Source organism: Manis javanica, chromosome X, assembly GCF_040802235.1.
Source record: "Manis javanica isolate MJ-LG chromosome X, MJ_LKY, whole genome shotgun sequence".
Classification (NCBI taxonomy): Eukaryota; Metazoa; Chordata; class Mammalia; order Pholidota; family Manidae; genus Manis; species Manis javanica.
In genome coordinates this window covers 41,152,462-41,296,640 of record NC_133174.1, presented here as the reverse complement: position 1 = coordinate 41,296,640, position 144,179 = coordinate 41,152,462, and the positions used below count along the sequence as shown (strand labels likewise).

At 40.5% G+C, this 144,179-nt stretch overlaps 2 protein-coding genes, 1 long non-coding RNA gene and 1 pseudogene across 5 annotated transcripts; 1 reads left to right on the top strand and 3 right to left on the bottom strand.

Moving 5' to 3' along the window:
- Nucleotides 1-31,998: 31,998 nt before the first annotated feature.
- Nucleotides 31,999-34,255, bottom strand: LOC108398720 (sperm acrosome-associated protein 5-like). The gene is made up of 4 exons (XM_017662900.3): nt 34,111-34,255; nt 33,520-33,678; nt 32,206-32,284; nt 31,999-32,098 (listed from the first exon to the last, which is right to left on the bottom strand). Exons 1-4 carry the CDS (start codon nt 34,253-34,255, stop codon nt 31,999-32,001), a joined length of 483 nt encoding a protein of 160 aa, XP_017518389.1.
- Nucleotides 34,256-39,168: 4,913 nt separating this feature from the next.
- LOC108398721 (uncharacterized) lies at nt 39,169-72,966 on the top strand. Of its 2 annotated transcripts, none has more exons than XM_017662903.3 (5): nt 39,169-39,532; nt 40,412-40,470; nt 58,735-58,861; nt 59,167-59,259; nt 69,996-72,966. In XM_017662903.3, exons 2-5 carry the CDS (start codon nt 40,456-40,458, stop codon nt 71,624-71,626), a joined length of 1,866 nt encoding a protein of 621 aa, XP_017518392.1. In that variant the 5' UTR covers nt 39,169-39,532; nt 40,412-40,455; the 3' UTR covers nt 71,627-72,966. The 2 variants fall into 2 exon arrangements, with proteins under 2 accessions (XP_017518392.1, XP_017518390.1); XM_017662901.3 differs by having other exon boundaries at nt 59,164-59,259; nt 69,993-72,775.
- On the bottom strand, nt 61,823-141,112 carry LOC108398722 (uncharacterized). Of its 2 annotated transcripts, XR_005055364.2 has the most exons (4): nt 140,641-141,112; nt 129,205-129,270; nt 67,508-67,638; nt 61,823-63,007 (listed from the first exon to the last, which is right to left on the bottom strand). It is a non-coding gene; the product is annotated as an uncharacterized lncRNA (long non-coding RNA). The 2 variants fall into 2 exon arrangements; XR_012127424.1 differs by lacking the exon at nt 129,205-129,270 and having other exon boundaries at nt 140,641-141,091.
- Nucleotides 141,113-141,422: 310 nt separating this feature from the next.
- On the bottom strand, nt 141,423-141,837 carry LOC108398717 (ubiquitin-like protein ATG12 pseudogene; annotated as a pseudogene).
- Between the last annotated feature and the right edge of the window lie 2,342 nt (nt 141,838-144,179).

The following is a 144,179-nucleotide window of genomic DNA, read 5'->3' as shown; positions in this document are numbered from 1 at the left end:
TCATTTAAATTTGAAGGAGGGATTAAACAATTTCCAGATAAGCAAAAGCTGAGAGAATTTACCTCCCACAAACCATCTCTACGGTCTATTTTTTATTTTTTATTTTTTATTATTTTTATTTTGGCATCATTGATCTACAATTACATGAAGAACATTATGTTTACTAGGCTCCCCCCTTCACCAAGTCCCCCTCCACATACCCCTTAACAGCCACTGTCCATCTGCATAGTAAGATGCTGTAAAATCACTACTTGTCTTCTCTGTGTTGCGCAGCCCTCCCCGTGCCCCCCACGCACTATACATGCTAATCATAATGCCTTCTTTCTTTTTCCCCGCCCTTATCCCTACATTCCCACCCATCCTTCCTAGTCCCTTTCCCTTTGTTAACTCTTAGTCCATTCTTGGGTTCTGTGATTCTGCTGCTGTTTTGTTCCTTCAGTTTTCCTTTGTTCTTATACACCACATATGAGTGAAATCATTTGGTACTTGTCTTTCTCCATCTGGCTTATTTCACTGAGCATAATACCCTCTAGCTCCATCCATGTTGCGAATGGTAGGATCTGTGTTTTTCTTACTGCTGAGTAATATAACATTGTGTATATGTACCACATCTTCTTTATCCATTCATCTACTGATGGACATTTAGGCTGCTTCCATATCTTGGCTACTGTAAATAGTACAGCAATAAACACAGGGGTGCATCTGTCTTTTTCAAACTGGAGTGCTGCATTCTTAGGGTAAATTCCTAGAAGTGGAATTCCTGGGTCAAATGATATTTCTATGTTGAGCATTCAAAGGAACCTCTGCACTGCTTTCCACAATGGTTGAACGAATTTACATTCCGACCAGCAGTGTAGGAGGGTTCCCCTTTCTCCACAACCTCCCCAACATTTGTTGTTGTTTGTCTTTTCGATGATGTTGATCCTTACTGGTGTGAGCTGATATGTCATTGTGGTTTTAATTTGTATTTCTCTGATGATTAGCAATATGGAGCATCTTTTCATGTGCCTGTTGGGTTGGCCATCTGGATTTCTTCTTTAGAGAACTGTTTATTCAGCTCGTCTGCCCATTTTTAATTGGATTACTTGTTTTTTGTTTGTTGAGGCTTGTGAGCTCTTTATATATTTTGGATGTTAATCCTTTGTCGGAGCTGTCATTTATGAATATGTTCTCCATATTCTAGGATACCTTTTTGTTCTATTGATGGTGTCCTTTGCTGTACAGTAGCTTTACAGCTTGATATAGTCCCACTTGTTCATTTTTGCCTTTGTTTCCCTTGCCTGGGAGATATGTTCATGAAGAAGTTACTCATGTTTATGTCCCTGAGATTTTTGCCTATGTTTTTCTGTAAGAGTTTTATGGTTTCATGACTTACATTCAGGTCTTTGATCCATTTGGAGTTTACTTTTGTGTATGGGGTTAGACAGTGATCCAGTTTCATTCTCTTACATGTAGCTGTCCAGTTTTCCCAGCACCATCTGTTGAAGAGACTGTCATTTCCCCATTGTATGTCCATGGCTCCTTTATTGAATATTAATTGGCCATATATGTTTGGTTTAATATCTGGAGTCTCCAATCTGTTCCACTGGTCTGCACTCTGTTCTTAGGCCAGTACCAAATTGTTTTGATTACTTTGGCTTTGCAGTAGAGCTTGAAGTTGGGGAGTGAGATCTCCCCCCACTTTTTTCTTCCTTCTCAGGATTGCTTTGGCTATTCGGGGTCTTTGGTGGTTCCGTATGAATTTTTGAACTATTTCTTCCAGTTCACTGAAGAATGCTTTTGGTAATTTGATAGGGATTGCATTGAATCTGTATATTGTTTTGGGCAGGATGGCCATTTTGACGATATTAATTCTTCCTAGACAGGAGCATGGGATGAGTTTCCATTTGTTAGTGTCCTCTTTAATTTCTCTTAAGAGTGTCTTATAGTTTTCAGGGTATAGGTCTTTCACTTCTTTGGTTAGGTCTATTCCTAGGTATTTTATTATTTTTGATGTAATTGTGAATGGAATTGTTTTCCTGATTTCTCTTTCTATTGGTTCATTGTTAGTGTATAGGAAAGCCACAGATTTGTGTGTGTTAATTTTGTATCCTGCAACTTTGCTGTACTGTGATATTAGTTCTAGAAGTTTTGGAGTGGAGTCTTTAGGTTTTTTACGTACAATATCATGTCATCCTCTGCAGTCTATTTTGGAGGGACTGCTATAAATGGAAGTGTTCCTAGGGTTGGATAGCAGTCACCAGAGGTAGTAAAACCACGATAAGGAGGGTGGGGCAGCTAATTGCAAGGAAAATGCAAAATTAAATTGACTATCCCCAAAGTCAATCAAGGGATGGACAAAGAGTAAAGAATTTGATACCTAATATATAAAGAATGAAGGAGAAAGAAAAAGGAGGAGAAATAGAAAAGAACCTTTGGATTGTGTTTGTAACAGCACACTAAGTGAGTTATGTTAGACAGTAAGATAGTAAGGAAAGTAACCTGGACCCTTTGGTAACCACTAATCTAAAGCCTGAAATTGCAATAAGTACATACCTATCGATAATCACCCTAAATGTAAATGGACTGAATGTACCAATCAAAAGACATAGAGTCACTGAATGGATAAACAAACAAGACCCATGTATATGGTGCTTACAAGAGACTCACCTCAAACCCAAAGACATGCACAGACTAAAAGACAAGGGATGGAAAAGATATTTCTTGCAAACAATAGGGAGAAAAAAGCAGGTGTTGCAGTACTAGTATCAGAAAAAATAGACTTCAAAACAAAGAAAGTAACAAGAGATAAAGAAGGACGTTACATAATGATAAAGGGCTCTGTCCAACAAGAGGATATAACCATTATAAACATATATGCACCCAATACAGGAGCACCAATATATGAAACAAATACTAACAGAATTAAAGGAGCACATAGAATGCAATGCATACGTTTTGGGAGACATTAACACACCGCTCACTCCAAAGGACAGATCCACCAGACAGAAAATATGTAAGGACACAGAGGCACTGAACAACACACTAGAACAGATGGACCGCATAGACATCTATAGAACTCTACACCCCAAAGGAACAGGATACACATTCTTCTCAAGTGCACATGGAACATTCTCCAGAATAGACCTCATACAAGACCACAAAAAGAGCCTCATTTAATTCAAATAGATTGAAATTCTACCAACCAACTTTTCAGACCACAAAGGTATAAAACTACAAATAAATTGTACAAAGAAAGCAAAAAGGCTCACAAACACATGGAGGCTTAACAACATCTCCTAAATAATCAATGGATCAATGACCAAATTAAAATGAAGATCCAGCAATATATGGAAACAAATGACAACAACACAAAGCCCCAACTTCTGTGGGATGCAGCAAAAGCAGTCTTAAGAGGAAAGTATATAGCAATCGAGGCACATATAAAGAAGGAAGAACAATCCCAAATCAATAGTCTAATGTCACAATTATCGAAATTGGAAAAAGAAGAACAAATGAGGCCTAAGGTCAGCAGACGGAGGGACATAATAAAGATCAGAGAGGAAATAAATAAAATTGAGAAGCATAAAATAATAGAAAAAATCAATGAAACCAAGAGCTGGTTCTTTGAGAAAATACACAAAATAGATAAGCCTCTAGCCAGACTTATTAAGAGAAAAAGGGAGTCAACACACATCAACAGAATCAGAAACGAGAAAGGAAAAATCACGACAGACCCCACAGAAATACAAAGAATTATTAGAGAATACTATGAAAACCTATATGCTAACAAGCTGGAAAACCTAGGAGAAATGGACAACTTCCTAGAAAAATACAACCTTCCAAGACTGACCAAGGAAGAAACAGAAAATCTAAACAAACCAATTACCAGCAAAGAAATTGAAGTGGTAATCAAAACACTACCCAAGAAAAATCCCCTGGGCCAGATGGATTTACCTTGGAACTTTATAAGACATGCAGAGCAGATATAATACTCATTCTCCTTAAAGTTTTCCAAAAAATAAAAGAGGAGGGAATACTCCCAAACTCATTTTATGAAGCTAACATCACTCTAATACCAAAACCAGGCAAAGACCCTACCAAAAAAGAAAACTACAGACCAATATCCCTGATGAACGTAGGTGCAAAAATACTCAACAAAATATTAGCAAACCCAAATTCAAAACTACATCAAGAGGATCATACACCATGACCAAGTGGGATTCATCCCAGGGATGCAAGGATGGTACAACATTCGAAAGTCCATCAACGTCATCCACCACATCAACAAAAAGAAGGACAAAACCACATGATCATCTTCATAGATGCTGAAAAAGCATTAAACAAAATTCCACATCCATTCATGATAAAAACTCTCAACAAAATGCGCATAGAGGGCAAGTGCCTCAACATAATAAAGGCCATATATGATAAACCCACAGCTAACATCATACTGAACTGCAAGAGGCTGAAAGCTTTTCCTCTGAGATCGGGAACAAGACAGGGTTGCCCACTCTCCCCACTGTTATTCAACGTAGTACTGGAGGTCCTAGCTACGGCAATCAGACAAAACAAAGAAATACAAGGAATCCAGATTGGTAAAGAAGAAGTCACTATTTGCAGGTGACATGACATTGTACATAAAAAACCCTGAAGACTCCACTGCAAAACTACTAGAACTGATATCGGAATACAGCAAATTTGCAGGATACAAAATTAACACACAGAAATCTGTAGCTTTCCTATACACTAACAATGAACCAATAGAAAGAGAAATCAGGAAAGCAACTCCATTCACAATTGCATGAAAAAAAATAAAATACCTAGGAATAGACCTAACCAAAGAAGTGAAAGACCTATATCCTGAAATCTATAAGACACTCTTAAGAGAAATTAAAGAGGAAACTAACAAATGGAAACTCATCCCATGCTCCTGTCTAGGAAGAATTAATATCGTCAAAATGGCCATCCTGCCCAAAGCAATGTACAGATTTGTTGCAATCCCTATCAAATTACCAACAACATTCTTCAACAAACTGGAACAAATAGTTCAAAAATTCATATGGAACCACCAAAGACCCCGAATAACCAAAGCAATCCTGAGAAGGAAGAATAAAGTGGGGGAGATCTCACTCCTCAAATTCCAGCTCTACTAGACAATTTGGTACTGGCACAAGAACAGAGCCACAGACTAGTGGAACAGATTAGAGACTCCAGACATTAACCCAAACATATATGGTCAATTAATATTCGATAAAGGAGCCATGGACATTCAATGGGAAAATGACAGTCTCTTCAACAGATGGTGCTGGCAAAACTGGACAGCTACATGTAAGAGAATGAAACTGAATCACTGTCTAACCCCATACACAAAATTAAATTCAAAATGGATCAAAGACCTGAACGTATGTCATGAAACCATAAAACTCTTATAGAAAAACATAGGCAAAAATCGCTTGGACATAAACATTAGCAATGTCTTCATGAACATATCTCTGTGGGCAAGGAAAACAAAAGCAAAAATGAACAAGTGGGAGTATATCAAGCTGAAAATCTTCTGTACAGTAAAGGACACCATGAATAGAACAAAAAGGTACCCTACAGTATGGGAGAATATATTCTTAAATGACAGATCCAATAAAGGCTTGACATCCAAAGTATATAAAGCGCTCATGCACCTCAAGAAACAAAAGCAAATAATACAATTAAGAAATGGGCAGAGGAGCTGAACAGACAGTTCTCCAAAGAAGAAATTCAGATGGCCAACAGACACATGAAAAGATGCTCCACATTGGTAGTTATCAAAGAAATGCGAATTAAAACCACAATGGGATATCACCTCACACCAGTAAGCATGGCTGCCACCCAAAAGACAAACAACAACAAATGTTGGCGAGGTTGTGGAGAAAGGGGAACCCTCCTACACTGCTGGTGGGAATGTAAATTAGTTCAACCATTGTGGAAAGCAGTATGGAGTTTCCTCAAAATGCTCAAAATAGACTTACCATTTGACCCAGGAATTCCACTTCTAGGAATTTACCCTAAGAATGCAGCACTCCAGTTTGAAAAAGACAGATGCACCCCTATGTTTATCGTAGCACTCTTTACAATAGCCAAGAAATGGAAGCAACCTAAGTGTCCATCAGTAGATGAATGGATAAAGAAGATGTGGTACATATACACAATGGAATATTATTCATCCATAAGAAGAAAACAAATCCTACCATTTGCAACAACATGGATGGAGCTGGAGAGTATTATGCTCGGTGAAATAAGCCAAGTGGAGAAAGACAAATACCAAATGATTTCACTCTTCTGTGGAATATAAGAACAAAGGAAAATCTGAAGGAACAAAACAGGTGTAGGATCACAGAAGCCAAGAATGGACTAACAGTTACCAAAAGGAAAGAGACTGGGGAGAATGGGAGGGTAAGTAGGGATAAGGGTGGGTAAGAAGAAAGGGGGTATAATGTGGGGTGTGGGGGCATGGGGAGGGCTGTGCAACACAGAGAAGACAAGTAGTCATTCTACAGCATCTTGCTATGCTTTTGGACAGTGACTGTAATGGGGTTTGTGGGGGGGAGTTGGGGTAGGGGAGTGCCTAGTAAACATAATATTCTTCATGTAATTGTAGGTTAATGATAACAAAATAAAAAAAATAGAGGAATCTAGTGGGGCTCTCCTTTGGCCCCTATAATGCTAAATGTGAGCATACATTCATGAAGGGTTTTGAGCCAGTGCTTCATGCCTTTATCTCCTCCATTTTAGACAATTGCCTGTTCAAATTCTGTATCAAACCAGTACTCTGAATATGATATGTAACGTGATATATCCATTTGATGTGATAACTCTTTGCCCATTGGACATCATGAACTGTAAAGTTGTTCATAGGACACCACCCATTTGGCAATAGAATTTGGCAACTCCTCAGGTGATTCCAAAGTCAGCCCTCAGGGAAAGTCTCCACCTACTTGTGAATACAGTTTCTTGCATTCCTGTGTGTAACTCTGGGGAGAGGAAATCCTGGGGCAAAATACCTAGCTGAAACTTAAATTAGTCAAGGGGAGAAATAAAGTTTAAAACCTGTTTATTTCCTACAAAGTGCAGTCCAGGGGTGTGTCTCCTGCCATGGCAGAATCAAGCTAATCCCCCCCCCCCACAACCTCTCAGGTTCAGATAAGCCCTTGGTCACTCAGGTAATTACCCAGTGATATGGAGTTGAACTACTTCTCTCCACCCCTTAAGAATGCCTGTTCATATGGAGCCAGGTGAGAGATTCTGGAAATACTGTAATTTTACCCACAACCCACCCCTCCAGAAATCTTGCCTTACAATTTACTCATTCCCCCTCTTCTGCAATGATCACTGGGCAAGAAAATTAGAGCATTGTGACCAGACTAATGACATACAATAGCAACAGCAATAAAATCATGATAATCCTCAAGCCAGAGGATTCAGATAGGCACAAAAGTCCTGTGCAGATTAAGTCTGTAGCTCATCCATTTCATAGGCAGGTAGTAGCTGATGAGGTAGAGGGTTCAGAGCAATCATGACATGGAAGCTGCAGCCAGTGGGCACATCCAGGCCACAAGGACTGCAGAAGAAAATAACCTTAAGGGCGATAAGATACATGTTTTAGTGACACCAGCATAGGCAAATCTTGTCCATCAGGTAGGATACATGCAAGAGAGTGGTCCTGTGATACAACAGTGGCAGGAATGGGGTCTGGTCCTGGTCTAGTATATCAGACTTTCACCCCCTTCCCTGTGGTAGTTATAGATGGGTCAGTATACAGGGCTATGGGAGGTACATGCACTGGCCATAAAGATAAAACAAAACTTCCCCATAAGATGCTCTTATCTCCTGGACGTTTGGGGTACACTACTGTGATCTTTGAGGGTCACTCTGCTATTACTCCAGGAATACACACAAGCCCAACTTCCAGGCCTTTCCCCAAGGTGCCAGAAGGGCCAGCCACCACTGGTCCATGTGTCAAAATGTCCAGGACCACATCCATTCAACAGTGTCTCCAGGGTTTAATGCAGTTGGGGCTGGCAGCAGGATGTTGCTCTGCTGGCCATATCCTGGCTTCAATGACTCTTCTTTGGTTTGAACATATAGTTGTATAAGAGAGGCAGCAATGTGTGTTAGCATATCTACAGGGCTCAATTCTTCTTTTCAGGGCTTCTCATTCAAACACCATAACACTGTCCATAAGCGAACCGACCAGCCCCATAGACTATTGGTGTCCAGCATCAGGCCAGATTTCAACAAACCATTGTACCTCTCTATCATGCCTGCCCCTGTATGGTTATATGATACATGAAACTTCCACTTTATTCCTAATTGCTGCACCCATTCTTGTAATGCATGTCCAGTAAAGTGAGTGCCTTGATCACTCTTAAGCACCTGTGGCTGGCCATAGGCTGCAAAGAGATAATCTAGGCCCCTCTTGCTGGTTTGCCGTTCAGCACGATGTGCAGGAAAAGCAACGAACAGTCCAGTAGCTGTGTCCACACGAGTCATGGCATACCAATATTCTTCTGATATAGACAAAGACCCAATATAGTCTATCTGCCACCTGACAAGGGGTATTGGCCCCTTTACTATTGTCCTGTGTTGCTGTGGACGTGGTGTAAGTCCCTCTTAGAGCACGCAAGGCACTCCTTTTGGTCTCGGCTGACTTCTTCAAAGATCAATGGCAAGCCCCACTGATGGGCTACAGCCCAAATTGTCTTTTGCCCCACATGCAACAAATGCCGATGTATCCATTGGACCACATCAGAGGCAGGCTGTCCTTCTAGACAGTGCACCTGGGCCAGTGTGTCTGCTTCATCATTCCCTGGGGATGCCAAAGGCAAATGGCCAGTCACATGATATATGATAACAGTCTTAGTCTGACCAGAGGCCCATAGGTCTTGCCACAACTCTTGCCCCCAAAGGGGCTGGTGACCAAGCATCCAGTTGGCATGATACCATGTTGGTAGCCACAGGGTCAAGCCCCGATAGACAGCCCAGCTGTCAGTGCAACTATAGGGGAAGGCTCCTGGCTGATCACAAGCCACACAGCCCAAAATTCTGCCCATTGACTGCTCTTCCCCTCTCCATCCTCCATCCATATTGTCTCAGTCTTTGGATGGAAAGTCACAGCCCTCCACTTTGGGGGCTGCCCCCGACTGGAGCCATCTCTATACCAAGCGTCTTCAACTATAAGGGCTTTTCCTTCCTAATAAGGACTCTCAGCTACCAATGGCTCAAAAGCAAGTTCTTCCTGCTTTCCACTGGTATAGGTTACTGGCCGCAATAAGTGTTGGAGTTCTCCATTTAAGGGGCTAGGAGAGAGGGTGCTAGGCTGCTGTAAATATGTGCCCCATTTGCCCAGTGTAGGTGTCTGTGCCACGCCACTCCATAGCCTTTGGGTCCAGTCTTGAACCCACCCCACGATGGGATAGGTGGTTATTACCTTGGTCAGAGCTGTTCTGTCAATGAGCTCCATAGCAAGCAAGGCATTGTACACCACAGCCAGTTGCTTCTCTGTAGAGGTGTACTGGACCTCTGCTCCTTTCCATACTTGTGACCAGAATCCAATACGTTGGTGTGTCTTTTCAAGCCACTGCCAAAGACACCATCCATAACCATCTTCGGTTACATGAACATCTAGCTCACAGGGCCTTGATGAGTCCATTACACTCAAGGTCTGTACAGCCTTGACTGACTACTTAGCAGCAGTAAAAGCAGCTGCACATGTCTCATCCCAGTCCTACCTGATGCCCTTTTGTACCAACTGGTATAAGGGCTTCAGAATTTGTGCGAGGTGTGGGATGAACACTTTCCAGTAGCCCAAAAGACCCAAAAACTCTTGTAATACTGCCACAGTGGTAGGGGTAGGGGAAGTCTGGACCTTGTCTATGACTGCTTCAGGAATAACTTTAGTTTTACCTGACCAGACAACCCCCAAGTATTTTACAGACATACCAGGTCTCTGAACCTTGATGCTGTTCACAGCCCAAACTTTCTCCTATAGATGTTGCAACAGTCTAGGAACTGCCCCTTCTAAATCTGAAAGAGAATAAGACATGAGCATATTATCATCAATGAAGTGATACAACCTCACCGTTTGTGGTTTCTTCCATGTGGTCAAATCCTGGCCTACAAGTCCATACAGATGGTGGGACTGTGGAGGTATCCCTGTTGAAGGACAGTGGATGTCCACTGCCAGCCTTCCCATGTGAAGGCAAACTGTTCCTGACTTTCCTGTGCTATGTCAATAGAGAAGAAAGCATTAGCAAGGTCTGCTGCATAATGATATGTGACTGAGGGTGTCCATAAGGACTGCAGTAGAGAGGATGGTAGTATGCAGATGGGGTATGACTTTATTCTACTCTCTGTAGTCCACAGTCATATGCCAGGAGCCATCTGGCTTTTTCACTGGCCACACTGGGGAAATAAAAGGACTGTGCATGGGCTTTGTAATATTCACCTTCTGTTCCTGGAGGGTTTCTCCAATTTCTTTCTGCCCTTTAGGCAATTTGTATTGCTTAGTATTAGTCACCCACCGAGGTACAGGCAGAGCTACAGATGGGTGCTTAGCATGTCCCCTCAGAACTGCCTTTTCCACACATATCCTCAGTCTGAACTCACCTGTAGTGGTCTGTAACCACAGCCCCTGAAGGATATAGATCCCCAAAGTGTATTCAATGATGGGAGAGATATACACAGTATACTCCTTTGTAGGTAGACACCCTATTCCCAGTGGGATTCCAGTTTGTTTCACTCTGATAGCCTTACCCCTGTATCCATCTATAACAGCAGGGGTCCCAGGAAACCACTCAGGGTTGTTGTAAATCAGTGAGCATTCAGCTTCTGTGTCCACCAGAGCCAGGGCACATTGAACATTCACTGGGGACCACCCGGTCTCCCTAGGTGGGTGCCTTGACCCTCCCCTCAGTCAAACCATATCACCCAATCATTCTTCCTGTGAGGGTCCAGGCAGGGTTGGCTCACTCTCCAGCAGAAAGTCCTGCAGACACACAGGCCAGACTTGTGGCTTTGTCTCTGGCTTCCATTTTTTGGTCCTTACTTTAGCCAACTACCAAAACTGCTGTGCAGGCTTCAGTTGTTACCACAGCTTGAGTAAGATTTTATTTAACTTTCCATCCAATTTCTCTCTGTCTGCTCCTGCCTTTATCAGATCAACCCACATTTGGGTCCTCATGACCTTCACAGGGCCCTTTAAACTCTTCCTCTGGGTAGCATACTGTACTCCCTTCCATGCTTGCATGGCTTCAGCTTCTCCCAAATCTTCCACTGTATGGGTAAATTCATTTATGAGCTGCCCTATATGAGGGGCAGGAATGGCCACTAGGGGGTCCAAAACAGGATAGGGGAGCCATCTGAAGCACATATTCCTCATCTCACTGGTAATCATCTCCTCATCTGGATTATAATTCACTGGGTTATAAATGACACTTTTCATGCCTAAATCCTGTGACACTTGTTGGAACTTGGCATTCATTTGCCATCTAGAGGGGGGGATGGTAACGATTGGTATTAGTCACCCTGATTAGGCCACACAGTGTGAAGGGTGGCCATCAGCCATTTGAGAAGGGAATGGGTGTGGGGGGTCTGGTATGCATTTTGCAGTCCCTGATGCAAGGCAGGATGAGCTGTCAGGGAAGCCAGCTTTCCCATCTCTGATCCAGACAGAATGATCCCATCCACTCCTACATCCCACAGGTGCAGGAGCCAGGCTGATATGGACTCTGAGTGCTTTTGCCAGAACTTGGAGCCCAAATCCACCAGCTCAGTCTGTGTATAGGGGTGAAGCATGGAGTGCTCCACACCCTGGGGAGGGGCTGCACCTTTATTTTCTTGACTACGACCAGGTGGGCTTTCGGTAGAGGAGGGGTTGGTGCCTCTGGCACAACCTCACTGCCTCGTCCTTCTCGGATTTATCCTTTACTGCTTCTGGGACTGACAGAAACTTCCTTGATGCCTCCCTGAATGCCTTCTCTGCTACATCCTTTACCTTCTGTACAGTGCCTCTCAGCAACACTATCTCAGGGTAATTTTGTCAACGTTTCTCTTACCATCTCCTCAATGCCTCGCAGCTGGCATTCTCATGCTGCCTCTTGTCATGCTTCTCACAGGAGCATGTCCTCCTCCTTCATGGCCTTTACCTTTTCTGCTGTGCTTTGCTGCAATGCTTTCTCGTTCTCCAACAAATCTTTTTCCTCCTCCACACACCTTGCAGCTTGCATTCTTGTGTTGCCTGTTCTTGTGCTTCTCAGAGGATTTTGTCCTTCTCCTCCATGGCCTTTTTTAATACTGTGAGGACTAGCCAACCCATGGTTCCCACCACCTCATGGGCACTCTCTTTCTCTAAGGATCTCTTAAACTTGTGGAGGGACTCTATCACTGCCTTAGGCATCACTTCCACCTCCTCCTAGTGCCAGGGAGGGGCCCAGTCCTCTAGGAAGCAAGCCATCTCAGTTCACATGCCCATTGGGGGACACCTAAATTCCTCCTCTTCCATAAAGGATTCCTTCAGTATTTCCCTAGCCATAAGGGCAGCCCTCTGAAGCACCCCTCCCATGGGGGAAACTTATTCCTTTTTTTTTTCTTTTTTGGTCTGCAGTGAATCCTGCCAACTGCACCAAATGTCTTGCCTGAGGGTTTCAACCCCAGGCAAATTCACTCTGGATTTTGTAAGACTGAATAACAACAGAACGTTTGGGGTAAAAAGTCTTACACCAAGGTTTCATTCTCATGATGGCAGGTTGAGCGCTAGAATCATGTCTGTCTCAGAGGAAGTCTGCATGCAGCGAGTCCATCTCTTCCTCCAGGCCTCTCCTCTGCCTCATAGCCCTAGAGCACTGGGTGGAGCTATTTTATTTTATTTTATTTATTTATTTTTTGATAGAAGTTAAGATTTTTATTAGATATTTGGTGGTCATTTATGTAGAAAATCCAATGAAATATACAAAAGAAGACTATTAGAACTAAAAAATGAGTTTTGCAAGATTTTCAGATACAAGATTCATATACAAACTCATGTATTTCTATACACAGTTTCTAGTAACAGTCAGAAATTGATGTTAAAAATGCCATTTAAAATAGCTTTAAAAATGTTAGAGATAAATCTGATACAAGATGTGAAAGACCTATACAATGAAAACTATAATACATAACTAAGAGAAATTAAAGATGTAAATAAATGTAAAGATAGAACTTGTACATGGGTTGGAAAACTCAGTATTTTTAATGTACAATTATTTCCAAAATGATCTATGAATTCAATACAATCCCACTCAATCTCCCAGGAAGCTTTATTGGTAGAAATTGGCAAGATTTAAAGTTCATATAGAAATTCACAGAACTTAGGCTAGACAAAACAAAGTTGGGCGAGTAACACTACCTGATTTTAAGACTTAAAAAGCTACAATAATCAAACCAATGTGGACTTGGCATTAAGTTAAACAAAACAATGGAACAAAAGATATTCCAGAATTAGGCCTATACATTTGGAAGACTGATTTTCAACAAAGGCACAAAAGCAATTCAGTGGTGAAAGGTAAGATTTTTTTTACATACATGGTGCTGGAATAATTGGGTACTCATAGCCAAGAAATTGAACATCAATATTTCTACACCTCATGAAGTTCACAAAAGTTAGCTCAAAATGTGTCATGGTCCTAGAAATGAAGCCTAAAACTATAAAATATATAAAAGAAAACATACAGTAAATTCCATGTAACTCTGGCTTATGCAAAGATTTCTTTTTTTTTTTTGAGAGGGCATCTCTCATATTTATTGATCAAATGGTTGTTAACAACTATAAAATTATGTATAGGGGACTCAATGCACAATCATTAATCAACCCCAAGCCTAATTCTCAACAGTCTCCAATCTTCTGAAGCATAATGAACAAGTTCTTACAGGGTGAACAAGTTCTTACATAGTGAATAAGTTCTTACATGGTGAACAGTGCAAGGGCAGTCATATCACAGAAGCTTTCGGTTTTGATCACGCATCATGAACTATAAACAATCAAGTCAGATATGATTATTCATTTGATTTTTATACTTGACTTATATGTGAATCCCACATTTCTCCCTTATTATTATTATTATTATTTTAAATAAAATGCTGAAGTGGTAGGTAGATGCAAGATAAAGGTATAAAACATAATTTAGTGCTGTAAGAGGGCAAATGTAGATGATCAGGTGTGTGCCTATAGATTAAGTATTAATCTAAGCTAGACAAGGGCAACAAAACATCCACGGATGCAGAAGATTTCTCTCAAAACAGGGCGGGGCAGTGAGGTTCTAAGCCTCACCTCTGTTGATCCCCAATTTCTCACCTGATGGCCCCCCTGTGACTGTGCCTGTCTTAGTTTGTTCCTCCCTTGAGGAATCTTACCCATCTCTGGCTAACCAATCATCTTCCGGGGCCATACAGGGAAATGTAAAGTTGGTAAGTGAGAGAGAAGCAATATTGTTTGAAAAGGTTAGCTTTTTACTTCTTTGCAGATTTATGCCCTGTGGCTTCTATGCCCAGCATTTGTCTTGAGGTATCTTTACCACTTGGAAGAATTATGATACTTGGTAATTTTCTATATGAGGCATGAATTCTACTAAAGGGTTGTAATTAGGAAGGAAGAAGAAAAGCTATAGAAGTAGCAAATGGAAGAAAACATGGGAAGATTGATTATTTCTTTGACATATCTTCTTGTAGAGTAACATAAGCATGTATAGGTTTTAACAAACTACTAATTAAATTGCGTACACACATTAACAGAATAGGAATACAGCTACATAACAAAAGCAGACCTACAATTACCAGCCATATCCAGTGAAACCAAGAAAACCAGTTAGGTACCCTAGGCATTTGTGAAAACTTATCAATGATATGATGGATATTGTCTAACTGAATTTGAATAGTTTGAGAAAAATCAGACAAATTAAAACAACACATTCCTGGGAACTGTTCACATCCCATATATTCTTTTAACAGTAGATAGTCTATAGTTGCACGATTTTGGAGCACTGCAACTTGCACTTCTCCTAATTCTTGGTTGAGTTCCAACAGTATAGATCCAGTCAAATTTGTTGTTTTACTGTATTCACAGGCCAGTTTAGATATCTCCTTCTTAATTCCAATGGCAAGTCCAGGAACCGGCGGGATGAATGCAGCTACAACTGCAACAGCGCCAGGATCTTTGTTGAAGTTTTCTGATGATCATCTTCTGGAATGACTCTTCCAGAGGATGTTGATGTTGGAAGTTCTTCTTCATATCGTATCTTAATTCATTTTCTGTGTAGCCAAATTAGGCTTTGATCCTCTGTATAAACACAAACAAACCCTTTGCCTACACTTTGATATGACCTTTATACCATTGTGAGGAACCTATTGGAGATCACCACACAGGAACTGCTCTTTTTTTTTTTAAGAGAAAGAAATATTACCAGAAAAATGTACTTCCATAGCTGATCATCTGACACCCCCCTTCGCGAGGCGCTGGGTTCTCGCAGGTGTGGATGTAGTCTGGTTGTTGTCCTGTGTCTTCTGGTCTCTTTTAGGAAGAGTTGTCTTTGTTGTATTTTCAAAAATATATGTGGTTTTGGGAGGAGATTTCCGCTGCTCTACTCACGCTGCCATCTTGGCTCCAGAAAAGGGGTGGAGCTATTTTAAAAGCTCATTTCCAACACGTGTATGATCATGCACCTGCAAGCATTGCACATGTGCAGTGGGCAAGCAGACTAGAGTCAGGCGATTATCCTGGGCATGGAACTTCTATTTTCCCTATAGGTCTTTGTGGTGAATTTGTTCTATATGTCCAAGAACAAGATCCAGATCAGAGGAATATTGATGGTAGAAGAATTAATGAAGTCACAGATTCAATTTAAGAGCCACAGGCCATTAATGGTGGAAAAATTAACAAAGGCCTGTATCAGAAGGTCAGTGATGTGGTATTGTTAACAGTTGTGGCAGATTGTTATATTAATGTATTTCAATGAGTCATGCTTTCCAATCAATAACTCCTTCTGGTATCCTTGTGTAGTTCCCTGCAGAGGCCCAGCACTGAGACTGGAACATAGCAGAAGAAATGGTGGAAAAGTTAACAAATATCCAAGTTTGCAGTATGCTTGTGGGGCATTAATGTTGGAACCATTAACAAGTGCCTGAATTCACAATAAAAGCAGACAGACATTGATGGTGGAAGAGATCTTAGGGGCCCAGGCTTTGAGATTTAGACCAAAGAGCCATTGATAGTGGAAGGGTTAAGAGAAGCCTAAATTTATAATCAGAGAAAAGGGGCACAATGGAAGAAGTATTAACAAAGTCCTAGAATTTTAAATCCTTGATATTTTATATTAAATTAGAGAATCATTGCTGATAGAACTGTTAGCAGAAGGGTTCAAAATGTAGACTAGAGGGCGTGGATATCAAAACAGTTCATAAAGAGTAGGACAAGAAGTCAGAGCAGAGGGATAATGGTGGTGGAAGAGTAATAATAGACCCAAATTCAAGTTAACAACAGAAGGTGACTGGTGGAGGAAAAGTTAACAGAGACAAGTGTCTGAGTTCAGAAAAGAAAATTGTTGATGGAATGAATAACAAAGGCCTGGGTCAGAGCAGCAGTAATGATGGAATGATTGAAGAAGCCTGGGATTGAGGTCAGACCAGATGGACATTGACAGTGCAAGAGTTAACAGAGGCCCAGGTTGAGGATATAACAGAGGACTAGTAATGATGGAATACTTAACATGCGTTTTAGGTCAAGCTCGGGGAGGTATTAATGATTGAATGTTAACAGGGGTCCAGGTTCCAAATCATAACAAAGGGGCTATATTAGCCTGAGTACTCCAGAGAAACAGAACCAACTTTTTCTCTCCCTCTCTCTGTATATATAAATAAATTTATTATAAAGTAATTTCTCACAGGGTTTTGGAGATTGATAAAGTCCCACAACCTGAAGTCAGCAAGGTAGAGACCCAAGAGGGCCAGTGGTGTAAGTTCCAATCTTGGTGCAGAAAACTGATGTCCCAACTCAAAGACAGTCAGACTGAGAGAAAATTCTCTCTTATTTTATTCTATTCAAGCCTTCAGTGGATTGGATGGGGCCTACCCACATTAGGGAGGGCAATCTGCTTTACTCTGTTTACAATTCAAATGTTAATCTTATCCAGTAATACCCTTACAGAAACACCCAGAATTTTTAACAAAGTGTGTGGATGTCTCATGGCTCAGTCAAGTTGATACATAAAATTAACCATTACAGGGGCTTTGATAGAGAAAGAATGAACAGGGGCCCAAGTTTAAGGACAGACCAGAGGCTGTTGGTTTGATGCTGGCATAGTTAACAGAGACATAGGTTCTAGTTCAGAATCAAGAGGCACTGACTGTATAAGAGTGAATGGAGGTACAGGATCAAGGTCTAGAACAGAGGGTCACTGATGGTCAATAATAATTTTTTTATTGATATACAATTTTATATTGGTTTCAGATGTACAATATAGTAATTTGACAATTATATACATTACTAAATGCTCACCATGATAACGGTAGTTAACATCTGTCATCCTGTAAAGATATTACAATACCATCTTCCTTATGCTGTACTTTTATCCCCAATTAACTGATTTTATAACTAGAGTGTACTTCTTTCTCCCTTTCACCTGTTCCCTACCCCGTACCTCTCCCCTATGGCAATCATCAATCCTTTTTCTGTGTTTATGGGTCTATTTCTGTTTTGTTCCTTTTTTTTTACATTCCACATATAAGAGAGAGCATATGGTATTTGTTTTTCTCTGCCAGGCTTGTTTTACTTAGCATAATATCCTCTAGGTCCATCCATGTTGTGACAGATGGAAATATTTCATTCTTTTTTATGGCTGAGTAACATTCCATTGTGTATATATGTACCACAACTCCTTTATCCATTCATCTATTGATGGACACTTAGTTTTCTTCCATTATCTTGGCTATTGTAAATAGTGCTACAATAAACATTAGGAGTACATATATCTTTTTGTATGGGTGATTTTGTTTTCTTCAGGTAAATTTCCAGAAGTGAAATTACTGGTTTGTACAGTATTTCTATTTTTAGTTTTTTGAGAAACAGCCATTCCTGGAAATTCCTGCCTTTCCCCTGAATGCTGATGCTCCTGTCCTCCTAGGCCCTTAAAAGTCTCTCCCTCACTCCCTTTGAGGAGAAGGTGCCTTGAGAGCATGATCTCTCACCAATCTGTTCCTTGATCAAAGAGTAAAGCTTGTGTTCTGCTGAACTGAAGTTGTTTTCATTCTATTGGCATGAGTGAAACTGGGCAAGAGGATCCTTGTTGGCATCCTGATGCCTCAAAGAAAGTCGATAACATTGTCACTGCCCAGGCTTCCTATTCATTCCTCAAATGGGTACATTTTGCCCCAGACTGTTACTTATAGTACCCAGTGTTAATAGCCTCCCATAGGCTCTCCTGAGTTCTGCCAAGGCCAGTGTTTGTCACTTTGCCTGTAACATTTCCTGCCTCATATAATCCAAAAGTCTCTGATAATAGAAGCCAGAACAGATTCAAGATTCAGATTTGAGAATATATTTGATCAATATTGATGATGGAAAAGTGCATTCATAATTTGAGACCCATACTCTACCAAAGAATGAACAAAATCTTAGTTTTGTGATCTAAAGCAGAGAGTCATTGTACTCAAAGTTCTAACCAGAAAAATTTTCAGTCAAGAAAAATAAAATGCACCCCAATTGGAATGGACATAAGACTATTTCTATTCCAAGATATAATTATATATATATAAAATCCTAAATAATCCACACAAAATAATTTAGAGCTCATAACTGAATTTAGCAAAGTTGCAGAATACAAGATTAACACACAAGAATCACTTATATTTCTATACACTGGCAATGAACAACCTATAAATGAAATTCAGAAAATAATTTCATTTATAATAGGATAAAAAAGAATAAAATAGGACTAAATTTAATTAAGGTATGAGACTTGAATACTGAAAATTATAAAACACACTGAAAGAAATGAAAGAAGACTGAAATAATGGAAGACTTAGTATTATTAAGATGGCAATACTCCCCAAAGCAATCTACAGATTCAATTAATCCCTATCAAAATTACAATGTCCCTTTTTACAGAAATGGGAAAGCGGATTCTAAAATTTATGTGGAATTGCAAGAGGCCCTGAATAGGCAAAACAATCTTGAAAAAGAATAACAAATTTGGAGAACTCTCACTTCCTGATTTCAGATCTTACCACAAAGCTACACTAATCAAAACAGTATGGTACAGGCACAGGGATAGACATACAGATCAATAGAATAAAATTAAAAGTCCAGAAATAAACCCATACATCTATGGTCAGCTGATTTCTACAAAGTGCCAAGACAATTCAATGGTGGAAAGAACAGTCTCTTCAACAATATACTGGGACAACTGGATATCCACCTACAAGTGAAAGAATTGGATTCTATCATACTACATATAAATATTAACTCAGAATGTATCAAAGACCTAAATATAAGAACTAAAACTACAAAATTCTTAGGAGAAAATAGGGTTAAATCTTCAAGACCTTAGATTCTGAGATATGATATCAAAAGCATAAACAACAAAAGAAAAAATAGGTTGGACTTCATCAAAATTGAAAACTTTGTGCATGAAAGGACATTTTCAGGAATGTGAAAAGACAACCTAGAGAATGGGAGAAAGTATTTTCTAATCATATAACTGAGAAGGGTTTGATATCCACAATATATAAAGAACTCATACAACTTAACAACAAAAGACAAAAATCCATTTAAATTTGAATAAAGGATTTGAAAAGACATTTCTCCAGAAAAGATATACATGGCCACTAAGTACATGAAAATATTATCATCATTAGTCATCAGAAAAATGCAAATTAAAACCACAGTTAAATACCACTTCACACCTACTGGGATGGCTATAATAAAAATAGGAAAAGACAAGTGTTGGGGAGAATGTGGAGAAATTGGAGCCCTCCTACATCACTGGTGGGAAAATAAAATAGTGCAGCACAGTGGAAAACAGTTTGGTGGTTCCTCAAAAGTTAAACATAGAAATACCATATGATCCAGCAATTCCACTTCTATAGGTATATACTCATTAAAATTGAAAAAATGGTGTTCAAACAAAAATCTGTACACAAATGTTCACAGCAGCACTATTTACAATAGCTAAAAGGTGAAAATCCAAATGTCTACCAGCTGATGAATGGAAAAACCAAATGTGGCATATCCCTACAATAGAGTGTTATTTACCCATTAAAAAACATGAATACTGATACACAATACCACATGGATGAATCTTGAGGACATTATACTATGTGAAGGAAGCCACACACAAAAGGCCACACAGTGTATATTCTATTTACATGAAATATTCGGAATAGGCAAATCCATAGAGACAGAAAGCAAGTTATTGGTAACCAGAGGCGGAGGGCAGAGGGGAATAAGGAGTGACAGCTTAATGTGTATGGGGTTTCTTTTTGGGATGATGAAGATGGTCTTCAACTAGATAGTGGTAATGGTTGCACAGCATTATGAATGTACTAAATGACACTGGATTGTACACTTTAAAATGGTTAAAATAGTAAATTTCATATTATGTGTATTTTATCACAATAAAAAAGGTGCTAACTTTCTCTCCCTTTCTCTACTACTGAGGTATGTGTGATTGATTCTGTTCATCACAATGTTTTTTCATGAGACTTTCAGGATCAAGTGAATCCCTGCCAAGAAACAAAAGCAGAATCATCCCATTCCCCAATGTATTTGGATGAAAACTGGTAATATAATCAGGTACAACTCGAAGAGGAGATGAGGAGAAGAACCAGGATGGGTCTATAAGGAATCATACATGAAATGGCACATATATTTATGCTGTATCAGGGTCACTAGTATCTTATATTAAGCTGAATACATAACTACAATCTGGATGGCTGGACATGTTTTATTAGGAAAATGATTTTTACCTTGGTTTCCATGCTTCTGCACTAGTAGGGTGATTCAGGAATAAACATGAGACCTGTCATTCGAAAAAATGTGTTAATATGGGGTACAGTATGTGAGAATGGTTGTATAAAACAGAGTGAATGGAAATGAATAAACTGTGGTTGAATAAGGGAACTCTGGAGCACAGTAGAAAGGAACAGATTTGAATGATTGATACAGTATGAAGGAAAGGGAGTCATGAAGGGAAGAGTGAGCTGTAATGGAGTGACTGACAGTGTGGGGCTTTCTATATGAACAACTCCTGGACTTCTGGAAAGCGGTGATAGTGAAGAAATCCCTCCACCCTTTTGTGTTCCAGGAAAGGGTTAACTGCAAAGGTCCCTATATTAGTCAGTTTGGCTTGCCATAACAGAATGTCATAGACTTGGTTGATTAAACAACAGAAACTTATTTCTCACAGTTCTGGAGACTGGGCTGGGATGTCCAAGATCAAGGCACTTGATTATTTGTTAAAGGGGAGAGCTCTCTTTCTTGCTTGCAGAAAGCTACCTTTTTACTGTGTCTTTATAAGGACTATTCTTTGTGCCCAGAGGTATTGCTTCTTATAAGGGTGCTAATCCCATCTGACCTGGGCCCCACCATCATGACTTCTACAACCCTAATTACCTCCTGTTAACTTTAAAAGTAAAACTCATATCACTAGTAAAAAATGGGTTTATTCAGGAATAGCAGAGAATTGCAATCTGAGACAAGTAAGCTATGGCAAAACCATAGGCATGTCCAGAGAAAAAAGGAGAGGAGTGCTCTTTTATAGAAGAATGGGGGAAGTTGGGAGGACTGTTCTAAGCAATAAACCCATTGGAGGAAACTAGGAGTCCCACATGTCATGGCTTCTCATTGGTTGAGTTGTGACCAACTCTCACTGGCTGGACTGTTGCCAAGGGAGGCAGAAACTTCCCTCTTCCCACTGAGAGGTAAAGTAGTCAAAGCAGTATGAGTTGTAACGTGTCCGCTCTTCCTTCCAGGTGGGGCCTGAAATTGATGAGGAGAGGTGGGCCTTAGAGCTCCCCCTGTTGGCCTCCAAAGGCCTTGTCAGTGAGGTTTCCCTTTAATTTTCACACTCCTGTAAGTCTGGGGAGAGGAAATCCTGGGGAAAAATACCTATAAAAACCAAAATCAGTCAAAGGGAGAAATAAAGTTTAAAACTCATTTATTGCTTACAAACTGCAGTCCAGGGCCATCACTCTCCTCTGCTCCTGAAGAAGCAAGCAAGCAAGCAAGCAAGCCCCTCCCCTTAAACTCTCAGGTTCAGACATGCCCTCCATTGCCCAGCTAATCACCCATTGACATGGAGATGAACTTCTCTCCACCCCTGAGGATATGCAAATGGACTAAAGCCAGGCGAGATACTCTGGAAATATTACAATTTTACCCACATTCCCAAAGGCCCCATCTCCAAATAATATCATGTTGTGGGTTAGGGCTTCAACATAGGAATTTTGTGGGAAGAAAATTCAGTCCATAGCAGTCCTTAATGCTTTCCATATTCCAAGATAAGGCCTGTCTCCATCCTTCCTCATGACACAAGTCCTTATGACTCAAGAATAACTCTTATAGGGACCAAGAGCAGGCTGTCCCAGATTGCCATTGTGACATTCAGACTATTTCAGAGTTGAGAACAATCAAGGCCTAAAAGACTCAGAAAGAAACTTTGATTCTCCCCACCCCCATCTGCATAAAAAGAATGTAGATAGAGGAACTACTCCAGGATGAGAGCAAACACCATAGACAGCTATATTATAATGTAAACTAGGGGTGATAGGAAGGAAGGTGACAAAGTGTTAGTTTTTCTCTGCGTCCCATTGTTTCTGTATAGCTTCAGGAAGAAGGGTGTTCCTGGTCTGGGGTGAATCCCCCTATGAAACCCGTGAAACTGAAATAAGTCAAGGGAAAGGGTAAGTTGGAAGAAACCATTTTTATTGCTCACAGCTTGCTTGAATCTGCTAGCTAGGCCCGGCTCCATCCATCTCCTTCCACCACCACTCACACCCTGCCACTGTGGCATGCTTGCTACTTCCCACCCACCCCTTCCAGGAAAAACTCCATGGGTGGGTCCTTAGTGACTGGCAGATCACAGACCAATTATAAACCAGGAACACAGGGGAGGAGAGAATGGCTGTTCTCTCTCCACCCCTTACCCCAGAGACTGGTGAGGCAGTAGTGGTAAACATGTATTGATATGTAAATGAACTAAGGCTAGGTGGAAGATTCTGGAAATTCTGCAGTTTACCCCACACCCATCAAGTATTTTGTTTACCAAACATTTACTCTTTTCATATTCCTATGAATTACTTTCTTTTTCCTTTAATGTCTTAGGCCCCTACCCCCTTCTCCTTGGTTCAGTATGACATGTATACCTAATTCTCCCTGTTTTTGGAACCCATGACTTTGGCTTTCCCATATGTTCATAATTAAACTTTATTTTTTTCTCCTGCTAATCTGTCTCATTTCAATTTGATTCTTAGACCACCCAGAAGAACCTCGAGGGGTAGAGGAAATTTTTTCTTCCCTATCACTCTTTTTTTTACCTGTCTCTGTAGAACCTCAGGTCCTCTTTCTTGCCTTTGAGATGTTCTTCATTAACAAAAGTTTTCCTTATTGCAATAGCCTGAAAAATATCCTCTCCTTAATTGTCTCATGCATTTTGCCTTTCACATGACTAAGTGGGAGTGCAATTAGTGGGATAGAGGGTTTAAAGTCCAGAACCCAAGCACTGTTTGTTCCATTTTTTCCTCTAGGAGGCCCTCAGCCTCATCCCATAGGACTTGGACCCTGGCACCTTGGCCCTCCCACATCTTTCTGGGGCAGGTTCCCAGGAAGAAGATGGAATGTGAGCCTGATGGGTGACAGTTGGGTCTGGAATTTCACCTAGTCTCTGACTAGGACCCCATCTCACCCCAATCATCCCAGGCTTCTTTCTCTGAGGACAGAATTGTACCATCCTCAGACTTCCTACCAATCTGCACCAGTGGTTATCTTCCACAGAAGACTGTACTACCTTGGGCCTTCAGTGCGGCTAGCTCAAGTATATCTATCAAAAGCACTGTACTACCTCCAGCTTTCCCCCATTTACTCCATTTACTGAGTGTTATCTTTTTGAGCGAACTACCACCCCCACATTCCTACCATATTCAAGGACTTCCATGTAAATTCTGTCACAGCATGGCAGTAATCTTTCTTGTTATCTATCTTTTTATATTATGGTGAGCATTTCTAGAGTTTCTGGTTCAAAATGGCAAATTTTCAATTTTCATAGATATTGTCAAATTGTCTTTTGAGAAATTAGTGCAGGTTTACACTCCCACTAATAATGAATGAAAATACCCTTTCTGAGCCTTTGTCATGTTTTTAATCCTTGCCATTTGATAGTTGGAAATATCTAATTTATTTTTGTTTAATTATCAAGGAAGTTGAGTACCTTTTCACATTTTTTTCCTTGTTTCTGTTGTGATTATTTTTTTTTGCATTGCTCTTTTTACTGCTGGTTCTTAAATCTTTATCTTACTCTTTTGGAAACTTTCTATGGAAATACAACTTAGATAAAAACGTTCTGAGCGAGGAGGAGCCAAGATGGCGGTGTGACTAGGGCAGTGGAAATCTCCTCCAAAACCATATATATTTTTGAAAATACAACAAATATAACTATTCCTTAAAGAAAGACCAGAAGATACAGTACAACAGCAAGGCTACATCTACACCTGGGAGAAGGGGGTAAGATACAAGCTGTGGCCTGATGGGACTAGAGCATGTCCCCCACCTGAGCTCCCCGGCAAGAAGAGAGGAGTCGGAGTGGGGAGGGAGTGGGAGCCCAGGATGGCTAAATACCCAGCCCTAGTCATCTGCCCTGGGAGCGCAGACACACAGTGCAAGGTGTGCTGAGTACTGGGGAAACAGAACAGTAAAACCTGTGAGTGGGTTCCCACAGCCAGCACCCCTGGGACAAAAGAAAAGCGAGTGCTTTTTGAAACTCTTAGATGGACAGGAGTCACACAGCTGGACGGAAGTGTCCCGGTACACTCAGCCCAGCAGCTGGGAATCCTGGGGAACTCTGGGCACCCTAACTCCCTGGGCGGCAGTGCAGCACTGAAGCCCCTCACGGTGATAAACAGCATCCCACCCATTCCCCCTCCGGTGTGACCCGAGCAGCAGCCTGAGACTGGCCACACCTACAGAAGCCACGCAGAGCCTTCCCAGCCGCCCAGGCCAGACTCAGAGGCCCTGTCAGCAGGCAGCTTCCCAGCACAATCCACTAGGGGTCACTGTTCTCACAGGAGAGGAAGGCAACAAGCAAGTGGGAAGGGACTTTGTTCTCCCAGCTAACACACACACCAACTGCCCACAATGACCCCTATCACCATGAAAGGACAGAAGAATTTGATCCAGACCAGAATCACATGGACATCCCTGGAGAGGGAACCTGGGGAGATACATATAACCAATCTTCCTGAAAAAGAATTCAAAATGAAGGTCATAACCATGCTGATGGAGCTGCAGAGAAAAGCGCAAGACATAACGGATAAAGTTGGGAGTGAGAATACAGAAATAAAACAATCTCTGGAAGGACTTAAAAGCAGAATGGACGAGGTGCAAGAGGCCATTAATGGAATAGAAATCAGAGAACAGGAACAAAGAGAAGCTGAGGCAGAGAGAGATAAAAGGATTCCCAGGAATGAAACAATGTTAAGAGAACTGTGTGACCAATCCAAAAGGAACAATATCTGCATTATAGGGGTACCAGAAGAAGAAGAGAGAGAAAAAGGGACAGAAAGAGTATTTGAAGAAATAATTGGCGAGAACTTCCCCAAACTGGGGGAGGAAATAGTCGCTCAGACCACAGAAGCACACAGAACTCCCAACAGAAGGGACCGAAGGAGGACAACACCAAGACACATAATAAGGAAAATGGCAGAGATCAACGACAAGGACAGAGTTTTAAAGGCAGCCATGGAGAGAAAAAAGGTCACATACATAGGAAAACCCATCAGGCTATCATCAGACTTCTCACCAGAAACCTTACAGGCCAGAAGAGAAAGGCATGATATATTTAATGCAATGAAACAGAAGGGCCTTGAACCAAGGATACTGTATCCAGCACGATTATCATTTAAATATGAAGGAGGGATTAAACAATTCCCAGACAAGCAAAAGATGAGGGAATTTGCCTCCCACAAACCACCTCTACAGGGTAGCCTAGAGGGACTGCTGTAGATGGGAGCACTCCTAAGGCTAAATAGATGTCACCGGAGAAAATAAAATCACAGCAAAGAAAGAAGATCAACCAAATACTAACTAAAGGCAAAAAATAAAATCAACTACCCACAAAAGCAGTCAAAGGAAACACAAAAGAGCACAAAATAAAACACCTAACATATAAAGAATGGAGGAGGAGGAATAAGAAGGGAGAGAAATAAAGAATCATCAGACCATGTTTATAATAGCTCAATAAGTGAGTTAAGTTAGACAGTAAGATAGTAAAGAAGTTAACTTGGAACCTTTAGTAACCATGAATCTATAGCCTGCAATGGAAGTAAGTACATATCTTTCAATAATGACCCTAAATGTAAATAGACTGAATACACCAAACAAAAGACACAGAGTAATAGAATGGATAAAAAAGCAAGACCCATCCATATGCTGCTTACAAGAGACTCACCTCAAATCCAAAGACATGCACAGACTTAAAGTCAAGGGATGGAAAAAGATATTTCATGCAAAGAACAAGGAGAAAAAAGCAGGTGTTGCAGTACTAGTATCAGACAAAATAGACATCAAAACAAAAAAAGTAACAAGAGATAAAGAAGGACATTACAAAATGATAAAGGGGTCAGTAAAATAAGAGGATATAATCATTATAGATATATATGCACCCAATACAGGAGCACCAACATACATGAAACAAATACTAACAGAATTAAAGGAGCGAATAGAATGCACTGCATTCATTTTAGGAGACTTTAATACACCACTCACTCCAAAGGACAGATCCACCAGATGGAAAATAAGTAAGGACACACAGGCACTGAACAACACACTGGAACAGATGGACCTAATAGACATCTACAGAACTCTACACCCAATAGCAACAGGATACACATTCTTCTCAAGTGCACATGGAACATTCCCCAGAATAGACCACATACTAGGCCACAAAAAGAGCCTCAGTAAATTCAAAAAGATTGAAATTCTACCAACCAACTTCTCAGACCACAAAGGTATAAAACTAGAAATAAATCATACAAAAAAGGAAAAAGGCTCACAAACACATGGAGGCTTAACCACATTCTCCTAAATAATCAATGGATCAACGACCAAATTAAAATAGAGATGAAGAAATACATGGAAACAAATGACAACAACAACACAAAGCCCCAACTTCTGTGGGACACAGCAAAAGCAGTGTTAAGAGGAAAGTATATAGCATTCCAGGCATATTTGAAGAAGGAAGAACAATCCCAAATGAATAGTCTAAAGTCACAATTATCAAAATTGGAAAAAGAAGAACAAATGAGGCCTAAAGTCAGCAGAAGGAGGGACATAATAAAGATCAGAGAAGAAATAAATAAAATTGAGAAGAATAAAACAATAGAAAAAAATCAATGAAACCAAGAGCTGGTTCTTTGAGAAAATACACGAAATAGATAAGCCTCTAGCCAGACTTATTAAGAGAAAAAGGGAGTCAATACACATCAACAGAATCAGAGATGAGAAAGGAAAAATCACGATGGACCCCACAGAAATACAAAGAATTATTAGAGAATTCTATGAAAACCTATATCCTAACAAGCTGGAAAACCTAGGAGAAATGAACAACTTCCTAGAAAAATACAACCTTCCAAGACTGACCCAGAAAGAAACAGAAAATCTAAACAGACCGATTACCAGCAGTGAAATTGAATCGGTAATCAAAAAACTACCAAAGAACAAAACCCCCAGGCAAGATGGATTTACCTCGGAATTTTATCAGACATACAGAGAAGACATAACACCCATTCTCCTTAAAGTTTTCCAAAAAATAGAAGAGGAGGGAATACTCCCAAACTCATTCTATGAAGCCAACATCACTCTAATACCAAAACCAGTCAAAGACCCCACCAAAAAAGAAAACTACAGACCAATATCCCTGATGAACGTAGATGCAAAATACTCAACAAAATATTAGCAAACCGAATTCAAAACTACATCAAGAGGATCATACACCATGACCAAGTGGGATTCATCCCAGGGATGCAAGGATGGTACATCATTCAAAAATCCATCAACATCATCCACCACATCAACAAAAAGACAAAAACCACATGATCATCTCCATAGATGCTGAAAAAGCATTCGATAAAATTCAACATCCATTCATGATAAAAACTCAAAGCAAAATGGGTATAGAGGGCAAGTACCTCAACATAATAAAGGCCATATATGATAAACCCACAGCCAACATCATAATGAACAGCGAGAAGCTGAAAGCTTTTCCTCTGCGATCGGGAACAAGACAGGGATGCCCACTCTCCCCACTGTTATTCAACATAGTACTGGAGGTCCTAGCCACTGCAATCAGACAAAACAAAGAAATACAAGGAATCCAGATTGGTAAAGAAGAAGTTAAACTGTCACTATTTGCAGATGACATGATATTGTACATAAAAAACCCTAAAGACTCCACTTCGAAAATACTAGAGCTAATATCAGAATTCAGCAAAGTTGCAGGATACAAAATTAACACACAGAAATCTGTGGCTTTCCTATACACTAACAATAAGCTAATAGAAAGAGAAATCAAGAAGACAATTCCATTCACAATAGTATCAAAAAGAATAAAATACCTAGGAGTAAACCTACCCAAGGAAGTGAAAGACCTATACCCTGAAAACTATAAGACACTCTTAAGAGAAATTAAAGAGGTCCCTACCAAATGGAAACATCCCATGCTCCTGGCTAGGAAGAAGTAATATCGTCAAAATGGCCATCCTGCCCAAAGCAATATAGAGATTCAATGCATTCCCTGTCAAATTACCAACAGCATTCTTCAATGAACTGGAACAAATAGTTAAAAAATCCATAAGGAAACACCAAAGACCCCGAATAGCTAAAGCAATCCTGAGAAGGAAGAATAAAGTGGGGGGGGGGGGATCTCACTCTCCAACTTCAAGTGCTACTACAAAGCCACAGTAATCAAGACAATTTGGTACTTGCACAAGAACAGAGCCACAGACCAGTGGAACAGAATAGCGACTCCAAACATTAACCCAAACATATATGGTCAAGTAATATTCGATAAAGGGGCCATGGACATACAATGGGGAAATGACAGTCTCTTCAACAGATGGTGCTGGCAAAACTGGACAGCTACATGTAAGAGAATGAAACTGGATCACTGTCTAACCCCACACACAAAAGTAAATTCGAAATGGATCAAAGACTTGAATGTAAGTCATGAAACCATAAAACTCTTAGAAAAAAACATAGGCAAACATCTCTTAGACATAAACATGAATGACCTCTTCTTGAACATATCTTCCTGGGCAAGGGAAACAAAAGCAAAAATGAACAAATGGGACTATATCAAGCTGAAAAGCTTCTGTACAGCAAAGGGCACCATCAATAGAACAAAAAGGTATCCTACAGTATGGGAGAATATATTCGTAAATGACAGATCCGATAAAGGGTTGACATCCAAAATATATAAAGAGCTCACACACCTCAACAAACCAAAAGCAAATAATCCAATTAAAAAATGGGCAGAGGAGCTGAATAGACAGTTCTCTAAAGAAGAAATTCAGATGGCCAACAGTCACATGAAAAGATGCTCCACATCACTTGTCATCAGAGAAATGCAAATTAAAACCACAATGAGATATCATCTCACACCAGTAAGGATGGCTACCATCCAAAAGACAAGCAACAACAAATGTTGGCGAGGTTGTGGAGAAAGGGGAACCCTCCTACACTGCTGGTGGGAATGTAAATTAGTTCCACCATTGTGGAAAGCAGTATGGAGGTTCCTCAAAATGCTCAAAATAGAAATACCATTTGACCCAGGAATTCCACTTCTAGGAATTAACCCTAAGAATGCAGCACTCCAGTCTGAAAAGACAGATGCACCCCCCTATGTTTATCACAGCACTGTTTACAGTATCCAAGGAATGGAAGCAACCTAAATGTCCATCAGTAGATGAATGGATAAAGAAGATGTGGTACATATACACAATGGAATATTACTTAGCTATAAGAAAAAAACAGATCCTACTGTTTGCACCAACATGGATGGAGCTAGAGGGTATTATGCTCAGTGAAATAAGCCAGGCGGAGAAAGACAAGTACCAAATGATTTCACTCATATGTGGAGTATAAGAACAAGGAGAAAACCGAAGGAACAAAACAGCAGCAGAATCACAGAACCCAAGAAAGGACTAATAGTTACCAAAGGGAAATGGACTGGGGTGGATGGGTGGGAAGGGAGGGATAAGGGGGGGCAAAGTAAGGGGGCAGTAAGGGGGCATTATACACACATGTATAATGTGGGGGGAGGCACGGAGAGGGCTGTGCAACACAGAGAAGACAAGTAATGTTTCTACAGCATCTTACTACACTGATGGACAGTGAGTGTAATGCGGGTTGTGGGGGAAACTTGGTGAAGGGGGGAATGTAGTGAACATAATGTTCCACATGTAATTGTAGATGAATGATACCAAAAAATAAAAAAACGAACAAAGAAAAAACCTTCTGGGGTAGATCTTTTATTGAAGTATATTTTAGAGAGAAAAGTTATCAAGGTGTACAGTTTCTTGAATTTCTGCAAATTGGAAACACCTGTATAACTAGTATCTGAATTAGGATATACTAAATGGCAAGCCATCCAGAAGCCTGCTTTATGCCACTTCTGATAATTATCCCCTAACTCATGAGTAACCACTTTCTAATTTCTATCATCATAGATTATATTTGCCTGTTCTTGAATATCATATAAATGGAATCATACATTATTATTCTTTTAGGCCTGGCTTCTTTCACTCATGTTTTTGAGATTCATCATTGTTATTTGATGTATCAGTAGTTTGTTCTCTTTCCATTACTATGTACTACTCCACTGTACGTGTGTATGTATATATATATATATATATATCACAATTGTTTATCCATTCTACTGTTGATGGATATTTCCATTTGGGCTATTACAAATAACATTTCTATGAATGTTATTGCACATGTCTTGGTGAATATATGTGTGCATTTCCACTGGATATATACCTAGGAGTGGGGTTTCTGGGTCCTACGTTAGATTCAGCTAAAATGTTTTCCAAAGTGGCCATACCATTTTACTGTCACCAGCAATATATGAGAGTTCCAGTTACTCCACATCCTTGCTACCATTTGGATTTTGACCTTAATTTTAGCCATTCTGGTCCTTACATGAAGCTAAACTACTTGATGATGTAACTGGCCTACTGTTGGGTTACTGCTTCCATACCCATAGTCAATAAGCTATTATTGACTGAGTCACTATATAGAGAGCTCTGCCCAGTGCTCTTGGGGGAGGCAGAGACGAATAAGGATTACAGACCTGCAGACTGTTGGATACAGATGTAATTCTAGTGCTCAACTTAACCACTGTGAGAACAAAGCTGGGTAATAAACTCTTTTACCCCAAAAATATTCCATTGTCATTCCTCGGTTTCATTCAATCCATAGTGAACTTGCCTGGGGCTGTAACTCATTGGCAAGACAACCTAGGATAACTTATGCTCTTAGTCACTACACTATCCTCCACCCTCTCGACCCTAAGTGATCTGGTGTCCCTTGATTACAGCTTTGAATATATGAAGCAAATGAATGAATATGGTTATGTAAAGGCATTGGAAAAATACAGAGAGTCAGACTTCAGAGGTCTCTTGCATTGCTTATAGATACCATCCTTTATTAAAACCATGAAAGAAGGAAAAGAAAATCTCTGGGAATCTGAGTCATGAATTAATTTTCTTTGGGTTAGTTTTTGCATGCATATTACTTCCCTTGATCCATTCAGATAAATCATGGTCATAGCAGTGTCGGCTCCAAGAATTCCTGGGGAATGAAGGGAGGGAGGGAGAGAGGATGAAGTGGACAGGCTGATAGGATGGCAGTGCCACTATCCTGTCCACCCACGGTCCAAGCCATCCCCATGAACTTACCAGGCTTTCATACCATTCTGTGTGGATAGCACCTGCTTGGCACCCACGATGTAATCCAGAATATGGCCATTGAGCAGGTGTGGGGGAAAGAAAGGGACATGGTGATTTTGTGCATTAGGGACAGGGTGACAGTGTATGTTAGGCCCAGGGTTTCTGGGTTCCTTGGTGCCTGAGTAACCTTAACCACTACATTGGCTGATTCTAGATGACCTTGATTCATTTGTCAGCTGGTTATGAACTACCTCAACTGCCATGTTGGCTGGTTCTGTACAACCTTAACTCATGTTGACTAATCCTGGATGACCTTGCCTATCATGTTGGCTGGTAATGAATAACCTCAACCACCATATTCGCTGGTCTTAGACAACCTCAGAATCCATGTTGGCCAGGTCTGGATAACTTCAACTGCCGTTTTTGTGTGGTCATGAATGATCTCAACTGTAATGGCAGCTGGTCCAATGTCACCTCAACTACTATGTTGGCTGGTTGGGAAGCTACTCAACTGCAAGGTTGATTAATCCTGGTGACTTCAAACACTATGTTATCAGGTCCTGGATAACTTCAACTCCCATTTTGAGTGGTTACAAATGACCTCAGTGTCCATGTTGGCTAGTCTTCCATGTTAGCTTAACCTTAACCTTCATTTTAGCTAGCCTTGAAAAACTTGTATATTCATGTTACCTTGTCCCAGACATCAACCTTTATGGAGGCCAGTTGTGGACAACCTCAACCTTCAGACTGGCCAATCAGGGTGACCTCTTTTGTCATGGCAGGACTTGAACAACCTCAACCTCCATTTGGGCTGGCCCCAAATAACCTCAGTCTCCATTTTGGCCTGTCTTGGACAACCTCAAACACCATTTTGACCAACCCTGAACAACTTCTATTATTCAATTTCGTCCTCAACAAAACCATACTCTTGTTTGGAAAGTTCTCTCTTTTCTGCACGGAGGCACCGTGTCTCTGTTCCTACAGCCAGATATCTGCTTCTTTCAGGACCTGAACAACCTCAACCCCAAATCAGGAAAACCTTCCCCTCCATTTCATATGGGGCTAAGTTTCCTGAGTCCCAGAAAACTGTAGCCTCCATTCTGGGTAAGGTTTGGAGGCTCTGAGTCCTCCTGAAGTAGAGAGCATCTCAGTGCAGTCTAGGTAGGGTATAGGATGGTGTCTTTAACCACCCAGGCAACTCTGGTTTTGTTCCCTTATCATTTTTCTTCTTGTTACTAGAGATTATGGCTTAGACAACCTTGCCCTCTGTGTGCAGAGCAAGGGGCCAGGCAGGACTTCAGGGTGTCCCCAGTGCTGCCTTACCATGACAGTCAATGTGACAGAGGTTCTGGGTGGGTGTAACACCATTGTCACACCACCAGGCAGAGTTCAGCTGGAAAATGTCATATTCACTACTGCCATCAGGATTGTGGTCCACGAAGGAGGTGTCAAAGCCACTCTCATAGTGTGCTGTGCACAGCCCTGGGACAAAGAGGGAGCAGGTAGCAGTAAGCGTGTGTCCTGGGAATGGGGGGAGAGTAGGATGAAGGGGGTGGGGACAGGAATAGTTGTCGTCTCAGTTGTGGGGGTGATGATCTTAGTTTGGTGGTGGTATTGATGTTGGTGATTCTGGTGAGGTATCAGGGATAGCAGTGGTGATGGTATTCATGGATATAGTGGCAGTGATGACATTGGTAGTAGTGATGGTGTTGATGATAGAGATGAAGGTAATAGTTGTGAAGGAAATGATGGTGATGGCATTATAGTTAGTTAAATCACTTATCACAGTCTTAGGGGGTGACTTAGAGGATCATGCCCTGGCCTAGGGAGGTGATAAATGACAAGGGAGTCTTGGGCCTGAATATGTTGGGCAGCTTGGGGTGTGGGTGGGACTTGAGATAGCTAGGGTCTCACAGTCTCCAACGCCATAGCCCATGAAGCCATTGAGGCTCGCTTCCTCCATTTTCACTGCCAGTTCACAGCGTTCATAGAGCTTGGCATCCACCGTGGCAGCCATCAGCATGGTCAGAGTCACCAGTACAGCACTGAGGGTCTGCATTCTGACGTTCAAAAGCCCTCCTAGTTGACTCCTTGCTCCAGACTCACCCTGCAGTGTTCAGAACTAGGGGTATTATGGAACTCTGGCCTCTATGAGCAAATATCTAGGTAGTAGATTCTAGAATACAGAAACCAGAGGGTTGAGCACCTCACTATCTTCGCCCAGGTAAATTCTGTTAGAGACACACACACAAGAAAAAAGAAAGATACTAATGTATACATAGAGATGAAAGAATACAAAAACAAGGAGAGACCCAGTGGTGTCAGAAAGAAATTCAGGGAGAGAGGGGCTTGGGGACACACAAAGGATAAGTGGCACTCAGGTACTGGGCCTTACTCACCCTTGGCCTACATTCGCCCACAGTCCTTAACACTGTTCCACACTATTGTTGCTAATCATGTTCTACCACTTGGTACCACCATTTCCATTCACTCTGCCCCTCATTGCCTCCATTCCCCCAATCTGCTGAGCAGTCAGCTCTGTTCACTACACTGTGCCTACTACCACCTTGGATTTCTCATGCTCTGCAAAATATGACTACTGTGCCCTCACCCTCTGCCCCTAATTACTTCCATTTACTCATTCTTGACACCTCCTTCACTTCTCTTCACTTATTGTACCCTGTTCCACCCCAATTTATTGCAATCTGCCCCCATGTTACCCCCAACTTCACTCTGTCCCACATATGACACATGATGTATCACATATACACTCTTCTGCTGTTCCATCTACATTCTTGTCCTACCTTTTATTCCCCTGTTCACTTACAATGCCTCTCATCCACTTATATTGATTCACACTGGGCCTCATCTTACTGTGATTCCCTAACCCTCTTCTTATCATTACCCTAAGTCTCTCACACCATATTCCTACTTCACCTCTATTCACTGTCACCGAGACTCTCATTTCCTACTTTTGTCTCTATTTCTTGACACTGCAACAAATGACTCCATTTACTCTCATGTGGCCCATCCTTCAGCCTTGTTTATTGACTCTGGGCCTCATTTTGTTCCTCATTCACTCTCTTTCTGCCCCTTCTTTACCTATATTCTCTCAAATGCTGCCCCCTTATTACCTCCATTTCCTGAAGCTCTACCCCATATTACTCCCAAACCCTAGCTCAAGTTACCCACATATACACACTTGATGCTTGCTCACCTCATTCTTAATTTTATGTTCATTGCCTCCATAAACTCTTTCTCTACCTCTCATCTCATTCATTTAAATTCACTTCCAATAACCCCTATTCCCACTTATCACTTCTGTTCTGCTTCTGATTGATGTCTAGTTGCTCCTACTCTGCTCCATAGTACCCCCATTCAGTCACACCCTGACTTGAATTCATTAATTTTTGCTAACATTGGGACCCATTTCCCCCATTTTATTCACCCTCAGCCATGTGACCTTCATCCCCTTGCCCTCTGCCTCACAATACCCACTGTTATGCACCTTCTTCTGCTCTTTACTTTCATTCCTTCCCACTCTTCCCAGCATTACCTCCATTCATGCACACACATCAGCATTCACCTGGGCTGATTCACACTGGGATCCCTGTACATTCCTGGAACACTGCCCTGCATTACTCCTACCTAATCACAGTCTGCCCTCATTCACCTCTAGTCACTCTCCTTCTCCCTCATAGTATCCCCACTCAAACGAACTTAACCTGATTCATATATTCACATTCTACCATGTATGCATCTCCATCCCCTGTTATTCTGCCCTGTGTCCCCCCATTCTTCCCACTATGCCCCATATTACCTCCATTCACTCCAACTTTTCCCCTAAATTCACCTCTCTTTACTGATACTGTGGCCCATAAACCATCATTCTTTCACTAATCTTTCATTCATCTGATCCTTAGTATTCATATCAACTTGTACTCTAATGCTTTATCAGCTCCATTCACTGCCTTTCATTGCTGCATTCATTCAGTTTGTTCCCACTTTCACTTTTTTGTCACTTAGACTGTGCCTCATTTTCCCATCACTTGCTCAGTCTCATCCATAATCTCTAATTCAAAATCTAATGCATAGTCACTCTCTCACTCTGCCCCATACTACCCACATGCACTCTGCTCTGCTGCTCATTCTCCTCCCTCCCATCATCCTTTGTCTCTCTTTGTCCTAGTCACTCTCAATTTGTCCTTCATTCATCATTATTTACCTCCTGCCCAACAAGTCCCATATGTCTCCCATTTATTGACAGATTAGCTGGGACAGAAAAGTATGATGTATCATTCAGGATTTGGTTTGGAAACACCAACACCATGACAAACACTAGTGGCTTGAAGTGAATGGAAGGAAATTCCTGTCCTGGAGGCAGGTAGCATGGCAGCTCCAAGATCACCAGAGAACTGATTCTTTTGGTGCTGTTGCTCTGCAAACCTGCTATCTCATGGTCCAAAATGACTGCTCACAATTGGTAACACTTCCATGGTTTTAATAGAATGTATCTTACAAGCAACTGTAATTATTATTGTGACGGTGATTCACCAGCGAGGGGAGTGGCTTTAGGTGGTGTGTCACATCTGTGGACTCCATGGTGGGACCAGCTGCTTGTTAGCTTTCCATACCCCTTCCCCTAGCCACCTGTTGCTTAGCCCACTGTATGAGGAGGTTGCATCTATAGGTACTGACGGTAGAGAATGCCCAGGACAGATAATGGGGGTCCTAGCTCTACAGCAGAAAAGTGGGCCTCACGTAGCTTGTGGATGTGGACTGTGAACCATGGGACACTTTTGGAGAGGCTTTATCACTGGCCAGGAACATTTCTGGAGCTGGCAGTCATTGCATCCCAACACCTACCAACCCACACATAGGTGTGTGTGTGTGTGTATGTATATAAGTAGTGGGGTAATGATGTTTGTGGGATGGAACAGGCCAGACTGGGATGGGCCCTAAAGGTCCAGCCCTTCTATTTTCTACCTCCTAATGCATTCAGAGAGTGGACAAGTTTTGTATCCAGGAAGGTGCTGATCCTTCAGGGAGCAAGAGATCTGAACTACTCCCCTGCTTTCTCTCTTTGGTTTGTCTGCTATTTATATTTCTGGTAAAAACAGGCCTTGGCTAGTTTTAATGGTTCTGGAATGAGGACCCTCAGATACTTTCAAGAAGTTCTGTGTGATAACGAAAGAATTTAACTGGGTAGAAGTTAAGGATCTGACCTTGGGAATCTGACCTTGGTCAAGTTACTTAGTCTTCTGGGACTCAGTTCCCTCATCTGCTAAGTGGGGTCCATAGGCCTGTTCACATAGTGGGGACTATCTGAGGCAGGTGGTGTCATGTCCTTGGCACACAGGAGAAACTGAGCTAGGTCTGAACCCCCATTATCATTTGTTGGGCCTGTTGCCAGGAGCCTCATCACTGGTTTTCCTGTTTTAGTCCTTGCCCTCTGTAGTCTGTTCTCCAAAAGCAGCCTGCAGGTCTTCTTTTATTTTTCTTCTGAGTAAAAAAAGTCTTATATATATATATATGTCTAACTTCATTTAAATAATAACACTTACATAGCAGTTGCTATGTGCCAGACATTGTTCTAAACCCTTTACAATTATCAACTCATATGTCATCACAACCTTAATGGGGCAGGCACTGTTGTTATCTCTGTTTTATAGATGAGCAAACTTAGCACAGAGAATTTAAGAGTCCTGACTTAGGTTACACAACTGGTAGGTGGGGAGATTTGAAATGAGGCTGTCTTCATCACATTCATCTGTTTTCTTTGGTTCTGTTTTCTTCTCTGCTATATTCCCAATGTCTAGAACACTACCTGACATCCAGGAGGTGCTTAAGCAAATCCCTGTGGATCTCATGTTCTAGTGGTGCAAAACTCTCAATAAATAAGAGTCAAATATGTATATATTTTTAACGTTAAATAGAATGCCAGATTGCTTCAGACTGGTCTTTAAAAAATCTTAATCCTGTTATGGCTTCACATTGTGTCCAGAATGAAACATGAGCTCTGTGCCTGGCAGAGGAGGTCCTTCAGTATCTGGCCCCCACCCACCTTTCCCTCGCTCACATCTCTCACACTCCTAACAATCCAGATTAGGTCCTACATCAGGGCCTTTGCAACAGCCATGCGCTCCACCAGAAAGCTCTCTGCTTCAGATACTTGGGTGGCCTGCTTCTTTTGGTCAGCATAACTGTCACCTCTGATGAAAGGAGATCGTCCCGTCCATCCAGAGACGCAACCTGTCAACAGCTACTTAACACATTCCCTTCACACAAGGGTGTGTGTATCGTAAGTTATTGTTAACTTATTCTTCAGTTTTTGTTTTTTGTCTGCATACCGTCTTTCAGACGCTACACTGTGAACTCCCAGCCCAAGGCACTGGATGCAGCCAGTGACCTTTCCCTACCTCCCAGCCTTTGTGCACGCAGAGCAGTTCTGCCACGCACTCCGTCTTCCGGTTCAATTACACCTGCAAACCCGATGTTGCCTATGAAGACACTAAATCTGCGCCTGCTAGAATTTTCCTTAATTGGGCATTTCCCCTCCCCGTCATAAGGAATTGGTCTTTTAAGTCTTAAAAATGACGGTCTCCGCAGAACAAAATAAACACCTGTCAAATGGCCGCGCTCGGAAGAGACGCTGCAGGCGAAGCCATCTCTTCTGAGCTGGACGTCATCGGTGCGGCCACCTTCTCTCCGCGCCTGCGCCGTGGCCTCCTCGCCTTCGCGTCGGACCTGCTGGAGGGCCGCCCCTCCCCACAGGGGTTGACTATTGGCGGATGCGGACTCAATCCCCCCCCCACTGAGCATGCGCACATCTTGTCGCTGCAGCCCTGTATACTGCAGAGCCAGAGCTGCTCCCTAAGCGGAAGTGCTTCTCGGGGCTAGTTCTTGTAACGGTCCCCTCGGTAGCCTGCAGAAAATCTGTTGTCCAGAGAGCGGTTGAGGGGGCGAGTGCGAGGGGTGATGGGCGGAGTCATGGGGAGTTCTAGGGGTTGAATGAAGGGGGATTTGTGCGGGTCATTGATGTTGGACCAAGGAGTCAGTGAATGAGGGTCTGTAGGCTCGTTGGTGGATAAAGTTATGGGGGTAGTCAGGGTTGAATGGGGCTTATTAAACATTGACTTTTACACATTTTCCAGCACTGTGACCTGCAGTAAGGACTCATACGTACCCCTCAGGCCCTTCAGGTGCGCCCCGCCTCTTCTCTGCCCCTCTCCTTTTGCCCAAGCCCCAAGGTCGGGGCCTAGTGTGAATGCTCCAGCTGAAGTGAATCTGCACCCGAAGGCTTCCATCCGAATCCTAGGCACGACGCCCCAGTGAGGTGAGGCTAAGGAAGAACAGGTACCTGCGTGGACTCACCTGACTAGGGGCCTCATGCAGAGCTTGGGGCGTGGGAATGGTCGGGGGCATCTAGTGCTGCGGGGTCTGAGGGGAATTGGGTTTAAAACATCCTGGGAATAATAGTTTTAATAAGTTCGGGGTTTCTTGGCGTTTTAACAAGTAACATATTTGAATTATAGGTTAGTTAGCAAATAGAGGAAAAGAAAAGGAACTAATTTTACTCCCTCCACACATTTAAATGTCCATTCTTAGTGTGTACACCTTTTAGTGTGTATAAAGCGCATGCATTAAAAAATTTAACATACAGTTTTAAAATGGGTTCCTGTAGTTTTATAACTTTTTCATTTAGAAGTTTACCATGATTCAGCTTAAAATTTTGTTGTATAAAATTAAAAACTTGAAATTTAGATATATGTACAGAAAAGTACACAGAAAATAAGTTTACAGTTCCATTCAACATTCTTTTAAACACCTACATAGGATTTCATCCCTTGTATTGCCTTATTTATACCATATTAAGGGTCATATAGAATCGTTTAAGTTTGACATCATTGAAGTCAATGCTGAGGTGGAGTTCCTTATAGAGGACTCATGATATCTTATTTCATTAAGGAAAATACCTACAAGTACAATTTCTGGGTCAGTGCACAAGTATATATAGAAAAATCCCCTTGTATTGGACATTCACATGAGGAAAAGAGTCAAGAAAACACAGGTGGTTGTTAAAACCACATAATTGCCCAAACTTCTGCAAACAGCTTCATGCCCCGCTGCTGTGAGGGGATTTCTAGGCGGATAATTCTGGGTACTGCAAGCCTGGTGGGGTCTCTCATGTGCTGTACACATTTTACTCTTCCAGCTCAGTCCTCACACATCTCTGCCTTTTCCCAAGAAGAGCAGGAAATGGCCAAACCCCAGGTAGGTATGTTGTTGTCTGTTGCTTTCTTTGTTTATCATGGATGTGATAAGCTATGCAGGAATGTATAGGAAATTACTTGTATATGGGCATTAAGGTCAGGAAAAATGAGAGCAGCGAGGCCAGGTTAGAATGTAGACATGTGAAAGATTTATGGTGTAACAGATGATAATGTTAAGTTGCAGATTTCTCCTTTGAGCCTCTGGCAGCCAGAGGAAAATGTAGCCAGTAACCTGGCTCACCTTATGCATCAGAAGAGAGCAGACCAAGCCCTCAAAGAAGTAAAGGTTTCCAGCAATTGCATTTTAAGGCATTTCTTTGCTGAGTGCTCATGTAGATGGTGAAATTGTGTTCAGTCTCAGCCAGGTGAGAAATGCAGTCCCTGTTTTTCTGCAGGTAATTATTTTTATTTTTATTTATTTATTAAATTAACATATCATTGATATACAATCTTATGAAGGTTTTACATGAGCAACATTGTGGTTATAACATTCACCTATATTATTAAGTCCCCACCACACCCCATTGTAGTCACTGTCCATCAGTGTAGTAAGATGCTATAGAGTCACTAGTCTTCTCTGTACTGCTTTCCCTGTGCCCCCCCCCTACATTATGTGTGCTAATCATAATACCCCTTAAACTCCTTCTCCCTCCCTCCCCACCCCCTTTCCCTTTGGTAACCACTAGTCCCTTCTTGGAGTCTTGTGAGTCTGCTGCTGTTTTGTTCCTTCAGTTTTACTTCGTTGTTATACTCCACAAATGAGGGAAATAATTTGGTACTTGTCTTTCTCCACCTGGCTTATTTCACTGAGCATAATACCCTCCAGCTCCATCCATGTTGTTGAAAATGGTAGGATTTGTTTTCTTCTTATGGCTGAATAATACTCCATTTGTGTATATGTACCACATCTTCTTTATCCTGCAGGTATTTCTTACAGCATTCCTTAGTGAGCTGAAGACATAATGTCAAAATGTAATTTGGGAATGAAATATCTTAGGGAACTTGCTCGTCTTTCAAATGATTTTCCTGAACTAATTTTCTCAGTTGGATTTTTGATTCTCATTTGACCAAGAGACAAATTCCTGTGGACACCCACAGCCTACCATCTTTTTTCTCTGTCACTTAAAAAAATTTTGTTTTTAAAATTAATGTACAGTAAAATTGATTTTATTGTCTAGTTTGATAAATGTTGACACATGTATAGATTGCTGTAACTAATCTATGGGATAGAGAATAGTTTTCTCTAAAAACCTGCCTCATGCTACCCCTTTTGTAACCTGACCTGTAACCTTAGGCAACCACAGATCTGTTCTGTGTCACTATAGTTTTATCTTTTGAAGAATTTAATATACATGGAATCATATAGCATATAACCTTTTTAAAATAAAATATCTTGAGATAATATATTGACATGCAAATGTAAAAATACAGAGAGAACCTATGTATCCTTTACCCAATTTCCCCCATTGGTTACATTACATCTTGTAGAACTATAGTACCATGTCACAACCAGGATATTGACATTGATATGGTCAAGACAGTTCTGTCTCTGCAGGGATCCCTTATGTTGCCTTTCATAGCCACATCTATCCCTTTCCCCCTCTCATCACATTCCTAGACTCCTAATCTGTTCTCCACTTTTTAGAATTTTATCATTTCAAGAATGTGACATAAATTGAATCATATAGCATGTGACCTTTCGAGACTGGATTTTTTTTTCACTCAGTGTAATTCCTTGGAGATTCAGCCAAGTTATCCTGTGTGTCAGTAGTTCTTTCTTTTTTATTGCTGAGTAGTAGTTGATGGTATAGACATACTACAGCTTATTTACCCATTCTCCTGTTGAAAGTCATTTGAATTATTTCCAGTTTTTGGCAATTATGAGTAGAGCTACTTCAAACATTCACACACAGGTTTTTGTGTGAATGTGTGTTTTTGTTTCTCTAGAGTAAATACTGGATTGCTGGGTCATTTGGTAAGTGTATGTTTAACTTTTTAAGTGTCTGCCAAATTGTTTTCTGGAATGGTTAATCATTTTTTAATTTCTACCAGCAATGTCTAGGAATTCCGATTGCTTCAAAGTCTGTCAGCACTTGGTATTGTCAGTATTTTAAATTTTAGTCATTCTAGTAGCATAGTTATATCTCATCATGGCTTTGAGTTTCCTTAATAGTTAATTATGCTGAATCTCATTGTATGTTTATTATTGTATATACTCTTTGGTGAAGCAATTTTCAGTTATCTTTTGCCCATTTTAAAATTGCATTGTTTTCTCTATTGAATTTTGAGAGTTCTTTATATATTCTATAAACAAGTCTTTTGTAAGACAGGTGGTTTGTAAATATTTTCTATTAAGTGTGGTTTGTCTTTTCATTCTCTTAACAGTGTTCACAGAAAAAGAAATTTTAATTTTGAAAATATGCAATTTAGAAGTTATTTCCTTTATGGGATAATAATTATGTTATGTGTTTATAAATTACATATTTATAAATTATCATAAATAATTATTTTGTTGCCTTTACTTGTGCTTTTGGTGTCATGTCTAAGATCTATTTTCTGAATCGTAGGTCATGAAAATATTTTCTATTTCTTCTGTAAGTTTTGTAGTTTTAGGATTTACATTTAGACCTATGATCAATTTTTTTATTTTTAATTTTTTAATTAAGGTATCAATGATATACAATCTTATAAAGGCCTCCCATGAGCAACATGGTGGTTACTACATTCCCCCCATATCAAGTCCCCATCACATACCCTATTAGTCACTGTCCATCAGCATAGTAAGATGCTATAGAGTCACTACTTGTCTTCTCTGTGGTATACTGCCTTCCTTGTGCCCCCCCATATTATGTGTGCTAATTAAAATACCTCTTAACCCCTTCTCACCCAGCCTCCCCAGCCCCTTTCCCTTTGATATTCTTGGGTTTTGTGAGTCTGCTGCTGTTTTGTTCCTTCAGTTTTTGCTTTGTTATACTCCACAGATGAGTGAAATCATTCAGTACTTACCTTTCTCCACCTGACTTATTTCACTGAGCATAATACCGTCTAGCTCCATCCATGTTGTTGCACATGGTAGGATTTGTTTTCTTCTTATGGCTGAATAATATTCCATTATGTATATGTACCACATCTTCTTTATCCATTTGTCTACTAATGGACACTTAGGTTGCTTCCATATCTTGGCTATTGTAAATAGTGCTGTGATAAACATAGGGGTGCATATGTCTTTTTGAATCTGGGATCCTGTTTTCTTCAGGTAAATTCCTAGGAGTGGAATTCCTGGGTCAAATGGTATTTCTATTTTTAGTTTTTTGCGGAACCTCCATATTGCTTTCCACAATGGTTGAACTCATTTACTTTCTGACCAACAGTGTAGGAGGGTCCCCCTTTCTCCACATCCTTGCCAGTGTTTGTTGTTGTTTGTCTTTTGGATGTTGGCCATCCTAACTGGTGTGAAGTGATATCTCATTGTGGTTTTAATTTGAATTTCCCTGATAATTAGCGATGTGGAGCATCTTTTCACATGCCTATTGGCCATCTGAATTTCTTCTTTGGACAAGTGTCTGTTCAGATCCTCTGCCCATTTTTTAATTGGATTATTTGCTTTTTGGATGTTGAAGCATGTGAGCTTTTTATATATTTTGAATGTTAACCCCTTATCAGATATCATTTATGAATATATTTTCCCATACTGTAGGATGCCTTTTTGTTCAACTGATGGTGTCCTTTACTGTACAGAAGCATTTTAGTTTGATATAGTCCCATTTGTTCATTTTTTCTTTTATTTCCCTTGCCTGAGGAGATAAACTCATAAAAAATTTGATCTTGTTTATATTCAAGAGAGTTTTGTCTATATTTTCTTCTAGGAGTTTTATGGTTTCATGATTTACATTCAGGTCTTTGATCCATTTCGAGTTTACTTTTGTGTATGGAGTTGGACAGTAAACCAGTTTCATTCTCTTACATGTAGCTGTCCAGTTTTGCCAATGCCAGTTGTTGAAGAGACTGTCATTTCTCCATTATATACCCGTACCTCCTTTATCATATATTAATTGGCTGTATATGTGTGGCTTTATATCTGGAATCTCTATTCTATTCCATTTATTTATGGCTCTGTTCTTGTGCCAGTACCAAATTGTTTTGATTACCATGGCTTTGTAGTAGAGCTTGAAGTTGGGGAGCATAATCCCCCTGTGTTATTCTTCCTTCTAAGATTGCTTTGGCTATTCAGGGTCTTTTGTGGGTCCATATGAATTTTAGAACTATTTGTTCCAGTTCGTTGAAGAATGTTGTCAGTATTTTGATAGGGATTGCATTGAATCTGTAGATTGCTTTAGGCAGGATGGCCATTTTGACATTAATTCTTCCTGGCCAGGAGTGTTGGATGAATTTCCATTTATTAGTGTCCTCTTTAATTTCTCTCAAGAGTGTGTTGTAGTTTTCAGGGTATAGGTCTTTCACTTCCTTGGTTAGGTTTATTCCTAGGTATTTTATTCTTTTTGATGCACTTGTGAATGGAATTGTTTTCCTGATTTCTCTTTCTGCTAGTTCATCGTTAGTATATAAGAATGCAGCAGATTTCTGTGTGTTAATTTGTATCCTGCAACTTTGCTGAATTCCGATATTAGTCCTAGTAGTTTTGGAGTGGAGTCTTTAGGGTTTTTTATGTACAATATCATGTCATCTGCAAACAGTGACAGTTTAACTTGTTCCTTGCCAATCTGGATGCATTTTATTTCTTTGGGTTGTCTGATTGCCATGGCTAGGACCTACAGTACTATGTTGAATAAAAGTGGGGAGAGTGGACATCCTTGTCTTGTTCCCAATCTTAGAGGGAAAGCTTACAGCTTTTCATTGTTAAGTATGATGATGGCTGTGGGTTTGTCATATATGGCCTTTATCATGTTGTACTTGCCCTCTGTACCCATTTTGTTGAGAGTTTTTATTATGAATGGATGTTGCATTTTGTCAAATGCTTTTTCAGCATCTATGGAGATGATCATATAGGTTTTGTCCTTCTTTCTGTCGATGTTATGGATGATGTTGATGGATTTTTGAAGGTTGTACCATCCTTGCATCCCTGGAATAAATCCTACTTGACCATGATAGATGATCTTTTTGATGTATTTTTGAATTCGGTTTGCTAATATTTTGTTGAGTATTTTTTGCATCTATGTTCATCAGGGATATTGGTCTGTAATTTTTTCTTTGTCGTGTCTTTGCATGGTTTTGGTATTCGAGTGATGCTGGCTTCATAGAATGAGTTTGGAAGTATTCCTTCCTGTTCTACTTTTTGGAAAGCAGGTATTAGGTCTTCTCTAAATGTCTGATAAAATTCAGCAGTAAAGCCATCTGGTATGGGGGTTTTGTTCTTGGGTAGTTTTTAAATTACTGATTCAATTTCATTGCTGGTAGTTTGTTCAGATTTTCTGTTTCTTCCTGGGTCAGTCTTGGAAGGTTGTATTTTTCTAGAAAGTTGTCCATTTATTCATAAAATTTTTCATAGTATTCTCTAATAATTCTTTGTAGTTCAGTGGTGTCCATAGTGATTTTACTTTCTCATTTCTGATTCTGTTTATGTGTGTAGACTCTCTTTTGTTCTTCATAAGTCTGGCTAGGGGTTTATCTATTTTGTTTATTTTCTCAAAGAACCAGCTGTTAGTTTCATTAATTCTTTCTATTGTTTTATTCTTCTCAATTTTATTTATTTCTTCTCTGCTCTTTATTATGTCCCTCTTTCTACTAACTTTGGGCCTTATTTATTCTTTTTCTAGTTTCATTAATTGTGAATTTAGACTGTTCATGTGGGATTTTTCTTCCTTCTTTAGATAGGCCTGAGTTTCTGTATAGTTTTCTCTTAGAACTGCCTTAGCTGCGTCCCATGGAAGCTGGGGCATTGAGCTGCTGTTTTCATTTGTCTCCATATTATTCCTTGATCTCTGTTTTAATTTGGTCATTGGTCCTTTGATTTTTTAGGAGCATGCTATTAACCCTCCATGTGTTTGTGGGCCTTTTTGTTATCTTTGTATAGTTTATTTCTAGTTTCATACCTTTGTGATCTGAGAAGTTGGTTGGTACAATTTCAATCTTTTTGAATTTACTAGGGCTCTTCATGTGGCCTAGTATATGACCTATTCTTGAAAATGTTCCATGTGCACTTGAGAAGAATGTGTATCCTGCTGCTTTTGGGCGTAGAGTTCTGTAGATGTCTGTTAGGTCCATCTGTTCTAATGTGTTGTTCAATGTCTCTGTGTCCTTACTTATTTTCTGTCTGGTTGATCTGTCTTTTGGAGTGAGTGGTATGTTAAAGTATCTTAAAATGAATGCATTGCATTCTGTTTCCCCCTTTAATTCTGTTACTATTTGTTGTACATATTTGGGTACTTCTATGTTGGGTACATAGATGTTTATAATGGTTATATCCTCTTGTTGGACTGACCCCTTTATGTTTATATAATGTCCTTCTTTGTCTCTTGTTACTTTCTTTGCTTTGAAGTCTGTTTTGTCTGATAGAAGTACTGCAGCTCCTGCGTTTTTCTTCCTATTTGTTTCATGAAGTATCTTTTTCCATTCCTTCACTTTGTCTGTGTATGTATTTGGGTTTGAAGTGAGTCTCTTGTGGGCAGCATATAGATGGGTCTTCTTTCTTTATCCGTTCAGTGACTCTATGTCTTTTGATTGGCGCATTGAGACCATTAAAATTTTGGGTGATTATTGATAAGTTTGTACTTATTGCCATTGCAGGCTTTAGATTTGTGGTTACCAAAGGTTCAAGGGTATCTTCCTTACTATCACACACAGTCTAACTTAACTCAGTATGCTATTACAAACACAATCTAAAGGTTCTTTTTTTCCCCTCCTTTTTCTTGCTTCTCCTTTCTTCATACATTAGGTATCATATTCTGTACTCTTTGTGTTTCCCTTGACTGACTTTGGGAGTAGTTGATTTAATTTTGCATTTGCTTCATAATTAATTGGTCTACTTCCTTTACTGTGGTTTTACTTTCTCTGGTGACAGCTATTTAGTCTTAGGAACACTTCCATCTATGCCAGTCTGTCCAAAATACACTGTAGAGATGGTTTGTGGGAGGTAAATTCTCTCAATTTTTGCTTGTCTGGAAATTGTTTAATCTGTTCTTCAAATTTAAATGATAATCTTGCCGGGTAGAGTATTCTTAGTTCGAGGCCCTTCTGTTTCATTGCATTAAATATATCATACCACTCCCTTCTGGCCTATAAGGTTTCTGTTGAGAAGTCTGATGATAGCCTGATGGGTTTTCCTTTGTATGTGATCTTTTCTTTCTCTCTGGCTGCTTTCAATACACTTTCTTTATCCTTGATCTTTGCCATTTTAATTGTTGTATGTCTTGGTGTTGTCTTTCTTGGGTCCCTTGTGTTGGTAGATCTGTGCACCTCCATGGCCTGAGAGACTATCTCCTTCCCCAGATTGGGGAAGTTTTCAGCAATTACCTCCTCAAAGACACTTTCTATCCCTTTTTCTCTCTTCTGGTACCTCTATAATGCAAATATTGTTCTGTTTGGATTGGTCACACAGTTCTGTTAATGTTATTTCATTCCTAGAGATCTTTTTTTCTCTCTGTGCCTCGGCTTCTTTGTATTCCTATTGTCTATTTTCTATTTCATTTACCATCTCCTCTACTTCATCTAATCTGCTTTTAAATCCTTCCATTGTATATTTCATTTCAGACACTGTATTTTTCAAAGTTTTTATCTCAAATTACTCCCTGAGGTGTTGAATATTTTTCTGTAGCTCTGTGAGCATGTTTATGATTTTTATTTTGAAATCTCTTTCAGGAAGATTGGTGAGTTCAGTTTCACTTGGCCCTCTTTCTTTTTTCTGTGGGATTTTGGTTTGTACCAAGTTCTTTGGATGTTTCATATTTGAATAATAACTTGGTGTAGGGGGTGCCCTCTAGTGCCTTGAAGCTCTACTCTCTGGAGTTTCTAATCCCCTGGAATGATGGCAGGGGTCACAGGTGAGTGATGCTTGTGCCTTCCAGGGGGAAAGAGCTCTTTCCTGCTTCCTGGCTGCAGTGCCTGTCTCCATTGCCAGGGCCAGTGGGCTGCGAGCACAGGGAGGAGTGTGTATGTTATGCCCTTGTAGCTGCCATAGGTGGGTCCACCCTCTGGCTGGAGTGGTGCAATGGGGGGGTCAGCAGGTTTTCAAGCTGGTGCTGGCTGGGAGGAAGGAGTGGCAGGCTGTGTGTTGTGGCAGGGGGCCTCGGAGCTGCATTGCCAGCCAGGGGGATGGAGTGCCTGAAGCTCCTGAAAGTTTCCAACCTGCTGGGCTGAGTGCGATGTGTCAATTTTGTCCATCCGTCATTTCTCCTGAGCAGCAATCTCTGTGTAATCTTTTCCCCTTTAGCAGCCCTCCTGCTGTTCGGAAGTCTCTCAGAGTGCCTGCCTTTCTTTTGTCCTATAGTGGCCGGTTGTGAGTACCTGTTCTCCACAAGTGGCTGGAATCTCAGTCTCTCCAAGTATTCTGCCTGTTTTAACTTTCCAACCCCACTGATCTCCAGAGCACCATGTAGTGTAGGTTTGTGCTCCCAGAGCAGGTCTCCAGGGCTGAGTGTTCAGCAGTCCTAGGCCTCCACCCCCTCCCTGCTCCGTTTCTTTTCTTCCCTCCAGTGAGTAGGGGTGGGGAAAGTCTTTGGTCCTGGCGGATTATGGCTTTGGTACTTCATCCTTTTCCATGAGGTTGGCTATGTTCCACAGATGTAGATAGTCTGTCACAGCCTTCTTTCCTGTTGCTCTTACAGGATTAGTTACATGTGCTATGTTTTAATATTATATGTGGTTTTGGGAGGATGTTTTGGTGTCACCTCACGCCACCATCTTTAGGCCAGTCCCCTTTTTTCTAGCTTCTTTAATTGTGAGTTTAGACTACTTGGGATTGTTCTTGTTTGTTGAGGTATGCCTGTATTGCTGTGTACTCCCCTCTTATAACCACTTTTGTGCATCCTACAAATTTTGGACTGTTGTATTTTTGTTTTCATTTGTCTCCATGTATTGCTTGATTTGTTTTGATTTATTCATTGATCCATTGAGTGTTTAGAAGCATGATGTTTAGCCTTCATGTGTTTGTGGGCTTTTTGTTTTCTTTCTGTAATTTATTTGTAGTTTTTCACCATTGTGGTTTGAGAAGTTGCTTGATAACATTTCAATATTTTTTGTATGCTTGAGAAAAATGTGTATTCTGCTACTTTTGGGTGGAGTGTTCTGTAGCTATGAATTATGCCCGCCTGATCTAATATTCTTATTAACTCTGGTCCCTTATTTATTTTTTTGTCTGGTTATCTATTGATATGAGTGGTGTGTTAAAGTCTCCTAAAATGAATGAGTTGCACTCTATTTCCCCCTTTAATTCAGTTAGTATTTGTTTTACATATTTAGATGCTTCCATATTGGATGCACAGATATTTGTAACAGTCATATCCTCTTGTTGGACTGATTCCTTTGTCATTATGTAATGTTCTGTAATGTTCTTTGTCTCTTGCTAGTTTATTTGTTTTGTAGTCTGTTTCGTCTGATGTTAGTACTGCTACTCCTGCTTTTTTTCTACCTATTATTTCCATGAAATATCTTTTCCATCCTTTCACTTTAAGTCTATGTATGTATGTGGGTCTGAAATGAGTCTTGTAGGCAGCATATAGATGGGTCTTGTTTTTTAATCCATTCTGCCACTCTGTGTCTTTTGATTGGAGCATTCAGTTTTACATTTAAGGTAATCATTGAAAGGTATGTACTTTTTGCCATTTCATTAATTGTTCTCTGGTTGTTTTTGTGGCTTCTCTCTGTTCCTTTCTCTCTTATACTCTTGTTACGTGATGGTTTTCTTTAGTGTTGTTATTGGATTTCTCTTTTTAAGTTTTTTTGTGTATATATTATAGGCTTTAGGATTGTGGTTACCATAATGTTCATGGGTAGCTTCCTAACAAACAACAGTCTATATTAAGTTGATGATTGCTCTATTTCAAACACAATATAAAATTACTTTTTTCTCCTTCTTCCTCCACACTATGCATTAGATATCAATTTGCATCTTGTGTATCCCTTGACTGATTTTGTGTATGGTTGGTTTTACTACTTTTGTTTTAATTTTGTACTTGCTTTGTAAGTAATTGGTCTACTACCTTTACTATGGGCTTGTTTTCACTGATGAAAACTATTTAGGCTTAATAACATTTCCCTCTACAGAAGTCCCTTTAACATATCCTGTAATGCCAATTTTGTGGTTATAAATTCCTTCAGCCTTCATTTATGTGGGAAATGTTTAATCTCTCCTTCAAATTTGAATTATAGTCTTTCTGGATAGAGGATTCTTGGTTGAAGGTCCTTTTGTTTGAATATGTTAAATATTTCATGCCTATCCCTTCTGGCCAGTAAAGTTTCTGTTGGGAAGTCTGTTGATATCCTTAAAGGGGTTTCCCTTATAAGTAGTCTTTTTTCTCTCTCTGGCTGCTTTCAATGCCCTTATCCTTAATATTTGTCATTTTAATTATTATATATCATGGTGTTGTCTTCCTGGGGTTCCTTTTGTTAGGGTCTCTCTGTGGTTCCAGGATCTGCGTGTCTGTTTCCTTCCCGAGATTGGGGAGTTTTCAATAATTATTTCTCCAAGGAGATTTTTCTATCCCTTGTCTTTCTCTTCTGGTACCCTGTTATGTGAATATTGTTTCATTTGGAGTTGTCACACAGCTCTTCTAGTATGTGTGGGGTTTCTAGAGTTTCTTTTTTCTCTCTGTTCCTCAACTTTGTTGTTTTCCTAGAGTTTCTTTTTTCTCTCTGTTCCTCAACTTTGTTGTTTTCCTATTCTCTAATCTACATCTCATTGGATTTCTCCTCTACTTGCAGCACTCTATTATTCATTCCCTCCATTGTACATTTCATTTCAGTTATTGTATTTTTCAGCTCTGAGTGGCTTTTTTTCATCTCTTGTCTTTGTTGAAGTCCTCACTGGGATCTTCAGTGCTTTTCTGCAGATCGGTGAGCATATTTATTTTTCTATAGGGGTTGTACTGTTTTCCATTACCACCAAAAATGTATAATGATGCCTATTTCAGCATGGCTCCACCAACAGAGTGTGTTAGGCTTTAAATTTTTTTCCAATCTGCTAGGTAAGAAATGGTAATCTGTATAGCTTTAATTGGCATTTCTCTTAATATGAGTAGCATTGAATATAATTCCATATATATAAGAGCCTTTTTATATCTTTTATGTGAATTTTGCTTTTTGCCTAATTTTCTATTCGGTATTTGATCTTTTTTCCTTCTTGAGTTTGGAGTTCCTTATATATTAAGGATATTAATCTTTATCTGTGATGTATGTTGCCACAATTTTTTCCTTTATTCTGTCATTCGTCTTTAGACTTGCAAAAATGTTTTCATATTTTTGTGGTTGTATTTATCAATCTTTTATTACATCTGGATTTTATTCATAGTTAGAAAGTCTTTCCTTGCATTTATGTTATGTAGGCATTCACCCATGCTTTCTTCTAGTACTTTATGTGGTTTGTTTTTTGCATTTAGTTCCCTTATCCATTTGTGTTTATTCTTGTGTATGGTATGATGTATGGATTGAATTCATCCTTTTGCAAATGGCTCTCCAGTTGTCCCAGCACCATTTATTAAAAACTTGGTCTTTCACCCTCTGATTTCAGAGAATGCCTCTGTCAAAGTATGTTCTGTTACCCGGTAGGGCTACCTCCCCTACCAAGAATTTTTTTTTCCTATGTTTTCTAGCTATTTTTGTACATTAAAAAAATTATTATCTTTAGTATTACCTTGTTTGGTTCTGTTGGGCTCACCTTAAGTTTATAAATTCACTTAGGGATAACTACATCTTTGTGACTTTGTGTCATTCTATCTGTGAAGAGTTCAACAACTCTGAATTTAGAGGGAACAGTCCCCTTAAGACAATGCCCTCACTTCTGACACCAGTTACAAGTTCAGGGGTCCCAAGATCACCCTTAGGTTTTATAATTCACTGGAAGGACTCAACAGAACTCACTGAAAGCTGTTATACTCATGTTTATGGCTTGTTACAGGGATAGGACACAGATTGGATCCACCAAGGGAAGAAATGTATAGGGCAGGGTCCAAGAAGATACCAATCACAGAGCTTCCATTTTTCTTTCCTCATGAAGTAGGGGTGCATGAATTTTACAGCATTGATGTGTGATGGTATGCATGGAGTTCTATCAACCAGGGGAGTTCATGAGAGCCTTGGTGCTTAGAATTTTTATTAGGGCTTCATTTTATAAGCATGATTGTCCATGTGAACTGCTTTCTGTCTCCAGCTCTTCTGGGAGTGACCTAAAGCCACTCCCAGTGGGTTGGCTAAATTAGAAGATTGGTCTTTTTGGTGTAGCTATTCCCCACTCTATTACATTATTACACTATCCATGGTGATCCAAGACCCCTTCCTCCATACAAAACATCCTTCCATCCTTCTTGCCTTCTTTTCATTCCAGTCCTTTCTTCTCTCCTTCATTTCATTCCAGTCCAATCTTCCATCCTTCCTTTCATTAATTTCAATCCATCCTTTGTCATTCCTCTGATTCATTTCAGTCCATCTTGTCAGTCTTTCTTCCTTCCATTCCAAACCAACTGTCCATTCTTCCTTTTTTGAATTCTAGTCTGTAGTTCCATCATTCCTTCCTTCCATTCCACTCTGTCATTTTGCTGACATTGTGGGTGTATGTCCTTTCATCCTTCCATTCCAGTCTGTCCTTCTCTCCTTCTTTTCATTCTAATTCCTACTTCAATCCTTCCTTTTTTCCTTCCATTTCAGTCCATCCTTCTGTCCTTCCTTCAATTCCAGGCCATCCTTCCATCCTTCCTTTCGTTCTAATCCCTACTTCTGTCCTTCCATCCTTCCTTCTATTCATCCTTCCATCCCTCCTTAAGTTCAAGTTCTTCCTGCCTTGCATCCATTTCAGTATGTCCTTCCATTCCAGTCCATCCTTTCCCTCCTTCCTTCCATTCTCACCCATTCTTCCATCCATCTGTCCTTCCTTCCTTTTTACTCTTTCCATTCTAGTCTGTTTCCCATTCTTTCCTTCCTTCATTCCAGCCTTCCTCTGCCCTCCCCCACTTCCCTCCCTCTCTCTGACCCTCCTTCCCTCCCTTCCTTCCTTTCTAGCATATCCTTCCAATCTTTCCTTCCATTCCAGTCTGTCCTTCCTTCTTCTCCAGTCTGTCCTTCTATCCATCCTTCCAGTCTCCTTTCTGTCCTTCCATCTTGCCTTCTATTCGAATCCATCCTTCTATCCTTCCTTCCATTCCAGTCTGTCCTGTGCTTCTTTTCTTATATCAATTCTAGCCCATATTTCTGTCTTTCCTTCCATTCATTGCAGTCCTTCCTTCTTTACTCCTTCCCTGTCTTGTTTTCTTCCTTCTATTCCAGTCTATCTGTCCCTTCCTTCTTTCCTTTTCTGTCCATCCTTTGGTCCTCCCCCACTCCCTCCTCCATCCTTCCTTCTTTACCTATCTATCTTTGGATATCTTAAGGATATTACCATCAATTCCAATCTTTAGTTTTTTTTGGGGGGGGGTGGAGGACAGGATTGGGTATTAAATTCTCTTCATATCAGCATTTATTTTAATTATATAAGTTTTCTCCTTGGTTAGGCAAAACAAGCAAGTGCCTTGCATCAGTCCTTCTGGTATCCTCCAACAGGTTAGAATGGACAAACCCTAATTTGTGAATAGGGTCTACTCTGCTCCCTCCGGACCAAGAACCAGGGTCCCACACTGGGAATATGGGCTGCCAGTACTTGAAGACTGCTGCCACTTATGGAAGCAGTTGGGGCAAGCAAAAATGCCCTGAAGCTTTCCCACCATCTTTAGTTGCCATTTCTTATTTCTATGTTTGCTTGGTTGCTACAGACCTTTGAATGTTTTACAGAGTTCTAAGTTGGTTCTGAAAGTTACTGCTTTTTTTTTTTTGATGTTTCTGTGGGGAGATAAGAGCTCAGAGCTGCCTACTTTCTCATTTTACTGACATTGTGGGGTGAATGTCTTAGCACCTGAAATATTTTCTGGGTTTTAAAAATTATTCTTAAGCTTTGAATGGATGCAAACTGTTTTCATTTGTTTGTTTTGAGGACAGTTTTAGAGGTTGGGGTGGCTTACATGAGTTTTGGTTCAAGAGCACCCTCTTTTGTCATTGAGGCAAAGCACAGTTTCCTTAATGGATAACTTTCTTTGGCACTGTGGAGAGCTACTGTGTGTACTCTGACATGTTTTCATTTGTGTTGGTCATTCTGTTGTACATGAACCTAAATTTCTCTCGTTTTCCCCTTCACTACCCAATCTCCAAATTGTTCTTCTTTAATATGTTGGGCGAGTGTTGTATATTTTCCTTGGTCTTTGTCCCCGCCGCAACAAAGAATTGAAGAGCAGAGACACAGTAGTGAAGCAAAGTGAAAGTTTTATTTAAAGTTATTTAGAGAAAAAGTGCAGGCAACCTCAGCGAGGAGAGGTGCCCTGAAAGGTTGAAAAGAGAGAGTTTAAAGTTAAAAGGTTACATACTTAGAATGTGTGGGCAATCTCAGAGAGAGAGGAGTGCCCCAAAAGGTTGGGGGTTTCCCCTTTTAAGGATTTTTCAGGAATGTGACTAAGAGCTCAGGGTACAGACTTGTTAAGTAGTCTTTGAATACTTAGAATTAACTTAACACAAGGAACTTCCTGCTCTGATTTCTCCCTGGGATACCAGCATCTTGGTCTGGGAGCATATCAAACAAGACCACCTTCCCAGCCCCCAAAGTGGGCTGAGTTATTGTCTGTTTGCTAAAAAGTAAGTTACGAATCTTACTTCTTAACTTCCTGCCTTTTACTATGTTGCTTACGGCTGGGCCTACATGTTAAATTAGTTGCCTCAGTTGCAAACTACTTGATTAGGGCCAAAGGAGAAAAAAACAGCATATAGGTAAAGTTTAAAAATAAGCTGGGCCTGCATGATTAACACAATAAAGACATGGGTTATGCTGAGGTACCCTCATTTATCTGGGGAATATTCAAACATTCCAGGCCTTATTCTCTTTCCACCCACTCATATCTATTTTCCTGCCTAACAGTTCCATTTTACCTTCTGCTCCCTCAGAGGCAGTGCTTTTTTGTGACTGCCACCTTGGGTCCCACACACCTTTTCTATAGCTGGCACTTTGATATAGCCAGCTAGTTCAGTATTTTCATAATTATAGTAGATTTTTTCTTTCTAAGTATGATTTCAGTCACCTTAGGCTCTTTGCTCCCTTCTGGTCTCTTGACCGTTTTTTTTTTAGACTCTTCTCACACTCCCGGAAGATTTATGGCAGTAGTGTGAAAGCCACCTTGAGCTTGAATTTGGTATTTGTGTTTTAGTTATACATAGGTGATTATAAATTTGTAGTGCTTCCTATTTTCTGTTATAAGTTGTACTTGAATTTATAGACTGTGTGGTTTTATTTGTTCTTCATGTTGATCCGAATGGTTTTGGAGAATATGTGGAGAGATTTGGGTTTACACAGATGCAACTATTCTACATTACCTGGAAGCTCCTTAATTAAAAAAAAATTAAGGTACTATTTGTATACAGGAAAACAGACCCTTTTTAGTGTATAGTTCTACCAGTTTTGACAAACTCATACAGTATGAACCACCACCACAGTAAAGATACAGAACAGGTCTGTCACTTCCCAATACTTCCCCTTTGTAGTCAACCATTGCAACACCCTGGCCTCTGGTATCACTGATACATTTTAAGGTCTCTGTAGTTTTGCCTTTCCCATAATGTTATACAAATAGAATTCCCACATGGCATGGAGCTTTTTAAGTCTGACTTCTCTTACTTAGCATAATATATCTGAGGTTCATCCATGCTGTTGCATGTATTTTCAGTTCCTTCATTTTTATTGCTGAGTGTCAGTGTTACATTGAAAGAATTCGTTTGCTTATCTATTCAGTGGTTGAAAACATTTGGGTTATTGCTAGATTTTGATTACAGTTATACCTGTTGTATAAACATTCATGTTCAAGTTTTGGGGTTTACATAAGTTTTCATTCCAATTGTGTAAATATACCTGTGAGTAGGATTGCTGGGTCATATGGGTATATATGCTTAACTTCATAAGAAACTGGAAAACGGCCTTCCAAAGTGACTATGCCATTTTGCATTCCTATCTGTGATTTATGAGAGTTACAGTTGTTTCACATCCTCATCAGTACTTGACATTTTCAGGGTTTTTCCCCCCATTTTAATGGGTGTGTAGTGGTATCTCATTGCAGTTTTAATTTGCAGTGTCATGACTAATGTTAAGCATCTTTGTCCTTATTTCTCATTTGTATTTCTTCTTTGGTAAAGTATCTCTCTTTCGGTCTTTGATTTTTAAGTTTCTTGTATATTCTCAATACAACTTCTTTGCCAGATATGTGATTGCTAAATATTTTCTCCCATTCTGTGGCTTTTTACTCTCTTAACAGTATCATTTGAATTTTGGTGTCATGTCTAAGAAATATTTGGCTAACCTCAGATTAAAAAGATTTTTTCTAGAAATTGTGTAGGCTTAGATATTACATCTAAAATCAAAGTCTAGGTCTGTGGTACAGTTTAATTTTTATATATATTGGAGGTATGGATTGAAGCTCTTTTCTTTTTGTTGCATATGGACATCCAATCATTCCAACACCATTTGTTGAAATGGAAACTCCCATTATCTGTTGAATTGCCTTTGCACTTTTGTCAAAGATAATTTTTAAGTATAAAGATACAAAGTACATTTAATTATAATACACATGAAATGCAGCTTATAACTGTACAGCTTGATGAGTTATCACAAAATAAACACACTGGGTAGCTTCCTCCCCAGTCCAAGATTAGGACACATTCAGGACTTCTGAAACCCTACTTATGGCCTCTCCTAATCAGCACCACTCTCAAAGGTAATCGCTCTCCTAACTTCTGACATTATGCATAGGCCTTACTCTTCTCTTTCTCTCTCTCTCTATATATACATAGAATCATGCAGAATGTACTCTTTTATGTCTGGATTCTCTTGCTCATCAGTCCATCTGTGAGATTCTGTATTAGATTTGCAGTTGTGGTTGATCCATTTTCATTACCACACAGTATTCTCTTGAATGATTATGGCACAGTTTACCCATTGTGTTGCTGAGGGACAGTTTGGATTTTTTCCACAATCTAGTGTTAGAAATATTGCTGCTGTGATCAACCCTGTACTTGGTGTCTAGAGTTCATGACTTTCTCTAAGGTGTGTACCTAGGAGTAAAATTGCTAGGTCACAGTGTGTGCAAATCATTAACTTTAGTGAATAATGCCAAAGTGTTTCCCCAGAAAATCATATAACAGTTTACATTCCTACCAACAGTGTGTGTGAGTTCCAATTTCAACACAATCTTTTGATATTTTAGTCTGCTTAATCGTAACTTTTCTTGTGGGTACATAGTGGTATCTCAGTGTGACTTAAATCTTCATCTGTCTGAGTGCCACTGGGGTTGAGTACATTTTCTTATGCTCATAGGTCATTTTTGTGTGTGTGTGAAGTACCTATTCACATCTCAACTATTTTTCTGTGTTGTATGTTCTTTATTGATTTGTAGGGGTTATTTGATATATTTCAGATAAGATACCTTTATCACTTACATTTCAGAGAATCTCATCTATAGCTTGCCTTTTACTGTTACATTTATACTTTTCTAACATAAGTCTTTTCCATTATGAGTGCTTTTCACGTCTTTAGAATTCTTTCCTTACCCCAAGACTATGAAACTTTTTTGTATATTCTAGATGCTTTATTGTGTTAATTTTAATGTTAGATTTACAGTTTAACTACCTATAGCTGATTTTTGTGGATGGTGAGAGTTAGGGGTTAAATGTCATTTTTTCACCACATAGCCAGTAACCCATCCACATTTGAAAAGATTATTGTCTCTCCTCTGTTTTGCAGTGCCAACCTTTCCATAAGTCAGGTGTCCATGCATACATGGACTATTTTTAGTTGTACTGGACATTTGTTTCTCCTTGTGCTAATACCACATCATCTTACATATTGTTACTTAATGAAATAGATTTTCTGCTATGATTTGTGCTTTTCCTGTAGTGTAGGTCACTAACTTGATATAAGGTATGCATTCTGTACTAAGTGATCATTATGAACTGGAACCCCAATCAAAAGTTCCCCTTACATTCTATACTCATCACCCAGTAGTTGGCATTTTAAAATGAAAGGAACGTGCAATTGCAGGAACTTGTGACATTTGAGGATGTGGCTGTGGACTTCACCCAGGAGGAGTGGCAGTACCTGAACCCTCCACAGAGGACCCTGTACAGAGATGTGATGCTGGAGACATACAAGAACCTGGTCTCTGTGGGTAAGAATGGCTTCCTCAGGTAATTTTACTGATTATAATTATTGTATCTGATAGAGGGCCTTCCTTTCTCAATTTTGGAAACATGAAAGGTCTCTGAACTGTTTGATGAATTTAACATTGAATTGTAGAGATGAAAGTTCCTTTTCCCTCTTTGCTCTTCTGGACAGGTGTTTGTTAACTCAAAACCCAGGTAAAATGGTTTGACTTTACCACTGGGTCATTGATAGGTCCTTTGTGCTGCCCCAAACTCCACCTTCCTCTTTCTCAGAGGCTCTGAGAGGTATTGCTGTATTTCTCATTAGCAGGGCACCAGGTTACCAAACCAGACCTCATTCTCAAATTGGAGGTAGAAGAGCTGTGCCCAGCAGAAGTAAAAATTCCAATTTGGAACTTTCCAGGTAAGTGTTATTGATCCAGGCTATGGGGATATAAGGTCCCAGCTTATCATCAATGCTGATGGCCTCTGAAAGGGCTTTCAGGAATATCTTGGGAAAGGTTGTAGTCCTTTGATGTTAGATGACAGGGACGTGAACACCTCAGACATAAGGCTGACATTCCCTCCCCTGACCCATAACACCAGACGACTCTCCTTACATTGGTGCTCACCCACAAGTTTCTGCACAACTCCTAGTATATAACTGTCCTGTAAATGCCAACCCCTTACCCCCAAGCCCTGCCACTTCTACCATTCTCATTTCTTACTGCCTTATCTGAAGCCAGGTCCCCACATTAGTCACAGGCCTACAGGCTAATGCTGAAATTCCAGATTGGGTTACCTGATGCCACTCAGCTTTGATATTCCTATCAGATTCACTCCCCTAAAACATCTTTTTAAAGATAGCTTTATTGAGATACAAATCACATATCATAAAATTCATTCTTTCGAAGTATATAGATTCAGGGATTTTTAGTACATTCACAGTTGTGCAGCAGTCACCACTAATTCTAGAACATTATCACCCCTTAAAAAAAACTCTTTCCCTGTCAGTCACTCTCCACCCTTGGCAACCCCTAATTTACTGTTTCACAGTTTTGTCTGTTCTGGATATTTCATATAAATGGAACCATATAAAATGTGACCTCTTATGTCTGGTTTCTCTCATTTCAGATGTTTTTAAGGTTCATCTATATCGTAGCATATGTCAGTACCTTATTCCTTTCAATGGTGGTTATATTCTATTGCATTGACAAAAATCACATTTTGTTTATCCATTCATCTGTCAATGGACATTTAGATTGTTTCCACTTTTTGGCTGTTACAGATTAAGCTTCTATGAACATTCCTGTGGAAGTTTTTGTGATTTATGTTTCATTTCTTTTGAGTACATACATAGGAGTAGAATTGTTGGACCATGTAATAACTATGTTTAATATTTTGTAGAACTGCCAAACTGTGTGAACTTTGTTCCTCAAAAATTTTTACCTAGTGATTTTAATGTTCACTAATGATTCTTGCCTGAATAAGTTATTACTAAGATTGTTGAAAAAATTCACATCATTTTATGTATATTTTTAGGTTGGCACTCTTCCCTTACCTCATCTCAATTTTAGCATCAGTATGGACTCAGATTTTTATTTTTTAATGTGTTTCTAATCCATTACTGTCTGCTGTCATTATTCATTTTGATATTCAAGTTGTCCTCAATTTGTTTAGTAGGAGTCCTGTCAGGCTGGCTTCTCTATCTTTTGACATGTCTTCATCATTCTTTGAGCACTTTCTAGCACAAAAATGTTTCAGGTTCACATTGTATTTTCCCTGTTTCATACCTGGAATCAATAGCTTCTCCAAGATTCTATGATTCCTTTTAGTGGGGAATGGTATTCAGAACTCAGAATCTAGGTACTGATACGCTCCTAGATGCTTGGATTGTTTCTTCTATATAATCTACAGCTGACTCCCCTCCATCTATCTGTTTGTCCCCCCCCCCTTTTTTTTAAGTAACTGGGTCATTTGTCCTTTAGTTTCCCACATTCTGTATTTTGCTGTTAAGTGCTACTTGGTGGTATTTAACATACTCCTCTGTTCTGTTTTTCTTGTAAAGTGGTAAGTAGATCACGAAGCTTCATCAGACTCAGGGTTTTATTTTTTTATTTTAGCAAACAGAAAAAGCTGGTGTGACCTTACTTTCATCAGGAGGCATGTAATTCATGGTTGTCTTTTGTGGTTATGAATCACTTGGTGATTATCATTTAGATCTACTAATTCATTAATGGTTGTAAAATGTTGATATTCTACCATTCCTTCTTTGTTGATTAGATGTAGTACTTCTATAAAGAGGGATTGACCTTCATCTATTATTTGGTTATATATTAGTTCTATATTATACAGAATTAGGTACATAGTATACATGAGTTAAGTGTATTTTTCCACTTATTGACAAGCTTTCAAAATGAGTTCGTTTTATAGCATCAAAGGTGACCAGTATGCCTTTTTTGAGTATTGGACTTATGCATTTAAACTTTGTTTTAATGCATTGTCCTTACTATGAATCAAACTGTTCCACCTCTTGAAGTGGAAACCCCTTCAAGTTGGATCCTGAGTCTTTGGTAGCTTCCTTGCTTTCAGGTGTTACAAGATGTTCCAGGTGCATTTTATATATTTTCTGTCTCTAACCTAAAATCAGCCATTTCTCCAAGGACCTCTGGTTCTTTTTAGTGGTAATGTATGGAATTGTTTCTAGGCCTTTTCATTGACAAAGCTAGGAACTATGTAAAAAAAAAGCTTTAAGAGAAAACAATGTATTCAAACTGATACTCCCAAACCAAATTCTGGTCTTCTGGTTTTTAACTTATTAATCTTATATCTGATGGTCATATTGTCAATATTATTCTGAGACTGCTGATTATGTAGTGGGTTGAATCAGTTGAAGTAATCATCTTGGTGCCATTGTGCAGAGTCCAGCTCTGTGGAACCTGAGAGAAGTGGGTGGGAGATTGGAAGAAAAACACAGAGAGAAAAGATGGGAACAGGAGGTCCACTGACCACTGATGGTGGACCAGTGGCACAGTTTTAATTCTCTTCACAGCTTATATACACAGGCTTACTTCTGTGTGCTGCCCACAATGTTCTCACTTCCAGGCTGATCTTGGAAGCTCTTCTTGTTGCCTTCTAAGCTTAAATGCCTGCAGCTCTTTTTGTACCTCACCTTAACTGGGGCTGGTGCTGGCAGGTAGTTCCTTGAGCGGAACCTACAGGATGTGGTGGCCTTGTCTCTCTTACATCCAGCTCTCCACATCTCCTTTTTAGTGGAATAAGGAGGCAGCTGTTGCTGGCCAGGTCCCTGTCTGCTACCTCAGTCCTGATCTGAGCTGGGCATGGACAGCAAAGCAGCCATGGGAGCATAAGACCTCCCTCAGAAGTGGTGAGGGTTCAGGCCTTTGCAGGGTTGGGGGGGGTGAGGTTCTGTGCCCCACCTCTGTTGGCTCTCAAGTTCTCTCCTGATGGCCCCTCTGCAACTGTGCTTGTCATAGGTTGTTCCTTCCCTGAGAATCTTACCTGTCTCTGGCTAACTAGCCATCCTCTGGGGCCAAGAAGGGTGATGTGAGGCATGTTAAATGAGAGAGGAGCAGCATCCCCCAAGAGGGTCAGTTCTCTGTCTCCTTGATTGTCTATGGCCCCGTGGCTTCCACACCCAGCACCTGCCTTGAAGTTCCCTCACCAGCCGGTGGGGCCCTGGCTCTGGTCACATGTCTTAGGGAACCCAGGTTTCTACTACAGAGAGAGCCCAGCTTAAAGCACTGGACAAGAGACAGATGGCATGGCACCAGCCCCCAGGTGCCTTCAACCTCAACATGGGCTGGAAAGCCCAGCCATAGCCTTGGGCAAGTGGACTATGAGAAAAGAGTCTATCTTGGTAAAAGTACAAGAGGGACCATCACAGGACAAAAAAATGATAGGCGCCATCACAGGGAGGAATGGCTCTTGGCACAAGGCAAGTCCATATATGGGGCATATACAAGACATCCTCTGGTCACAGTAGACAATGGGAGATGCCCTTCCTGCAACAACAGGATAGGGAGATTCTAGAAAATGCTGTGTTCAGGAAGGAACGATAGCATCTCCCCCTTCTTTCTTTATTTGAAGCCGCAGATGGTGGATGGCTGCTCAGTTTGCATTGATTCTTCTTCAGAAGGTGCTCCAGGAGGCTGATACAATACAAAGCAGAAAGATTATAGCAAGCAACAGTATAAGTAAATACCAAAGGGCATGCTTGAGCATATTGAAAAGGATTAAACCCCTTAAGATGCTCAAGAACTTGTTTTTCCAGGTCTCAGGGGTCTATTATATCTAATCGGGCATTTTGGACATCTAGTCTTTCTTGATGCAAGTTATGTAGATTGAAGCTAAGGTTTGTATGTTGCCACGCTCCTAGGAGATGGCTGCAAATTTTGTTCGAATCCCACTGAGAACTGTTATAAGGTGCATTGGTAACACAGATGCTTTTAAATGCAGCGTGGCACCAGAGCCGGAGCTGCCACCAGAGGGTTTCCACCTCATCACCCATGGCTATCACTGTACTTTCCAGGGTGGCAAGTCAGCTTTCTATCTTTACATCAATGCTCTCCTGAGTTTTCAGAGTTTGAGAGGTGTTATAGGCCAATTGATTGACATATTGAGCAGTGTGTATGGTTTGTGAAAGGGCCATAGCCGCAGTGACAGTGGTGATGAGGATCGAGATGGCAGCCACTAACCAAGCAATTATGAGTCCAACAGCTCTCCAGCTGGAGAGCTCATTCCTTATTTCTATAAGGGCCTGTGTCCCTGGATCATCATACCATAGTTCAGATAGATTGGAAGGCAGCATAATATGTGGTGGTTGGGAAAGGACTAGGATGTTTTTTCCTTTGTTCCAGGTGGATACACATGAAGTTAGGTTGCAGTTCATGCAGGTAACGTTATACAGGCTTCCCTGGAAAGAGATGTTAAAAGACCGTACAAGCAGCTTATATGGGGGCTGCATGCAGGCTCATACCCCATAAGGATGTACAAGATTTAGGTTACTAGTGGAGGAGCAGGAAAAGTTAACATAGTCTGGGGAGGCCCAAACGTGCCACAACTCTTGTTGCATCTTATGCCGAGAGGTGGTGATGATGGGCAATACATATCCTCCAGGTGCCATCCAATCTCGATTGGGCCCAGTTAAACAATGGGACTAGTCGAACACTAGCTCTGAGGAATGGCTAAGGTTGTGTCAGGCTGCCAGAGGGTGAATTTTTCCAATTCCATGCTGGTGCTGTTTGTGCAGTAGGGTAAGGGAGGATGAGTTGGGGCCACAACAATAGTGGTATTGGGTAGCTCCATGAAAAAGATGGTGGATATTTTGCCAAGAGATTGCCAATGTCCCAGGGCCCACTAATGCTTGCTATCAGGGCGCCTCCCATAGCAGTTTTATTCACTTGTCCCAGCAACAAGCACCCATCCATGGGTACGTGGACTCCACATAAGGGGGGGATCCACTGCCTATCCAGCATAGTTAAATAGTGCTGATTGTTGTCAGAATGGCCCATCTAGTCTTGACTGCCCTCCCAGGATCTGGGTGTCATTGGCAGACACCAGGACTGATTCATCACCCCAGGTAACTGAGTGTAACACAGGGGGACTTGGATAAAAAGTCCAATAGGTCTCTCCAGGTGCTAATCCCACTTGAACCGAGACCACAGCTAGCATGGCCAGAAATAGATTCCCTGGCTCTTTTGGGTCTTGTCCCTGGCTCTGGAGCAGTGTTTCTCCTTCTTCAACCGAACTCTTGAGTTGTCCCCATGTTGGGGGACATGGTCTTTGCGTTTGTTGTGATTATGGGTGTCGAAGGATGAGGACTTCGGGGGTGGTCCTCATCTTCTTCCCAGGAGTTGATCGCTGGATGATATATGACCAGCCATTCGGGGAGCCAATGGGGACCTGTAGCAGACTTAGGGAAAATACAGACATGACCTCTCCCCCAGATGAGCACCGGATCGTGTCCTTGCCATAGACCTGTGAGGGGGGTCTTTCCATCTGACCAATGCAAATTTTTTGTTCTGAGAGGTCAAAAATCTGCTGCTGTAAAGGCCTTGCTCATCCCACAGAAAGGAAATTTAATGTAAACAGGGCAAGGTTTAGTTGGTTTGCCTGGCAGGTGCCCTATTCTCCCTCCTTTTGTTTAACTGATTTTTAAGTGTGAGGTGGGCTCTTTCAATTATAAATGATAAAAGACTCAGAAATGGCTATGATTAACACAACTGACAAGAAAAGTTGGTTATTTCTGTAACGTGTAACAGTGTAATAATCTAAAGTTTAGCATAATTCATTTGACAGTGGTTCCCAAGTAATTACATATTAAATGTATTAGCCAAATTAGCCAAATATTTTTCCCCAATGAGGAGAAGAAATTCCCCTGACATGTTCCAGGGGCCCTCTGGAAAATATCAGAGTTAACTAGAGGTAAAAGCACCTTTTTGAATTTGATTTTGTGAAGCTGTGAGAAGAAAGTTTTTAAGGCATTTGCCTAAATATAAGCATAGGTCACTATGAAACAATACTTATCTATTTAACCAGAATAACAATAAAAAGGTTTAAAGGCAAATACAGAACGCTACAGTTAGCAAAACTTAGCTTTTAGTCATTTTAATATTGACCTTATTTTCTTAAGTACTCAGACAACTCATTGAGACTTTAAGCATGAGAAATTTTGATAAAACAATTAGAAAACCCTTAGCAATCTTTAGACTTGCTAATAAGAGACTAATAGTTTAAGAAAACTATGTTCTCTTAGCAAACAGGAATTCTAGTTTTGCTATATACTTGTTATCAAGGCTCAGTTGCTTTTATTTCACAGTGTCACCATATTAAATCCTTCCACAGACTTTCTGCAGCTTTCTTTTTACAGAGTTCTCCCTCTTTAAATAACCAGCTGTACCTTTAGAATAAAGTTACTTTCTTTTATCCTCAATAAAATGTATTTCCATTTTTCATACCTTTTCTTATCAAAAGATACATTTCTCAGCATGCAAAGATGTTTTCCTTATTATTTTAAGTAGTTTTAATTAGAACTTAAAACTATTAGGTATGTTAATTTTCAGTGAACACTGAGAAGTAGGCTATTGTAAACTGTTATACTAGCATTCCTTAGATTGATAAATTTATGAACACATAATTTCTGGAAACATGTTTTACAGCACAATTTCTCACTAAGCACAAAATATGTCTCCCTAACTTAGCAAAACTTTGAGGTTTTAGGTTACCACAAAGATTCTCAGGCTGTAGGTAGGTATACACACTGTAATACACTATTATTAAGATGTTCACTTGCTACACTTATTTAGTTTACTTGTTCCTAACAACCATGCTAGATTACTCACAAAACTTTTACCAAACATTAGAGAAAGTCAAGCCTCTAAGCATTTTATTCTTGAAAGATTTAACAGATAACATCAATTTAAATGACTTTAGGTAAACTTGGGCAGCTGATAACCATAAGGACATATCCATTTCAGTTCAACTTAAATTAGCACTAATGCTTAGTATCTTCTATCCGAATTTCTGGAAGTTTTAGAATGCCCAGTCTTTACAAGCGCTTGTTTTTAAATCAATTAATTTCTATTAATACCATGTAGAGGTAGAAAAATATCTTTCACACATTTAGACACACAAACATATAGGTTGAGACATAATGAATACCATTAGAAATACTATTCATAAAAGAACACATACACAGAGAAACTGATAAAAAGATTTTCTAATTACTAATACCCAATTGTAAAATGATGTTGTAATTAAGGCTTTCATTTGAGGCCGTATAGTGAGCAGGATTGCTTAAGATCCTTCAAGACTTTAAAGGAAATGGCTTGGTGTTCTGTAATGACTTCCCTTCCAACGTTCCTTTTTAGTAGGGGAAGATACACAGTAAAATTCAGTAGTGTCCTCCTCCCCATTGTTGAGCCTCTAGGATTTTGTGTTACAACACGGAGTAAATGAGGGGGTGGGCAGTTGGTGACAGTACGGGCCGTCACGGGGGAGGGGTGGGAACGGGAGACTTGTACTTAGGCCAGTGACTGGGTGGGCGCAAAGGAGGTAGAGGGGTCCCTGCCAGAGGAGAAGGGGTCATTTTAGGTTTCTCAGGGACAGCTAGCACAGATTCAGAGTCTGCAGGCAGATCTGCGTCATCATGTCCCCCTCCCCCACCACCTCCCGCAACTCCAGGAACTTGAGTCTTTCTGAAGGTATTGTTGTTTCTCCTGGGTCAGTTCCTGCTCATATTCGGGAGGCAAAGGTTCATCACTCCCTGACACCATGGACTTTTACAAATACCTCATGGCCAGTCACCATCTGTTTAAGTTGTTCAGCCGTAAGGTTCCCTTTGAGAGTTTATCTGGCAAATGGGAGACTTCAGGGGAGGGGGTCCAGCCTTTCCTTCACTAAGTTCAGTAAAGCAAAGGTCTCTACAGGAAAGGCCTGAGGCCCATGAAGGGAGAAGCGCTGTTTAAGCTGCAGCCCCAGCTTTTGCCAAGTCTGCTCATTTATGGTCCCTTCTTCCAGGAACAAGGGGCAAGTCTCCTGCACAAAAGTGAGAAAAGATTCTAGCTGCCGACCGCGCACATTACTGCTGCGGGTGCGAAGCATAGCCTTAAGCTGCCCCATGTTTTACTTCTGACTCTTGCTTGCCTTACCTTATTTGACCGGCGTCAATCCTCTGGGGAGTGTCCTCACCTCAGCTTCTGATCACTCCATTCTCAGGTCCTTGTTTGGGTGCTACTTGCAGAGTCTGGCTCTGTGGAACCTGAGAGGAGTTGGTGGGAGACTGGAAGAAAAACACAGAGAGAAAAGATGGGATCAGGAGGTCCACTGACCACTGATGGCAGACCAGTGGCACAGTTTTAATTTGCACAGCTTATATACACAGGCTCACTTCCGTGTGCCGCCCACGATGTTCTCACTTTGGGCTGATCTCAGAAGCTCTTTTTGTTGCCTTTTAAGCTTAACTGCCTTTGGCTATTCTTGTACCTCCCCTTAACTGGGGTTGGTGCTGGCAGGCAGTTCCTTGAGCGGAACCTGTGGGATGTGGTGGCTGTGCCTCTCTCACATCTGGCTCTCCACATCATTGAGAATCAAGAGTTTTCAGAACATATGAGGGATATTTATTAGTATGGAATCCTGGTATATTCAAAGATGTATATTCCAGCTTCTTTACTTCTCCATCCTATTCTCTTTCTTCCTTCCCTCATAGGTAACAATTTATTAAAATTTAAATTGGCTACCTTTCCAAAATGGTAGCCTACCATACACAGTTTTATTCACTTAGTACTCAAGAATATGTTAAATGTATCAAGATATTCCTAATTTCTTTTTATAGTAATATAGTGGCTCAAACATAAGAGTAGTAGTCCTAGTAAACATCTAAAAGTATTTCCTATGTGCCATGCATGCCCTGTTATAAGTCATTTAATCCTATCAATATATACTTGGGCAGGCACATTATAATCCCTGTTTTCTAGGTGGGGAAGTAAGGTACAAATAGATGACTGGCCTAAGGTCACAGAACAGTTGAAAGGCTGAGCAAGAATTTGATGCTGGGCTAGACAGCCTATGACCTTAACCATATATGCTATGCTGCTGTTTACCAGTTAAAGAGCTCCAGATTTAGTAGATGCTTGCTAGAGTTTGAGTTTGGGTAAAAGCTTTTCCTGTGATTTTCATTTTTACTTCTGGTGAAGAACTAGTGCTTTGTTGCTGGAAGAAAGGATGTCACAAAAAGAAACCACAGCTGCATGGTCCATTTTAAAGTTCTAATTTACTATTGTAAATGTTATTATTAAATCTAAGTGGTAATATGAGTAGTTATTGTATTGTTCTTTCAACTTTTTGGTATATTAGGAAAACGTGATAGAAAAGTAAACTGCAAAAAAATGATAATTCAGTATTACTTCAAATACTATTGATTTTTGATATCACTAAGAAAAGTGAATTGCCAACAATTAATCTACGACATCTAATTGTAAGATGCATCTGGACTCAGAGATGTTAAAATGTGAAATAATATGCATCTTGCAATCGATGAAATATGGTATATTTAAAGGCAAGACTTGTTAGTTTTAACTGTCTAAATGAGTAGTATAGATGACTACTTTAGAAGTTAATAAAAATTCAGAGTAAGCTTTTTTGAAGAGACTAAACTGCTTCTTGAAAGCTATCTGAATTCTGAATATATCAAAATAAGACTGGGCTCTGCAGGTGACAGGACATGAGGAAGGATTTGGAGTTAATAAAATACATAGTTTTTTTGTAGAAATAGTGTAGAAAGGAACAGAGGGAGGTGTTAAAGAACTGGATGGATACAAAGGTGAATCCAGATTTGGCAAAGATCTTAAGATTTTTGTTTTTGTAAAGTTAATTATTCTAGATCTTCCTCCCACTCACTGTGAATGTGGATTTAGGATTGTTTAAGATTTGAGTTCACAAATAACACTGTTGCATTTCTACCTAGGTGGAAACAGTATAAGTCAGGTACATTTAAGAGTTAATATGTTAAGTGAATAGAAAGGGTAATAAGGCCTCCAGAGTTGATGGAAGTCAGAGATGACATAAAAGTATAGAGGTAAGAAAAAATTATTTCACTCATTTGTGGAATATAAAAACAAAGCAAAACTGAGGGAACAAAATAGCAGCAGACTCACAGACAAAGAGAAGGGACTAGTGGTTACCAAGGGGAGGGGTTGGGGAGGGAGAAGGGGATTAAGGAGCACTATAATTCACAATCACAATATAGACAGGTCAGAGGGAAGGAAGTACAACACAGAGAAGACTGACTATAAATCTTACCATGTTGATAAACAGTGACCACAATGGAGGGGGTGAGGACTTGATAATATGGGTGAATGTTGAAACCACCGTGTTGTTTATGTGAAACCATCAAGATTGTATATCGATACTTTAAAAAAAAAAGGAGAGGTAAGAAAGACTGAGGTGTCAGGATAAGGTTTATTCTTGACTTAAAAAAAAAAGGCTGGCAGGTGGGAATTTAGTAAAAGAATAGGATTTGATGGTCAAGTTTCTTTCTCCAGAACTCTGATAAACTTCCATATGGCAGGGCATTTCTAAAGAAGGTCCATTCCATAATGTCAAAGTATAAAAATGGTTTATTGTACTTCTTTCTAGAAGAAGCCTACCAAGTTGATGAACAGACTGACAGACAGCCCCAGGATGACCAAGATAAATGTTTGTTGATGCAAGTTGGATTCCCTGACAAGAAAACAATTGTCACCAAGAGTGGCCATGACTGTAATGAATTCAGAAACACATTTCATCTGAGTACAAACCTTATTGTTTCAATACAAACGCCCAATAAACATGAGTCATTTGGAAATAATATGGTAGATACTTTAGACTTATTTAATAGAAGCTGTGCAGGAAAGAAACATGATAATGGATGTGCAACATTATTCTTCCATACAGAGTATGAGAAAACAACTCCTGGGATGAAACGTCATGGATATAAAGAGTGTGTGAAGGTCCTCAGGCGAAAGAAAGGTATTAGTCTGCATCAGAGAATTAAAAATGGAGAGAAACCCTTTGAATGTACTGCATGTAGGAAAACCTTCAGCAAGAAGTCACACCTCATTGTACATTGGAGAACTCACACAGGAGAGAAACCTTTTGGATGTACTGAATGTGGAAAAGCCTTTAGCCAAAAATCTCAGCTCATTATACACCTGAGAACACATACAGGAGAGCGACCCTTTGAGTGTCCGGAATGTGGAAAAGCCTTCAGAGAAAAGTCAACTGTTATTATACATTACAGGACTCATACAGGAGAGAAGCCTTATGAATGTAATGAATGTGGAAAAGCCTTCACTCAGAAGTCAAACCTCATTGTCCATCAGAAAACCCACACAGGAGAGAAAACTTATGAATGCACTAAATGTGGGGAATCTTTTATACAGAAGGTTGATCTAATTATACATCATAGCACTCATACAGGAAAGAAACCCCATGAATGTAATGAGTGTAAGAAGACTTTCAGTGATAAATCAACTCTCATTATACATCAAAGAACTCATACGGGAGAGAAGCCTCATAAATGTACCGAATGTGGGAAGTCTTTCAATGAGAAGTCAACCCTCGTTGTGCATCAGAGAACTCATACAGGAGAGAAACCCTATGAATGTGATGTTTGTGGGAAAACCTTCACCCAAAAGTCAAACCTTGGTGTACATCAGAGAACTCATTCAGGAGAGAAACCCTTTGAATGTAATGAATGTGAGAAAGCGTTCTCTCAGAAATCCTATCTCATGCTACACCAACGAGGTCATACAGGAGAGAAGCCCTATGAATGCAATGAATGTGAAAAAGCATTTTCCCAGAAATCATACCTCATTATACATCAAAGAACTCATACAGAAGAAAAACCCTATAAATGTAATGAATGTGGCAAAGCCTTTAGAGAAAAGTCAAAGCTCATTATACATCAGAGAATTCATACAGGAGAGAAACCCTATGAATGTCCTGTATGTTGGAAAGCTTTTAGCCAGAAGTCACAGCTTATAATACATCAGCGAACACACACAGGAGAGAAACCCTATGCATGCACTGAGTGTGGCAAAGCCTTCAGAGAAAAGTCAACATTCACTGTACACCAGAGAACTCATACTGGAGAGAAACCCTATAAGTGTGAAGAATGTGGGAAAGCATTTACCCAAAAATCAAACCTTATTGTACATCAGAGAACACATACAGGAAAGAAAGCCCATGGGAAAGGCCCCACTCGAAAGTCAAAGCTCATTGCACATTAGAGAATAAATCAGTGGTGCCTGTTATGTTTACTGAAGGAGAGTTTTCTCAACATTTTTAAAGTATGTTCTGACTTCTGGCTTAAATATGGGGAATAAGCCAGCCTTTTTTCATCTGTCTTCGGCCAAAAGCTACAGGGAGAAAAAGAAGCAGAAGTGTATCTCTGGATCTGACAAAATTAGGAGATAGCTGAAACCCTGATGAGAGGGCTGCCAGAGGAAGAGGGAATGGGCATGGGTAGGTGGGAGGTAGGATGTTTCCTAGACCCATTTGTGGTGTTAGGAGAGATAGGTAGGGCCCTCAATAAGGAATTGTTCATACAAGCCATATTTGCAGAAAGTAGTCTGTACTCATGGGAGACTCAGTTGGCAGGTGCTAGGGCAAGACAAGGCCTTGTGCAGAACCCTACAGCTGCCCCTATTTACTGACTCTGGAGAAGTCAAGTCTGAAATATCTACCAAATGGAAAAAAAAATCTCAGTTGTAAGAAAAACTGATCTGCCTAAAATGTGACCCTGGTTTTTTATCCCACATGAACCTCCAGAAAAACTCTTTATTTGAAGAGGAATGATTCCAAAGTAATCAAAACCACATGTGCACATGGCTTTTGAGGCACCAATTTCACATCTAGGAATGTATGTACTCATGCATGCACAAGCTGATGAATGTACAGAGGCAGTCGTTGATGCACTGTTTGTGAAAACAAAAGGTTGGAAGCTGTCCAAGTGACACCACAAAGGGCCTGGTTTCTGAAATCCTGGTATGTTCATACAGCAAACTCCTAGGTAGACAAACATGAGTAAATATATAAAGAGAACCTGGATACCATTTGTTTAGTGATGTGGGATATCTCCAACATATATTATTAGGTGAAAACTGCAAGGTGCAGGACAGTGCATATAATATGCTACCCATTTGAATATAAAAAGAACAAATGGTTAGTATGTAATTGAGTATATTTGCATAGACTATCTCTGGAAAAATACACAAGAAACTGGGAACCCTGATTACCTCTGGGAAAGGGAAGTGGAGGGATGGAATTGGGAGGGGGACAACTGTATATCTTTTCATAACTTTTGAAAATTATACTGTATGGGTTCTACCTTTTCAATAAATAAAACTTTTTAAAAGGCATATTTTCTATCACTGCTATAATGAAGTCAGATTCTAGATACAGGACTTTATAACACTTAACAGATATGTGGAGTTCAGTTTTTTTTAACTGAATGAATTGAATAATCAGAACAACAGATACCCAATCAGTTCCAAAGGCACACAGACATTACTTTCCTGAAGGTGCCAAATAAAGTGATTCTTGGGTCAGTTGGGACCATGTTATGTGGACCTCAAATAACAGACTGGGACACATTTCTCATTTAGTATGCACAGTGTCATCTCTGAAAATATCCTATACTAAAACCCACCAATGTCTTTCACATGTATGTATATTCTTTTTGCAAGAGATTTAAAGCATGAATCCACAGAGAAGTTGAGTAACCCTTCCTCCCCACCAGGTCACACTGCTGGTGACAACATTTTCCAGGGTTAAACAGCAATTGAGAGAAGTTGTCTGAACAGACACAACCAAAGACCATGTAATAGCACATCTGTTCCAGAACAAAAAGTCCCACTGTGTGAATGACAGTATTTGCATTCCTCATGCTTCTGTGGTTTTTCACTGGTACTATCTCTGTAGTGAAACTGGGCAACACAAGCTATGTAAAACCTGAGCATTGTCAGTGTTTGGGTTTAACAAAACAGGTGGGTTACTCAGACCTGAGACCCTGCCTGTGTCCTCGCAGGCCTTGTTTTTTCCCTAAATCATCCTGCAAGAAAATGAGTGTGGGTTCAGTTTTTTATGAACTGTGTAAGCCAGACACATCACATTTAGTGCCTTTGCAGGGAGAAGGAAGCTTGGGGAAGAAATGTGGGGCTATCTTCCTTGCTTCTGTTACAGTCTGCTGAGAAGATGCAAATAGAGTGAAGGAGGACATTTATTTCCTAAAACAGGTAATGTTCATACACGCTGTTCTGTCTGTCCGTACTCCCCTCAACCCCCACATCCTTTTCCCTTCCTCCTCATGGTCTATTCCTTGACTCCCACATTCCCTCCATCTCTTCCATCATACCTTCCCTATTCCTCCCTCCCCCTCTCCCCTTATCCTTCTCTCTGACTCCCCCTTCTCCTTCCATCTCTATCTCCCCTTCCCCCCTTACCCATCTCCACCTCTCCCTACCCCTCCATCAGTCTTCCTCTCCCCTTCTCCATCTCCCTCACTCTTTCCATCTCTCCTTCCCTCTTGTTCCCTCCCTCCATCTCTCCCCCATTCCCTTTATCTCTCCTCCTCCTCTTCCTCTACCTCCTTCCCTCACTAGCCTCATTAGTTAGGTAGATCAGAGTTAGATTTGAACAAGTGACCCAGTAAGACTGAAAGTGCCCAGGGACAAAGATGTCCTTCCTGCCTGCATCAGCTATAGTTCACCAATTAGCCCTCTGCATAGGTTTTATCTCTGTTCAATGGAACAACAATCAGTGTTACCAATTGGTGGCTGATTTAAGTAATATGTAGCTCCTGGTTCAGGTGGTAGGATACCTTATGACTTGGTCTTTGCATTCCTTTCTACTTTAACACTTTTGTTCCATCATATATTTCATTTATTGTACTCACCTTTAGTATATCCTACAAGCTAATAACATGCTTGCTAACTATATTTAACACGTCTGATAATCCTGCCTGTGTCTCAAAAGCTGCTTACTTATTATCTATACTTCACACATCTCATGAGTTTTGCTTGTATCTCAAGCTCCTAGCTTACTCTCTATGCCTAACACTTCTTAAGTGTCTCTATCACATTTGTTCTCATGTCCTCTAGAGAACAAGCCATAGAGAAAATCAAAGGAAGTTCTTTGAAAAGATTAATGAAAGAAACCCTAGACTGATCAAGGGGAAAAAAAGAAAACATGAATCATAGTGGACTTCACTAGAGTTAATGAGGGAATTATGAAACAACTTTATGCCAATAAGGTTGACAATTTAATCAACATAATGGAGAAAAATAACAATCTCCATAGATGTAGAAAAAGGGAACTCATAAAATTCAACATCCATTCATATAAATTCCTAGCAACTAGGAATGGGAGAGTTTCCTTAGTCTGATAAAGGGTGTGTGAAAAAAAATAGCAAAACTTATTGGTCACATGGTAAAAAACTTTCCTCTTGAGATTAGGAATGAGACAATGATGCCTGCTAGCTTATACTCAACACTCTACTGGAGGCCCTAGGGAAATAAAGCGAGAAAAAAAAGAGTAATGACTAGGAAGGAATAAATAAAACTGTCAATCTCTGCAGATGACATATGTACACAGAAAATCCAAAAGGATTTATAGATGAATTGTTAGACTTAATAATAACTAAATTTAGCAAGGTTGCTAAAGAAAAGCTCAAATGCAGAAATTGCTTTTCTTTGTACCAGCAGCAAACAACCAGAAAACAAAGACAAGATAGCTTCAACTTTGGGGAACAAAGAAACTGATGGGGCCATATAAAGGAGGTCCTTGAAAAATGGAGTTCAAATGTGGGTGAGGTGGAATCCCACTGTAAAACAGAGAAATACACCTTGAGGCTTCTCACAAGGATTAGAGAAGTGGAAGAAACGAAAGTCACAATGTTAAGTACAGATCTGTGTATGTGAATGCATAAGGAATTGATGGCTGGAGGGAGGGAAAGTGAAAAGGCCAGGGAAAGGGAGAATGACCTAGAAGGGCTCATTCCCTTCTCTGAAGGAAGCAGAGATCAGAACCTGGGGACAAGGAATGTTCTTTCTCAAAGCTAAGCAAAGAATGTGGGAGATGTGGATAGGTCATTTAATCAGAGGAGTTGTATGTTCTGTACATCCATGTGCTATAACCAATGGCATATTGATGGCACGTAAAAGGAACCTCCCCATCTCTAGCTGGAATCTTCTATCCACTATTCCTGATCTTTCCGGTTCTCACTCACCTTTGCAACTTTACATTCTTCTCTCTGCTATCCAAGATTCTTCTTTATCAAACATAAAGATCTGACATCCTATAATAAGATGACTCAGGATTTAAGACACCTGGTTGGGCTTGGGAGCCTCTGAAGACTGAGGAAGGGGCAGCTTCTGGAATTACATAATGGAGCTGCCTAATTATATCTTGATGAAGTTGTCCATTTCCCTTGGGAGGTGGCAGAACAAACACCTCCAGGATCCAAAAGGGATGAGGAATCTTTTGCCCCTGAACATTTTCAGTACTTCAGAGGTAAGAAGTGCTTATATAGCTTTTCCTTCATGCAGACGTGATGTTGGTTTGCAACCTCCACCCCCACCCCCATACATGGAGTACAGGGAGAAATTGAAGAAAGAGGAAGGTCAGTCCAGATTGGTAGGTGGCAGGTTTAATAAGCAAAGAAACTTACAAGGCTTGTCTTGGGTGCTGCAAGATGAATACATCTGCCCTCCAGTTTCTCAAAAGTGTATACAGAGGCCTTAACTGAGTTCAGTCATGTATACAACCCAGATTGTCTCAACACCACATTGCTATCTCAGGACTGCATCCTTGAAAGTGGCTCTGGCTATGTAAATGTTGGGCAAAAGGTACATTCCCAGGACAGGGGATGAGGTGAGGAGCCTCCCATTGCCTGCATATAGCTCATGGGTCAGTTAGCAGTCACATCCTCTTGATGACCTCCAACACTCCACCCCTTGTGATCAACTCTTAGTCTTGCACACTCCCTTCTGCAATAAGCTTTGAGTGGTCAGCACGGAGCTGGCTCCTTTGGAGGCTCTCACTGGAGGCAGATGCCACAGCAACAACACAGGTACATGCAGAAAAAAACAGGTTAAGATGATTCCCAAAATAAATAGCATTTCTTTCCCCCACCAAGAGTCCTATGATTCAAACCACTGATTTGTTAATTCCTCTATGCTGGGTGGGGATCAGATCACTAAGGGTATTCATGTGTGTCCTCATGTAATTTAATACAGATGATGCTTTAGCAAAGTTACCAGGTATGAATACAACATTTTTTGGATAATGGCACAGGTGCCTCCTTGAAAGGCAGTGATAATGTCCAAGGCCATCCTATTTTGGAGGACAGATTTTCTTATTAGAGACATTTCAGTGTTGAGTAAGGACAGGCTTTGTTGCTATCATTCAAGCCTTGCTGGGTGAAATCAGTAAGGGCTCAGTGTGTGTCATAAAGTCCTCCAGCGCAATGGAGGGAAGAAAGCAGCCAAATGATCCTACCAGTGGAAAATAGAACATACCCAGCTGGCCTTAAGGAGAGGGAGGTTAGCAGTTTTAGGAACTTGACCTGGTTGTATATACCATATATGTTGGTCAGGGAAGGCAGCACTGTCACGGGTAAGGAGATGGACTAGGGTGGGGTATGCCAGACAGGGACCCCTACCTTCTTTCAATGGTATGTGTTCCATTCTAAGTACAGTGCATTTCAACAGGTCCAGCTTGCAGCAGGACAATGTAATCCCACTGGAGACTGGGATACTTATCCCAGGAGTACAAAGTAACTCACCCATCCCAGTGGGATGTCCTATTGCAACTTCTAGTAGGTAACACCTTTCCAAGTTGCAGTAGAGAGGTGTTGCCCCAACTATCATTGTGGATCAACATGCTATGCTACTGAGAAGACCAAGCCCCATCTCTAATCCTGTAATGGTGGCAGCTATGCATGGTGATGGGAAAGCTTAGGTTAGGCTAGATGCAGTGTCCACATAAACCAGGACATATTTAGAACCCTCATGTACAGGGTTCTCCCACACTGGGAACTCTGGTGGATGGCCCCAGACCCCATTGGCAGCTGCTTTGGGCATTGTTTAGAATACTCAAGACATGCCCTGACAGCATCAACTAAGTCACTGTATTTCAAGGGCAATCTGGCATCCTTGGCAATATGCCATCCCACCTGGGTGCAAAGGTGTCTGTTCTTTCTATACACAAAATCTGCTTTATCTACTGAAGGGTCAGCTGCTAGGGCTCATACCTACTTCATCACCTTCCTGATTACCAAGGTTTGTCAGAAAATTATGAGCCAAGACGTGGAAGACAGTAAGGATTGCTTCAGGTTTTTGCAGGTGAACCCGAATGTCTTTCCATTATCATAATCCCATAAGGGCTTTTCATGATCATCCACCCCTCACTTCCCATTATTCAAGCCAGTGGGTTAATCTCTTTGAACTGTCTGCCCAACTGTCAGTGCAAAAGGTTAACACCCAAGGTTCATGAGGAATCACCAGTTAAACAGTTCCGAGTTCAGCCCACTGGCTGCTGTAGTTCATTCTTGTTTCCAGGCACCTGTATACCAGGCATTTGGGAATTTCCCCAACTCCCACTCTACAGAGCATGTGGCTGCCACAGGAATAGGGGTGGGGGCACCTAGAGGATCTACTTACTTTACAGGGCCTAGTAGCAACCACATTTTGAGAGACTGTGGGCTGATAGGGTGCTCCTCTGCTATAAATAGGCATGCCACCTAGTCAAATGGGGGTTTAAGCCATGGAAGATGGAAGGAACTATGGAAGATGGAACATTCTCAATCCACCCCTTGATAGGAAGGGAAGGTCTTGCCATAATATGATGTTCCTTTGTGAGAGGTTCTACCTGGAAGAAAGCCATGAACAGTGCTAGGAGCTGTTACTCTATGAGGGGGTATCATATTTCTGCCCCTTCTAGAGCTGGGTCCAAAATCCTAGAGGTACTTTCTCCTTCTATTGTCTCCATCACAGTACCCTATACCTATACCTTCTAGAATCACAGACACATGTAACTCAAACAGTAACCCTGCTTGGGATATGCTCCCAGCTTTAATCTGCTTTACTACTATTTTCAAAGGGGGCTTGCTGCTCTGATTCTGAGCATGCCTTTCCTTTACAAAGTGGTATAAGGGAATGGAAGCACCATGCCAAATGGTGAATAAAAGTCCTTCAAACTCCAAAATACCTTCAAAGGCGTGCACTCTTTCACATTCTTAGGGTTTGGATAAGCTTGTGTCTTATAAATCATAGCTTTGGGACAATGCAAATATTACTTGACCAAATGACTTCTAAAAACTTCATAGCAGTGCCCAGGCTTTGAATTTTCTGTGGCTGCACTGCCCATCCTCTCTCCCTACAGATGTTCCAGCAAAGTCTATAGAGTGTCTTGCAGCAGAGGCAAATCTTCAGTTATTAACATATCATCAATGTAATGGGCCCATTTTACTGATGTAGGGAAGGAGAACAGGGACAGGTTTTGGGCTACCATCCCATGACATACGGTGGGGCTGTGCAGGTGGCTTTGGGGAAGAAATGGAAGGGTCCATTACTGCCCCTTCTATGTGAAGAAACATTGATCTTAGTTATCAGAAATCTGTACTTGTCAGTCTTTCCAATGATTTTCCTTGAAGATGAAGCACTTTTGCAGAAACATTTTTGCAAAAGTATCAGAGTAAAACAGGAAATGTAAATGACAAATTTAAAAATGGCCATAGTTACATGGATGGAGCTAGAGGGTATTATGCTCAGTGAAATAAACCAGGCAGAGAAAGACAAGTATCAAATGATTTCACTCATTTGTGGAGAATAACAACAAAGCAAAGCTGAAGGAACAAAACGGCAGCATACTCACAGACTCCAAGAAGGGACTTGCAGTTACCAAAGGGATGGGATTGGGGAGGGTGGGTGGGGAGGGAGGAAGAAGGTGATTAAGGTGCATTATAATTAGCACACAATATAGGTAGGTCACAGGGAAGGCAGTATAGCACGGAGAAGACAAGTAATGACTCTATAGCATCTTACTACGCTGATGGACAGTGATTGCAATGGGGTGCAGGGAGCACTTGATAAAATGGGTGAATGTTGAAACCACAATGTTGCTTATGTGAAACCTTCATAAGGCTGTATAACATAAGAACAGAAGCATAGACCAATGGAACAGACTAGAGAGCCCGATATAAACCCAAGCATATATGGTCAATTAATATATGATAAAGGAGCCATGGATATACAATGGGGAAATGACAGCCTCTTCAACAACTGGTGTTGGCAAAACTGGACAGCTACATGCAAGAGAATGAAACTGGATTATTGTTTAACCCCATACACAAAAATAAACTCGAAATGGATCAAAGACCTCAATGTAAGTCATGAAATCATAAAACTCTTAGAAGAAAACATAAGCAAAAATCTATTGAATATAAACATGAGCAACTTTTTCCTGAATGCATCTCCTTGGGCAAGGGAAACAAAATAAAAAATGAACAGATGGGACGACATCATGCTAAAAAGCTTCTGTATAGCAAAGGAAACCATCAGCAGAACAAGAAGGCATCCTACAGTATGGGAGAATATATTCATAAATGACATATCCAACAAGGGGTTAACATCCAAAATATATAAAGAACTCACATGCCTCAACACCCAAAAAGCACATAACCCTATTAAAAAATGGACGGAAGATATGAACAGACACTTCTCCAAAGAAGAAATTCAGATGGCCAACAGGCACATGAAAAGATGCTCCACATCACTAATCCGGAAATGCAAATTAAAACCACAATGAGATATCACCTCATACCAGTTAGGATGGCCACCATCCAAAAGACAAACAACAACAAATGCTGGTGAGGATGCGGAGAAAGGGGAACCCTCCTACACTGCTGGTGGGAATGTAAATTAGTTCAACCATTGTGGAAAGCAGTATGGAGGTTCCTCAAAAAGCTAAAAATAGAAATATCATTTGACCCAGGAATTCCACTCCTGGGAATTTATGCAAAGAAAACAACTTCTCAGATTCAAAAAGACATATGCACCCCTATATTTATCACAGCACTATTTACAATAGCCAAGACATGGAAGCTACCTAAGTGTCCATCAGTAGATGAATGGATAAAGATGTTGTACATATACACAGTGGAATATTATTCAGCCATAAGAAGAAAACAAATCCTACCATTTGCAACAACAATGGATGGAGCTAGAGGGTATTATGCTCAGTGAAATAAGCCAGGCAGAGAAAGACTACCAAATGATTTCTCATCTGTTCTTAAGCTCATCTGTGGAGCTTAAGAACAAAGCAAAAACTGAAGGAACAAAACAGCAGCAGACTCACAGAACCCAAGGACAGACTAACAGTTACCAAAGAGAAAGGGACTGGGAAAGGTGGGTGGGAAGGGAGAGAGAAGAGAAATATGGAACACTACGATTAGCACACATAATGTAGCAGGAGCGTCATGGGGAAGGCAGTATAGCACAGAGAAGACAAGTAGTGATTCGATAGCATCTTACTACGTTGATGGACAGTGACTGTAATGGGGTATGTGGTGGGGACTTGATAATGAGGGGAATCTAGTAACCACAATGTTGCTCATGTGATTTTATACTAATGATGACAAAATTTTAAAAAAAGATTATATAACAATGATACCTTAATTAAAAAAATTAAAAATGGTCATACTTAAAGATCTGATGAGAATTCATTATAATGCAATTGACCAGGAAATTGTTATTTCTGTGACATCCTTTCTAAAATAATAACTAGAATTATGATATAACATTATACCAGGGTACATAAACTTTTTAGGAATTTCATACAATTTGTGGAAAAGTTATATTAATAACATATTTACACAAATAAAACCTAAAGAAAGGTTAGCATCACTTCTTATATGACAATGCTTCCCATGTAATTTAACACACCAAATAAGCCTAATTAGCTTAGTAGCTCTCTTTTATAAGGAGAGAGAACCCATCTTTTGAGATGTTTCAGGGACCTTCTGGAAAATCTCAAAGTTAGTTAAGAGTCAAAAAGACTTCATTTAGAATTTGATTTTTGATTTTTCTTTGATTTATAGGAAATTTGACAAAAATATCAAAAGGCTTTAATTTGATTAAATTATTTATTTAGTTTGATTGAATTTATCCACTTACCCTAAGTGACTTCAAAAGCAAATACATAAAGTTATGTAGTTGTAAAAAAGCTTAATTCTTTTAATAGAGAAGTTTGTTGCATTAAGTAATCAAGGACCTAATAAAGACAGCAGTTAGCACAGGAAATTATTTTGATAAAAAACAGCATCTTTGTTTTCTAGGAAGATTATTTAAAAGGTAAAGAAAAACCTTTCACAATTATGTAAGAACAGACCAAGAGTCCAAGAGAACTTCCTGCTTCTAGCAGATGAAAGAAAAGTTTAATTTTACATTAGTACTATTGATATTAAAACTTATTTTTCCTTAAGTCAATTAAATAGAAGTCTTTCACAAATTAATTGGTAGTACCCTCTAGAATTAAAAAAATCACATTTAGATAACATACATCCATAGACATATGTAAATATACAGACATACACAGAGACTCCATAACTTTCATTCCAATATTTTAGCCATGAATCAGGTACAATATAAAACTCATTAGTTTATAAATAACAGTTGAACCCAAACTATGTCTCTGGCAGATTGAACAAATTAAGGTTACCCACTCACACAGCTAAATCTTTTCACTAATATTTGTGGAGGAGAGTTTTAAGATTTGAATTTTCCCTTGATGAGTAATCTTATGGAGGCTGTGGACTAGATTTTGGGCAAGGGAGCTTCTATAACTATATGTATTTTAAAAATCCTACCCCTGCCCTTTTTTTTTCTTTAGTCTCAGGCAATTTTAAAATTATTTCTTAGGGAATTTACATTTCAGAGATGCAGTAAGATTTACAACTTTGAGGGACAGATTAAAAAATGCAAGTTTTCTCCTATGACTTTTGGGGTATATTTCTGTATCAGAAGTCTAGGGTAATTGCTATTTGAAATTTACCTTTGTATCAGGGGTCCAATGGCATGAGGCACTTCATTTGTTTCACTGTCAATCACCACAATATCCCCCTTTTCACTCTCCTCATTTTCCCAGGGACTCTGCCTCTTAGCATCCTAATCAAGCTTTGTCACAGACCTTAATCTGCAGCAGTTTTTGCCCTCCTAACTTTTCAAATTGGCATACTAAGTGCTCCAACTTATCCTATTCTCCCACTTTGTCTACTAGCCCCAAAGCTAACAGAGTAGTGGACAACCACACATCCTTCTCTAACCTCAACTCTTTTTCCAACTTTCTAATGAGTTTCAGCCTCTAGTTGGGCATCAGTGGCCAGCCAAACTGACCACAGTAGAGGTCAGCTCACTGCAGCAACCATTCATTTCCCTTCTTTGCTGCAGTGGACTAGGCACAGTTCCTCAAGCAAGTGCATCAAACCAACCAGTGTTTTCAGAGTACCGCAATACTAACAAGGGAGTCCATGAGCATCTAACATACACACCAACTCAGAGGTCAATGGCCAACTCAGGATTTCCCCAATGGATGCCTCTTTCCCAAGGCCCATTTGTTTGGTGTCCTGATTCACCAATTCTTGGTTTGTAAACTGGCCCCTATACATGGAAGGAAAGGAAAAACTGAAGGATGAAGCAGACCACTCCAGATTGGTAGGCTGAAGTTTTCATAGAGAATTATAGCCACATGATGGGCAAGGGAGGCTCCCCACGGTAATATGGCATTTACAATTATTGTGTACTACGTAGTTCCTTTTATTTTTAGGTTTTGAAAGCTATCTTTCTTCCTTATTTTCAAATATCACTGATTCTGCAACGACATGTGAAGTGGTCATCCATGGGTGATGAGGAAAAGATATGTGAACTTCGTACTTCTCTGTTCACAAGAAAGATGCCTGCAGCCAACCTGGTTTTTGTTACATGTTGGGGGAGAACAAAAATCTAACTAGAGAAATCTCTGTCATCACCAAAACCAGAAAAGCTTTTAGCAGACCAATTTTTCCTGCTTAGAACTGAAAAAGTGGATAAAAAACAATATTTACTTGGAGGCATTAGAAAGGTGCTAATGCACCTGAGATTTGACAGGCCAAGATGACAAAGGTTGTCAGACCAGATGAGAACCAAGCCCAACTATAGCACTATAGCATGATCTACCTGTAAGAGACACAGCTTTCAGTCCTGCCCTTAGATCCTATAAGGGGGGAATGCCTGCCTGTAACTTTTCTGTCTCTCTCTCTACTCTCTGAAACTAGCTGGGGCCAGTGCCATCTGGCAGGTCACTGGGCCTTGTTCTAGTACTTCAAGCAGATTGCTCTTGCTGCATGGTACCATACTTCTTTCACAGGCTCTCATGAGATTAGACCACCAGAATGGTGATGACATTTTGATTCTGGATGATGCTCACATTGAACACAGGATGTGTTTTGGGCTCTGGACTATAGTCCCACCACCAACCCTTGGGCTTAAAACTACATTTGTAGGCCCATGTACTGGCTCATGTGTTGGTTTCCAAGTGTAGTGCCACCTCTGTCTTCAGCATCCAAGAACCATGAGGTGCCTTTATTTGTGAAAAAAATGCACAGAGAAAAAGGATGGAGAAAGATATACCAAGTAAAGACTAACCCAAAAAAGTAGGTACATCTATACCAGTAACAGACATGGAGATGTGAACCTTCAAATTCAGGATATGCATAAACACTATGGAGAGAATGTGGTAAAAGAGAAAATATTTGAAGCAAATGGGCAAACTATAAAGATCTATTAAAACTGGGCAGAGAGTACTCAAATGTTTTTCCCTATAACTTTTGGTTTGAAATATTTCATAATTTCCAAAGAAATTAAAAATAAACTGAAAAATTAGACAAATGCTAACAAAATGAGAAATGGGCATAAATTTAAAGGCAAAAACATTAAGCAGAACAAAGGATGTTTTACATTAAAAGGCAAAGGTCATCAAAAGACATAATGGTAATGCATATATATGCACCTAACACAGATTTTAATTCTATAAAGCTGTTAAAAATAAAAGAATGGGATAGATCTTCAATTACAGAGATAGAAATTAACACATTTCTCTTAGATCAAACAGACAACAAAAATAGATGACTTGCTTGAATAGACAATTACTGAGCCTAATATGTATGATACATGGACATGGGTTACATATGAATATTTAAATCCAATGGTGAATAAACAGGAAACATTTACAAATACAGATTACTGAACAGATCACAAAGAAAATCCCAAATCATACAGACATTTTGTCTAAGCACAATGCAATAGAATTAATCTTGTATTAAAGAAAAAAATGAAATTATGAGCATTTCAGAAGTGAAGAAGAAGTATACACAAAATACCAATTTGTAGGATGTGGGCAAAACTGAATTAAAAGGAAATGTACATATTTAACATATAAATTATAAATTGAATCTAGAAAGAAATGAGCCAAATATTTAATTCAAAAACAGCAAAATATGTCAAACAATGCAAAAAATAGGAATAAGGATAAAATGAGATAATAACAAATAGAAGAATATATTAGGGTTCATGAGCAGAATCACGAGAATAGATAAAAAACATTAGTTCAAAGACTTTTGATTAAGAAAAAATGATGAAAGAACCATTAGAAGTAAGAAAGGGAACATTATTAGACATTCAAGAGAAATTTTAAATAAATAAGAACACAACCTAAAGTTTCCAGTTAAGAAGGCAAATTGGCCACAATTTACCTTTCCTAAGACACAAATATATTGCCTTTAAAATAATATTTTTAAAAATTTATAAACCCACTAGGAAGAAAGGAATGGGAGAGGCATTTCCATCCATGTTAAGAACTTGGCAAACTAGGAATATATAAAGAACTCCCGTAAACTGATAAAGGGCATCTATATAAAACCTATAGCAAATATTATAGTTAATGGCGAATGAGTAAAAGTTTCTCCTTAGATCAAGAATGCTGTACCAGTTCTATTCACTACTGAATTGAAGGTACTAGCCAATACAATTAAGAAAAAGAAATTTAAAATATAAGAAAAACTGTCATAATTTGCAGATGACATTTTTGAATGTAAAAAAAGATTTAAAAGCATCTTCAGATGATTTATTAGAATTTATAAATGAATGCAGCAAAATTATTGAATGTCAATGTATAATATTGTATTTGCATCAAGAAATGTTAAAAAAAACCAGGAATTTAGCAAAATATGTATGAGACCTCTGTAGAGAAAATTATAAAACACTATTGAAAGAATGTAGACAGTAAACAGTAATATAGCATTTATTGTAATACTAAATATAATAAATATATTGGAATACTAAATATTGTAAAGATATCAATTTCCCCTGAATTGATCTTTAGATTCAATGTACTCCTAGTGGACTTTTTGAATAAATTGACAAATTCTAAAATATATGTAGAAATGCAAAGGACCTAGCATATCCCAGATAAATAAGATCATGAGGAACAAAACTGGAGGACTTATACTACGTGATTTCAAGATTTACAATAAAGCTACAATAATTAAGGTAGTGTAGTACTGGTACAAGGATAGACAGATAAATAAATAGAATGAATAATGTAGAAATAAAGGTACATATATATGTTATCAGTTGAACTACAACAAAGGCCATGAAATTCAGTGGGGAAATGGTAATTTTTTGGAATAAATTGTGCTGGAGCAACTGAATATCCATTTGGAAAAAAATGATATTGATCATTACCTTACATTATATAAATTAAAGATTGTTACATAAATGAGCCAAAGATGGCTCCTGAATAGTGGCCTTCTTTTGTTTACTTCTTCACAGAAAGCTAGGACCATTATCTCAAAGCCTACTGGTGCAAGCTCAAATTTTTACACATCCAATTGCTTTAAATATAGACCAAATAATATATTTAGCCATTTAGAGCCTACCTGCTTTGCACACCCTGCAAAACTGTACCTAACATACACTAACCATAGATAAAAGACAAGTGCTGGTGCCATAAAGGACCCCAAGCAGCCACTGCCCTTTAGAGGTCTCTGACACAGACTCCCCATCTTGCTGCTGAGCAATATCACCTAGATATGTTACCCATATCCAATTCCCCCACTTCAGTGGGAGTTTCACTGAAGGGTGCTGGGCCCATGCCACCTTCGCTCTCTGGGTGGTAGCCCATGCCACTGTCTCTGGACGTTTCTTGCTTTAAGAGACTTCGGTCTCATACAATCTGTTTCAGCACCACACATACAAAAATACTTGAGTAATACTGACATCTTATGACCATATCTTGTCTTTGATCAGTCCCGAATTCCTCAAACTCTCTATGTAGGGTAATAAGGACAGGATTTTGGTGATGATTAAGGAATTGTCAAGTCTACCTAGTCAGTAGGACATTCAGTTGGTAAATTGATCCTGGATGGCCTTAAGTGGTTGGGGGCCAAATCTGGAATTCCTCTATATCAGTTAGGCATAGCATAGCTCGTTGCAGTTGCTTTATATTTTGTGGTCTCCCCCTGTGCCTCATTTGTCTGACCAAGCAGTAACACCACCATTTGAGTGAATCCACATCATTAGAACTGACTTTTGGTGTCTAAGGTTCTAAGCTGCCCAGGGAAAGAGATCAGCTTGCCCACCAGGGTCTTTGACACCAGGCAGGTGCTGGACACTATAAGTATGAGCCTGATTGAAAAAATGGGAGGACTACATACCCCTGGACTGAGGGAGGGCTAAACCTGACCTCATAATGCGCTATGGAGTGGAGGGCTCCCTGTGGCTGTGCCAGTGATTTGAGGTACTGAGATGAGAGTTCTCATCCTGGGGATCACTGTGACAGGCTGAGGGCAGTCACCTAGTGCATCTGCATCGGTAGGGGGGACACATTTGCAAGCAACTAGCATGCCTCAGCTTTCATGACACTCACATAGTCTGCTGCAAACGTCATCATTCTAGCCCCTCCCTCGAGGGATGCTGAGATGCCAAACCTTGGACTGAGCTGGCTAAAGTGTTACATAAAGCAATGAAGACAAGGAAGTTTATATTCTTGACCCCGCAGGACCTCAAGTGAGGTTTCTGTCTTGCTGTATAGAGGCTACGGTCACAAGAGGTGTTCTGTGCCTTGATTCCAGGCAATTTGTCACCAGAATACAGCCCAGAGAGAACAAAGGAGCCGAAAATCTGTGGGGAGAAAAGACGGAGGGGGAGGAACTTAGGGAGGCAGAATGCTAAAATATGTTTTGTCCTGGTTTTTCCCTTGGAAGCTATTCCTGGTCGATTATAGGAAAGGACTGTCTACGTCAACAGGTAACCTCATGGAACAAACCTGGAGTTTTTACACTATTGGTGGGCACCAGCCAGTGGGAACCAGTTAACATTCCTTCCCCTACCAGTGTGGGTGGTAATACGCCACAGTACGGGCTACAGCAAGGCACTGAACGATGATGTCCTAGCATAGCTGACGTAGTTAAAGAAGAGGCACCTACCATCTCACTTTTCAGTGCCCCATTATGACTGTGCTTACGCCACTACTTACCTACAGACTATAAAGGATTACACCAGGCTCTTCCTTCATTAGCGCTCCTCTACCAGATATCCCTGCCATAATGACTAACATTCAAAGTAACATAGAGAAGCAGTTTGGAGTTACAGTCTTGGCTGACATGCTCTGTTCAGTGAAAATGCACAGAAGAGTCAACCACAATCTGCCTTCACTTTTGAGGCAGTTCACCTTTTCCCGGTTGCCCATGGGCACTTCAGCAGTCCCGCCACTGCACACAGGCTTTGCAGACAGGACATAGATGTCTGCCCTGCATTTCTAGCAGATGCTCAGCTTTGGCATTATATCGATGGCATCCTCCTCACTGGGCCTGGCCAAGACTCTGTGTCATGGGCCATCACAACCCTGAGTGAATTGCCCACCCATAATGTGGGAGCCCTGCCAGTCTGTTCAATTTAGGGGCTACATTTAGAACTAAGAAACTATTTAAACTATTCTCAAATCAGTAAAAGAAAAGCTCCTAGGGCTCCAACCTTCCATATCAGTAAGAGGGGTAGAAAAGTTTGGATTCTGGTGCCAACACATTCCTTGCCTCTGCTATTTGCTAGACTATCTATTGGGTCACCCGTAAGACTTCCATTTTCACTGGGGATCTGAGCAACAGCAGGCACTAGGTCAACTAAAGGAGGCTATCGCTTCAGCTCTCCCACTAGTGCCCCAAGGGCAGGACTTACTTTCAGAAGTTTTCTGCCACCCCAAAATTTTCTTCCTGGAGCCTCTGGATTAAATGGACAGGCAAACCCCAACCCATGGGCTTTTGCTATGAGAGGCTGATGGTCTAGGCCCAGATGTATTTGCCACCAGAGAGGCAACTCTTGGAAGTGCACAGGACACTTATGGAAACTGAGGCCCTTTTGGGGGCACAGCCAGTTACCCAGAGACCAAGATTCCTAGTGCACCGTACGTAATGGAAAAACAGCCCTATAAAACTGGATCAGCAAGAGGCCTCCTTATTAAAATGGAGATAGTATCTACAAGATGGAGCTAAACACAGCCCTACTAGAGTGTCACAAGCTCCATGAGGAAAAGCCACATACCCAGCCACCGAGGCTAGCTCACCCAAAGCCCAGAAGTGCCTCTGCCCCTTGCTCAACCGTTGACAATGGGGAGGATGGTCAGCTCTCTCAAACAAGAAAAGCAACTGTCTTCCTTTACCAATGGAGCGAGCACAGGGTATAAGGGACCAGACAACGGAATTTTCAAATAGTCCGAAGTCCCCATGAGGGACAGACAAGGTGCCCAGTGGGCTGAGCTGCACATGATAGTCCTAGCAGTAGAGCATGCCTTGGACAAACATTTCCCTGAGGTTCGTATTTTTACTGACTTCTGGTTCTTGGCTGACTACTTGGTCAGGACTTTATCAAAATCATGGCTGGAAAATACAAGCCAAGACGTGTGAAGAAATTGCCCCACTGGCTCCCAGTCTGCCATCTGGGTGCACCATACCTTGGCTCATGCTAAAAGGCACTCTACAACACCAAACTGGATGAATTTACAAAACCACCAAAGGAGGCGGGGCTCCGGAAAGAGGGGAAGCCTCCAAACCTTTGCGGGGGGCCACCCTACCCCCTTCTACCAGTGGGCCCATGGGTGGTCAGGACATCTGGGCATCATGAGGTTATGAAAATGGATTTTTAATGGTGGAGTAAACACAGCAGAGAGATATTTAAACAGAGCTATTAGGGACTGTACCAGATGCCAGAAATCTAGACACCAGGGCTCTGCATGGGAGAAAGATTTACAGAGGAGGAGGGTCATGTCAGAAATGGCAAATTGATTTCATCAGGTCTCTCCCTGCAGTGGCAGGAACTATTAAATATGGCTTGACAATGGTGGATGCCAACACACAGACCTTCTATCAGCTTACCCTTGCGGGGCACCAGCCCGCTAATGTTAGTGGCGGGTTAACAGCATGGCCCACAGCCTTTGGGAGTGCCACAAGTCACAATCATTTCAAGCTTTCTGCTGCACTCCAAACAGTGCAACAATGGGCATTCCAGAGAGCACGGCTTGGGGGTGTTGTACCTACCCCATCCTATAGCAGCAGGCACCACAGAAACATATGATGGTGTTTTAAAACTAGGGCTCCTGAGAGAACCTGGAGGACAGTAGTCCCCCAAGTTCGAAAGCACTGCCCACAGTCCTGATTACATTAAATCCACACACACACACACACACACACACACACACACACACACACACACACACACACCCGTGGCATAATTGCACCACATTAAAATTCACAGGAAATGAAGAGAACACCAGTGAGGACACTGTGACCTCTGCCAGTGTACACACCCACCCCGGACACAACGTGACTACCAGTTTTCAGGGGCATGGGAGCCCTGACATTGCTGCCCACAACAAGAGAACATCCACCTGGGGCTTTGACCTTCCCCTTCTCGCTTATGAAATCCATGGCCTAGACACCTCACTATCAGTCTTCAAGAGCACCTGCTGTGGACCACTGACTCTGGGATCATCCTCAGCCTGCTTCTGCTCCTTATCTAGTGTAAGCTGAGCAAACCACTCACCTCTACCTGGAGAGAGAGGCATCCCCATCTGCTGCCCATGTGCTCCACTGAAAGCACCATGGGGCAGACCTGGACCTGCTCCCAGCACCCAGGAGGTGGACCTAATCTCCTCTGGGCCATGAAACACCATTTGATGATACCCCAGGGACAATCGGATCCCCTAATGCTGCCCACAGATGACCTTTGCTTTCCACCCCTACTCTCGCTGTGCCCCCTTTTTTCCTGGGATGTTCCTACTCTTGCCAGTGTTGATACACACCCATCGATGGCTCACCCTGCCCTGGCAGTCTACACCCTACTGCTGACAAGGTCTGTCTGGAAGCAGCATACCCCATGTACACCACAGGGTCAGGGTGGAGAGACAGAGACCACAGCAGTTGTTGGCTATTCAGTTTGGGCATTCCTACTGATACGACCACAGACACCAACACTGAGCCAGCACTGCTCCTCCTCCTATCTCTCCTCCCACCAGTAACACCCATCCTAGCTAAGCCAGACTCTAAGATATGGCTTGTGCCTCACAGGTGCCCTCTATCCCGATGGGCCAACTTCTACTTCCAACCAGATGATACTATTATCAATTAGTGTCATCAAACAGAGCAATGAGCTATTACCTATGAGTCTCATTTAAGGCATGCCCAGAGATGGTGTGCACCCACTATATAACAGGGATGCTTGTCATTGTTGCAATCAAAATAAAATTGCTCCTATCCAGAGGCAATACCAGGAAACCCTATAGGGTTACAGAGATAAACTGAGAGCTCAGAACAATCCCCAGTATGATGGTATATATAAACCCTGCCAACAATGTATGCCGTTAAAACTACTGGCCTCTTTTCCTATTAATTATAATGATCTCTTTCACATTCTAGTATAAGTTCCATTTACTGAGGCAAAAGAAATTGCGTGAACCAAGTGGCCCAGAGCACCTTACCACGGACTTCCTCCCTGGCTGCTAATCAGCGTATACAAGAAAGGCAATGTATACTACATCTTACCTGGGCCCAAGCATGTCTAAAGTATCAGAGTCTACAGTCAGCTTGAGAATTCCTCCCTAACCTACCCTCCCAAAGCCGATGGCAAGTGGAATACTCTGCAGAAGCCTGCTCCAGAACAACTGCAAAGCTGGCTGCCATGGTGAGCAAGCAGAGTCCCTGATGGTACAGCAAGGACAATTCTCACAAAACCCATGCATGATCCCATGGAGAAATCAAACTGCTCTCTGCCTGGCAGTTTCTTTCCACCCAAATTAAAACCTACTTGCTTACAGCTATTATAACATTTACAGAGCCTACCAAGACCACCATTAATAAGGCTTCAGAAATATTTGAGGGAAATTGCTAACCAGTGTTACTCTTCTGGAGGATCCTTTAAAAACATATCTCTTAGAGGAGATAGAAACAGTGAACAAAAGTTAACTTGGGAGGAAATTTATCAGTGTAGTCACATCACCTACCAAGAGTGTAACTGTGGCTGCCCTGGAAAAGTTTCCTCTAGAACAGAAGTGATGGAGCAGATGGTCCTCCACTCAAACTCAGTAAAGCCATGATAAACACAGACAGAAATGGACCAAAGTATAATGCAGTTAGTGCTTACTTTGGAAATAATTTGGTCATCCTGTGAGGATCCCATATGTGAGTGCCCCATAGTTCAGAATCTAATTTGGTGTGTGGCTAAATTAAAAACTTTTTTCCAAACTGCTAGGAACATATGCAAAGCTTACCCCACACCTGTGGAATCACCCCACTGCTATTTACTGTTGGTAATGAGCAGGAGACTTAAGCACCAATGCACACCCATCAGAAAAAGGAGGAACGTACAACTGCCAATCAAATCTGCATATGGCCTTAGCCACAGCAATCCACAAGATGGCAAATTTAACCACATGCTGGGCTTGCTTCTGCCAACCTGATTTTAGTACACACAGCATAATACCTGTACCTGGCCAAGCTCTTCCAGAAACCTCACTTACCAAGAACATCTTATTACTGTAACCATGGACATCTAACAATACCCAGAGGCTAATCTCATGCAAATATGTGGCCACAGGCTAAGCCCAGAACCAAGTGACTTGGACCTAGGTGTTGAATGCAAGGTGGGTAACATGCAAGCTTGTTTTACTACAACATTATCTCCTCCTATTAACACTCCCTGGAGATGCACTAAGCCATACAAACTTACCTTCATAGGATCACAAGAGTACATAGGCAGCAAAGGGAGTCTGGTAAGTCTGTAAGGGAATCCAATGGCTTCCCCTATCATAAACTTCCTCTTGTCCAACATGAGACAAATATTTCAGGTACTTGGGTTTGGCTAACAATTCCAGTAGATTTTTTTCAGCAGCAGAACTCGCCAAGGACTTCCCCCACAAATCATGCTAGCCACCACTCTCCATCATTGCAAACGAGCTTTCAAATAGCCCCTCTTGCACTAATCACTAATTTTGAGGGCAGTAGAAACGGTATACATTTGGGACACCACATAACAATGATAAGAAACACACATAGCTATATCCACAAAATTTAAACAAACATCCCAAGGACTGGAACTCTTGGCTGAATCTTACCGTAGTTTGGGGGCCATGGTGTTAGATAACCACATAGCCCTAAATTACTTATTGGTTGCTTAGTGGGGTGGGGTGGGGTGGGGGGATCTGCATACTTGCCAACACATCTTTCTGCATACAGGTAGATAGATATCCATCCACCAAATTTTACTGATAGGGATATGCACCCCAAAGGCTATAATATCATCCCTGACTAAATGGATTGAATGAATAAAAATATTTTCTGATTGATTCTCCATCCTGGCTTTTCTCACTAAATTGGCAGACTGGATATGAAGGGGCTTTGAAATCTTAGTCTGTGCCTTTTTAGAATTCTGGGTCTTGAGGATGGTCTATGCTGATCCCAAACTCATGTGTTAAGAAAAAACATGCAACTTAGGTTATAAAATAACATGGGGCCAGAGGATGGATTGTTATTGGAATGAGCCAAAGATGTCCTCTGAATATTGGCCCTCTTTTGTTTACTGCTTCATAGCAGGCAGTACCATTAACTCAGAAGTCGTCAGTACCAAATTCAAATTTTTACATATCTGTTTTTTAAATATAACCCCAATAAGCCAATTTTTAGCCATTTTAGACCCTGCATGCTTTGTATACCCCACAAAACTGCAGGCTATATTTGCTAGGCAAAGAAGATAAATCCTAGGTCTGTGAAAGGACCCAAACCCACCCCTGCCCTTTGAAGCTCTTTGTCACAGAGACTCCCCATTCTGGCACATGAATCCCCTTTCAGATACCCCTCACCCAAATTCCCTTGTCCTCCTCCCCTTCTGAGCGGTAAAGTCCTTGAAAGGTCTCCTGCTGTGAGAGGCATCCTCCTATACGCATCCTTTCAAACCATTTTTTTAAAGCTAGTTGTGTGCTAATGCCACTTAGTGGCCACATTTTTTTCCTTGATCAGTCCTAAAATCCCTTGAACTCACTATAAACATCCAATAAATCAATTAATGAGAAGCACCATATTAATAAAACACAAAAACCACATGACCATCATCCCCACAGACACAGAAAAAGCATTTATCAAACCTTGACTCCCTTTCATAATAAGAATCTTAAACTAAGAATAGAGGGAAATTTCCTCAATCTTATAAATTGCAACAGCTGATATCATACTTACTGGTGAAAGATGGAATGTTTTCACCCTGAGATTAGGAAAAAGGCAAGAATATCTGTTCTCCCCACTTCCACTCAACATTGCATTGGAGATTCTGACCATTGCAATAAGGCAAGGAGAAGATATTAAAGGGATACATATTAGAAAGTAAGAAGTTAAATTGTTTTTATTCACATACAACATGATTTTTCTTGTGGAAAATCCTGAATAATCTAGAATTTAAAAAAATTTACTAGAACTAATAAGTGAGTCTAGCAGGGTCACAGAATACCAGGTCAATATACAAAATCAATTGCATTCTATATATTAGCAACAATCTAGGAAGGAAATTGAGAAAGTAATATTATTCACAATAGCATGAAAAAGAATAAACTATTTAAGAACAAATTTGACTAAAGAAATACGAGAACTGTATACTGAAAAGTACAACACATTACTGAAATTTAAGATCTTTAAAAAATGGGGAGATACTGTGCTCATGGATTGTAAGACTCAATATTTTTAAGACGTCAATTCTCCCCACACTGATAAGAGATTCAGTGTAATCCTATGAAAATCCACTCCCTTTCATAATAAAGGGTTTTTGGTTTTTTTTTTAAGGAATTGACAAACTGATTCTGAAATTTCTATGAAAATGCAAAGAGCATAGAAAAGCCAAAATAATTTTGAAAAAGAACAAAGTTGGAGAACTTATGCTACCTGATTCCAAAACCTCATATAAAGCTATAATAACCAAGACTTATGTATTTAACATAAGGGTAGATATAGAGCTTAATGGAATAGAATAGAGGCCAGAAACAAGCCCTCATATTTTGGTCATCTGATTTTTGACAAAGGTGCCAAGGCAATTTAATGGTGAAAGGACAGTCTTTTCAACAAATGGTCCTGGAACACCCAGATATCCACATGCAAGACAAAACAAAGAATGAACTTAGGCTCTTATGTCACACTATACATAAGTCAAAATGGATTACAGACCTAAATGTAGGGGCTAACATGAAAAAACTTGCAAAGAAAATATAGGAGAAAAACTTTCTGACCTTGGCTTTCACAAAGATTTCTTAGCTGTGACACCAAAAGTGCAAGCCATACAAAATGAGGAATTGGATTCCATTGAAATTAAAAAATTGTTTCATCAAAAGACATTGTTAAGAAAGTGAAAATACAAGCCAGACCATGATGAAATATTTGCAAAACATATATTGCATAAAGGAATTATACCCTGAATATGCAAAAAATGTTACAAAGCAATAAGATAATGTCAAACAACTAAAAAAAAAATGGGCAAATGATTTGACCAGACATTTCACTACAGAAGACATATAAATGACTAATAAACACATGAAAAGATGATCATTAGTCATTAAGAATATGCAAATTAAAGTCACAATTGAGATACCATTTTATACCCTACAATTAAAATGACCATATCGAATGTTGTCAAAGATATGGAGCAACTGGAACTCTGGTAATTGATGGTAGGAATGCAAAATCTTGCAGCCACTTTGGAGAACAATTTCCCAGTTTCTCAAAAAAATTAAATGAATACTTTCAATACAACCAAGCAATTCTACTCCTAGATATCTTCCCTAGAGAAATGAAAACATGTCTACATGAAGACTTGTTATTAGAAGTTCATAGCATTATTCATAATAGCCAAAATTGGAAAAATTCCAAATGTCCAACTGGTGAATAAATAATACAGTATATCCATAAAATGAAACACTAATTAGAAATAAAAAGAAAAGTACTTATACATGCAACATGAATGAACCTCAAAAATATTATGCTAAGAAGCCAGACCCAAAAGAGCATATGTATATCATATGATTTCATTTATGTGAAATTCCTAGAAAAGGTAAACCTATAGAAACAGAAAGCAGGTAGATCAGTGGGGACGGTGGCTGGGCATGGGGGCTGACTGCAAATTGGTATGGGAACTTCTTGATATGAATGGAAGTGTTCTAAATTGGTTCATGGTGATGGTTGCACAAATTTACTAAACATTATTGAACTGTACATTTATGAGGTAAACTACCCAGTATGTAAACTATAACTTTAATAAAGCTTAAATTTTTAAAAAGTTTCAAAACTGTACTATGGTCATGCAAGTGAATGTCCTCATTCTAAAGGGATTCACACTGAAGTTTTTAAGGTAAAGAAAGGGTCACGATGTCTGCAACTTACTCTCAAATGGTTAAAAAAATAATCTAGATTAAGAGAGAAAAAGCAAATGGGGTAGAAAGTCAAAAACTGGTGAATGTGGATAAAAGTTATATTGGGCTTTTCTGTACCATTCTTGCAATTTTTCTCAGGTTTGAAATAATTTTTTAGTAAGTTAAAGAAATTTATTGAAAATCATGTATCTTGCCTGGAAGCTTTATGTCACCCACAATTTCTCCATCTATGAAATCAACAAATTCAAGACATCAGTCTGTGCTTAAATCCTTGCTTCACTCTGTGTTACTGACTGGGACTGACAGAGAGAGAAGTCGAAGGTAAGTTTTAGAAATGCTGCTTTGATGAAACATTCTACAAAAGCTCCAGCACATTCTCATATGGGGAACTGGATGTGAGCAGCTTAGGTGAAAAACAGGAATCTCATCTGCTAGACCAGGACTGGCTAACTAAAGTCTTTGAGCCAAATCCAGCCTGCCAACTGTTTTTGTGTGACCTATGAGCTAAAATGCTTTCCCATTTTTAAGTGATTGGAAAAAAATATCAAAAGATGTTGTGACATGTGAAAATTTGTGAAATTCAAATGTAAGTGTCTATAAATAACATTTTATTAGAACACAGCCATGCCTATTTGCTTACTAATTATCTGGCTGGCTGCTTTCCCACCACCACAAGAGTTGACTAGTTGTGACAAAGACCATTATGTGGCCCATAAAGCCTAAAATATTTACCAGCTAGCCCTTCTCTAGACCACATAAAACACACTCTTTCATCAGATTAGTAGTTTCCAGCTAGGGATAATTTTGTCCCCCAGGGGCCAGCTAACAATGCTGGAGGAATTTTTGGTTGTCACAACTGAAAGGCAGAAGCTACTGCATCTAGTGGGAGGCCAGGGATGTTGGCAAACAACCTATGGTGCACAGACCAACCCCATCGCAGAGAATGATCCAGCCCCAAATGTCTGCAGTCCTGAAGTTGGAAACCCTGATCCAGGGTCAGGGACACAATGACATGTTTAGGGTTGGACACTATTTCTGAATACTAGACACTTTACTCCTGCCCTTGACTCCATCTCTTTGTCTAGCCTCCACATCACCACCCCCTACATCATGCCAGCCTGCCTCCTGCAAGTCACATTCCAGGTAGGCCCTGCAGAGCTCTCACAGTTCCCCATCAGCCTCTTTACATCCCTGCCTCGTTGCCATGCTCTTCAGTCCTCTATGATCTCAACTAATTCTATAGAGAGCTGCCCTTCCATCTCTGCCCTGGTCAGGCTGGTTCTACTCAAGCCCACCCACCAGTCCCCAGGCTATCTAGTTGGCTAGCTCTCTTGCCTCTCCATCATTTGCTGGGCCCAGGCCAGGAGGGTCTCAGTGGCAAGCCCATTCCCAGGGCTGGGAAGGGAAGAAGCCGCACCTTATACCATCCTGACCCACTCCCAACTTTTGTCCTGGGGGACATTATGTACTTGGGGTAGAGCTGTCTGGAGTCAGGAACAGGGTACTCAGGGATACGCCCACTTCTGTCATCACCCTCCATCCAGACCACTGGGGGGGCTGGAAGTTCCATGAGTGGGGTGGGGTTGTTGGGAGAGAGGGTTCTGCACACTGGCCTAGCTGTTAGGTCTGCCTTTCGGGCTAGAGTCCCACCTCAGATGCTTGTGATATGTGAAAACCTGGACACCTGATCCCTAGGCCTCTCTGTGACCCGATTTCCTAATTTGTGAGAAGGGAAGGGCAATCATACCCACTACATGGGGTGGTTGTCAAGATTGTAATTACCAAGGACTATTATTACTGTAATATGTTAGTAAGCAGGGCACTCGGAACTAGGCCGTAAGCATCCTGAAGTTTTCTAGGGAGAGAATGGTGCATTCTGATTGGGGTGATGGGGGTAGTGATATGGTAACAGAAATAGTAATACCAACAATAGCTCTCATACAGCCTTTACTACATTCCATGTCCCTGTGTTAGGAGCTTTCTACCAATAAGATTGTTTAAATCCTCCCAAAAGCCCTGTGAGGTAAATGCTCTCATTTCACAGGTCAAACATTTTAGTCACTAGAGAGATCTCCCCGCTTCCAGAACCTGAGAAGCAAAAGGTCTGAATGGGACACACCAAACTGCAATATGCAAGTGCATAGGGAGGCTGTCCTCACCCACACAGACCAGGTACCTAGCTGTCCAGCACTGGGCTCCTGAGAAAGGTCCAGCTTCTGCCAGCATGGGTGATGTCCATATGCATGTTCTCATATGACATGAACCCACATTCCTGTCTACTCTGAAGTGATCACCACTGGGCAATGTGGAAAACACAGGCAGGGACTTCTCATTCCTTTCTTAGTCACACTGCTGTGTGGTGAATTATGCAGGATCCCACCCTGAAACAAGTCTCTGTTACACCTTGGGAAGAAACAGAAATCAGAGAGGGAATGATGCGCCTTGATATGAAGCACTGAGAAGAATGCAGCATCATTTCTGTTGCATTTCTACCAGAGGTGCATAATCTGAACCCAAGTATGAGAAAACATCAGACAGATCCAAGTTGATGGACATTCTAAAAGGACTGTAACCTTCAAAAGTGTCAAGGTCATGCAAATCAAGTGTGTTAGTTTGCTTCTGCTACCACAACAAAGTACCACAGGTTGGGTGGTTTCAGTGACAAAAAGTTATTTCCTCACACTTTGGAGGTCAGAAGTCCAAAATCAAGGTATAAGAGGGTTTGGTTTCACTCTGAGGCCTCTCTCCTTGGCTTGTAGTTGGCTACCTTCCCCATATATCTTCACATGATCTTTCTTCTGTGTATGTGCATGTCAGTGTCCAAATTTCCTCTTCTTCTAAGGACACCAGTCATACTGGGTTAGGGCCCACCATATGACCTCATTTAATCGTAATTATTTCTTTAAAGATACCATTTCCAAATACAGTCACATTCTGAAATACTGGGGGTTAGGACTTCAACATATGAGTTCAGCCCGTAACATCAAAGAAAGATTTGAGGAACTGTTCCAGATTAAAGGGCCAAAGAGACATAATAACTCATATAACATATGGTCCTAGATTGGATCCTGGACCAGAACTGATGAAAACAAGTGGGGCCCTATGGGTGAGATAATACTGTTATATTGATGTCAAATTTCTGATTTTAATTACTGCACTGTATTGGCAGTTGTTATGGACTGAATGTTTGTGTCCCTCCCCAAATTCATATGTTGAAGCCCTAACCCCCTTTGTGGCTATTTGGAGATGGGGGTCTCTGAAGAATTAGGGTTAAGTGAGGTCATAAGGGTGGAGCCCTGATCAATAGGATTAGTCCTTATAGAAGAGGCACCAGAGAGCTTACTCTTCCTCTGCCCATGGACCAAGGAAAGGCCATGTGAGGACACAGCAAGAAGGTGGCTATCTACAAGTCAGGAAGAGAGCCCTCATCAGAAACTGAATCAGCTAGAACCTTGATCTTCCACTTCTAGCCCCCAGAACTGTGACAAAATGAAATTTCTGTTGCTTAAGCTACCCAGTCAGAATACAACACCGTCGTATCCTGTCGTGGTAGCCCAAGACGACTGAGACAGTAGTTATATAGAACATACTTGTCTTCAGGAAATATACACTGAGGTATTTAAGGGCAAGGAGTCATGATGTCTGAAACTTACTCTCAAAAGGTTTAGAAAAAAAGAAATAATATGTATATATGTATATAAATGTGCATAAACAGAGAGAAGGAAGGGGAGAGGGAGATACATGAAGCAAATGTGGCAAAATACTAACAATTGTTGAATTTGGTTGAAGGGCATATAGGAATTCTCTGTATTATTCATAGAAGCTACCTCTAAGTTTGAAATTATTTTTAAATAAAGGTTTAAATATTACTCAGTCATAAAAAAGAATGAAATCTTGCCATTTGTGACAACATGGATGGGCCTAGAGGGTATTAAGCTAAGTGCAATAAGTAATTCAGAGAAAGACAAATACCATTCGATTTCACTTATATGTAGAATCTGAAAAACCAAACAAATGAACAAACCCAACAGAAATAGACTCAAACACAGAGAACAATGGGGTAGCGGTGGGGGGGGGTGGGACTGGTAAAATAGGTGAAGGGGATAGAGAGGTACAAACTTCAAATTATAAAATAAGCCAGTCACAAAGGTAAAAGCACAATATCATGAATAATGAATATAGCCAATAATACTGTAATATTTTTAGTACCCTTATTGTGGTGAACAGTTTGTAATGTATATATTGTTAAATCACTGTGTTGTTCATCTTAAACCAACATAATATTCTGTATCCATTATATTTCAATTTAAAAAAGAAAAATAATAAAATTAACAGGTCCTATTTGTTCCTTTGGGGTGTGAGATCATTAGGAATTAGAGTAGTATTTTAGACCAATAATATTTATGGACTATTTCCAATCTGGTTAGGCTCACTTCATTGAAGACTCTCTTATTACCCAGACACAATACTGGTCCCTTTTTCCTATACTTTGAGGTACCCAATCTTCGTTCACTCTCTCTGTAGTCCTGCATCTTTAGGACAAGCAGCTCATCATCATTGTAAAGATGAGGCTGTCACAGCTGAGTGGGTGGCCTGGGTCACCTTTACCAACTACCCTGGCCTGCTGGGAGGGCCACTGCACTGAAATTCATCTAGGGCACTAGAAAGCATTTCCTTGTTCCCAAAAGGCATGAAGAATTGAGACATCCTTCTGTGTGAGACAGAGCACAAGTCCCTAGCCATGCTCACCCAGAACAGGACAATGACTCAGGCCACTTCCTCCCTCCACCTCACCCAAAGAGGCCAACAGCCTAACCCCAGACCCCACCTGTCACCCATCTTCTCCTTCCCATGGGGAGGCAGAGCCCAAAGTCTCCAACACACTGGCCACCTGGCAAAACTGGCTTGGGAGATGGGACATGCTCCAAACTCCACAGGGACAGCCCAGCCAGACCCAGCAGTAGACTTGTTCCCAGCCCACATGTCACTGTCAAGCCTCTCTCTGCTGCTGAGGGTGGAGGCACACCCTCTTCTGGTCCCTTAACTCAGAGGGCCTCATGGGCCCCATTCCCATGAGAGGTCATCCAGCCCCACTGCTCTCACCCCATGGTCCAGGGAACTCTCTGTCTGTATATCCTCAGGAGAGTGAGCCCAGCCAGCCCCAGAGCTGCCCATCACTTCTGTCCATCTGTAGCGGGAATTTCTTCTCCAAATTGTGGCTGAGATTCCCACTCCCTGCACCTTTCCTGTACCCTCTTCTTTCAGCTTCATCTATTCTCCACTTCTTTAGGACGCCACCCTGAGCTACACCCAGGTGACAGATGTACAGTCCTTTTGAGAAGCTGTTATGTGAGCTGTTATGATTCCTGGAGCCATTGAACAGTCAGCAAAGCAAGGATCCTGTACTAGATACTGCAGGTCAGCCTCTGCCCCCGAGGAACCAAGAGGCTGCACTGCAAGAGGACCTCATGTGACACCATTCCCTGGTGTACCAGGAGCTAGTTTCAGACACTACCCTGCCAGTGGGACCTCCGCTCTTCCCCCAGGCTGCCTGGGACCTGGATGGGTCATGGCCCAGTCTCACCATGCAGCATATGGGAACAATGCTGCCATGTTAGCCCCCAACCACAGGGGGCTGCCACTCACCCTGGACTCTTATGGGAGGGAAAAGGAACCTCTATTTAGTTTGGGCCAAAGCACTTTGGGGTCTCTTCATTACAGCATATTCTGCCTCTACTTTAAATCCTCCCCTGTACCAGTGCTAGCAGCCTCGGGCCACATGGCCTCCAAACCAGAGCAGACTTTTGTCTTCTTGGTGCCTTGTTGTACTAAACTCAATGTTTATGGGATCCAGAGACCCCTGTGGTATCTGGCTGAGGCCACACTTTTACTAAAACCACACACCTGCTAGGCTTCTATCCTGGCCCTATGCTGCTTCCCTCACTTCTCTAAACACTTCTCCCAAGAGCTCTCCCTCATCAAATCACCTGAACAAGGATTTCCACCTCTGGCTCTGCTTCTGGCAGTAAGCAAGCAACTGTGGTATGCCTCTCATCTCTTCAAGGTGTGTGTGTGTAAATTGATGAAGGCATGTATGTGAATAAAAGAGGGCACACATTTATAGATTTCTAGAAAGCCCAACTTCAATTTTCTATGTTTCTGCCACCTCCTCCCTCCTCTCCAGCCATGCTGCCCTGGAATCATCAGACAAGCTCTCACCTCAGGGTCTTTGCATTTGCTATTCCCCCTGCTTGAAATGTTTTCCCTCTACATATCTGAATGGCTCATTCCCTCAACTCATTTGCTCAAATGTTTCTTTCTGGAGAGATCTTCCCCACCATCTATAATGGCACTCCCTCACACTAATACTCCCTCCCTTTCCCTAATATTGATATACTTCCATAGTGATAACTACCTTCTAAAAAACTATTTATTTATTTGTGTTCTTTATTGTATTTTTCCATCCACTCCAACCTCTAGTAAAAGTCCACAAGAGAAGGAGGTTTTGTCTGCCTTGTTTATGGCTGTATCCCCAGCACCTAGAATATTCTTTGGTATATAACAAGTATTCAAGAAATAATTTTTGACTATACCTAGTTTCCTCTCACAAACCAGGGTCATCTTTCTTCTGTATATCTGGTACTGATGACCTGCCATTGGTATCTGTCTCTGTTAAGCCTATATTACACTAGAAACATTATTTGGGGTATAAAAATTTTAAATAATATAACTGCTCTATACATTATACCCAAGTAACCACTTGCTCTAGAGGAGCAAAGAGAACAAAATTTGAGATATCCATTTATGAAGAGTAGTTGATTTCTTTTTGAGGTCTATCTGTGAAGGAATTTACCTCCTTTAGTAAATGCCCCAGGACCTTCAGGGTTTAACTCAGAAAGGAGAATTTCCTGGCATGGAGGGGCAGCTAATTGAGTGGTCCTGACTCAGTTTTCTGACATATACTTCCCCCCTCCACACCTTGGGTTCTCCTGATTTAATAATCTCTGCCACAACCATGATATAAAAAAAAGAATTTTGGAATTAAATCAGGATGGGAGAATCCAGTTAACTTTGAAATTGCTCCCACTCCCATACATCAAATCTGCTGGAGGTCAGCATGTCTCACAGGTATGCACACCTCACAAGCAAACAGAACTCAAAGGGTAGTCATCCCCATGCCCGCTTAGAACCCCAGTAAAACTCTTTGGCTCACAGAACAGAATAAACTGTGCTGAGGGACACAAAGTTTTACTATAAGCATATATTATAAAGTGTTAGTATGTTTATGTGAGCACAGAGAAAGATGTGGGAGATATACACCAACTGCCCCAGCAGACAGTTCCTGAGAGGCAGGAGGGAAGCAAGATGTGGCAAGTTTTCTATTCTTTTCTCCTGGCACCTTAGTGTTGGTCTGCCTCTATTCTCTGTTCTCCTCTCCACAGATGACTTTGAATCAAGTTCTCCATCTCTATGGACTCAAGGGAATGTGAAATGCAGCATAACTGAAGCTTGAGCTCATTATCTTTAGTACTGTCATTTTCTCAAACACTCAAGCACAACCTCGAATTACCCTCCCTTTCCCTAGGTAGCCAGAGCCCCATCCCTCTGCCCTGTACCCCTGCCTTCCACTCTATCCCTACATCTACAACTTGTCACTTCATCACCGTGACTGCCCTCAGCACAGTGCTGCCCTAGAGTCCTGGCCCCACCCCCAGCCCATGAAGAACTCCAGGCCCCTAACAAGAAGCTTTGGACCCATTCTTAAACTGCACAGCAACTTTGATGGCTCCCCAAGGCCTATCACAGACAATCCAATCCAAACTCAGACTAGTAATCAGAAGACAGTCCTATTCACCCTCATTTCCCTGGAAGTCAGAGTTCCTCACATTTGTCAGCGACCTTTTTGATATTGGTCTGGATTAATACTCACCTGCAATAGAAATCGAAAGGGAAGGGAGCCAATATTTGCTGAGCACCCAGTATGTGGCTATGAACTATGAACTACAAGTTCTATTTCCTTTCAATATCCATTTCAGCATGTTTGTGTCTACAGATGGAAAAGAGGAACATAGAGAAGACTGTGGTAGTAAAAGCTCCCAAAGCACAAGGCCATCAACTAACATTTCTGCATATCTACATGATCACAAAAAGTACTTTTCAAAACAAAGATCATAAGATGGTTACAGATTCCAAAGTGTAATTTGTTTTGATGAACTTGATCTCTACAGTCATCTATAATTCTCTAATTACATGGCACAACTGCATATGCCAGATGGTCCCAGTGTGAGATGCTTTTTACAATTATGCCACAACAAATTCCATTCATTCTATTAACTAGGATTTTCCACTGACTAGAAAATCCCACTCCCTGATGCTTTTTAGTACCATTCACACATTATGTACTATCACTGTGACATCAGGGCACTCAGCTAAATATGGTCATTTAAAGAGGAACACACCAAGAAAAACACACGCACCAGATTAGACACCCTAGATTTATAGTTGCAACCCCTGGAATATTCATCTTGGAGTGGGAGCCAATCCAGAGGCTGACATAGCCTCACAAACACTGTAATGTAGCCCTGTACAGCTCAGCCTAATTGGTTGAGATAATCTGCCCCTATTTTGGTTGCCTGCCAGAGGATAAAGTAAATCTTTTCTGGAGGGAGATACCAACTTCTAAAGTCTCCAAGATTTCTCATAAATAATTTCCAGCATTCAATTAAAAATTACCATACATAATAAAAACCTGGACTAAGAGAAAAAAAAGCACAATAGATATTGGCCTTCAATGGACTTAAAAATAGCAGAAATTAATACATCCAAGTTACGATATGGTAAAATGGAGAATGTCACCAGGCAATTGGAATAAATTTTTCAAAAAAAGGACAACATGTAAAATCTGTAATTAAAAAATATAGTAAATGAAAGTAAGAAATCAATAGATGGTTTTAGAAGCACACTGGAAACAGGTGATGTATAGATTAGAGAACCAGAAGATAAGACAAAAGAAAATATCATGATTGAATTATAGACAGCAAAAGGACAGAAAACAAAGAAAAGAAAGAGACCCAAGGCATGGGGTGAAAAAGCTTAACAGATGGCTAAGTAGAGTCACACAAAAGGAGGAGTTTGCTACAAAGTGTTGGCAAGGATGTGGAACAACCAGAACATTCCTGCCCTGTTAGAGGGGACATAAAATGGTACAGCCACTTTGGAAAGCACTTGCTTCAAAAGTTAATAATACACTACTGTTTGACCCAAATATTAGACTTCTATGTGTATACAAAACAGAAATGTGTACATATGTGCAGTAAATATCATGTGCTAGAATGTTTAGAGCAGATTTATGGATAATAGCCAAAAAGTCTTTTTAAGAAAGCCTCTAAAAAACCCCCCACTAAAGTAGCCTTAAAATAAATATTAATGGAAATTATTTAAGCTGTGCTTAAAGGATGCTATTAGTAACAAGAAAGCATATGAAAGTATAAATCTCACTGGCAAATAGAAAAGTTAGTCAATTAATCACTTATAAATCTACTATGTAGGTTAAAAAACAAAAGTAGTAAATATAAAAGTAAAAGTAACTATAATTATAATAACTAGTTAAGGGATACACAGGATAAAAAGATGTAAAATGTGACATAAAAACATAAAACATGGTAGGGGAGAATAAAAACACAGATTTAGAATGTGATCAAACAAACTGTTATCAATTTAAAACATACTGTTATAAATATCAGTTGTCATAGGTAAGTGTAGACTGCAAGTCTGATCACACACCCAACTAGGCAGATAGCAATAGATAGCTGCTCAAGAGATCAAAGAAGAGACTGGGAGATGGTGAAGAAGACACGACAATATATTAGGGACTTATGTACAGGGAGTCCAAGAGCATCCAGCTGGATGAGGTTGTGCATTGTTGCTGTGGTTAGGGAGAGAACTGATTATATGAGGTAAGGAGACTAAACCTATACGCATGTCAGAGGCAAGGGGGTTACATGATTGATAACTCTAAATGTTTTGTGGAAGGAAACATCTTTGTGTGACCAGCACTCTAAGGAACAAAACCTTCATGATAGGCATCTGCCCTTTTCCACAAGATGTTTCCACTGATAAGGTGGAGCTGGTTTTGGCTAGTCCATTAACATACTATTGCTTGGCAAATCCCTGATGGAGGGAAGTCATATGGCCACATGGGTATGATGAGACAAGGGGTTATAAGCAAGTGGTATTGGTCTCCACAGTAAGTCTCACAGTAACCACAAAACAAAAACCTATAGTAGAATCATAAAAGATAAAGTGAAAGGATTCTAAATATACCACTAAAGAAAGTCATCAAACCACAAAGGAAGAGGGCAAGAGAAGAAGGGCAAAAAATTACAACACAGCCAGAAAACAATTAATAAGATGGCAATAAGTAAATACCTACATTATTTATTATAAATGTAAATACACTAAACATCCCATTCAAAAGACATAGTGTGGGTAGAAGGGAGCCAAGATGGCAGCATGAGTAGACCAGTGGAAATCTCCTCCCAAAATCACATATATTTTTGAACATACAACAAATAAAACTCTTCCTAAAAGAGAGACCAGAAGACATAGGACATCAGAAAGACTACATGCACACCTGCAAGAACCTAGCACCTTGTGAAAGGGGTAAGATACAAGCTGCGGGATGGGGGGACCTGAGCACCCCTCACCCCAGCTCCTGGTGGGAGGAGACAGAGCAGGAAGGGAGAGAGAGCCCAGGACTGCTAAACAGACAGACAGACCCAGCCATCCGCACCATAGCGCAGACACAGTGCGTGCACGGGGTGCTGGAAACTAGGGAAACAGAACAGTAAGACCTGTGAGTGGGTCCACACAGCCAGCGCCCCTGGGACAAAGAAAAGTAAGTGCTTTTTGAAAGTCTTAAAGGGATAGGGACCCCACAGCTGGATGGAAGCATCCCGGGTCACTTAGCCCAGCAGCTAGGAATCCCAGGAAACTCTGGGCACCCTAACACCCTGGGCAGCAGCTCAGCTTGGAGGCCCATTATGGAGATAAACAGCCTCCCAGGCATTACCCCTATGATGTGGCTACACCATAATAGGGCAGCAGCCTGAAGCAGCCCACACGCAAAGCAACCGTGGAGCTAAACTCCATAGTGGCCAGGCAAGAATCAGAAGCCCCGTCTGTGCGCAGCTGAGCTGTCCAGCACAAGCCGCTAGAGATCGCTGTTCTCCCAGGAGAGGAAGGCCAAAAACCAACAAGAAGAGACATTCTCCCCGCCATCAATTGCACCAGCTCGGCAAATTATCTCTATCGCCATGAAAAGGCAGAAGAATTGATAAAGACCAAAGTTACAACCCCTTAGAAGGAGATAGGCCTAACAAGTGTTCCTGAAAAAGAATTCAAAATAAAAATAAAAAACATGCTGATGGAGCTACAGAGAAATATAAAAGAACTAAGGGATGATGTCCAGAGGGAGATAACAGAAGTGAAACAATCTCTGGAAGCATTTATAAGCAGAATGGATAAGATGCAAGAGGCCATTGATGGAATAGAAACTGGAGAACAGGAATGCATAGAAGCTGAAGCAGAGAGAGAGAAAAGGATCTCCAGGAACGAAACAAAATTAAGAGAACTGTGTGACCAATCCAAAAGGAACAATATATGCACTTTAGGGGTACCAGAAGAAGAAGAGAGAGAAAAAGGGATAGAAAGTCTTTGAAGAAATAATTGCTGAGAACTTCTCCAAACTTGGGGAGGAAACAGTTGCTCAGACTATGAAAGCAAACAGAACTCCCAACAGAAGTGATCCAAAGAGGACAACAAGAAGACACATAATAATTACAATGGCAAAGATCAAGGACAAGGACAGAGTATTAAAGGCAGCCAGAGAGAGAAATAAGGTCACCTACAAAGGAAAACCCATGAGGCTATCATCAGACTTCTCAATAGAAATCTTACAGGCCAGAAGAGAGTGGCATGATATATTTAATGCAATGAAACAGATGGGCCTTGAACCAAGGACACTGTATCCAGCATGATTATCATTTAAATATGAAGGAGGGATTAAACAATTCCAGGACAAGCAAAAGTTGAGGGAATTTGCCTCCAACAAACCACCTCTACAGGGTATTTTAGAGGGACTGCTCTAGATGGGAGCACTCCTAAAAAGAGCACAGAACAAAACATCCAACATATGAAGAATGGAGGAGGAGGAATAAGAAGGGAGAGAAATAATCATCAGACTGTGTTTATAATAGCTCAATAAATGAGTTAAGTTAGACAGTAAGTTAGTAAAGAAGCTACCCCTGAACCTTAGCTAACCATGAATCTAAAGCCTGCCATGGCATTAAGTACATATCTTTTAATAATCATCCTAAATGTAAACGGATTGAATGCACCAATCAAAAGTCACAGAGTAGTACAATGGATAAAAAAGCAAGACCCACCTATATGCTGCTTACAAGAGACTCACCTCAAACCCAAAGACATGCACAGATTAAAAGTCAAGGGATGGAAAAAGATATTTAATGCAAAAAATAGGGAGAAAAAAGCAGGTGTTGCAGTACTAGTATCAGACAAAATAGACTTCAAAGCAAAGAAAGTAACAAGAGATAAAGGACACTACGTAATGATAAGGGCTCAGTCTAACAAGAGGATATAACCATTATAAACATATATGCACCCAATACAGGAGCACCAATATATGTGAAACAAATACTAACAGAATTAAAGGAAGACACAGAATGCAAGGCATTCATTTTGGGAGACGTTAACACACCACTCACTCCAAAGGACAGATCCACAAGACAGAAAATAAGTAAGGACACAGAGGCACTGAACAACACACTAGAACAGATGGACCTAATAGACATCTATAGAACTCTACATCCAAAAGCAACAGGATACACATTCTTCTCAAGTGCACATGGAACATTCTCCAGAATAGACCACATACTAGCTCACAAAAAGAGCCTCAGTAAATTCCAAAAGATTGAAATCCTACCAACCAACTTTTCAGACCACAAAGGTATAAAACTAGAAATAAATTGTACAAAGAAAGCAAAAAGGCTCACAAACACATGGAGGCTTAACAAGATGCTCCTAAATAATCAATGGATCAATGACCAAAATGGAGATCCAGCAATATATGGAAACAAATGACAACAATAACACAAAGCCCCAACTTCTGTGGGACGCTGCAAAAGCAGTCTTAAGAGGAAAGTATATAGCAATCCAGGCATATTTAAAGAAGGAAGAATAATCCCAAATGAATAGTCTAATGTCACAATTATCAAAATTGGAAAAAGAAGAACAAATGAGGCCTAAGGTCAGCAGAAGGAGGGACATAATAAAGATCAGAGAAGAAATAAATAAAATTGAGTAGAATAAAACAATATAAAAAAATCAATGAAACCAAGAGCTGGTTCTTGGAGAAAATAAACAAAATAGATAAGCCTCTAGCCAGACTTAAGGGAAAAAGAGAGTCAACACACATCTACAGAATCAGAAACGGGAAAGGAAAAATCACGATGGACTCCTCAGAAATACAAAGATGTATTAAAGAATACTATGAAAACCTATATGCTAAAAGCTGGAAAACCTACGAGAAATGGATAATTTCCTAGAAAAATACAACCTTCCAAGACTGACACAGAAAGAAACAGAAAATCTAAACAGACCAATAACCAGCAATGAAATTGAAGCGGTAATCAAAAAAACTACCCAAGAACAAATCCCCCAGGCCAGATGGATTTCCCTTGGGATTTTATCAGACATACAGGGAAGACATAATACCCATTCTCCTTAAAGTTTTCCAAAAAATAGAAGAGGAGGGAATACTCCCAAACTCATTCTATGAAGCCAACATCACCCTAATACCAAAACCAGGCAAAGACCCCACCAAACAAGAAAACTACAGACCAATATCCCTGACGAATGTAGATGCAAAAATACTCAACCAAATATTAGCAAACCAAATTCAAAAACACATCAAGAGGATCATACACCATGACCAAGTGGGATTCATCCCAGGGATGCAAGGATGGTACAACATTTGAAAACCCATCAACATCATCCACCACATCAACAAAAAGAAGGACAAAAAACACATGATCATTTCCATAGATGCTGAAAAGCATTCGGCAAAATTCAACACCCATTCATGATAAAAACTCTCAACAAAATGGGCTTAGAGGGCAAGTACCTCAACATAATAAAGGCCATATATGATAAACCCACAACTAACATCATACTAAACAGCGAGAAGCTGAAAACTTTTCCACTGAGATCGGGAACAAGACAGGGATGCCCACTCTTCCCACTGTTATTTAACATAGTACTGGAGGTCCTAGACATGGCAATTAGACAAAACAAAGAAATACAAGGAATTCAGATTGGTAAAAAAGAAGTTAACCTGTCACTATTTGCAGATGACATGATATTGTACATAAAAAAACCCTAAAGACTCCACTCAAAAACTACTAGAACTGATATCGGAATACAGCAAAGTTGCAGGATACAAAATTAACACACAGAAATCTGTAGCTTTCCTATACACTAACAATGAACCAATAGAAAGAGAAATCAGGAAAACAATTCCATTCACAATTGCATCAAAAAGAATAAAATACCTAGGAATAAACCTAACCAAGGAAGTGAAAGACCTATACCCTGAAAATTATAAGACACTCATAAGGGAAATTAAAGAGGACACTAACAAATGGAAACTCATCCCATGCTCTTGGCTAGGAAGAATTAATATAGTCAAAATGGCCATCCTTCCAAAAGCAATATACAGATTTGATGCAATCCCTATCAAATTACCAGCAACATTCTTCAATGAATGGGAACAAATAGTTCAAAAATTCATATGGAAACACCAAAGACCCGGAAAACCAAAGCAATTCTGAGAAGGAAGAATAAAGTGGGGGGGGGGGGATCTCGCTCCCCAACTTCAAGCTCTACTACAAAGCCACAGTAATCAAGACAATATGGTACTGGCAGAAGCACAGAGCCACAGACCAGTGGAACAGAATAGAGACTCCAAACATTAACCCAAACATATATGGTCAACTCATATACGATAAAGGAGCCATGGACATACAATGGGGAAATGACAGTCTCTTCAACAGATGGTGCTGGCAGAACTGGACAGCTACATGTAAGAGAATGAAACTGGATCATTGTCTAACCCCATACACAAAAGTAAATTTGAAATGTACTGAAGACCTGAATGTAAGTCATGAAACCATGAAACTCTTAGAAAAGATCATTGAGAAAAATCTCATGCACATAAATATGAGTGACTTCTTCATGAACATATCTACCCGGGCAAGGGAAACAAAAGCAAAAATGAACAAGTGGGACTATATCAAGCTGAAAAGCTTCTGTATAGCAAAGGACACCATCAATAGAACAAAAAGGTACCCTACAGTATGGGAGTATATATTCATAAATGACAGATCCGATAAAGGGTTGACATCCAAAATATATAAAGAGCTCACACACCTCAACAAACAAAAAGCAAATAATCCAATTAAAAAATGGGCAAAGGAGGTGAATAGACAGTACTCTAAAGAAGAAATCCAGATGGCCAACAGACACATGAAAAGATTCTCCACATCTCTTGTCATCAGAGAAATGAAAATTAAAACCACAATGAGATATCACCTCACACCAGTAAGGATAGCTACCATCCAAAAGACAAACAACAACAAATGTTGGCGAGGTTGTGGAGAAAGGGGAACCGTCCTATACTGCTGGTGGGAATGTAAATTGGTTCAACCATTGTGGAAAGCAGTATGGAGGTTCCTCAAAATGCTCAAAATAGAAATACCATTTGACCCAGGAATTCCACTTCTAGGAATTTACCCTAAGAATGCAGCACTCCAGTTTCAATAAGACATATACAACCCTATTTTTATCACTGCACTATTTACAATAGCCAAGATATGGAAGCAATCTAAATGTCCATCAGTAGATGAATGGATAAAGAAGGTGTGGTACATATACACAATGGAATATTACTCAGCCATAAGAAATAAACAGATCCTACCATTTGCAACATGGATGGAGCTAGAGGGTATTATGCTCAGTGAAATAAGGCCAGATGGAGAAAGACAAATACCAAATGATTTCACTCATATGTGGAGTATAAGAACAAGGGAAAACTGAAGGAACAAAACAGCAGCAGAATCAAAGAACCCAACAATGGACTAACAGTTACCAAAGGGAAAGGGACTGGGGAGCATGGGTGGGAAGGGAGGGACAAGGGTGGCGAAAAAGAAAGGGGGAATTACCCTTAGCATGTATAGTGTGGGGGGTGGGGAAAAGGGGAGGGCTGTGGAACACAGAGAAGACAAGTAGTGATTTTATAGCATATTACTATGCTGATGGACAGTGACTGTGAAGGGGTATGTTGGGGGGACTTGGTGAAGGCGGGAGCCTAGTAAACAAGGTTCTTCATGTAATTGTAGTTAAATGATACCAAAAAACAACATTCTTAGAAAGCCAACTTCAAATAAAAGTTTTTCTTTAATAATAAAAAACAGAATTAAAGGGAGTTGCAGAGGACTCTAGGTTGCAAGAAAAGAGAAAAAGAAATAGGCCAATGGGGACTGTGAAGGCTGTGTGTGGAGCCTACGAGGAGCATGCCTTGTAGGGTGTGGGGCTGATTGGATTTCAAATGAGGGTGCAGAGGGGAGATGCACAGCTGTAATCCAAGGCAGTGGGGTAGAGTGTGTGTACAGGATGGGACACAAATGCAGCCCTATGTGTAATGGCAAGGGCAGCTCAGCTGTTGGAAATCCCCAGTAGTAATGAGAATAGCAAAGTGGGTCTAGGATCATCATTGTTAAGGCAGTATCAACTATAAGAGGGTGTCTTTATGGCATTTTACAGCTGTAAATGACTTTGGTGGAAACAATATTTCCTGTTAACTTTGCAGTTGTCTTTATTGGTGCCTATCTTTCCAGTCCAATAAAGAGCAGAGCTGCCTAGACAGGTTTTCACTCTTTCTATCCCAGAGTTTTTACTCTTTTATGCTCATTTTTGGCCAAGGGCAGGTGAGGTCAACCATATGATGTTGTATGAAACTCAGATCTTCATTGACCTAAAGATGGTTTGGAGAACATAGTCTGTAGTCAGACAAATGTCCATTCTTCACATTCCTTCAATAGCAGCTTAGTGCTGGGTCAGGACAGTGACTGCACAGTAGCATTTAGGACTCTAGAGCTCCCACATTTGAACATTAATACAAATACTAGAAGACTGATTATAGTCAGAAAATGTAGTCTACTTCTATGTTGAGTCAAATTTACCTGAGTTAAGTGAAGAGAGAAGATACCATTCCTAATCTGAAGAGCATGCAGAACCAGATATTTGGGCACTAGCAAAAAATGCGAATGTTGATTTGCTTTTTTCTGATATTTTTTTAGTAATGTAAAAGATCCCAGACAGTGTATTGTATTGAAATGTAGGTACAATATTCTTCTACCCTGAGAGGTAAGTATTATATCTAGACTGTTTGTATGCTCAACCACTGCTTGTTTAATTTCATGAACCTCTCAAGCAAGAAGTTCTATGGTCTTGGTGACATTGTCCAGTTGTTCTACTATTCCCTAATAGCATGTAGTAGGATTTCCCTCACTTATCTAGCTATTATAAAGTGTAGCATGAAGAGGTTTGGTAGCGGAAGAAGGTAGTCCAAAATTCCTCTTGAATAGTTAAAGTCTTTGAATTCAAATCAAGGTCTAGTTTCTCTCTTTCTTGAATCAAACTATCTAAATACTTCTTTCTCTGAAAAGGAAACTAAATGAACCAAAAGAGGTCCTGGGTGATATCAGGGACTATTCTGAAGACAGGCATTGGTTTACTAAGGTAACAGATCCTGTGCAATTTGTAGTTAATAGTCAATAGATGCTTATATCACAAATCCAATATAAATCTATCAGGGGCCACATAGTGATCTGGCTTTGGTCAAAATAACCTATTGAACTGTCAAATAGTATTGCAGTGTTTTCCACCACTTAGCAAGAGTGGTCCAATGCTAAGCATTCACAATTTTAGTAATAGAGTCCATCACATAGATCTAGACCAAAAGAACTTGGGGCTGCACCTAAGTAATGTGCCATTTTTTGTAAATTGTGTAAATGTACATCTGAATATATACCATCTCTTATTCAGTTTTTTCTCAATTCTTTTTTGGTGAAAGTTCAATTGCAAAAGTTAAAGTCCATAAAATATCCCCAAGTATTGTTTCAGTGGAGATAGGAATCTCCTTTTCTAAGTTGAATGAGGAGTTTCAGATTTTTTTTATCTTGCCTATAGTGGTGTTTGACATCTAAAAATTCTCAGTGGTAGAGTCCAATTATCTGAAAGCCAGCTGACCTATTACAAAGAATTGGTTTACATGGAAGTTGGGTATCACTAAAATAAAGTTGAGAAAAGCCCAAATCAGTATAAATATATACTTTAGTCCATTCATGAAAAATTATATTTACATGTTAGAGTCACACCAAGGAGTGGCCAAGGATGTAAAGAGAAATTTTTATGATAGGGATCTTATACATACCATTGTTTTAGGAGGTAAAAAGTGTCTGCTAATGAACGAGAACCTTAGACCATCAAAAGCTACCAGGAGCTGACCTACTCCACCTGCCTGATGGCACAGCCCAGGAGGCCGATGGATGGATGCTGCACAGCGGGCCTCCAAAGGGAAAGCTACTGATATCTCTTCTATTGCTTAATTTGACTCTTCCCCTAGATTCGAGCAGCCTCATGAATCAGAAAAGGCCCCTAGAGAAAGGACTGTTAGGAGCCATAGAGCAATTATAAAACAGCTTGCGTCCCTACACATTCCCCTCAGGCCATTGGGTTATTATCCCTGGGCTGGGAAATAGAAGAAAGCTCAGGTGAATTCAGGGTACAACTCCCTGGCCAACTTGGCCCCCAGGAGAAACAAGAGGTGACTAACACGGGGTATGGGTCAGAAAATCAGGTGAAAAAAATCTTGGTAGAGTCCCCTTATGAACCATTAGTATAGAAATTACAGTATGCATTGTTATAGTCAAGATAAATAGAATGAATGCTGCCCATTCTACTTTAAATGGTTTCAGGGAACTGTGAAAACAACATGCCCCCACAATGAGCCTAAGTGAGAGTCCAGTTAAGCAAATTTTAAGACACATTCAGAAGACATTGTGGTGCCTTGTAGAAATTTAACCTGAGATTGGAATCTAAAGGTATGAGAGCAACAGAAAAATCTTGAAGAAGAAAAAATGATGACCTTTCATGGTTGGGAAAGCAGGGGAACATTCCAATAAGTAGATTATGCCGTAAATCACTGAATGACACATGCCTTAAAAGATGATTTCATGTGACCAATCCCCTATATATTGCTTGAGGTTTCTGTCAATAAACAGGCCAGCTTAGCATCTTTGCTAGTGTCTGTGTCCATACTCGCTGACGCTGTTTCTTTTTCAGGGACTCCTGGACTTGCTGGAGCTGGAGTCCAGCAAAAAGTGAAAGAAAAGAACTAGAAAAATAGGAAACAATCCTCTATAACTGATACTTGAACAATGTGGGGGTTAGGGATGGTGAACAATGTGGGCCTTAGGGGTGCTGACCTCCTGTGCAGTCAAAAATCTACTTACTAACTTTTGACTCCCCAAAAACTTAACTAATAACCTACTGTTGACTGGAAGCCTTACAGAGAACAGTTGATTGATACATATTTTGGACATTATATATATATTATGTACTGTATTCTTAACCATAATCTAGAAAAATTAGAATGTTTTTTCAAATTGTCACAGATCTCCTTTCCAAAATATTTTTCAATACATTTATTGGAAAAAAATCCACATATAAGTGAATTTGTGCAGTTCATACCGTGTTATTCAAGGGTTAACTGTAGATTGAGGTGTGACAATATGTGACTCCAAGTATCTTGCTCTGTAGGTCTTGGACAGAAACTGTGTGTTTGTTGGTCTGGGGTGGAAGCACTCACTTTCATACCAAGAGATCTGTGCTCTATATGATATATCAGAGGGTCCTATCAAATTGTAAAGAAATAGCACATATACACGCACTGAAGGGGGAATAGTCACACTGTGTAATCACCATTGCTTATTGTGGAGGGCATATTTCCATACTTGAAAAGCCCTTCTGTACTAGTGAAACAGGGACTATAGACTCAGGGCAAGGTGCGGGCCTCTGGAAAAAAGGAAAAGCAAAATAATCCATTGTGAGATTTGCTTTGGCCTACTGGAAGACTGCTTATTTTTCTAACTTTACCCAAATGCTGCTTTTCTTCCTCCAGCCCTAAACAAATGATTTGTCACAACTTAGGCAATATAGCAAGCAAGCCCAAAATAACAAACTAAAAACAAGAAGGATTCCATCGTAAACCCCAATTAGTTAAAAAGTAAGTTTCTTAACAAACAGACAATAACTCAGCCCACCTTGGGAACAAAGCAGGAAGTCTTGAGTGATATGCTCCCAGACAAGGAAGCTGCTATCCTGGGAGGAAATCAGAGCAGTAAAATTCTTGTATATAACCAGCAAGACTAATAAGAAACTTAGTGTTTCTTCAAAGGTATATGGGACCACTTAGCAGGTGTACATCCCTAGCCCTTTGTCTCTCAACTACACATAAAACCCCTAGACAATGCACCACCCAGGGGCTCTCTTGTCCCCTCCTGGCCTGAGCCAGGAGCTCTGTCCTCTTACTTTTTCTCTAAATAAAAGCCTCTGCCTTCCTCTCCTACTTTGACTGTTTGCAAAGTTCATTCTTATGCTCTGTGAACAAGAACCCCGGCATCACTAGGGGGTCTCAGTGTGTGTCTGACACCCAAAGGGGGCCTCCAGCTGACTTTGAGAATGGCTTGGGAGAAGGTGGAGGATATGGGGAAAAAACATCTAATGTGGAATCTTGAAGTGAATAAAAAGGAAAATGCAACATATCAAAACTTGTGAGATGCTGTGATAAGAGCTATTTGGTGGAAAATTCACAGCCCTAAGCACCCATATTAGGAATGAGGAAAGTCCCCAAATCAATTATCTCAGCTACCACCTTAAGAAATCAGAAAAAGAAAAAATTTAATCCAAAGTAAGCAGAAGAAAGGAAACAATACAGATCATGGTAGAAACCAATCACATAGAAAAAACAAAAAAGAAAAATGAATGAAACCAAAACCTGGTTCTTTGACTAACACAAAAAAATTTATAAGCCTCTAGCCATATTCATTCTCTGGGTCTCATGTACAAAACCATCCCACTAAGAAAAGATCTTGAGAAAGCTATCCCAAGGATCATAAGCCCCTTACCCACATCCAAATAACATAAAAGCAAAGGTGGATTTGCAGTGCAAGAGTATGGGTTCCTCAGTGCTATTTTCAGGTTCTTTCACTATCTGAAGTATTTCAAAGGTGTTTATAACCATCTGAAAGAGGTAATTTTTACTACAATTGTGACACATACACAGCACTGGGATTATTGTTGAAGCCAACATGTGGCTGTGTTGTTGAGGTTGACACTCCATTCTCTCTAATGTCCCTTTTTAAAGCTAACCTTGATTTAATAAAATAGTACATTATTTAGATAAAAAAAGAACAATTAAGTTGATGCCACAAATTCAAACTTAAGTAGTCTTGACTGTTGAGGTAGTAAATATTCCGTCACCTGAAACCTTGGTAGGCAAACATATAAACACTTATTTGCTTTTAAATACAGAAGCATAGACAGAGATTCAAGATGGCAGCATGAGCGGTGAGACAGAGAACTCCTCCCAAAACCACAAATAGTATGAAAATCTAGTTAATTAATACAACTAAACCTAAAACAGCAACAGGAAGGAGGGCTGAGCCAGAATGCATACAGACATCATGAACAGAGCAGACCACACGAAACAGGGTAATGTACCAAAGCCTTGATCTGGTGGGTCACAGGTCCTTCCCCCACCCCAGCTCACTGGTAGGAGGAAGAGAAATGGAGCAGGGAGGGGGTGGAAGCCTGGGACTGCTGAACACCTGACCCTGGAGATCTGCATTACGAGCAGAAGCCTACACTGTGTGGTGCTCTGGAGTATGGCCAGCTGGGACATGTGGAGTGCCTGAGAGACAGACATTTCAACCATTTGTGGAGGATAGGATCCACATCCAGCTGCTCTGTGACAGAGGAAGGGCAGATGGTCTAAGAGGATTCCTAGCAGTGAGAGATCTGCTGAAGGGGCGGGGTTTGCACGGATCCTGCTGTGCTGGACAAGGGAGAGCTGGACAAGGTTGAGTGCACTCTGCCCAGCAGGCTGGGAACTTTGAGGAGCTTCAGGCACTCCATTCCCATGGCTGGCTGCTCAGCTATGAGGCCCCACACTGTGACAGGCAGCCTGCCAAGCCTTCCTCCTGGCCTGACAGTAATGGCTCACAAACCTGCAGTCACTGCGCTGGTGTCAGGCCAGCCAGAGGGAGGCCCCACCTTCAATAGCTAGAGACACCGAGCACAGAGGCTTACAAATGTGTGCTCGGCCCACTGGTTGTGATAATGGAGACAGGCACCACAGGCGGGAATCAGGAAACAGATATTTCCTCCCCCTCAGGAATCAGCTCTGATCCCCAATGACCCCCAACCTCTAGGGGCTGAGCAGCTCCAGAGACTGGAGCTTCTGGACACTAGCAGGCACCACACAGAACTATGAAACATAAAAAGAACCTGTTTCAGACCAAAATCTCACAAACCCCAGGAAAAGGGGCAAATGAAACTGAACTCACCAATCTTCCTGAAAGAGCTTTCAAAATAAAAATCATAAACATGCTTATGGAGGTACAGAAAATATTCAAGAACTCAGGAATGAATTTAAGATGGAGATTCAATTGTTAAGCAATTACATATCTGAAATGAAACAGAATGGAGGGATTTAAAACCAGATTAGATGTAGCAGAAGAGATGGTAAATGGAATAGAAATTAGAGAAGAGGAATACAAAGAAGCTGAGGCACAGAGAGGAAAAAGTATCTCTAAGAATGAAAGAATATTGAGAGAACTGTGTGACCAATCCAAACGGAACAATATTCACACTATAGGAATACCAGAAGAAGAAGAGAGAAAAAAGGATAGAAAGTGTCATTGAAGTAAGTGCTGAAAATTTCCCCAATTCAGAGAAGGAGATTATCTCTCAAGCCATGAAAGTGCACAGATCTCCCAACAAGGGACTCAAGGAAGACAACATCAAGACATAAAAAAATTAAGAAGGCAAAGATCAAGAATAAAGACAGACTTTTAAAAGCAGCTAAAGAGAGAAAAAAGAACACATACAAAGGAAAACACATCAGGTTATCATCAAATTTCTCAACAGAAACCTTACATGCAGAAGGGATTGGCATGATATTTCTAAAGCAATGAAGCAGAAGGGCTTTGAACAAAGAATACTCTACCTGGCAAGGTTATTTAAATTTGAAGGAGGGATTAAACAATTTTCAGATGAGCAAAAGCTGAGAGAATTTACCTTCCACAAATGACCTCTACAGTGCATTTTGGAGGGACTAATACAGATGGAAGTATTCCTAAGGATAAATAGATGTCACCCAAGGCATTGACAAAGAGTACAAAATATGATTCATAACATAGAATGGAGGAGGAAGAAAAAGGAGGAAAAAAAAGATACCTTAGGTTGTGTTTGTAATAGCATATGAAGTGAGTTAAATGAGACTATTAGACAGAAAGGGAATTACCTTGAACCTTTGGTAACCAGAAATAAGTACATACCTATTGATAATCACCCTAAATATAAATGGTCTGAATGCACCAATCAAAAGACATAGAGTTACTGAATGGATAAAAAAAAGAGACCCATGTATATGCTAACTACAAGAGACTCACTTCAAACCCAAAGACACAGACTGAAAGTAAAGGGATGGAAAAGGATATTTCATGCAACTAATAGGGAGAAAAAAGCAGGAGTTGCAGTACATGTATCAGACAGAAAAAGACTTCAAAACAAAGAAAGTAACAAGAGACAAAGAACGACGTTACATAATGATAAAGGAGTCAGTCCAACAAGACAATGTAACTATTATAAATATCTATGCACCCAATACAGGATCACCTACATATGTGAAACAAATCCTAACAAAATTAAAGGGGGAAATAGAATGCAATAGATTCATTTTAGGAGACTTCAACACACCACTCACTCCAAAGGACAGATCAACCAGACAGAAAATAAGTAAAGAGACAGAGGCATTGAACAACAAAAATGACCTAACAGACATTTACAGAACACTCTATCCAAAAGCAACAAGATATACATTCTTCTTAAGTGCACATGGAACATTTTCAAGAATAGATCATATAGTAGGCCACAAAAAGAACCTCAGTAAATTCAAAAAGATTGAAATTGTACCAACCAGCTTCTCAGATCACAAAGGTATGAAACTAGAAATAAATTACACAAAGAAAATGAAAAAGCCCACAAACACATGGAGGCTTAAAAACATGCTCCTAAATAATCAATGGATCAATGACCAAATAAAAACAGAGATCAAGCAATATATGGAGACAAATGACAACAATAATTCAACACCACAAAATCTGTGGGATGCAGCAAAGGCCGTGCTAAGAGGGAAACATATTGCGATACAGGCCTATGTCAGGAAAGAAGAACAATCCCAAATGAACAGTCAAAACTCACAATTAATGAAACTAGAAAAGAAAGAACAAATGAGGCCCAAAGTCAGTAGAAGGGACATAATAAAGATTAAACAGAAATAAATAAAATTGAGAAGAATAAAACAATAGAAAGAATCAATGAAAGCAGGAGCTGGTTCTTTGCAGAATTAAACAAAATAGACCAACCCCTAGCCAGACTTATCAAGAAAAAAAAAGGGTCTACACACATAAACAGAATCAGAAATGAGAAAGGAAAAATCACTATGGACACCACAGAAATACAAAGAATTATGAGAGAATACTATGAAAAATTATATGGTTAACAAACTAGATAACCTAGAAGAAATGGACTTTCTAGAAACATGCAACCTTCCAAGGCTGACCCAGGAAGAAACAGAAAATATGAATAGACCATTTGACAGCAAAGAAATTGAATTAGTAATCAAAACACTACCTAAGAACAAAATTCCTGGACCCGATGCTTTCACTGATGAATTTTATCAAACACTTAGTGAAGACCTAATACCCATCCTCCTTAAACTTTTCCAAAAAGCAGAAGAGGGGGGAATACTCCCAAACTCATTCTACGAGGCCAACATTACTTTAACATCAAAACCAGGCAAAGACACCACAAAAAAAAAAAGAAAATTACAGACCAATATCCCTGATGAATACAGATCCGAAAATACTCAAGAAAATATTAGCAAACCAAATTCAAAAATACATCAAAAAGATTATCCATCGTGATCAAGTGGGATTCATTCCATGGATGCAAGGATGGTACAACATTCAAAAATCCATCAACATCATGAATTACCATCAAAAAAAAGGACAAAACCCACATGATCATCTCCATAGATGCTGAAAAAGCATTTGACAGGAAAACAGCAAGATGGCGGCGTGAGTAGAGCAGTGCAAATCTCCTCCCAAAAACACATAGAGGTATGAAAATATAACAAACAAAACTCTTCCTAAAATAGAGACCAGAGGACACAGGACAACATCCAGACCACATCCACACCTGCAAGAACCAAGCACCTTGCGAAGGGGATAAGATACAAGCCCTGGCCTGGCGGGACCCGAGCACCCCTCCCCCCGGCTCCCGGCAGGTGGAAAGAAACTGGAGCGGGTTTTTTTTTTTTTTTTGGCGAGTGCTTTTTGGAAGCCTTAAAGGGACAGGGACCCCATTGCTACGGAGGCAGGGCGGCGGGACCAGTGAGGGGGTGCCTGCGACCAGCGCCTGAGGACAAAGATTACCGCGTCTTTCCCTACGGGACCGGTGGGCGGGTGCCTGAGACCGGCGCCTGAGGACGGAGGAAATCAAGCGCTTTTTCCCTTTTTTTTTCTCTCTTTTTGGCGAGTGCTTTTTGGAAGCCTTAAAGGGACAGGGATGCCGGTGCTAGGGAGGCAGGGCGGTGGGACTGGTGAGCAGGTGCCGGGCACCGGCGCCAGAAGACAAAGACTATCGCGTGTTTATCCTTGCGGGACCGGAGGGCGGGTGCATGAGACCGGCGCCTGAGGACGGAGGAAATGGCGCATTTTTCACCTTTTTATTCCTCTTTTTGGCGAGTGCTTTTTGGAAGCCTTAAAGGGACAGGGACCCTGGTGCTAGGGAGGCAGAGCAGCAGGACCGGTGAGCGGTTGCCTGGGACCGGCACCTGAGGACAAAGAATATCGCGCATTTTTCCCTGTGGGACCGGGGGGTGGGTGCTTTTTGGAAGCCTTGAAGGGACAGGGACACCGGTGCTAGGGAGGCAGGGCAGCAGGACCAGTGAGCAGGTGCCTGGGACCGGTGCCTGAGGAAAAAAAAAAAAGAGTGCTTTTTGGAAGTCTTAAAGGGGCAGGACAGGACACTTAGACCAGAGGCAGGGAATCTGGGGATCTCTGGGCACTCTAACCCCCGGGGCAAGAAGGAGCACAGAGGCCCCTTATGGAGAAAAATAGCCTCCCGGCTGCTCCCCCTACAACGGGGCTCCACCACTTTGGAGGAGTAGCCCCAGCCAGGCCACACCCACGGCGACAGCAGAGATAAACTCCATAGCAAACTGGCAGGGAGCAGAAGTCCTGTCTGCGAATAGCTGACAAGCATAAGCCACTAGAGGGCGCTATTCTCCCAGGAGAGGAAGGCCACAAACCAACAAGAAGGGAAGCTCTTCCAGCGGTCACTCGTACCAGGTCTGCAAACTATCTCTCTCACCATGAAAAGGCAAAACTACAGGCACACAAAGATCACAGACACAACACCTGAGAAGGAGACAGACCTAACAAGTCCTCCTGAAAAAGAATTCAAAATAAAAATCATGAACATGCTGACAGAGATGCAGAGAAAAATGCAAGAGCAATGGGATGAGATGCAGAGAAAAATACAAGAGCAATGGATGAAGTCTGGAGGGAGATCAAAGATATCAGGAAGGAGATCACAGAAGGGAAACAATCCCTGGAAGGATTTATAAGCAGAATGGATAAGATGCAAGAGGCCATTGAAGGAATAGAAACCAGAGAACAGGAAGGTATAGAAGCTGAAATAGAGAGAGATAAAAGGATCTCCAGGAACGAAACAACACTAAGAGAACTATGTGACCAATCCAAAAGGAATAATCTTCATATTATAGGGGTACCAGAAGAAGAAGAAAGAGGAAATTCTAGCAACCAATTTTTCAGACCACAAAGGTATGAAAGTAGAAATAAATTCTACAAAGAAAACAAAAAGGCTCACAAACACATGGAGGCTTAACAACATGCTACTAAATAATCAATGGATCAATGAACAAATCAAAATAGAGATCAAGGAATATATAGAAACAAATAACAACAACACTAAGCCCCAACTTCTGTGGGACGCAGCGAAAGCAGTCTTAAGAGGAAAGTATATAGCAATCCAGGCACACTTGAAGAAGGAAGAACAATCCCAAATGAAGTCTAACATCACAATTATAGAAACTGGAAAAAGAAGAACAAATGAGGCCTAACGTCAGCAGAAGGAGGGACATAATAAAGATCAGAGAAGAAATAAGCAAAATTGAGAAGAATAAAACAGTACCAAAAATCAACGAAACCAAGAGCTGGTTCTTTCAGAGAATAAACAAAATAGATAAGGTCACCTTTATGTGACCTTAATAAAAAAACTTATTAAGAGAAAAAGAGAATCAACACAAATCAACATAATCAGAAATGAGAATGGAAAAATCACGACAGACTCCACAGAAATACAAAGAATTATTAAAGACTACTATGAAAACTATATGCCAACAAGCTGGAAAACCTAGAAGAAATGGACAACTTCCTAGAAAAATACAACCTCCCAAGACTGACCAAGGAAGAAACACAAAAGTTAAACAAACCAATTACGAGCAAAGAAATTGAAACGGTAATCAAAAAACTACCCAAGAAGAAAACCCCGGGGCCGGACGGATTTACCTCGGAATTTTATCAGGCACACAGAGAAGACATAATACACATTCTCCTTAAAGTGTTCCACAAAATAGAAGAAGAGGGAATACTCCCAAACTCATTCTATGAAGCCAACATCACCCTAATACCAAAAAAAGGCAAAGACCCCACCAAAAAAAAAATTACAGACCAATATCCCTGATGAAGGTAGATGCAAAAATACTCAACCAAATATTAGCAAACCAAATTCAAAAACACATCAAGAGGATCATACACCATGACCAAGTGGGATTCATCCCAGGGATGCAAGGATGGTACAACATTCGAAAATCCATCAACATCATCCACCACATCAACAAAAAGAAAGACAAAAACCACATGATCATCTCCATAGATGCTGAAAAAGCATTTGACAAAATTCAACATCCATTCATGATAAAAACTCTCAGCAAAATGGGAATAGAGGGCAAGTACCTCAACATAATAAAGGCCATATATGATAAACCCACAGCCAGCATTATACTGAACAGCGAGAAGCTGAAAGCATTTCCTCTGAGATCGGGAACCAGACAGGGATGCCCACTCTCCCCACTATTATTTAACATAGTACTGGAGGTCCTAGCCACGGCAATCAGACAAAACAAAGAAATACAAGGAATCCAGATTGGTAAAGAAGAAGTTAAACTGTCACTATTTGCAGATGATATGATACTGTACATAAAAAACCCTAAAGACTCCACTCCAAAACTACTAGAACTGATATCGGAATACAGCAAAGTTACAAGATACAAAATTAACACACTGAAATGTGGAGCTTTCCTGTACACTAACAATGAATCAATAGAAAGAGAAATCAGGAAAACAATTCCATTCACCATTGCATCAAAAAGAATAAAATACCTAGGAATAAACCTAACCAAAGAAGTGAAAGACTTATACTATGAAAACTACAAGTCACTCTTAAGAGAAATTAAAGGGGACACTAACAAATGGAAACTCATCCCCTGCTCATGGCTAGGAAGAATTAATATCGTCAAAATGGCCATCCTGCCCAAATCAATATACAGATTTGATGCAATCCCTCTCAAATTACCAGCAACATTCTTCAATGAATTGGAACAAATAATTCAAAAATTCATATGGAAACACCAAAGACCCCGAATAGCCAAAGCAATCCTGAAAAAGAAGAATAAAGTAGGGGGGATCTCACTCCCCAACTTCAAGCTGTACTACAAAGCCATAGTAATCAAGACAATTTGGTACTGGCACAAGAACAGAGCCACAGACCAGTGGAACAGACTAGAGACTCCAGATATTAACCCAAACAAATATGGTCAATTAATATTTGATAAAGGAGCCAAGGACATATAATGGCAAAATGGAAGTCTCTTCAGCAGATGGTGTTGGCAAAACTGGACAGCTACATGTAGGAGAATGAAACTGGACCATTGTCTAACCCCATATACAAAGCTAAACTCAAAATGGATCAAAGACCTGAATGTAAGTCATGAAACCATTAAACTCTTGGAAAAAAACATAGGCAAAAACCTCTTAGACATAAACATGAGTGACCTCTTCTTGAACATATCTCCCCGGGCAAGGAAAACAACAGCAAAAATGAGCAAGTGGGACTACATTAAGCTGAAAAGCTTCTGTACAGCCAAAGACACCATCAATAGAACAAAAAGGAACCCTACAGTATGGGAGAATATATTTGAAAATGACACATCTGATAAAGGCTTGACGTCCAGAATATATAAACAGCTCACACGCCTCAACAAACAAAAAACAAATAACCCAATTAAAAAATGGGCAGAGGAACTGAACAGGCAGTTCTCCAAAAAAGAAATACAGATGGCCAAGAGACACATGAAAAGATGCTCCACATCACTAATTATCAGAGAGATGCAAATTAAAACTACAAGGAGGTATCACCTCACACCAGTAAGGATAGCTGCCATCCAAAAGACAAACAACAACAAATGTTGGCGAGGCTATGGAGAAAGGGGAACCCTCCTACACTGCTGGTGGGAATGGAAATTAGTTCAACCATTGTGGAAAGCAGTATGGAGGTTCATCAAAATGCTCAAAACAGATCTACCATTTGACCCAGCAATTCCACTCCTAGGAATTTACCCTAAGAATGCAGCAATCAAGTTTGAGAAAGACAGATGCACCCCTATGTTTATCGCAGCACTATTTACAATAGCCAATAATTGGAAGCAACCTAAATGTCCATCGGTAGATGAATGGATAAAGAAGATGTGGTACATATACACAATGGAATAGTACTCAGCCATAAGAAGTGGAAAAATCCAACCATTTGCAGTAACATGGATGGATCTGGAGAGTATTATGCTCAGTGAAATAAGCCAAGTGGAGAAAGAGAAATACCAAATGATTTCACTCATCTGAGGAGTATAAGAACAAAGGAAAAACTGAAGGAACAAAACAGCAGCGGAATTACAGAACCCAAAAATGGACTAACAGGTACCAAAGGGAAAGGAACTGGGGAGGATGGGTGGGCAGGGAGGGATAAGAGGGGGGTCAGAAGAAGGGGGTATTAAGATTAGCATGCATGGGGGGGGGAGGGAGAAAGGGGAGGGTGGGCTGTACAACACAGAGAGGACAAGTAGGGATTCTACAACATTTTGCTAAGCTGATGGACAGTAACCATAATGTGGTTTTTAGGGGGGACCTGATATAGGGGAGAGCATAGTAAACATAGTACTCTTCTTGTAAGTATAGATTAAAGATTTAAAAAAAAAGAAAGAAAGAAAGAAAAGGGGGATTACTCCTTGATAGGATAAAACTATTGGTAAATCAAAGATCAACGCATGCTTTAAATATCCTTAATGTTGATCACTTAAAGGGTGTCAGATGATCAGCTATGGAGGTACTCTTTTCTGATAATATTCCTTTCTCTTAATAAAAAAAAAAAAGGTAGTCCCTGTGTGCTGACCTCCAATGAGTTCTGCACAGTGGTATAGAGGGCATGTCAAAGTGTGGGCAAAGGGTCTGTTCGTTTCTATGCAGAAGATCGAGGCCTAGCTTGGATACCCAGAAAATGAACTAAGATACGATATGAGGAGGAGCTTCCGGCATCAGCACTCTCTGGAGGATTTGTGCCACGGGGATGATCATCAAAAAGCCTCCACAGGATCTGGGCGATGCTGCAGTCATGGCTACATCCACCCCACCATTTCCTGGACTTTCCATTGGAATGAGGAGGGAGATGTCTAGGCTGGCATGTGCATACAGTGAGACAATGAATTTGACCGGATCTGTACTGTTGGAACTCAACCAGGAGTTGGGAGGGGTGCAAGGTGTACCACTCCAAAATCTTATGACTATAGACTATCAACGGTTAAAAGGACATATGGGAGGTGAACAGATCCCAGAAATGGGCTGCTTTAATTTGTCTGATTTCTCTCAGACTGTTCAAGTATAGTTGGACAATATCCATCATATCATAGACAAATTTTCAAATGCCTAGGGTGCCTAAATGGTTTTCTTGGCTTCACTGGAGATGGCTGGTAATTATAGATTTGCTTTGTTTATGTCACCGTATTCCTATTATGTTAATATGTGAGCGCAAGTTAGTTAGTAGTTTAAAACCTATAGATACTTAAGGTACTCTACAAGAAGATATGTCAAAGAAATAATCAATCCTCCCATGTTTTCTTTCGTCTGCTACCTCTATTGCTTTTCTTCTTCCTTCCTAATTACAACCCTTAAATAGAATTCGTGCCTCATATCGAATTTACCGAGTATCATAATTCCTCCAGGTGGTAAAGATACCTCGAGACAAGTGCTGGGCATAGAAGCCACAGGGCATAAATCTGCAAAGAAGTAAAAAGCTAACCTTTTCAAACAATATGGCTTCTCTCTCACTTACCAACTTTACATTTCCCTGTATGGCCCCGGAAGATGACTGGTTAGCCAGAGACAGGTAAGATTCCTCAAGGGAGGAACAACCTAAGATAGGCATAGTTGCAGGGGGGCCATCAGGTGAGAAATTGGGGATCAACAGAGGTGAGGCTCAGAACCTCATCCCCCCTGCTTTGAGAGAAATCTTCTGCATCCGTGGAAGGTTTATTGCCCTTGTCTAGCTTGGATTAACACATAGTCTACAGGCACACACCTGATCATCTACAATTGCTCTCCTACAACACTAAACTATGTTTTCTACCTTTATCTTATATCTACCTACCACTTCAGCATTTTATTAAAAATAAAAATAATAATAATAATTAAGGGAGAAATGTGGGATCAACATATAAATCAAGTATAAAAATCAAACGAATATTCATATTTGTCCTGATTGTTTATAGTTCATAATGCGTGATCAAAACCGAAAGTTTCTGTGATGAATGCCCTTGTACTGTTCACCATGTAAGAATTTATTCACTATGTAAGAATTCGTTCACCATGTAAGAACTTGTTCGTTATGCTTCAGAAGATTGGAGAGTGACGAGAGTTAGGCTTGAGATGGATTAATGATTGTACATTGAGCATTGACCCCCCTATACTGAACTTTATTGTTGTTAACAACCATTTGATCAATAAATATGAGAGATGCCCTCTCAAAAAAAAAAAATGAAGGAAAACATTTGAATTAGGCTATTACACAAATATTTAATTCTTTATGTTTCTTTACAAAATATATTTTAAAAATCAACAAATTCCTTGATTAACAGTGCAAATAGAACAGCCTGTTCTAAAGTACAATGCTACCAATTTCATGATGGAAAAGCAAAAGTGAAACTCACAGGATGTGGAGGGCAGCCAGGCACACTCCTGTCCTCATTTTTTCATAAAATATGTGGCAATGCTCACTGAAATTACAAAAAAAGAATACATCACTTCTGGGTATAAGGTAACCAATAATATAATTAAAAATAATGTATTTCTTTCAAATGTTGATGGCAAAAGGAGACAAGGGGAGACTAGTATTATTGAGCCAATCCCCAGCTTTCGACCAGGAAATCAGCAAACACTGAGTAGGGCTAATACGTTTATGAACAGACACAAAATCATATTATTTACATGTTGGGAAATAGGAGGTGGGGGGAGGGGGAAAAGAACAAAAATAGTTCTAAAAAAAAAAGTCTGCAGGCATTAGAAGCTGTCTGGTAGGAAGTGTTATTAGCATTGTTTAACCCTCTGTGCTCCTGCACTTTACAATTTACTGTCATGTCACTATTACTTGGAAATCATTTTTATTAAAAGACATGGAATACAAAAAAAAAAGCATTTGACAAAATTTAACATCCATTCATGATAAAAACTCTCAATAAAATGAGTTTACAGGGCAAGTACCTCGACATAATAAAGGCCATATATGAAAAACCCACATCCAACATCATACTGAACAGCGAGAAGCTGAAAGCTTTTACTCTAAGATTGGGAACAAGACAGGAATTCCCACTGTCCCCAGTGTTATTCAACATAGTACTGGAGGTCCTAGCCATGGCAATCAGACAAAACAAAGACATGAAAGGCATCCACATTGGCAAGGAAGAAGTGAATCTGTCCCTGTTTTCAGATGACATGATACTGTACATAAAAAACTCTAAAGAATCCACTCCAAAACTACTATATCTAATATCTGAATTCAGCAAAGTTCCAGGATTCAAAATTAATACACAGAAGTCTGTTGCATTCCTATACAGTAATGATGAACTAGCAGAAAAACAGGAAAACAATTCCATTAACAATTGCACCAAAAAGAATAAAATATCTAGGAATAAACATAACCAATGAACTGAAAGACTTATGCTTGGAAAACTACAAGACATTCATGAGAGAAATAAAACAAGAAACCAATAAATGGAAACACATCCTGTGCTCATGGATAGGAAGCATTATTATTGTCAAAATGGCAATCCTGCCTAAAGCAATCTACAGATTCAATGCAATCCCCATGAAAACACCAACAACATTCTTCAATGAACTAGAGCAAATAGTTCTAAAATTCATATAGAACCACAAAAGATCCCGAATAACCAAAGCAATCCTTAGAACGAAGAATAAAGCAGGGGGAATTATACTCCCTGACTTCAAGCTCTAGTACAAAGCCACAGTAATCAAGAAAATTTGGTACTGGCACAAGAACAGACTCATGGACAAATGGAACAGACTAAAGAGCCCAGATATAAACCCAATGATATATGGTCAATTAACATGTTAAAGTAGCCATGGATATACAATGGGGAAATGACAGCCTCTTCAACAGCTGGCAAAATGGGACAGCTACATGTAAGAGAATGAAACTGGATCATAGTCTAACCCCATACACAAAAGTGAACTCAAAATGGATCAAAGACCTGAATCTAAGTCACCAAACCATAAAACTCTTAGAATAAAACATAGGCAAAAATCTCATGGACATAAACATGAACAACTTATTCATGAACATATCTCTCTGGGCAAGAGAAACAAATGCAAAAATGAACAAATGGGACTATATCAAACTAAAAAGCTTCTGTACAGCAAAAAAGTATCCTAGAGTATGGGAGAATATATTCATAAATGACAGATCCGATAAAGGGTTGACACCCAAAGTATATAAAGAGCTCACACACCTCAACAAACAAAAAGCAAATAAGCCAGTTAAAAAATGGGCAGAGGAGCTGAACAAACACTTCTCCAAAGAAGAAATTCAGATGGCCAGCACACACATGAAAAGATGCTCCACATTGCTAATCATCAGAAATGCAAATTAAAACCACAATGAGATATCACTTCACACCAGTTAGGATGGCCACCATCCAAAAGACAAACAACAACAAATGCTGGCAAGGATTTGGAGAAAGGGGAACCCTCCTACACTGCTGGTGGGAATGTAAATTAGTTCAACCATTGTGGAAAGCAGTATGGAGGCTCCTCAAAAAACTCAAAATAGAAATACCATTTGACCCAGGAATTCCACTCTTGGAATTTACCCTAAGAATGCAGGAGCCCAGTTTGAAAAAGACTTATGCACCCCTATGTTTAGTGCAGCACTATTTACAATAGCCAAAAAATGGAAGCAACCTAAGTGTCCATCAGTAGATGAATGGATAAAGAAAAAGTGGTACATACACACAATGGAGTATTATTCAGGCGTAAGAAGAGAACACATCCTACCATTTGCAATAACATGGATGGAGCTAGAGGGTATTATGCCCAGTGAAATAAGTCAGGCAGAGAAAGACAACTACCAAGTGATTTCACTCATTTGTGGAGTAAAAGAACAAAGAAAAAACTGAAGGAACAAAACAGCAGCAGAATCACAGAACCCAAGAATGAACTAAGAGTTACCAAATGGAAAGGGATTGGGGAGGATGGGTGGGAAGGAAGGGATAAGGGGGATAAAGTGTCATTATGATTAGCACATATACTGTGGGGCGAGTGACACAGGGACAGCGGTATAACAGAGAAGACCAGTAGTTATTCTACAGAATCTTACTGCGTTGATGGACAGTGACTGTAATGGGGTATGTTTTGGGCACTTGATAATAGGGGGGAGTCTAGTAACCATAATGTTGTTCATATAATTGTATATTAATGATAGCAAAAAAATCTCTTATGTGTAAGAGAGGATATTTAGATATTTTGATGGATTATAAAGCCATTAAAGTATAAATAAATAAATACAGGAGCATATATGTTCATATCTTTCAGTGAACTGTAAATAGGCAACACTAGAGAACAGTTCTTGTCCATATCCAACTTATTTTACTCAAAACATACTTTCCAGCTTTCAACAAATATAAATTTCTTACTTAGTCTTACAAGACAAATTTGCACAATTCAACCTTATTCCAGTGCTAAGTACTAGCTATAATAATTTATTAGACGGACATTAGTATAAGGTGAGTTAAAATTCATATTGGATGAAAAATGAGAACTGAACAGTAATTTCATTACTGTACACTGAATTGGGATTTAAGGGACATAAATGTAGTCTTTTGACAAAATCATACCATTTCCAATATCTTTGAAAATAAACACTTAGAATTCATAGACACACGTTAGATCCTGTTTGGACATTCATTGCATTTGATTTATTGGAATGCTTTTCTTCCCTAATGCTGCATTACCTATATTATACAGAATGAAGAAAAGAAGTTAAATCTCACTTCAAGCAATTACCACCCTAATAGCATCAGCAAAAATGGTACTTTTAGTCATGGCATGAAATACACTTCAAATCTAAGAGTATTTTTCAATTATTTTTTAGCATTTTTAAGTTGGCAAATGGATTATAGAAAATCAAGATGTTGCCAGGTTTACTCACCGAATGCTTTTGACATTGTAAAAATAAGAGACAGAGTAACACCAGTTATAACCACTGGTACTCAAGAATCATGAAATGATAGGACTGAAAAGAACAGTATGACTCCTTTGTCCACAATTTGAAAAATTCTTTGTTTCCCAGTACAATAATTAAATCTCAACCACACATTCTCTGTAGCAGAATTCTAGTGTCAACACATGTGCTCTGGGTAGATGTTTACTAGAAATTAGCAGGAACAGCTGTTTTCCTCTGTTATCATCTGGCAAAGATGTAAAACAAATTCTGCCAAGCTGGGCTGCCCTCTGCTGCACTATGTAAAGTATAAAGGCAACAGGTCAGTGAGAATTCGTTTCATAACACTGTAGATATAATTGTAAATGAGAAAAGGCATTACCCATGCCTCAAATAGAACTTTCCTAAAATAGCACAAAAAATGCTTCTGTAAACTGACTTTTACAGTGGAAATAAATTAAGGGAGTTCTCATTCTACAGGTAAACAATTTTAGTCATTTTGGGTACTGGTAATAAAGATTTATACCATCTTAGTCTCCTTTTCAATCCCTTGTAAGTATATCTGGAGCAATTGTAGTAATGGGTAAACTCTAATGTAATCTTTTATTATGATTGTGTATTAATACAAGTCACTTTTTTCTGAGGCATCTACAGATGTTTTTAAATGCATAAACCTGGATAATAGTGTGAGAAACACACTCACTGGTCCATATTCAATAAATGGACATGGAGACAAAGAACAGCAGAGTGAGGCTTTAATGACAGTCTTGCAAGATTGGGTGCCTGGTGGGCAGGCACACCTGGGGAGTTAGGTGCCAGAAATTTATCTCCTAGTGCGTGAGTCACTCCCCTGGTTCCTCACTGGCTGAGTACTACAGGGTTCACATTCTTCCTCAGACATCAGTTACATCTTTCCTTTACATTTGTCTTAATCTTACTTACTGGTAGGTTTAAAAAACTCAAACAGGTATCACCCCTTATCAATTCCCCCACCCCCACTCTCAGCCTGAGGAGTTTCCACCACGTGGCCCTTTATTAATACCTTACTGTTAAAATGCTTAAACATCCTAGTGGGAATAAATCACATTTAGGTTTTACACTCTTTCCTAACAGTTCCCCCCTCTTTTTATTTAAGAATTTCTGATTTTATTCCCAGTAATGTATTTTAATTTATGCTTGGTCCTTTCTCAAATTTCTCTAATGGCTTTTTACTCTCTTCCTCATAGTTCAATTTTTCTTCTAATAACATAATATTATTTTGGGTGTAGGTCATAGGTATTTGCTTGTTTATGGCTGCCTCTATGAGCTTTTGAGTCAAGCCTCTCACACAAGTGATGATACAGCATCCTACAGCATTTAAAACTCCCACAACTGTAACAAGGGATGTTAAAACAGAGGCAACCATACCTTGCTATTTCCCAAACCATCTTTCCAAACAGTCTGTAAAATGGTCACTGGTGCCAGTTTTCAGCTAATTCATTAGCTAAAGTGCAGAGTCCCTGTAGGGCTTTAGTAATAGTACCATCAGGGGCAGTATTATTTGGGATAAAAGTACAGTATTTTCCTCCTAACATAACACAGACTCCTCCTTTTTCTGCTAACATAGGCTATTCTGTTTTCCCAGGCCATCTTGCTGGTAGCATCTAGTTGGCTAGCTACTCCTGGAAGAGCATCCTTGGTATAGTTAATAATAACCTTTTGTTGATTATAGTAAATACAACTGACCAAATTTACCTTTTTGTTGATGGTGGACCACCAAAATAATGCTGATTAAAACCCTACAGCTATTTGGTTTTTAGCTTTAAATTCATTGGGGCTCCCCTAGGGACTCCTATTGAGTCTATATATACATTCAAATCAAAGGATCCTTGTAATGATCTGTGATTTTCTAGGAGAACTTTTTCATTTGGTGTGGAAAGAAATGCCAGTGTAAATGGAATAGCCAATTGGACTAAAGCACAAGTCCCAGTCCAGTTGGGTGGTAATGAGTAGCAAAGGTTCCCCTTTCCACAGTACCACCAAACATCAACTCGGGGGATACGTAATTTTGAGAAGTTGCCCTCTTTAGAGACATTTAGGGTATGGGTACAAGTCAGTAAGTTTCCCACAGGAGTTGTGAAACCTTCCCCTTCCCTAGAGAGGCATGAGGAGTGATTCATCTTCCCTATAGAAAAAGAAGGGATTGCCCTTGGGTCTGACTTCTTTAGTGCATGAAAGAGTAAAGACAAGCCCTTGCAAGTCTCATTTCCCCAAGCATCCTTGTCCTGGTACAGGGCCAACATGCAGTTCATCTCAGTGGGGTCTGTGTCCCAGCCAGGGGGAACGGGACCACCTGCTCCTGTGGCTGTCCAGCAACACATGCGTAACAATCACTTTTATTCAAAGTGAGTACTGAAAATTTAACCCACTCTACCCAGGCATTGGTGTCTCCATAACCTATCTCTATTTCAAAGAGTCTGTTTTAGACCTTTTATCTCTGTTACAGTAACTAGTCTAGGGTCATTTGGGGGAAGCTCTAGCTCATTATTTCCCTCAGGAATAAAAGGCATTTACACGGTCTGTCCTGGCAATTGTCAGGAGGAATTCCTTTAGCTAAGTGGAGCTTCCTTTTTAAAGATTTTTCTACTGCATGAGGGGCCGTCCACCCTTGAAACTGGGTAGTCCACCAAACACTGCTCCACCTTGGACATGGGAGCCTACTTGCACCACAAGAGAGAATCTGACAAACATCAAGCCTAATGGTTTGGAGGATTGATGTTTTAGTAATATTGATTACCAGTTTGACAGGATAACCAGGAGTTCCTTCCCATTCTAGGGCTCCCTGTGACTTGCCTGTGAAATAGAGTTAGAAGGATAAAACAACATTTTTAGGTTCTTTTTAGTTTCAGCCTTAAGGGTTGGTTAGCCACCTGGGACACCTGTCAATTCTCTGTTTTGTCCCCAGATCCCCCAGTCAATTTCTTTTACTCTGGTGCAATGAGTCCAACCCTTTTCAGCCATCTTCACTGCAGTCTCTGTGGTCAGGAGCACTTGGTAGGGGCCTTCCCAGCTGGGCTGGAGTTGATCTTCTTTCCAGGATTTTACTAACACTAGGTCCCCAGGCTGGAAGCAGTGAGCAAAGAACTCAAGTGGGGAAGTCTGGGTGAGGAGTCCTTTCAGCCTGAGAGAAGATAAGGTAGAAGACAAGGCCAGCACATATTCCCTTAAAAATTTCTTTTGTTTCCATAGTGGGCAAGTCTGTTGCCCTTCCCAGATATGGTAGCTCATATAATAATTATTATTCCCTGTAGTACTTTTGAAGTAAAATGACTCCTGTTATCTGAATCAATATTTTCTATTAACCCAAACCTAGGAATAACTTGCTCTAAAAGTACCTTTATCACTGATCCTGCTATTGCAGTTGTTAATAGGGTGGGCCTCCACCCATCCAGTGAGATGATCAACAATCACTACTAAATATTTAAGCTTTCCCACTTTCAGCATCTCAGTAAAGTCAACCTGAATACTTTGGAATGGTCTTATTCCTGGGAGTCTCTCTCAAGATACTGGCTTTCTCATACACTTATTAGTTCTTTGGCACATTATGCAGCTCCTACAAACCTGTTTAGCAATGGTGTAAATGCTAATACACCCATAAACCTTTAGCAAAGCATCACACATCACCTGAGGACCCCAATGGCTCCCTCTATGTAACATGTTCATCAGTTCTCTCATAGTAGGCTGGCCAATCATTTCTCTCCTATCTGGTAAAGTCCACCTCCGTTTCTCATCTCGAGATGCCCCCACCTCCTGTAGCTTCTTAATCTCCTTCTTGGAAAACTTTGGGATCAATGAGATTTTAGGGATATTTGGGGTGAGATTCAAAAATCTAATTTCATCTTCAGATGCAGCCTCTTTAGCAGCTACATCAGCAATCCTATTACCCATTGCTTCATAAGAACTACCTTTCTGGTGACCATTCACATGCATTATAGAAATCTCAGCTGGAAGTACAAGATTTTCCAGAACCTCCTTAATTCCCCATGAATCAATTCCTGTCCTTTACTATATATGAGACGTCTTTCTGTCCAAATTTTTCCAAAGGTATGGACTATTCCGAAGATATGTCTGTGTAAATGGTGTCCTCCTTATCTGAAAGTAGTTTTAAGGCCTGATTAAAAGTAAACAACTCACAGGTTTGAGCTGACCAATGATTGAGTAATCTCCCCTTTTCACAGATGGATAACTGGTCTCCATCAATGATGGCATAGCCATTATGTCATTTGCCCTCTATCATCCAGGAGGACCCATCTATAAACAGTTTCATACCCCCACCTAGAGGAGTTTCCCTTAAATCAGGCCTGACTTTAGTCTGATACTCTATGAGGTCCATGCAACTATGGCTCAATTCTGATTGACCTTCAGCCTTCCCTGCCCATAGGAAGCTGGTTGGATTGAGACAGGTGTCTGTGGTTAAGATCAGGTCATCTTTTTCAAGTAAAATTGCTTCATATTTTAAAATTTGAGAATCTATTAGCCAGTGCCCAGCCCACTGATTAAGTAAGCATGACCCAAACCTGGTGAAGAGTACTAACGAGGGTTCCTCCAAGTTAATTTCCTGCTCTCTTCCACCAGTAAGGCCATGGCTGCGATGGCCTGAATGCATTCAGTCCATCCTCAAGAGACAGGGTCCAATAGTTTAGACATAAAGGCTACTGGTTCTTTCCTCCCAAGGCTTGGGTCAAAACCCCTACAGGGAACCTTGTTCAACAGTAACAAACCAGTGAAATGGCTTCTCTAAAGATGGGAGTGCCAGGACTGGGGTGGTGACTAAAGACTGCTTTCAATTTCTCTAGATTTTGCAGTTTCCCTGGGTCCATTGGAGAGGATCTGACTCTCCCTCTACCAATTTGAAATATAAGCTTCTAGCCTCTCTTCTAACAAACACTTTTTGAGCTTCTCTCAGTAATTCCTCTATAAGTTTTGTAAGAATGAGTTAGCATGAGAATGGCCATCTTAAGGGCTGAAAAGCCATTTTCTGAGTGCATGACTCAGGAAAGGAAGAACTGGGTAAGGCTTGATAAACAGGTTTTGAAGAACAAGTTAATCATAGACACCAGGTTGTGGGCGGCTGCGACCCTTGGTCAGTTAATCATGCATACCAGGTTTTGGGCGGTTGCGACTCTGGTCAACTTATCTTGCTGAACCACCCTAACATTTGAGGAGTAGTCTCATCTTGCTTTTGCTTAACCCCCAGGATGTGGCACAAGCCAAAAATTATGGGAAATTACTGTAAGTGCTTTTTGAAAATGCCATATAAACCCCTGGCTTTGAGTGCTCTGGGTCCTTGTTGAAACCTGCTGCATCGGGCAGACACTTGGACCCCAGCTAGCTGAAAATAAACCTCGCTGTGTGACTTGCATTATCATGAGTGTCTTCTGTCTGTTTGAGAGGTGGTTGACTCTGGACCCTAACAGTTTCTCATTTCATCCATCTAAATACTGTAATTTCTTAGATATATCTGGCCAACTTTTGGTTACAAAATTGACTTTCAAAAGATCCTGTCCTACCTGAGCTTCTGGGCCAAGTCCTGAATACTTTCTCATCTGGTCCCTGAGTCTCTGTGAAAATGCAGTTGGGGTCTCTTCCTTTTCTTGTTGGACTTCAAACACCTTAGAAACATTTTGAGATCTTGGGGCCGATTCCCTAATTCCCTTTATAATTAGCCCTCAAAGGTCCTGCATTTTAGTTCTATCTCCTATATTATTATTACCCCATCTAGGATCTACATTTGGGAACTTTTGTTCCGCTGACTTGACACCCTGATCTGGTGGGTGTTTTTGTTCCCAAATGGACACAGCAGCTCTCCTGATCAGCCCCCCTCTCACCACCAGGGAATGGGATATTCATGATGGACATAAGTTCAACCTAAGTATATATATTAGGTCCCAGGAATTGATCTAGTTAGTCCACTAGGCCAAGGGGATCTTTTAGCAATGCTTAAAATTTCTCACCTCAGTACCCATGAGGGGAGCATTAACAAATTTCCCCTTGTCCTAGTGGGACCTCTCTCAATGGAAACATCTTGGATTCCTGGTGGACTTCCCAGAAGGCAAGGGGAAACTCTAGGTCCTTCTTACATTAAGTCCAGCGTGAGGAAATCCTGGGGCAAAATACCTCTAAAAACTGAAATCAGTCAAAGGGAGAAATAAAGTTTAAAATCTATTCATTGCTCACAAGCTGCAGTCTGGGGCCATTTCTCTCTTTCAGGTTCTAGCATCAGCCAAAAACTGGCTCTCCCCCTGACCTCTCAGGTACAGAATAGCCCTCTGTTGCCCAGGTAATTACTCATTGATATGGAAATGAACTTCTCTCCAACCCTGAGGAAAGATGCAATGCACTAAAGCCATACTTCTTTCTACCTCAGAATGCCTGTTGATATGCAGATGTACTAAAGCCAGGTGAGATACTCTGGAAATGTTACAATTTTACCCACAGAGAGGGAGACAAGAAAGTGGGTCCCAATGTTAAATAGATATGGGTGGGGTGGAAAGAGAGAAAGGCCAGAAAGTCCACTAAAAAGACCCAGAGTTAATTAATTAAAGCTCAAAAAGACAGGAGCAACTTGGCCTGGAATGTTTGAATATTCCTCAGATAAAGGAGGGTACCTCAGCATAGCCTGTCTTTATTATGTTAATCATGCAGGCCCAGCTTCTTCTTTTCTTTTTTTAACTTTTTACCAATATGCTATTTTTTCTTTTCTCTCTGACCCCAAATAGTCTAACCCAGGCAATCAATTCAGCATGCAGGCGCAGCTGTAAACAACATAGCAAAAGGCAGGAAAGATTTCATCCCAAAGATTGCATTTTAATACCCAGGAGGTCCAGAAGCAAGACTCTCAACTTACTCATTAGCAAACAGACAATAACTCGGCCCCTCCCCCCCTTGGAAGAAGGGCAGCCAGTCCTGATGTGCTCCCATACCAGGGAGGTGTTATCCTGGGAGGGGACTAAACCAGTAAATTTCTTGTGTTAAACTAATTTTGCAGAATTACCCAGAGGACTGATAAAAAATATAATGTTTCATCAAAGATACTTGAGACCACCTAACAAGTCTATACCTCCAGGTGCCCGCCACACTCCTAAAGAATCCTTAAAAAGGGAATGAACCCCCATCCCCTGGGGCACTCCTCTCCGAGGCCACTGGCACCCTCAAAGTGCACAACCTTTTAACTTAAAACTTTCTCTCTTCAACCTCCCAGGGTGCCTTTCCCTCCTGAGGAGGCCTGCACTTTCTCCCAGAGTAACTCTAAACAAAACTTTCACTCCACCTCACTGCCATGCCCCCCCCCCCAACTCTCCACTGCAGCCGCAGCAGGGACAGGGACCAAGGAAAACACACAATGCTCTCTCAACACCAGAGCTTGTCCTGGGAGGTCTCTTGTATTTCCTCTTCCCTAGCTTTCCCTTCTCTGGTATTGAGGGGAAATAGGGGAAGCGCCCTTGGTAACCAACAGATTCCTCAGATGAACTGGAGGCTTTATTACTATCAAAAAAAATAACTTAAACCTGGCAAAGCCAGTTCTCATCTGATCTAACTTTAATCCAGACAAAACAGCAAAATTTGATTATCTTCTGTTTGTCCTTAACCCGGTACAGGAGGTGTCCCCCCCAGTACCCTAGCCTTCACCCCAGCAGGCTATCCGGGGGAATTCTAAGGGAGCTCATGTGGTTCCCTTTCCCTGCTTTCCTAGGCCTAGAATTTGTATTTCCTATCTTTCAAGAGGTCCCTGTGTCTGAGTTCCCTGTGTACTCAACCCCCCATAATGGAAGGTTCTTGCACACACCCCAAGATTACACATATCCACCACACACACTTGACCTCTGAAAAATGCCCAACCACCAAGGAAGTACTTATAGCCCAATTTTCCTACCTTGGCTCGTGCAGGAGGTTGCCTGGTTGCTGCGGTGCCTGCGTTTTCTCCCCCTGCGTCGGTCACGCTGTCTCTACACAACAGTCTCCGGTCTCCCCTCAGCTTCCGTGTGAAGGTGAGATGTCCAGACAGAGCGGGCTGCCCAAAGCCAGGTGGGACGCGTCTTCTCACTCCGCTTGGGCCCCTCCTCACACAGGCAAGAGGATCCCGGATGAGCCCCCAAATTGTGAAAAACACACTCACTGGTCCATATTCAATAAGTGGACATGGAGACAAAGAGAACAGCAGAGTGAGGCTTTAATGACGATCTTGCAAGATCGGGTGTCTGGTGTGCAGGCACACCTGAGGAGTTTGGTGTCAGTAATTTATCTCCTAGTGCGTGAGTCACTCCCCTGGTTCCTCATTGGCTGAGTACTACAGGGCTCACATTCTTCCCCAGACGTAACCTAAGCCAGTTATATCTTGCCTTTACATTTGTCTTAATCTTACTGGTAGGTTTAAAAAACTCAAACAGGTATCCCAGGCCCTTATCAATTCCCCCACCCCCACTCTCAGCCCGAGCAGCTTCCACCACGTCGCCCTTTGTTAATACCTTACTGTTAAAATGTTTAAACATCCTAGTGGGAATAAATCACATTTAGGTTTTATACTCTTTCCTAACAATAATAGATACATGCTGAGATCATACTCAAAAGTCTCTTGCCACAAGTATCAAAACTTTCAGAGCTGTTTCCTTTGTGAAGATTTTAAGCAGCAAGATCTTTTTCTCTCTAGTTCACCTTCTATGACTGAAATTTACAATAATGTACCAGCTTATCATCACTGCCAAAACGTTCACAGAGGGTTCCAACTTCCCGGCTGGGGAGAAGGCAAAGGACTGATTCACATGAATAAACAACTGTTTTGAGCCCAGAAGTTTAAGGAACTTTTTTATGAAGTCAGTGAGTTCTTGGATGGTTCTGGTTTGCTCTACAACCCATTTGTTTCCATTATAGGAGAGTCTCCCACAGCCTTTAACAGAATGTCCATTTTTTTCTTGGTGTCGCCGGCAGGGTCCTCTGTTCCGGGGGACACTGCAGCGGAAGAAGGGGACTCCAGAGTGGCTGTTTCTGGGGAGACCTCCACAAGGCCTTTGCCGTCAGCAGCAATTAAGGGAGGGAACTGCAGTGCGAACTCAGGCTCTTCAGCCATCTTGCTCCATGCTAATGTCCTCTTTTTTGAAGCAGCTGCCTGCGGTTATTAGATTATAACTAATATAGTGCTTTCAACTCTTGGCTAGTTGGTGGCTTTGAGTTTCTCTAATGTATTTCCATTGTGTGCACTGACACAAACTCATGGACAAGGATGTGTTGGGCAGGAAAATAGATGTGAGTGGGGTGGAAAGAGAACAAGGCCAGAAAGTCCACTAAAAAGACTGAGAATTAATCAATTAAAGCTCAAAAAGCCAAGAGCAACTTGGCCTGGAATGTTTGAATATTTTCCAGATAAAGGAAGGTACCTCAGCATAGCCCATGTCTTTATTGTGTTAATCATGCAGGCCCAGCTGACTTACCTTTACCTATATGCTGTTTTTTTTCTCCTTCTGGCCCTAATTAAGTAGTTTGTAACCTACGCAACTAATTTAGCATGCAGGCCCAGCCGTAAACAACATAGTGAAAGGCAGGAAGGATTCCATTTTAAAGATTGTATTTTAAATACCCAGGAAGTTAAAAAATGTAAGATTCTTAACTTACTCTTTGGCAAACAGACAATAACTCAGCCTACCTTGTGGGCTGCATAGGCAGGCAGCCTGTTTGATCTGCTCCCAGACCAAGATGCCCATATCCCAGGGAGAAATTGGAGCAGGAACTTCCTTGCGTTAAGTTAATTCTAAGTATTCAAAGACCACTTAACAAGTCTGCACCCCCAGCCCTTAGTCACATACCTAAAGAATCCTTAAAAGGGGGAACCCCCAGGCTTTCCACGCTCTCCTCTGTGCGTAACCTTTTAACTTTAAACTCTTTTCTATCTTTCAGGGGGCGCTCCTCTCTCTGGGGTCACCCTCCACTTTCTAGGTGTGTATCTGCGCCTCTCCAGTAATGTTTTATTACTTTGCTTTGTCATTCTAATCCTCCAAATTCTGGCTTTAACCTTCACTCTATCCTATCTCAGACCAATAAGGAGGGGCCGCTGAGAGCTCAGACCTAGGTTTGCAGATTAACATAGCCTGGGTGGCTGGGAACTGCAATTTACAGTCATGTTCTTTAGTAACCTGCCTGAAGTCTCCCTTCTTTACCTATGGGAAGTTCGCAGAACATAATCTCGCCCCATCTAGTGCTCTGCAGCTCCCCCAAAGCCTGGGGTGGTAGGGACTCAGTTGCCATGCCATGCAGATCCAAGCAGATGCTGGACGCCAGGTGACCCTGGTTTAAGGAGTTAATAGGGGTCGTGCCCCATGGTGAGTGGCTGTTCAATGAACTACCTTAATGAATTCCTTCCTCACTTTGTCCTCTCACTTCACTGTCTCACTGAACCAAACTCGCCCTAACAGATGCGCTCAGGGAGATGTTCTGTTGTTGAGGAGGAGCAATTGGAGAAGTACACAAATAGATGCTATTATGTGTGTTATGTGGTGCTTATTTAAGGCACTGAACAGGGCTGTAAGGTTAACTTAGACTCCTACATGAACCATGTGCTTGGCTACATGAGGTCCAAATAGGAATATCAGTCTGACCACAGAGGAAAGAGAGAAAACAATCTTATAGCTTCATTTTCATGCAGGATGGGGAATGTGTGGGTCAAGAGATTACAATCGAAACTAAATTATGTTCCTTCTCTTGAAGTAATCCTGAATAACTGTCTGTTGTGTGATAAATTGGAGTAGCAGCAGTGTTAGGAAGGAGAGAGCGATATGAAATAGACCCTAGACTGTAGTTTGGAGAACTGGACTTTAATTCTTTTTTTGGTGGCTTTGTGTGAGTTACTTCACCTCACTGGACTTGTCTCAGTTTCCTCTGTAACATGGAGCAGGTAGACCATATGGCCCAACTCTAATAAACAGTGATGCACTGAGTGTTTTGTTTTCCCTGACTCGGTACTCTTCGATTTTATTATCTTAGAGGTAAGACAGACATTAAGCGATTAATTTTAAGTGTGATAACTATTAGGACATGGGAAGTATAAGGTGCAATGGGAACATATAACATGGGATTACATGTTAAGAGGGGTCAGGAAAGACCTCTGAGAAGGGTTGGTTTAGACTGAGAATTAAGGGTGAGTAGGAATTGGCCAGGTAAAGTTGTTTTTGTTATCTTTCTGTTGCTGATTTCTACTTTAATTCCACTGTAGTCGAAAACATAGTTTGTGTTATTCCAATTCTTTTAAACTTGTTAAGGCTTGTTTTATGACCAGGGATATGGTCTATGGAGATGTTCATGTACACATGAAAAAAAATGTGTATTCTGCTGATGTTGGGTAGTGTTCTATAAATGTCATTTAGATCAAATCGGTTAATGGTACTAATCAATTATTTTATATCCATGCTTATTTTCTACCCAATA

Bases quoted from the DNA above. Each gene is read 5' to 3' on its own strand.
- LOC108398720 (XM_017662900.3), bottom strand. From the start codon at position 34,255: ATGCAGACCCTCAGTGCTGTACTGGTGACTCTGACCATGCTGATGGCT. The intron at 33,679-34,110 runs GTGAGACCCTAG...TCTTTGTCCCAG, and splicing joins GGGCTATGGCGTTGGAGACT to GGCTGTGCACAGCACACTAT. The intron at 32,285-33,519 runs GTAAGGCAGCAC...TCTTTCCCCCAC, and splicing joins CTGTCACATTGACTGTCATG to ACCTGCTCAATGGCCATATT.
- LOC108398721 (XM_017662901.3), top strand. The intron at 58,862-59,163 runs GTAAGAATGGCT...ATTTCTCATTAG, and splicing joins CAAGAACCTGGTCTCTGTGG to CAGGGCACCAGGTTACCAAA. The intron at 59,260-69,992 runs GTAAGTGTTATT...ACTTCTTTCTAG, and splicing joins TCCAATTTGGAACTTTCCAG to AAGAAGCCTACCAAGTTGAT.